This window comes from Chinchilla lanigera, unplaced genomic scaffold, assembly GCF_000276665.1.
Source record: "Chinchilla lanigera isolate Chin_1 unplaced genomic scaffold, ChiLan1.0 scaffold00028, whole genome shotgun sequence".
NCBI classification, from domain to species: domain Eukaryota; kingdom Metazoa; phylum Chordata; class Mammalia; order Rodentia; family Chinchillidae; genus Chinchilla; species Chinchilla lanigera.
The window spans coordinates 14662365-14806543 of record NW_004955429.1 but is presented as its reverse complement, the minus strand read 5'-3'; the positions used below and the strand labels follow the sequence as shown (position 1 = coordinate 14806543).

The 144179-nt window shown below is 44.7% G+C and overlaps 2 protein-coding genes across 2 annotated transcripts; one reads left to right on the top strand and one right to left on the bottom strand.

Annotated features, from left to right (window-relative positions):
• Window positions 1–81918: 81918 nt before the first annotated feature.
• Syn2 (synapsin II) lies at window positions 81919–130258 on the bottom strand. The gene is made up of 13 exons (XM_013515353.1): window positions 130170–130258; window positions 127799–127856; window positions 126289–126380; window positions 123840–123996; window positions 119095–119184; window positions 110819–110881; window positions 110304–110446; window positions 104258–104332; window positions 103690–103792; window positions 102261–102410; window positions 89342–89402; window positions 85300–85543; window positions 81919–82810 (listed from the first exon to the last, which is right to left on the bottom strand). Exons 1-13 carry the CDS (start codon window positions 130256–130258, stop codon window positions 82675–82677), a joined length of 1461 nt encoding a protein of 486 aa, XP_013370807.1. The 3' UTR covers window positions 81919–82674.
• Timp4 (TIMP metallopeptidase inhibitor 4) lies at window positions 113333–117528 on the top strand. The gene is made up of 5 exons (XM_005387015.2): window positions 113333–113555; window positions 114564–114661; window positions 115095–115209; window positions 116092–116216; window positions 116846–117528. The coding sequence occupies exons 1-5, from the start codon at window positions 113417–113419 to the stop codon at window positions 117041–117043; spliced, it is 675 nt and encodes a 224-aa protein (XP_005387072.1). The 5' UTR covers window positions 113333–113416; the 3' UTR covers window positions 117044–117528.
• Window positions 130259–144179: the final 13921 nt, after the last annotated feature.

The following is a 144179-nucleotide window of genomic DNA, read 5'->3' as shown; positions in this document are numbered from 1 at the left end:
TAGCCGGGTACCAACTTCCCTCTTAACCTTCTGAAGGGCTGTTGACACCCCCTTTCCTCTTGAGCAGCTCCAGGCTGCAAAGTTCTCAAGGAAGGCTCAGGACCAGGCCTCTGTGAGCGGAATTCAGCCAGGTGGTGCCCCTGGGATTTGTCCATACTAGCATTTCCCTTTCCCCTTTTTAAAGGAGGCTTTTTGTCCCAAAGTGCCCTTTCTCACATGCCTGAAAGTGAGGACAGGAGCCAGACTGCTGACAGACCCCTGAGTGCCAGCTCTGTGACTGACACCTGCAGGAACCGAATTCATCCGATGCGGGCGTGAACTTTGGAGCTCTTTTTCCCAGGCTTGATGCCTGGGCCCCGCGCGTGCTGGGCAGGTCCTCTACACTGAGCCACACGCCAACCTTGAGTCACATAACCTCTATTTATTGTCTCACGAGGTGGCAGAAGGCCATTCCTCCAGGTTAACTTTTGCACACCTTCCCCTGGCATGCAGAAGTTTTAAAGAATTATTCCCACGGTAGTGAGAAGCGGACTCGTTCTCGCATAAGACTTAAAAAAAATAAATTTAGTTGACCTCTTTAACTGTTCCAACGTGAAAGGGCAGAGGCTTGGATGATTGCCTAATTTATTAACACAAAGGCAAACGATTGGCTTGTAGGGCATTGTTTCGTCAGATTGCATCAGACATACCTCATCCTATGATGTCCTAAGGTACCTCCAAACGCTTCTAAAAAACTTCTTAAAAATCTTCTTATCTCTAATACAGCATGCTCAAAAGTGGTAATGTACAAAATTAACATTTGAAAGTCATAAAATCAATAGCAATTTAATATATGGCAACTCAAGGCAATACAAAAGCAAAAGAAAGCCTTAGGCTTTTATGCAAATAATGACTTTTTTCCTTTTAAAAAATTTACAAAGTAGAAACTTCTTGTCAAAGGTCAAAGCACTTGTATATGAATATTTCTAGCAGCGTGATTCATTCACAACAGCCCCAAACTGGAAGCATCCATCCTCTGGGGAACAGAGAAACAGAATGTGGTTTATCTATACAGGGGAGTTCTACTCAGCAGCCACAGAAAGCAATGAAGCCAGGCGTGGTGGTGCTGCACTCAGGAAGCCGGGGCAGGAGGGTCTCTGTGAGTTTGAGGCCAACCTGGGCTACATAACAAGATCCTGTCTCAAAAAATAAAACAAACAAAGGAATGAAGGGGATTGGGGTTGCAGCTCAGTGGTGGAGCCCTGACCTAGCATACATAAGGCCCTGGGTTTCAGACCTTGCACCACCAGGAAAAAAGGGGAAAAACAAAGAATGAACTACTGACACATGCTACAACATGTGATCTCCAAAAGTCTAATGCTAAGTGAAAGATGCTGGGCATAAAAGACCACGTGTCAGAGGGATCCTGTATGTACCATGAGCAGAACAGGCAAATCCATTGAGAAAATAAGTGGGTGGTTGCCAGGGGCTGGGGTAAGGAGATAAGTAGGAAATGGCTGATAATGGTATGGAGCGAGCTCTTTTGGGGGTGATAGGGTGCTCTGGACTTAGTGATGACAGTCGCAGACTTTGTCAAATATGCTAAAACCTTCATTGCATATTAAAAATGGGACTTGCAGTATGTGAATTATATCTCAATAAAAAACTTAAAAAATGATGCTTATGAAGAAAAGCGACTATTTCTACCTGCAGCCTGAAGACGAAGCAGCCTGCTTTTACTCTGCCATTTCCACCCGTGTCCTGTGTCCTGCAGCCTCCGTGAGTCCCAGCCCGGTCCTGCTCCCCAAAGAAGCTGTGTCTTTTGCTAAGTCACAGAGAAGGGCGCCAGCAGGAACCTTGGTCACTTTCACGGCCTTTTGGGCAGGGACAGTGGATAAATAAACATAAATTTTCAAGTCCACTACCTTGAATTAGAAGCCAAGTATTTCATCGTACTATTATACCATCAAGGTTTACTGTAAGATATTATTTTCTGAAACTGAATACTCTTTAGACTTCTTTTAGCAAATGGGGTTGAAAATTATCCAGTTAATCTCAAAAAGCACATTTCTACTTGAAGTGTGTGTTGCACAGTTCCTTAGCTTTCGCCTTTTTTGTTTAAAGAAGATTCAGTATATTGTTCACCTTTGCATTGGGATCCTCTAAGAGAGTTTTTATGTTGGATATCGCTAAGGCACCACCATACCCGCAGGGATTTCCTAACAGTTACTTACTCCAACAATACTTTTCTGACAGAATTCTTGTGTAGATTTCAAAAGAGTTCCAATAAGAATATTTTCTACACTAAATTTAATCAGTGACTCAGCACCCTTGTAGTGAATCACTATGTTCAAAATAACACCACTCGAAACAGGAAGAATATCCCCAGAGCTTGTTCTTTAACTGAGAAGCGCTTCTGTGCCAGGGACGTGGGAGACGCTGGATAAATGTTTGTAAATGAATCAGGGAGTGAAGCACGAGCTTGCTTATTTGTGCTGCCGAAAGGTCAGACAATGGCTGTAACCACAGGACCGAACGGGCTTTTAACTCAGCGTCCGTTCTAGCAGGGAGACTTTCTGGGTGGGAAAAAAAAATGTAATATAATTTGGACTACCAAGATAAATCTAAGAATTCTAATAAAGTAACTACTCCTTGTTTTAGTGTCAGCCATTTGTAGTGTTTTAAATTGGTAATTTTCTTCAGCAACTTTTTTTGTTTTGTATTTTGCCTGTTTATAGAAGAAGTACTTACTCTTCCTTGTTTTTTGAGATAGGGTCTCGAGATTTGAGGTAGTTTATTGGTTGCTGTTGTTCTTTAAGACACAGTCTCACTATTTCTGGCTGTCCTTGAACTCACTATGTAGCCCAGGTTGAGCTTGAATTTGCGCTGGTCCTCTTGCCCCAGCCTCTCCAGTGCTGGAATTATAGGCATACACCACCATGCCTGGTGAAAGAAGTATTTACTCTTGAACTGTTAACTTGCATGATAACTCAGAAATGTTTCCATTTATTTATTTATTTATTTATTGGTTTTTCTCCGGTACCGGGAACCGAACACACGACCTTGCACTTGCCAGGCAGGCGCTTTGCCGCTGAGCTAAATCCCCAGCCCCAATGTTTCCATTTAAAAAGAAATCAATGGTCAGTAGTTCTCACATCTGGCTGTACATCAAACTCTTAGCGTTTTATTTTTGTTTTGTTTGTGTGCTTTTTTTCTAATCCTGGCAAAGTAGAATCCAGGTTTGCTGGACTACTTAGGACCACCTGGTTGAACCCAGGAATCTAGAATGTCAGAAGCACTTGAGGCGATACTATTAAATTGTAATGTTTACTACACAAATTCTCTCTTATAAAAAAAATTGAAAAGGCATAAATAAAATTGAATTCTCTTCCTCATTCCCAACTGTGGTTCCTTCTCTCCTTCCCTGACTCAAGTGTTTCTTCTACACATTAAAATCTGAGAGTCACTGGGCATGGTGATAATGCAATGGAGGCAACAATCTAAACAAGTTAATTTACGTGATTAACTTCTATATTGTGGCCTGTAATCTCAGCACTCAGGAAGCTGAGGCAGGCGGATCGATGTGAATTCGAGGTCAGCCTGGAATACATAATGAATTAAAGACCAGCCTGAATTACATAGCAAGATCCTGACTCAATAAATAAGTAAATAAATAAATAAAAAAATTCTGAGAGGCATTGCTTTGATGGAAAGGTCAGAGATAGTCAACTGAAAAACAGTTTTTAGAGCTCACACTTCAGGGAAGATCTTAATGCTGTTCTTCATTACGTGAATTATACAGCCCAAGTCCCATCTGAGACAGAGAATTGCCTTTTAAAGTACTTGAGAGTCGGGGGCTGGGGATTTAGCTCAGCGGCACAGCGCCTGCCTGGCAAGCGCAAGGTCGTGAGTTCGGTTCCCGGTACCGGAGGAAAAAAAAAAAAAAAGTACTTGAGAGTCATCATTTAGGAGGCTATCTTCCAAAGAATCCTTTCCTTCTCACAGAAAGAAGTTTCATTGCAGTTACTCTCAGTAAGCACCAGGAGCAGTGGAAATAGTAAACGTACCCAGCGAGTGGGAAAACACCGGCATTCAGTAACAGCAAGTGATTTATTGACTCAGCCAGGCTCCCTGGGACTCCAGGATAGAGTTAACTCTTAATTAGCTGGGAAGAGATTTGCTCTGTGGTAAGTGGTTTGGAACGTTCTGGGGCCACCTCCAGCATCTTGCTGGATTCTAGGTCTGCGACAGTAGGGCTGAGACAACCCTGGAATTAACTGAGCCGAGTGGTGGGCAGGGCGGAGGTCGCCCTTCCATCCAGGCAGAGCCAGTCCGCAACTCTGCAGAACGTGCTCAGCGCCAGCTAGCGAGCGCGAGGGCCTGGGTTGGGTCCCATCACGGGGGATTAATCAATTAATTCTGCTGTTAGGGAGTCCGTAGTGCAGTGGAGGGGACAGGCAAGGTTTTTACAGAGGTAGGGGGCACTGCGAGCGTAGCTCAGTCCTAGAGCACTTGCTCCGAAAGCGGAGGCCCGGGGCGCCATCCCCAACACCCGGATAATAAAAACAATAATAATACAATGGAGGCAACAATCTGAAAAGTTAACTTAAGCAGTTAACTCTGTATTGTGGCTTTTGTTAAAGTGGACGGGGCAACAGGAGGACTACAAAGGCAGAGTCCGGGGAAAGGGAGGGGAAGACGCCCAGGGCGGGTACCGCGAGTCATCTCGAAGCCTGAGCTGAATGCAGCCATCCAAAGCAGCTGCGAAGGCACAGTCCAAGGGCTCTTTAGAAAAAAATGTTTGAACCATTTTCACCGGCACGTCTCAGTCCACGTGGACCAGCCCAACGCCTGGAGCCCCTGAGAGGCTTCGTTGGAGACGTGCGCGGTCTCCCTGGTAGAGTGACCCCCGAGGCCAGGCGTCTGCAGACCACGGGCCACGCAGCCCTGCAGCTTCGGAGCATGGGGCTGTCATTGTGTAGCTAGCAAGGGAGGCCACCGAGGGGATGAGATGGCCAGGAACGGGAGGTGACGGTCAGCCGAGGGGCACTGTTGAACACGAGCTGTGAGGACGGGTGGAATCTGTCCCTAAAGAGAAGTGACAGTGGCCCCGGAGAAGGAAGGCGAGAAGAGAGTGGGCAGCACTGCTGGAGGGCACCGAGTGCCGGGGGAGAGGCCAGGCACCGTGGCGAGGACCATGGCTGCAGACAGCTGCACCGGGAGCCGGAAGGAGGGTGCTGTCCCATCCGCACCACCGTCCCCCAAGGCAAGGCAGCCTCGGTAATAATCAGACATAATAGTATCAGCCATCAGTAATAGTTCCCTCCTCAGAGGACAAACAAGGAAACCAAGGCACAGGCAGACCTCGGCGGCAGTTGTACTAGTGCGCGACAGATCTGGTTCCAACTCGGCTCCACTTCACCCCTGAGTTAACTCGGCTTCACTTAACCCCTGAGTCCAGCTCTTAGCTCTTGCTTGCTGCCGACACTGGTGCGAAAGAGCAGACATGAAGGAAGCGGCTCCTCAGAGGTGTCCGCCCCCGAGCACACACTCTACAAAGGGGACAGAGAGTCTACACAAGACGTCTTTTTGCTTTTATGTATTTCTGTCTTTATCATAAAACGGCTTACGCATGACCGTAAGCTAAAGAGGAAGAGCCAACGAAGCAAGAGAGAAGCCTCAGGAAAGAATGGATTGCCCAGTGTGGTGGCGCATGTCCATAATCCTAGCACTTGGGAGGCTGAGACAAGAGGCTCACCTTGAGCTCGAGGCCAATCTGGGCTACGTAGCAAGGCCTCATCTCAAAAAACAAAAACAGCAATGGAGGAATTGGTCTGGGGGTGTAGCTCACTGGTACAGCATGTGCTTAGCATTCATTTAAGGCCCTGGATATCCTTCCCAGGAAAATAAATAAATACATAAATAAATAAGCTTGAGGCCTACCTCCCCATGCTTCTATTTCTGGGATTAGGTCAGAATCTATCTGGGGGCGGGGGGATAACAAAACCTGCCTGTTCAAATAACTGAGGCCACTCGATACTGTATGAGTGTGTTTTTATGAAAGAAATCACCTGCCATAAACGTCCACCCAATCTCTTCTTGCCTTGGGATTCACTGATATCATGAACATATTACAGTGAAGCAGAATAAATTCCTCCAGTTTAGAGTGGCGCTTGCCATATCTGTCTAGATGCAGGGAGAATGGAAACAGGCTGAGGCTCCAGGACACTCCTCCTCCCTTCAGCCTCCTGTAAAATCAAACACCTCCTCTCCTTCCATCAGTCGCTGTCCCTCCTGGACAGGCTTCTTTCTTTTGCACCAGGAAAAATGGCACCCACTACAGAGCTCTCTGCTGATCCCACTGTGGGCCTGGAAGTTATTAATTTCAGTTCTTCCAGATCTTATTTTTAAAAAATATATGCCAAGCATGGCTGAGCTTTATTTAAACTAGGTTTCTCCTAATTACACTAGAAAGAGGGGTTAATTCCAATGTTTATAATTTCATCACAAGGACTTGTAATGAAATGCATTTCCACGGTTCTTTGTAGATTCTTCTCCAAGAGATAATGGTTTTGCTGGCCTGGTGGAGCTGTGGCTTCTAAATCACACTCTGGTCATCATTTCATACATTCTGGGAAGACATACTTAGGACCTTCTGGGACAGAGCGAGGGGAAGTGCTACGGATAGTGCCTATGTCCCTCTAGATGCACTTCCTTAAAGAGATGAGATGGTTATAGAAACTATTAGCGGTGTGCGGGGCAGCTCAGTGGTAGAGCGCTCGCTTGGCATGCCAAGGCCCTGGGTTTGACAGTCCCACAAAACAAAACAGAACAAAACAACAAAACTAGAATTCACAATAATAAGGGGCCAATATAAATGGTAATAGGGTGTTAGGTCATTTTAATTTCTTCCATTTTAAAATAATTACACCAGTAATGCGTGACTCAATTCTTACTGAAAGGAACACAGAAATCTCTAGAAAAAACTGTTAATGTTCTCCCTTGCTACCCCCACTTCCACTCCCTTCCCAGGCTGGGCTTTTCTTGCTGTTCTCTTTTCAAGGCGCTTTTGTTCACGTGGAAGCAAACGTGGGCATCTCTGTACATGCACACTTCAGCAGATCATGTTGGGCAGCTTTTCTTTTCTGTGACTAAATACTTGGGATAGATAACTTACACATAATTCAAACGTGTTAATGGTTTTTGCCTCTCCACAGGCCTAAAGCAATGGAACTGGCTGACCGGGGCCTGAAACCCCTGAAAATGTGAGGACAATAAACCATGGTGGAGGAAGGGTTGGTGGAGGAAAGCTGCTCTCCTCAGGGCAGCCAGGAAGCAGAAAGGTGAGAGAGCCCCAAAGGGGGGCCTGGGACCAGACAGAGTCCTGAAGATCACTCTGCCATGACCCATTCCCTTCAGCACTGCTATACTTCTTGTTCCCATCACCTTCCAGCAATGCCACTGAATTATTATTATTATTATTATTATTATTATTATTATTATTGTTTGATTTTTTTGAGACAGGGTCTTGCTATGTAGTTGAGGCTGTCCTAAACTCACTGTGTAGCCCATGCTGGCCTTGAACTCATAGTAATCCTCCTGCCTCAGCCTCCCAGTAATAGACTTGAAAGTAGAAATCAAACTCATGTTCTCCTTCTGTACCCAGCTCCTTTTTTTATTATTATTATTATCATGATTATTATTAATTTGCATTGCTGGGATGAAGCCCAGGGCTTTGTGCAAATCTTCTACCACTGAGCTATATATCAGCCCTCCCTTGTTAAAATTGTTGACACATGTTAATTGCACACGTGTATGGTGTGATAATTTTCTCTCACCACGTGTGCAGCGAGTAAGTCAGTGCGATGAACATTCTACCTCCTTAAACATTTATTACTTCTTTGTGCTGGCAAGCTTCAAACTCCTCTCTTCTAGTGCTTTTTAAAGCATTTAATAGGGAGCAGGGGTGCAGCTCAGAAGGAGAACATGTGCTTATCACGTGTGCAGCCCTGGGTTCACCAAACACCAAAATCCATGAATAAAATGAAATATATGACAAATTACTATAAAACGTACTCACCCTACTTTTTTGGAGAACTGTAGAATTTATTCCTAGCTGTGTTTTGGTACCCATTTTCCAGTCTCTCTCTGTCCCTTCTGCCCAGCCCTAGCCTCTAATAACCACAAGAGATCAACTTTTTAACTTCCACGTATGAGCAAGAGCATGTGGTATTTGTCTTTCTGTACCCAGTGTAATACGACGACAGAATACATTTTCCAGTGCATTCTATACAGACAATGCAACAAAAATGACTAAATCTTAAACTCTTGATTGGCAAACACTGGTGATTCCACTAAATTACTTCCATATTTAATTACTTGTTTGAGGAGACGAAGCTCATAGACATTTTCTGTTACTTTAATCTTTGTGAAACATATATTTAATGCATAATTTGGATATACGAAAGGCCTTACATAAATGTTTTTACTTAAAACCAAGCATTCTTACAAGGAATACTTAAATAGAAAATACTGGAATTCTCCCTAACAATCATATATAATTGAATGCTGGTGATCTCACGAGGCAGAAATAGAACAAAATTAAAGAAAAAAACTCTTAAGTATCCCACGATAATGGGAATTATTATGGTGTCCAAGTACAATGTATAAATGCATGTATAAAAAGTGCAATAAGTTTATATATGGACAGTTGCTATTTCTGAGTGGTAGCATGGATTTAGCTGATTCTTATCTTTTTTCTGAATTTTTTCAATTTTTAAAATAAGAAATACACATTAGTGTTCTTAATTAGAAAAATTGAAGTAATAGACTTGAAAGTAGAAATCATCCCTCTTTATTTTTACACTTCCCCACATGACTTTTACTGAAGCAGCTGTCCAGATACGTTTTTTAAAATTCATAAGAACAGAGCCTTCATTGGCTAGTTCCACACACCTGGAATCCCAGCTACTGGGGAGGCAGGAGGGTTCCAAGTTTGATTTTGGGCAATTTATCAAGACCACGTTTCAATAAAAAAAAAAAAGACCATGTTTCAAAACAAAAATTTTTAAAGAGGAGCTGGAACCGTAGCTTAGTGGTAGAGCACTGGCTTAGCCTTGCAAGTCCCTGGGCTTTACACTCAGTAATACACACACACACACACACACACACACACACACACACGCAAATTGCTTTGACCTTTAAGTGTAATTCATAAAATTATAACCTTGGGTTAAAAAAAAATCTTGTAACAAATAAACAACATCTAAAGATGTTTCTTTTAGTACTACTAGGCCAGCACTTGGAATGTACTTTTATTGACTAATGAGTTAAATCTCCTTTGTCAAGTCACTAATACTTTCTTAATTTATAACTGAGCAAAATTTGGCTTTTAAAAAAGAGCTTATTCTTGTCATTTCCAAAAAAAGAGAAGGGAAAGGAGAGAGGAAGCTGTGCTTAGTGGGAAAATTGCAGCATGAGATTGGTAAGTAGTTTTTACTTTAGATTTTTTTAAACGACTTCTCTTACATAAGAGCCCTGTAATATCTCCATAGGGAAAAATAACACGGGGCTACATTATGTCTTTAATTTTTCCTCCAGATAGTGTTTACAAAGCAATGTGGAGGAGGGACTCCATATTTAAAGTTATTAGCCAACTTTGGTGTCCATTTGCCATTAAGGACAATTGGTAATTTTAACAATCAATGAGAGTTTATTTTGGGAGAAAACTTACTGAATTTTGCAGGAAATAACCTTTTTGTTCCATAGCAGCTGTCATTGAACACCATTATATCTACAACAATTAAAATTATCTTTGGTGACTTTTAGCATCTGGCATTGCTCCATTATTGTTCAGTTAAATATTTTTCAAGTTTGCTAGGACTTTTGCCCACTGTGTGCTTACGGCTCTTTATTGTCAGTATGTGTCTTAGAATTCACCTTTGTGACATTACTTTTTTGTACTGTGGGAGAGAGTGCTAATTTCTGCAGTGAACTGCCTGAGAAATCAAGTAATATTAGTTAACTGCAGCACATGCCCTGCAAGTTACTTACCAAACTACGATCACAGTTTATTCCATTATATTTGGCAACAACATCCCCTTCTTTCATTTTCTAGATCCTTGCAAAAAAAAATTCCTACTTTAAAGAATTAGTTACTGGCAAGTAGTAAAAACACAAAAACAAAAAAACTGGCAAAAGGCAATGTATGGTGTCACTTTGATAAATCTGATTGAAAATCGTGAAGAAAATTTCCAAATTGAAGTCACCCAGACCATCAGTGCAGGGGACTTGGCTGTCAAATGCAAAACCGAACCAAACCGAACAAGACCAAAATTGTCTTATTTTGCACCCCAATAGAAGTTATAAATGTATTAGTTCAACATCCATCCAAAATAGGCTTAGGACAATTAACAAACCTGCCATCCCTGTAATAGTTAACCTGATCTAAATCATAAATAAAATTCATTTGTTAATTTATTTGTGAAAAGTAAATACTTTCCTTCAAGTTTTGAAATATAATAGCTTAGGAAGCCTAAATACTATGATAAAAGGTAATACTTTTAAAATATCTCCACCCTTGATTACTATTAGTTTATTTCTATATATTTTTTTTTTAATTTTTTGGGATTTTTTTTCCTGTACTGGGAATTGAATTCACAACCTCGTGCTTGCCAGGCAGGCACTGTGCCACTGAGCTAAATCCCCAGCCCACTATTTCTATATTTTAAACTAGTTTTGCGCAGTGGCAGTATCGTAGCCAATGAGGTTTATCCGAGGTGCGATTATTGCTAATCTATATTTTAAAGGAATGAATTTATTTTTATTTTACCCATACCAAAAATGTATTTAAAAAATATTTAAGAATTGTTACTCATTGTTTAAATCTACCAATGAACATTTAAAAATATCTTAATATTTTTTTTCTGAACACTTACAAGCCAATAAATAATCTTTCAGATAAAAAATATTTTGGCAAGGATTTATAAGGGGCAACTAGGAGGGTGAAATTCATCTTCCTTCAAAAATCAGCAGAATACAAAGCAATTTGAGCTCTTCATGATGTATGCAGGATGCTGTCAATTTACACAAATTGTTTCCACACTAATTCCAACAGATACTTTTATTCTTGAAACGTCTCCCACCCCCTCAATTTCACATATTCAAATCCTGGACTGTTCTTGAGGGAAAGTAGTAGCTTACAAAATTGTCTTCCTACCCTAAGCAGTTGAAAATGGAGGGAAGGCCCAATACTATTTAAAAAGCAAGATACAAAACTGACAAAATTTAAAACTGACAAATGTTCCATATGGTGAAAAGATCTTAGCACTGAGGAGTAGAATACTGTTGCCTTTTCTTTCCTTGATAGTTTCTGAATTTTTCAGAAATTCACGTTTTGCTTCTGCTGCAGTTAGCAAAACAGTATAGGTTGAACATAGGGAAGGAGATCTTCCCAGTCATGAAAATGAGATAAAATATACACTGAACACTAAATCATCTCCAAGAATTTTTTGTTTAAAAAAAGAAAAGCACATTCTAGTAAAGTAATCCAGGCCTCTGAGCTCTTCCTCTAGTCTGTGGAACATAAAGTATATTTTGGATCAAAACTTGGAACATTTCAAACAATGTGAACCCTAGAAAGGAACTGCACCTGTATCCTGACACATCGCCAACAGAACGAAGCTACCGAATAAATAAGCACCCTAAACTAGGAAAAGGGATTTCAGCTCCACTTTGCACTCACTTCTGTGCACAAAAGTGAAAGTTTTATTCTTGGCACAGATCAAGTAGAAGTGGTGCAATGGTCATAATTATTAATAAGGCATTTTTCAGTTTTATTACACGGAGCAGTTTGAAGTGGAAAAGAAAGTTTCCACGAAGTTTGCAGAGCGTCACAGAGGGCGATATCTGAAAACGTGGTGGTTTTGAATTAAACTGTAGTTATTTCCTTTGTGAGACTAGAGAATTTCTGGATTATTTTCCTCAAAACTATTACTTGTACCCAACAGAGAACATTGTGTATTTGGGGATTTGTTTACCTAAATTGATGCTCTTGGAGGGGATGGATTTGGCATCAGTAGAATTTTCTGTAAGAGTCACATTTGCATAATGGCAATTCTAAAAAAAAATCATCTTTTTCATAGGAAAATGTGAAGCAATATTCGTAGAAAGCTGCAAAATCTGGAGTTGCAGGCAGATTAGGCAAGGCACATTTGGTATAAAAAAATAAAAGAATCAAATCACAATTGAACAGTTTTCCAGCAGAATTAATTAATATGTGGAACAAACTATCAACATGACTTTTAAAAAATAATCAGAAGTTATACAAGAATTCTGACAGGAGATGAAGAAACATGAGACAAACAAGGAAGTTGAGATAGAAGAGTGAATATGTACATGTGACGGTGCCATTATTTTAATTATCTTAGATGAAATCTCCAAACTAGTGAGGGGAGAAAATTGAGAAGCTCAAATTTAGCTCCAGATAGATGAGATCTTTCTCTGATATTTTTTTCTTTTTTCCTGACTGTGTTCATTTGCTGGGTGTATTTCATGGTAGAAAAATCCCCCAAATACCCTATAGTTTATTTAAAAACATGAAAAGGAAATTAAACATGTAAAACTGTTCTTAGACATATAGGTAGAGGAGAGACAAAATAAATTTTCACCTTTGTGTCTCTAATTTCTTTAAAAAAGTTAGTTATTATTATTTTAATTGCATGAATTTATGGATGACAGTATGATATTCAGTACATGTATACAATGTATAATGACGAGTCAATGTCACTGGCTTTTCCATCTTTGACATTTAAAACATTATTTGATTAATATACAATAACTATATCCGTGCATCTTAAATTTCAAAGGAAACATTGTAGCTTTCTTTAAAATATTGTGCTTCAGAAGCGCTTGTTTTTTAGTCATCTTAGCAATGCTCAAGGATCCTAAATTCACCGGGTGTGGTGGCATATGCCTGCAATCCCAGCACTTGGGAGGCTGAGGCAGGAGGATCGTTACAAGTTCGAGTCCAGCCTGGGCTACAAAGTGAGCTCAAGGCCAGCCTGAGCTGCATTCGGAGACGCTGTCTCAAAAAGACAAAAACAAGAGCAGCAACAAAGGACCCTAAATTGCTGTAGTGAATTCCAGTCCAGTAAGATTGTCTGTTTCTTTCTTCAATGTAAACCTGCACTTGAATTTACTCTCCTCTATCTAGATGTTTGATAATATAACCCATTGCTTTATTGTAAATAATAAATACAATTATATATGTGTGTATCAAGCATTATGATAGCTAATACCCACAACTAACCAATTCAGAAGCGTTTCCCTTTCTCAGTGTACACAACATTCTTTCCCCCCTAAAAAAGTCTGTAAAGGTTCTGACAATCTCTACCGTGCTGTAAAAAATAACCTTCTAATTTGGAAAACTTGAACATCAGCCATTATTTGTTTCTTAGTAATTTTCCACATGCCAATCACCCACTCTTGGAACTCCTCCCCGTCTCAGACCAAGCCTCTCTGCTGGTGCGTGACTTTTCCCATGTGACCCTTTAAATAAATTCTAAGATTTTTCCCATAATTAATTAATCTCAGAAATCAAAATGAAACATGTCACCAGGGTCTTATTTAAAGCCAAGAAATTTATTGGCTATTTTCCAGCCTTCTTCCTAAATTAAACAGCCCCGAGCACTACTGTCTCAGCATCCCTGCTTCTGGACAGGAGCACGCCATCTTCAGAGAAGCGGGTAGTTTTGGTGACAGCCGGGCCTTGGCCACAACCACATTTGTTTTATTTCAAGTGACGCAGAGGGAAATTGCCCCCTAAAATGCTAGAATCCTGTGCTTTAAAAAAGGTACATGATACAGAAATGAATCTCCCCATACCTGATAGCAAAACACTACCACTTCTCTCCTTTTCTCTTTAGTGGGTGGTGCCGGGCCTGACCCCCAGGACACCCGTGGGCTAAGCCTATGTGCTCCGCTGTGGAGCCGCCCTCTACCCCCAGGGTTTGCATGGCTTAAATGAGCCAAAAAACAACAGCTCAAGATCTTTCTCAAAGTCCAACTCTCTAGACTGGTAACAATTTAATGTACAACTAAATCTTTATGATTTCTAGGTCGATTGCCTGGACTGTACTTTATCCTTGATGACTCAGCGCTTCCGTACCTTGGCCGCTCAGCCAGGTTCAAGGATGCTGGAGAGAGAGCTGAACTGAGCCAGGGTCAAACGTGTACGGCTGAATCTTGGTCTCTGTGTGTGTGTGTGTGTGTGTGTGTGTGAGAGAGAGAGAGAGAGAGAGAGAGAGAGAGACAGACAGAGAGAGACAGAGACAGAGACAGAGAGAAAGACAGAGACAGAAAAAGAGAAAGAGAGAAACAGAGAGACAAAGAGATAGAGATAGAGAAGGAGACAGAAGGGGAGAAAGGTAGAGACACAGAGAGACAGAAAAACAGAGAGAGTAAGAGAGAGAAAAAGATTTAATTCCTAAACCAAGATTATTATGCTCAAGATTATCCTGCAATTTGAAGTCTCTCATGGAGTCGTTTCTTGTAACTAAAGAGAAAGCTGGGTACCCTTTCTTCTTCCTTCCCTTCTTTCCTCCTCTTTCGTTCTTTTCCTTCCTTCCAATCCACAGTCTCATCTTCGTCCACCGTGAAGGGTTCTTCCGCAGCAGGGTAGGTAGCGTGCCTCCTGGTTTCCGCGGAGCTTAGGGTGCCCTGGACCAGGACATCCTCAGACCCCACCGAGGACTAGGACAGCCCCAGCCCCTGGGGTGCCCCTGTGCCTCCCCCAAGGGCGCAGCCTCTGTACTGCGTCTTCCTCCCCGCCAGGGCGCCAGCTTCCGACCCCCTTTCTTTGCCATCTCCTCCTCTCTCAGCTCCATTCTTGCTGCCAGTGAGGCAGAGGCCAAGCGGCCCAGCGCTGTCCATCCGCCCCAGGCCCAGCCTGCGCCTCCTCTGCTCTGTGGCTCTGTTCTGCCTCTTTCACTCACTCACATTTTCCTTTTTTCCTCATCGAAACCTCTAGATGATTACAGAAAACATTTTCACTCTTCAATTTAGAAGTAAAAGCTGAGAGCCTGATACATTTGTATTTCTTCCAATGCTTGTATCTTTTATTTTTTTCCCCACACATTGATACACGACCTTTGAGAAAAACAAAGTATTCTCCCTGCAGCTGACAGAATTCCCCTTTAGGAGGTGAATCACATATCCAAAGGGAGCTTCTGTTCTTTTTCTTAAGATCATTGTAGAAAATTTCTCATGATCATTTTAGGAAGAAAACATCATAAAATTGAATGCATAGTTACCCACAAGCATGGTCGCCAGACTTAGAGCATCAAAATATGGAAGCCTGGTTAAATGAGAATTTCAGGTAAACAGAGAAAAATGGTTCTGCATGAGTATGTGCCCTGCAACATTCGTGACATCGGCACACAAAAAAGTATTTGCTGTTTATCTGAAGCTGAAATTTAATCAGGCATTCTGGACTCCACGATTGACTATAGATGATATTTGTGTACATGTGTGTGTAATATTTGTGAGCTGGAGGTTTTAAATTTGAAAACTAACTGTTTTCACAGTTTCCTGGTTGCTTGTCTTCCCTGGTGCAATTTCCTGTTGACATTTTAATGTTTCGAGGGTAGCCATCACAAGAGCTAAGGGAAAACACAAAACTGTAATTCAAATTAGCTCATTTTGCTATCTACAAGATCTGGTAAGTTCTGTGGGAGGGGACAGGACATTTCTCATTCCATTATGAGATATCCCTGCTGGATCTGATCTCAGAATAAAGCACTGACTTCATATTTTCTCCCTTGGGAATATACTTTATACCACTTCTTTTAAGCTCCAAATTGAAAATGTAGATGGTTTTAGGAGAAAAACATATATATTCATTTCCCTGTCACCTCTTTCTGAAGCTTATTCATTTAACAAACATGGTTCAAGGACAATGTTTATGAAATGAACCTCTTAGGAAACAGTCAGCTGTATAGCTGCAACAGGTGGATTTTTTTAATCTCTCATTTGAAAAGAAAATACCTAAAAGCATGACTAACAGTAATAAGAATAACCAGTCTTTATCGAGAATGTACCCTTTTAAGGCACTGTTATGTAGTGACTTAAATCTTTTAAGTCCTCAAACCAGTGAGGTAGGTATTGTATTATGCTTACTTCAGAGAAAGGTAAACTGAGGCACGGCTCAGTTAGGTAATCCGTTTCCTGTGCTAGTACCATTTTACATTAGTATGACACATTCGTCCAGTTAATGGGCCAGGATTGTGTATTTAGTTACTCAGAGTTCCTTAGTTTTCCCTAATGTCCTGTTTCTGTCCTGGGATCTCATCAAGGACACCACATTACATTCAGCTATTGTCCGCTGTCTCTCTCTTGTTAGACGGAAGACACGGGGTGGCCGCCCTCTCCCCTCACGTGGTCACCTGGCCGAGGCAGTGTTTGTCTCCATTGTGAAGTTTACGCTTTTTCCTTCCTTGGAAAGGAAGGCATCTATTCCCAGTATGCCCTTAAGGAGTGGAGGATTATGACTGAGCTGTTTTGTTTAATAGTTTTATTGAGATCTAATCACATACCATATAATTCACCCAGCCAAAGTGTGTGAATCGGTGGTTTTCCGAGTACTTGCAATTGTGCAAACATCACCATGATCTATTTTAAAACATTTTCATCACTCCAAAAAGAAGCCCCATCTCTATTAATAGTTATTTCCCTTTCCTTCACTTCCTCCTCTCTCCCAGCCCATGCCTACTTTGTGTCTCTACAGATCTGCCTGTCCTGGACATTTTGCATAAGTGGAATTATACCATATGTGGTGTTTTGTGACTGGCTTTTTTCATGCAGCGTAATGAGCTGAAGGCTCGCCCATTTTTATAGTCCGTATTAGGGTGTATTTCCTTGCTACTGCTGCACAATATTCTACTGTATGAACCTACCACGCTTGGCTTACTCATCTGCTATATTTTGGATATTAAATGTCCCCCAAAGCCCACATATTAAAAGTTTAGTCCCCAGCCTGACACTCTTGGGGGTCACGGAGCTTTAGGAGGTGGGCCCTCGGGAGAGGTCTCTCAGTCACTGGGGTGGCCCTTGGGGGGACTGAGGGACCCCAGCCCCGTGCTCTTCCTCTCTTGCCTGGCCGTGTGGCAAACAGCTTTGCTATGATACACAGCCTCCAACATGGGACCCAAAGCCATGAGGCCAGCTGTGAGATGAAACAACCCTTTGCTCTTCCTAAGTTGATTATCCCCAGGACTTCCTACAGCAGCAGAAGGCTGGCAGCGTATCATCCATCAGCCGACAGGCATCAGGGTTGTTCCCACTGCCTGGCCACCAGGAACACTGGTGTATGGATTTTACGTGGAGCTATGTTTTCATTTCTCTTGGCAAACACTTGGTGTGGATCCTGAGCTGTTTTAAAAATAACAAAACCATGGCTAAGGAGGCTGTGGACCGTCACTGCCCAGGTAATCCTATACAGTTACCCCATAAAACTATGATGCGAGGCCTCGCCTCAGCTGGCTGGCAGGTTCCCAGAGGGCAAGTATGCTGTTTAACATGAGGAAACAAAAAGACAGGGCAGAATAATAATTTTAAAAAACCTGCCAAAGCACACAATCACATAAACCCAAGGCAAAGAACAGTGCCATGCAGTAGAAACTGCACAGACCATGTGTTCCTAGTTCCTGTTGCGAAGTTAGCATGGCAGAGCCCGGTCCTGCTGAGATGTTCTTCAAGATGCAGGGGGAAGCCGTGGTACACAGTGCTGTGTTTGTTGAGGGACTGGGTCCACTTCATCTCTTGCCTCCAAACGACAAGAGAGTGCAGGCAGCTCTTCAAACCATCTGATTTCACTTCCTCTCTGTTCTGTCCCAGCCCAGGGATTGCTGGGTCCTACGGGAGTTCCAGTTTATCTTATTTACCAAGGCCTGTGGTGTATTCCACCACGGCTGCACCAATTTCTACAATCTCCAACAGTGAACGTTCCCTGTACCCTGCACCCTTGCTAACACTTCGGATCCCTTGTCTTCTTACAGCCATTCTGACATTCTACATAGAATGGAGTCGATGGCCACACAGCCCTGAATGTGCCTGACCTTGTTTCTATGTAATGGAATAGCATCCAACCATAAAAAGAAGGAAACCCTTCCACACTGGACAGCAGGGATGAATCTGGAAGACATTATGCTAAGTGAGATAAGTCAGACACAAAAAGAAAAATACCGTATGAGCTCACGCATATGTGGAATCTTAAAGAAAAAAGTGAAGCTACAGAAGCAGAGGGGAATGGTGGTGGCCAGAGGCTGGGAGTGGGAGAAATGCAGGTTGGTCAGAAGGTACCAAGTTTTGGTTATGAAATGAACAAATTCTGGGCTTCTGATGCCCAGCACGGGTAATGATGGATAATTAATTTGATTGTGGTCATGAGTTCATAATGTATGCATATATCAAATCATGGCGTACTCTCGGAATATATTCAATCTTTATTTGACAATTAAACGTCTTAAAGAGTAAGTAGCTTGCCTGAGTCCCCTTTTTTGAAATTCTTCTAAGGTTGCCATTGTCACTACTAGGACTAAATATTGCTTATAAAGAAAAAGGGAACTGGCAGAAGGGGCAGTGCTGAAGAAAAATGTAAGTGATTGTACACATTTTAGCCTCAAAATGTCTGCACTGAAAGATGGGGGAAGGGACAGAAAAAAACAATGGACTTAGAGTCAGGTGTGTCTTTCCTTCCCATGGCAGAAACGAGTTCCTGTAAGCAAGTTGGAAAGGTCTATAAATGTCTGATCCTTTCCCTAACTTTGGTGAAAAGAAATTAAACCCAAGGATGACGTACTAGATAACCTCTAGACCGTTTCCTCAAAAGTAAGCACCCGATCACGCTGCTATAGGATTTTCCCTCTCCCCATTATTCCTTTGCAGTACGATAGCCAAAATCAAGCAGGGCAGTTTTAGTCTTTTGGTGGAGAACAGCAAAAGTGGTCCTAAGTCTGTTTTTTTTTTTTTTTTTTTGGTCTTTTTTTCGGTTCCAGGAATCGAACTCATGACCTTGCGCTTGCCAGGCAGGCACTTTGCCCCTGGGCTAAATCCCTAAGTCTGTTTTTAATGAATAATGAGACCCCGGGAAACAGTGATCAACATACACTCAACACGTCTTCTTTCTCTCATTCCTTTTTCCTTCCGAAGGATCTGTTATAGAGATTACCCACCGTTGGAGAAAAGCAACTCGAATCTGACTGCTAACCAACTCACACACTACCTTCTACAATATTGCTGACTCCTCGCAGACAAAGCGCTTGCCGAGCAGTCTATTTGGATGGAGGTCATAGCGCGGTCACTGTAGGTAAGATCGGTGTTGTTAGGGTGTTACACCAAAGGAAAAAAAAAGAAAGAAAGAAAGAAAGAAAGAAAGAAAGAAAGAAAGAAAGAAAGAAAGAAAGTCACAGGAAATTGCTTCTTTAAAGAACGTGACAGTAAGACTGGGCATACGGCTTAGTAGCAGAGCTGTTTCCTCGCCCTTACAAGTCACTGGACTAGAAAAAATAACAGCATGTAAAATTGAGCCACTGCGCTGAACACACACTCCACCGAAGAAGATAGAGACAGTAAATAAGCAGATGGAAGGTTCTTCTCATTAGATATCATCAGACGACAATGAGCTGCCACTACACACATACTAGAGAAGCCCAAATCCAGAATCTAGCAAAAAATAAAGAAATGACAGTGGTGGCCTTCGATGAGTGTGCGGCTTGAAAAAACGGAATCTCTCTGCCTGACCTTCTGACAGTAGATGGGGAAGAGCTGGAAGAACTTACCTAAGGAAGAGAGCGAGCTCTTTTCCTGGGGACATTTATGGGTAGACTAGATTTTCCTCTGTGTAGATCAGGCTGATTGCAGGGGGGCTGGTCCTCAGCTGGGCCGAGAGAGAGATCACTTCAGCCCTAAGAAAAGCCGGCTGGGGTGGGGTCCAGATGAGAATACAGAATCTGTATTCTCAGGGGCCCCAAGACCAACCCCTCTATGTCATCAATAAAGAGCATCTTCTGTGTGCTCCACAGTGTGCAAGAGGCCGAGAAGCTCACAGGGTATTTAGGTGAAGTTTGGTAGGTATGGATTACTCAGGGACAATTGAGAACACAAACTCTACCATTCCTTCTCGTGAAGCTAAACCATGAGGAAGTCAGGGCACTGCCTCCACTTTTATGTAGGATTTGATTTAGACTTTGATCTAGTTTTTCGATGAAAACACAGGTGTCTTGGATATCTTTAGGGAATTGAGGAGTTTCAGCCCAACATGAGAAGGTTCAGCATCAAGTAACTGTGGCAACTGATTTAATGTGTTTCTTGGTATCTGGGTTCTCCTGAGTGGGTCTCCGCCTTCTCCTCTCTGCCCGACATCCTACCCCCGGTGTTTTGCCGGATACCCCAGATCTGCCAGTACTTAGGTCTCGTCACGTTTTTAGGAATCTTTCCTCCAAATGAATGAACTCGTCTGCTCCTGAAGTAAAGCCCAGGGCAATCCGGGAAGAAAAACAAATGAAAAAAGCAAGAAAGTGTGAGGAGAGACGCAGAGACAGGAGTGAACGTGGTGTGGCAGAGACTGCAAGGAGCTCAGCGTGACTGACGCAGTGGACACGTCAGAGAAGAGTAGGCGAGCACCCTGGAAAGGGAAGCAGGAAACTCCTTGCAGAAGACCTGTGAGTCACGGGAAGGTGTGTACCCCACCCTTTGCCCAGCTGGGGAAATGAATGTGTAGCTGTTGTATGTACCATAGGCAGATATACTACTTATGTGAAACTGTACTTTTAAAATTTTTTTAAAAATGCATGCTCAGTATGCAACGTTTGGAAACCATGAAGACACTTACTTCACTACTATTATTATTTCGGTGCTGGGCATTGAGCCCAGGGCCTTGTGTGTGTTAAACATGTGCTTTATCACCGAGCCACCCCCCAGCTCTGATACAAAGAAATCTAGAAAGAAACGGATCGAGCTCACCATATCATTACCCAGATAGGTTTGCCCACAATATTTGAGTGTATTTGCCCCAGATATCTTCTCCCCGCAGGGCTGGGGCTTGAACCCAGGGCCTTGCACATGGGAGGCAAGTGCTCTACCACCGTGCTTGTTTTTCTTTACACCAGAGTTGCTCATTATACTCTCCTCCGTATTTAGAATTAAGTTGTCATCATCTCTGCGAATCTAACAAATAATTGCGTCTATGGACTACAATGCCATGTTTTTCTGTACATATACATAGTAAAGAGATTCAGTAACCAGTCAGTTAACTAGTGCATAGCACCTCACCTACTTAGCAGTTTTTGAGTAGAGAACATACAAAATCTATTCTTCTTGCAATTTTGAGGTGTATGAGTACAGTTCCTTACTGGCTATGGCCACCACACTGTGTAAAAGATCATCAAAGCGTACTCCTCTTGTCTGACTGAGACCCTTTGACCAGCATTTACCCTTCACACTCCTGTACAGCCCCCGTTGACCCCCACTCTACATTTTATGTCTATGAGTGACAGTTTTAGGTTCCATGTATAAGTGAAACCATGCAGTATTTGTTTTTCTTTGCCTGGCTTGTTTCACTTAGTGGAACATCTTCTGCCTTCACACCTGAAAGAATTCCCTCCTTTTTAAGGGTATATAATATTCCATTGTGTATATGTACCACATTTTCTTTATCCATTCATCCGTTGATAGACAACTTACGTTGCTTCCTCGTATGGCTATTGTGAAGAATGCTAGTGTCTCTTTACTGTACTGACTTCAATTTCTTTGGTTGTACACCCGGCAGCAGGGTTGCTAGATCATATGGTAGTTCTAATTTTAGTTTTTTGAAGAATCTCCATGCTGTTTTCCATAAAGGCTGTACATTCTCACCAATGGTGAGAAAGCATTCTGTCCATCCCATCCATAGCTAATTTGCTAAGAGGTATTTTTTTTTGTAAATCATGAAATAATGTTGAATTTTGTCAACCGCTTTTTCTGTATCTATTCAGATGATCGTGCAGCTTTTGTCCTTCCTTTTTTAATATGGTGTATCACATTTATCCATGTACACACTGAAACACCCTTGCCACCCGGGGACAAATCCCATTTGATCATGATGAATGATCCTTTTAATGTGCTTTTCGGATGTTATTTGCTACTATTTTGTGGTACTGGGGACTGAAGCCTGGACCACTGAATTGAGCTACACCCCTACCCTTTTAATTTTTTTACTTTTATTTTGAGACAGTGTCTTGTTAAATCGCTAAGTTGCTCAGGATGGGCTTGACCTTGTGATCCTCCTGCCTCAGCCTCCCAGGATGCTGGGATTACAGGTGTGCAGCACTATACCCAGCTTCTTGAGGATTTTTCTATATATGTTCACCAGGAATAGAGTCTGTAATTTTCTTTACTTGTAGTATTCTTGTTTAGCTTTGGTATTAAGATGATATCTGCCCCCTAAATTGAGTTTGAAAGTGATCTCTTTTTTTTTGAAGAGTTTGAGCCATTGATATTAGCTCTCAGATGTTTGGTACAACTCAGCTGTGAAGCTATCTGCTCTTGCCTTTTCTTTCATGTGATGGTATCTTCCCTTTTTTATGTTTTCAGTACTGAAGACTGGACACAGGGCCTTGTACTATGGTTATCTTTTTAAAGACTTTATGACTTTGAGGTGAGCATTACTTTAAAGTGGCCATTTGTCTTTAGCTGGTTAATGCTCTTGTATGATTTTCCTACGAATGTTTTAGTGCCCAAGTGACCATTTTATGAATGGGAATAATTGGGTATACCTAAGTAGAAGATTTTTTAAAATCCCTGTATGAAAACCTACTTTAAGAGTATCTTGGGAGTTATTACACTTCCTCACCTTGGTTTATGTTCTCTTCATTTCAAAGTTAAACTAAAAATGGCCAGATAGCCTACAAGATAATGCTGTCACCAATCTAGCCAGAATTGTCTACTCCAAGTCTGCCTTCCGTACGGCCACTTTGTCCCTCCGAGTTACACACTACGGCACCACCAATAAGCTCTGGGAAGGAGCGTCACAGGAAACTATTCCTTTCTTCCTGGATCACATAATTTAATGAAACCTGAGTTAAGTTTTAATGGATTCCAGGACTATGTGTGGATTCCTTCCCTTTGATCCGAACATCATCACATGGGTTGCTCTTTGCCTGGGCTATGTCACTGTTAGAGAGGAGAGAGAAACTATCTGTCCACTGGCTGTGGTTTTGCATAAAAAGCGAACATTTACAAAGCAAACTATTAACTCAGTCAAATTGCTTAATTTCCAGTTAAGGAATCATAATACAGTTCCCTTAGGTACATAAGCCATATTTTATTGTGCAAATACAGTAAAACTAGCAAATCCCCGAGGTAAGTCAAACCGCACCTTGGCAGAGTATGTTTTATAGTCGCTCTGCCTTTTTATGACCGCAGAGCACCCGCCTCAGTTTCCCTGTGCCATCATAGTCACTTGAGTGTGCCCTCATCTCTGTCAGAAACACATATATTTTCTTTTTCCTGCTGAGGACATTAATGAAAACGTAGCAAGAAAAATCTAGGAAATAAAGCCGCCCACATGGTGTCAACATGGGTTGTTGGGTATATGTGCAAATTGACTTCCGTTTTCTGGCTGAATTTCCTGCCAGATCCACCCTTAGATCCCGTGTGGTATGTGAAGTGTCATTTTAAATGGTGATACATTTAAATGGTGATACATCATTAGTATCCTACTCGAGTCTTCCTAGGTCCGTCTTGCAAAGGCAGGCGGAGTGGTGTGGATGAGAGCAAGATTACGTATTATGTAATGAAAGCAGAGTGCGAAGAGTCTCCCCTCAGAGCCTCTGGCGCAGCTACCTCCCCCCCCCCCCTCCACAGGAAACCTCTAGCGCAGGTCTTATTGTCTAATCGCACCGCAAACTTAGGTGCACAGCTTTCAAATCCCGGCGCTGTTGCCATGGGGTTTGGCGAGGACAGGTGCAGGCGGCCGGGATGCTAATGGTGACCCGGGACCTTGCGTCTCTCGTCTACAGATTTTGTTCATACTCCAGGTAAATAAGGCAGCTCAGATATGCGCCTTCCCCTCTGCTGCACTCCGAACATCATCGGAACGACAGAATGGAACTTAGCAGCAGGGGCCAAAAGCCAGGTCCTTCCACGATAGCGAGCAGCGATCCACTGTGCAGAACCCTAGGAGGGAAGACTGACAGTGGGAGTTTTATCCAGAACATTCAGCTCCCCTTTCTCCTCCGACAGGCCACCAGCTAACTGGCTACTCCTTACTTCTCCTAGAAAAGAATGGACACTTTTGCCTTGGAGCAACCCAGAGGGGGAAGTTCTGAGCTCAGGGGCTGTGAGCACACTGGTGGAGGGGCGTGGAGCACCGTGACCAGCGTTCCCCCCTTTGCTACCCGGCATCTAAGCATTGTTCCTTCCCTGCCCTTGACTGTCTGACCAACCCTTTCCCTCCCCCACTTCTTCCCAAGTGAGACTGGATGATTCCGTCCTAGAGAAACTGACGCATGATACAAAATCAATGGGTCCATAGATACCGATGTTCAGGGGTGGCCTTGAACTCACTATGTAGCCCAGGCTAGCCTTGAACTCATGGTGATTCTCCTGCCTCAGCCTCATGAATGTGGGTTAAAGGTGTGCACCACCATACCCGCTATGAAAGGTCTCTCTTGGCTCAGTCTGAGAAGTCCCAGTCCATGTTTGATGGAACCACTGCCTCCAGGCCTCTGGTGTGGGGCCGCATGGTGCGAAGGAGAGCATGAGGGGAGCTGTGGTTCTCCTGGGGTTATTTTGCGGCTTGTTTGTTTGCAATACTATTTGACTTATATGCATGTGTTGTTTGGAAAAAGATAAACAGAACCAGGCAAAGTGATACACACCTGTAATCACAGCTGTTTCAGAGACCGAGGGGGGAGGACTGTGAGATTGAAGCCAGCCTGGGCAATTAGCTAGACTTTGTCTCTGAATAAGCAAATAAATAATACTCCAAAATTCTGCTTACTATGGCTATTAGTAATATATTTATTTTATATTTCCTTTTGTTTTTGGTAGCGGTGGTGCAATGAGCTACATCCGAGGCCTGTGTCTGCCCCCCTCCCACTTTGATGTTACCAAGAAACAAGGCTTTTCTCAGTGTCTTCTGGAAACGCACTGTCCATTTTGCTTATTAAGTCATTATTCTTTAATTATATCTTCTTTCAAGTCACTGGGTACCTGATTAATCTGATTTTTTATCTCCTCTTTTATCATTTGGAATAATTCAGCTTTGAGGGAATTAGGAGTTTTTGGAGGCATTTTGTTGCCTTGCTTCTTATGTCTTGCGTTTGTTTGTTTGTTTTGTGCTGAAGTTTACAGGGTCCTGCTTACAGTGAAAAGACTTTGTTGCTAGGATGGAGACCCCTTTAGTTAGTGTCCGGTTTTCAGCAGTGCACTCTGGGCATGGGTAACTACAGGCCTTTGCCTCTGTCCCAGCATCCAACCACCTCCATCAATTCAGGAGGGAAGGCTGCAGTGTAATTGGCCCAGCATCCAGTTCTCTAGGCATTGTTAATGACACAAAGGCAACTCAGATATCGGCAGATAGAGAAAATCAATTAATAGCAACAACTGTGCCATCCTGGCAATAGCAACAAAATCAGCAACAATAATAGCATCAAAAACATACTGGATACTGACATACCCTAAGAACTAATTATACACCACCCTCAACCACAGAAAAGAGATCTATAATTATACTAAAACACTAAGACAAACCAAATATTAATATACAGTAAATACCTACTAAATGTACTGACTATACCTCTACAAACAGTAGAAAATAGTTCAACGGTAATAGCATGGAATTCACTATCTAACAGTTAGTAAAGCTTAATGGTTAGTAAAGACAGAGGGGGTGGGGAACAAGAGAACAAAAAAAGTAAAATTTGAAAAATGAAGCAATGAGGAGAGAAGAGTGAGATAAATGATTCTATTAAGGAGTAACAGGAAATTAATAGAATTAGATAAAAGAAACAGAGAAAAATAAAACAAATAAGAAGAAAAAGGAAAAATTAAAATAAAAAAGGAAAAAGAAATCTAAACCCCCAAATCCATGGGGGTAAAAATGACTCAAAAAAATTCCTCTGTAGTTTTGAATGACTGGTTTCTTTCTAGAGTCTGCCACTGTGGAATCTAGCAAGTCACAGTTTTCTCCACCTAGCTTCATGGCCTGTGGGTTTGTGAGGTGACTTTCCTGCCCTTGAGGTCCCTCCATCCGTATACCCCAGGCTGTGGCAACCACCCACAATGAGGGGTGTGCTTGCTTGTAGATGAAGAAGGCCATCAGACAATTGCTCTCTGTGTTGGATATAGGCAGCAGGCAGGGGGTTCAAGCACACCGCCGGATTTAATGCCAGGACTTTCAGATCTAGCCATCTCTGAAGGCCGCACACATCAGGCCTAGCTTCTCCCCACAGAGAGCAGGGCCCCATGCCCTGCCTAGTCTAGGGTTAAATTTCTCAGAGGGTCTATGTCTAGCTCATACCCTCTCCATGTTTGTCACTTGTGGCTGATTCTCACCAGTCACTATGGCAGGGTAGCATAGGAAACCCTGAAGTGGAGTTGTTTGGTAGTTGTTCTGTGGCTTAATCTTAAACAATTAACTTCTTCCCAAAATAGCTCCTCCTTACACCCTCTCAAATATGGCAGGTGCTGCATTGGTTTTTTTCTCCAGTTCTAGCCTGCCGTGAGGAAGGGGTCACTTCTGGAGCCGAAGCCCATGCTGTTTTTGCAGTTTACAATAGCCATGGGCTTTTCTTGAGGCTAGCACTACTGGTCCAGGCTGTTGTTTCTCCCTGCAGCTGCCCACCCTCCGGGCTTACCTCACCTCTATGTGAACAGGTTGGTCGGTCATCGGTCGGTCAGTGCCTCTCCACTTTTTGTCACTCCAAAAATAAAGCTTTGTCCAGCAAAGCAAATTTCAATGGCTTTAGCTGATAGGTCCTGCATTGTATCATTGTCCAGTGTTTCTGGGATCTTATTAGGATCCTGAAAGTACCTGTGCAGATCAGTAAGACCAATGCATCTAAGCGGTTTCCCAAGTACAATAAAGACAAATCATTTGATTTTGTAACTTTTAAGGAAAGTTTATATCTGTAACTTGTATTTTCAGCTTGACCAGTAGAGTCACATTTTGGACAATTAGACCATTTGGAGCCAAGCATTATCTGAGGGAAGCACTTTTGATGAGTGTATAAAACTTGAACTCTGGGGAGCAAGTGCTGAGGAAAGAAGAAATTTTCCTTTTCTATTCATGTGTTTACACTGAGACCCGGGGCAAATGCCTGGGGGCAAGCTCAGCCATGCTCAATTTGCTGCTGTGATATCAGTAAAACACACAGGCTGCCATATAGAAAGTGTGATCATCATGTTCTATTCAGGATAAAACTTAGTTTCTTATGTGCGAAGTGCTATGCTTGCATCTGACACACACAGCTTCTGTGTTGAAAACTTAATCCCAGTGATTAGGTCAGGAAGGCTCTGCCTCACGAATGGATTGATGCTATTATCACGGGACTGGGTTAGCTATCAGCAGGGTGGGATTGGTGGGAAAGCAGTTTGACTCTCTCATTCAGCCTGGCATTTGCCTTGCCCTTCCACCCTATCCTCCCAGGCTCCAGAACTATAAGAAATAAATCTCTACAAGACCAGCCTCAGGATTCTGTTATAGTAGCATCATAGAAGACTACACATTATGGTGATTTTTAAAAACTGTATGAGCCTATGTGTGTGTCAATGTTTTGGTTTTGAGAGGGAGAGGAAAGGGAAGGATTATTCAGGTATTTGCAAAGCTAAAGAAGGCATCTCTGTTCACGACAGGTTTTGCCATATGCTCGTGCTGAAGAATCTCATTACGACCCTGCGGTGTGGGGAGGGGCTCCCAAAATAAGAAGGGATAGCGCAAAGAAAGGTGTTCTCATCAAAAGCACTGGCCTTAGACACAGGACAGGATGACAGCGAGAAAACGTAGAAAGGGGTTTGTTTGATTTTAACAAATTAACTGTTTGATAAACCTCATAATGTGGCACAGCTGGAGAATTAATTTCACCTGCAGGACAGTCGCCCCTGGGCAGGCACAGAGGAGTTTATTCCTGTCAGATGGGTTTCAGGCTGAGGTTTCCATGGGGACGTGGGGACCACAAGGAGAGGTGTGTGGGTGGCACACTGTCTTTCTCTCCGGCTGGTGAAAATCTCAAGGCTAAGCAGAAATATGCTGAATTTTCTTTGGCCAAAACAAACCCCTCTCAACAAGTGTAAAAATACCAGTGATTTCTTAATCTAGTTTTGCAAGTACAACGACTGAGTATTATAAAATGGGGTATTCAGCTTTAGATTTCTTCATAGTTCCAATAAGGCAAAGATCAAGATATGTTAAAAAAAAAAAAAAAAAGGAAGAGACAGACAAGGAATAAAAATGTTCCAAAAACTTCAGGGCACTTTCATTGCTTTTTGGTTTATGGCATTTCAAATGATAATTCTTGCAAATGAAAAGGCAAAATGCGACACCCCATGACATGAAGGAGATGTTTACTCTCTCGTGTCTGTCTGAAATAAAGCGAAGCGCATGCTTTCTTGAAGGCTGGTGATGTTGATTTGTTGGCTGGGGATGCTCGGTGATAATGCCCAAACTCCCTTCAGAACAGAAATGTGTAAGTCCACCATCTGGATGTTTCCAAACATCTTTGAAGATATTCGGTGCAGTGTAGACAAAACACCCAAACGGCATAACCCAAAGCACACAGACACTTCGCGCAACTTTGCAGCCTGCATCTGAATATTGGGGACCATCTGGATGGATGTTTTGTGCACCTCTTTCAGGGCTGTGCAAAGTATAAAACCTTTTCCTAACACTTCAGGATGAGTATAGAAATTATGCATTGCAAGTATGTATTAATAAAAATTAAAATGAATAAATCTGTTTGAAGCTAGGTAGACTTCTGCTGATTTGAACTATGACTGGAATTTTCCCTTTTCTCATCATGTACATACATTTGAAAGTTTGGTTTAACACATCAAGAAAACAAAAAGATTTGTATTCCGGGGTTTCCAAGCCAGATCAGGAATGTGTCAGTTTTATTTTAATGGTCAGGTGTATTTCTGGTAGACACGTGGCACCTGCATTTTAAAAAATATAATAGGGCCAGGGATACAGCTCAGAGGCATAAGCGTTTGCCTGGCAAGCCTGAGGTCGTGAGTTGGATTCCCGGTACCCAAAAAATAAATAAATAATAGAAATCAGCCGACCATGACCCACTTGTCATTTAAGAATAAAATCTGAGGACAATTCAAGAGTGAGTATCCAGAATCAGAATGAGTAACCACCACGAGCACAGCATCCCCTAAAAAACCTGAATTCCCTTATTATACCAAAATTGGAACTTAGGAGAGAGGATAGAAATTAATCAAATGAATGAAAGAAGAAAGAAAGGGAGGAGAGGAAGGAAAGGAGCAAGTAAGGAGGGAAGGGAAGAAAGAAGAAAAATAAAAAGAAAGAGAAAGCCTTCCCTTTCTAATAACTCTTAACATTCTTATTCTCAGTGTTGACACGCAAACAAAAAATGCGGCTGTAAGAGTTCTAGCACATCAGTAAATCAAGACCAAACCCAAACCGCCCTGTTCGGTCAAGAAATAACTGAGACAGAAACAAACAAAACTACTTCCTGATTTTCCAAGTTGCTGAGGTCTTAAGGGAAAGAGAGACTTCTTGGTGGCGTGTAACCACCAAATGCGTTTCCACGCGTGACCCTGGGGGACTCGGACACATTCTCCTGTGCGCCCACAGGGCTGTCCTTCTGGAGCTGCCTGATGCCTTGGTGCCCACCCGAGTGACACCAGTGTAACAGGAAAGAGCAGGAGAGGACATCTCGGGGGGCAGAATTCAGCTCCGTCTGTTAGTTTTATCTGCGGAAGAACGAGGCTAGAGGTGTTAAATCACCCACCCCAGGTGCACGGCCATGACAGGGCCTGCCGTTTACCAGGAGGGGCAGAGTAGCAAGGCGGCTCCTCCTGCGTTGCCCTTGGCCTCTCAGGCTTGGCTTTCCCTCAGACGTGCTTTTCTCTTGCCTCTCACTTCCTTCCTTTCTCTCTTCAGTGGGGGAAATCCTGTGATTGCTAACTTAACACCACTCTTGGGGGAGAGAGCATTTATACACAACGCATGGGTGCGTTTTAGGAAGTGTGGAGGCAGACTGGTGTGGTGGGAAGAGCGCTATAGTAGGATCTGGGAAACTCGGTGTGTAATCCTGAGTCTTCCTTTCATTTTCTACAATTTTGGGCAAGTCTCTTTGCTCCTCTGATAGCACTTTCCTTCGCCATAAGAGTTGGTCTGGCTGATCCTTAGGGTCTCCTCTACTTCCCTAGAGATTCTTTTGTGTTGTAACAAATCCCCTAAGGATCCTGTAGAATTCCTTTGCGTCTTAATAAATGTAATGTTAAAACAAAGATGAAGAGCCATATTTTTGTTTTCTTTCTTGGTGCTGGAGATTGAACCCAGGTTCTTGTACATGTTAAGCCATAGGCCAGCCCACCCCATTTTTTTAACCCTCATAATTTCCTACCCACCAGAGCTGATATCTCCACACTGCCCCTCAGCCTTAACTTCCCTTTCTGCCCCTTCAAAATGGGAATTGTCTCGCTGTAGTTCTCCTTACACATTGCTTAGCCCAGCACCCTTAAGACGTACTGGCTTCGTAAGTACTTTCTGATTTGATGGTGACCACAGTTATAAAACACAGAGCAAGTGAAGACCTTCTAGTGCCTGACATTTAAAGATCTTTGCAGAAACCTCTTCAGTTTATTTTTTTGTTTTTGTTTCTCTTTTCTTTCAAAGACCAAGATTAAAACATTGGTTTTGGCAGGAGAAAATAATGAAGTCTCTCTAGGATCAATCTCTATCCAAAAGGTTAGTTAATTAAGTTTGGGGAAATCCTAAGGGAGGCATCTTTCTTTCCTGCTTCCTAATAGTCAGACTTTGCTTAATCCCCTCAAAAAATATTGAAATTCAAGTGGATGAAGAAATAGTTGAAATAGAAGCTAAGATTTTAGCCCGTGAGGAAACTAAAAATGCTGGAGATGAAAGGAGATAACTTGTTTATAAATAAAACCTTACTTGGGTTTATGGTCTCTGGAATTTGCCATAACATGTTTACCAGGAAAGGAGTTCCATAGAATTCAAAAAAGAGCAGCTTGTCTTCTGTCTACAGTGGAAGTTGAGTAGCCACAGGTAACTGCCCAATAGCTACTATGAGTCACCACTCCAGAAGATAAGCAAAGGACAAAAATAAAACGACAGAGTAGAGAAAAAGCGGCATTACTGGATTACCCAAGAGTTTAACTTAACACTTCTTATTACAGAATAGGATTTGCCCTTCTAAGAACTTCTAGTTATCTAGTGCCATAATAGTGTGACCAGGTAGCTCCACTGGTTTATAGGGTTTTCCATTTCTTTTCCTGCCTGGGTGTAGATTGTGAGAAGGAGTGGGTTTGACTGTACTGTTCTTCCTCAGGAAACAAATCCTTGTGCTGCACTTTCCCTCACCATACAGTACTGCACACTGACACTTCGAACATCACAAGGGGGCTTTAAGTGCGCTGCAGGGGAGGTTCTTGCTTTCTTTGGCAGGGCACTTCAAGGAGAGGCAATGAAAGGAAAGACGAGGGTGGGGAGATCCCTTAGGCCAAGTGCAATTAAAAACAATTAGCATACGAATGAGATCTGATCTTTCCTGAGAACAGAAAGTACATTCATGGGGTGAAGACTACACTCTGATGTTCAGGTGTCCTGTGGAGAACAATGGCTGAGCTCAGGGCGCCGCAAGTGTTGGCGAAGCTGGCGGCGGAATTGACCCCATTGCTTGAACTCTGGGGGTCTAGAAGGATATGTGTGCAATTCGCTGAATGCTTTACAGCAAAGGATTTATTTTCAAGGAGTCACCACTATAATTCACATCATCTTAGAAACACATTTTTTAAAAAATCACGTTGGCCAAGCCGGTCTTGAGTACAGTAAGAGCTAATAATTCCGTGTTCCTCAGACTGCATTTTCCTGCCACCTTCCCTACTGATTCTTGGCGTTTCACTACACTAGCCTCTCCAATGAAAAGCAGAAGGAATGCATGTGTGTGTGTGTGTGTGTGTGTGTGTGTGTGTGTGTGGTGCTGGGGATGGAACCAGGGCCTCCTGCATGCTAAGCAAGCGCTCCACCACTGGGTCAGACTCCAGACCCAACACAGAAGCAATTCTAGCAAGTGAAGCTCAAATAAGCATCTCATCTGATACAAAAGCAGCAGATTTCACACACCCTCTCATGAAGGAGAGACTGTAACTTTACTTACCAGAAATTTAAGAAGCATGTTTCAACTCACTCTTTTTGAAATCACCCAAAGAGAATTTTGCAGAATTGGCCACCTGAAGAGACACCAATTTTTTGAGCCAGGCAAGTCAGTAAACGGGGGCTACAAACCGCTCAAAGTAGGGACTTAGTCATCTGAACTTTCTGACCACAGGGTCAAGCAACAAGATATTTCAAGCGCTGTTTCCTCTCAGGTGACACTGTCACAGAGACAGGGCTGCTGCCTTGGGAGTTGGAGTGGGGTGGCTAGGTGGCTGGGTCATCCATACACACCAGTGGGGAGCAGGAAAGAAGGGCGAAGAGGCACAGCTACATACGTGCTGGATGTGTACCTCACAGGCCTCCATCAGGAGGCCCCGCCCCTGAGGCGTCTTGCCCCAGGCCTGCCCCATTCACTAGAAGCTCCCCATTCAGGAGAGCGGCCCTTTGCATTGCCGCCTCCAACAGTGGGCAAACCTGAGAGAGGCACATATATCAAGAAACTGCTTTCTTCCCATACTGCACAAAGCTTCTGCAGTCTGGTTCTATCTTCTAGCATGATAGTTCCCTGAAGCCCAGTTTGAATAATGTGTAGGCGTGACAGTGACACAAGTTGGGGGTTAGAGTGACACAGAGATGGAAAGAAGGAAGGAAGGGTGCAGGAACTAGTAGGCGACATTGTGCAAAGGGCGGGCACTGCCCCAGGACACCGAGAACCCTTAAGCTGAGCACCACGGGGCCTCTGAGCTCCGAGCAACCAAGCGAGGGCAAGAGGGCAGCGGAAGGAAACTTCCGCTTCACATTTTCTGTTCAGTTCTGGTCCTTGGCCACCTAGAGAGTAGGAAGGATGACGGAGCTCTGGGTTTGGTGACAGGTCAGCCCTGGGGAGGAAGGGCCTGTGGGACCGGAGGACGGTTTTGTTCTACTCTGTGTGTGCGCATGTGTGTGTGTGCGTGTGTGTGCACACGTGTGCATTTGTGTGTGTGTGCGTGCGTGTGTGCACGCGCACGCTGAGGTCAGGAGTTTGACGGCAGAACAGAGACTTCCAGTGTGAACAGCAGCGTGACCGTATGAGCAGGCGGATGAGAACGGCGAGCAGAGCCAGGACTCGGAGGGGAGCTGGCGTGTGGGGGTATCACGGCGCGCAGAGAAGTCTGCAGGGCCTTGTCCTCTCTCTCTCTCTCTCTCTCCCACTGGGCACATATCAGCTTTTTCTTTTTCTTTTTCATCATTCTGTGTTTGTCTCTTGTCCCTGCTTTTCCTCTTATGTTTTTATTTAATTGTATCAAAATAGATCGCATAAAATTTATTTCCTTAACCATTTCTACTAGTCTTGTCTATCGACACTGTTCTACAGCCGACTCCAAACTTCTTCTCATCTTACACAACTGAAATTGTGTCCTCATTAAATGCCAACCCCCGCCCCTCTCCTCTTCCTGGTCCCGGCAGGCGCCGTCCTTTCTCCGTGAGTTTGGTGAGTCGAGGATCCTCATTTAAGTGCGCTCATGGGGCACGTGTCCCTTTGTGACTGGTGAACATCACCGGACACAGGGCTCCCAGGCTCACTCACCATGCAACATTTGAGAATCCCATTCCTTTCTAAGGCTTGTGTTTGACAAGAAGGGTCTGAGCCTGGGACGGTGAAAGACTTCCAGAGGTGGACCGTGGTGATAATTGCACAGTAATGTAAATGTGCTCGCTGCTGTTGACTTGCACGCTTAAAAATAGTTAAAGCGATAAATTTTATGCCAGGCATATTTGCCACAATTTTACAAATGGACTCATGAAGTCCTCAGGAGAAGTGCAGGTGGGTGAGCACAATTTTAAATGAATTTGACAGGCAAAGGGAGACAAATAAAGACCAGAAGGCTCCCTGGCCTGTGGCTGGGTGGCCACTATGGCACATGGCTCCTTCAGCCCCAAGGCAGTTCCTCCAGAGCTAGAAGAGCTCTTGTTAGCGTTGTTGGTATGAAGCTGGGAATGGTGGCACATGACTGTAATCCCAGCACTCATGAGGCTCAGGCAGGAAGATCTCTGTGAAATCAAGGTCAGCCTGGGCTACATAGTGAATTTAAGTCCAGCCTGAGATAGATAGTGAGACCATCTCAAACAAAACAAAACAAAACAAAAAAACCCCAACCCCTCTCCCCAAACCAAACGGTTGGTACAGGCTGAATTGAGTATCCTTGAGAGTCAAAAATAACAGCTAGGTCAAAGTCCCCGTACTTTAGAATGTGGCCATATTTAGAGTTAGAGTTTTTATGAGGGCTACTGAATTAAAATGAGGCCTTGGGGAAAGTCCTAGTCCAGTATTCGGGGTGTCCTCACGTGAGAAGAAGATTTGGACCCAGACACATTCTGAAGAAAGACCACGTGAGGACACAGAAAGAGGACAACATTCACAAGCCAAGAGAGTCCTGAGAGACCAAGTTCAGCCTGCACCTTCACCTCCAGAGCCAGGTAACCGTAAGCTGCTATCATGGCAGCCTCCCCGCCTATGGCACTTTGTCACAGCAGCCCCCGCAGAAGAATACGGTCACAACACACATCTTGGTTTTATTCAGTTAACAAACATGTCCACAGAGCTCACCCTGTGCCAGGCACACCTCTAAGTACAGTACTTTAAAAATAGAATTCAATCCTCGTAACAAACCCACAAAGCAGGGACTACTGTTGCTCTCACTTTACGGATGGGGTCACCAAAGCCGGCAGAGATTGAGTAACCCGCCTTCCTCAAGGGGCGAGGAGCGGGGGCGGGGCCTGGGCAGTCTGGCTCCAGTCGGCCAAACACCGCTCTCCGGCACTGCCTGCTGGGACTTCACGATGCAGGCTCAGACTTGCCTCCCAGAGTCCTGTGTGTGCTTCTCTAATCGAACACCACACTGTCCCTCACTGCCAGGAAGATAGAAATCACATTTCTCCATGTTTTCTAGATGTGTAAGCCTCACCGCAATGACTTTTTTTTTTCATTCCAGGATTCCTGTAAAATCTCTGCCGGTCCTTCCTGAGAGAACTCTGCAATCTCCAGCTTTGGGTGACAATGTCCATGTCTTACCCAGCAGCATTCCACAGAGGTATGAGAGGGGTGATGTCTTTTCTGCTGACCATACAGATCACTAGAGCTACTCAGAGCCCAAGGAGCTGCGGAGAGGACCGGGCGCTACAGCCACGTGGGGCGCCCGCTGCAGAGGGCTTTGCTGTCTGTGTCCTGCGCTGCAGTGGACAGTCGGGGGGTTCCAAGCGGGATCTCAGAATGCAGAACACATCTTCTACAAAACCAACCGGAGATGCCCAAGCATTGTATAACATGAGCAACTAGGGGAGCAAAACAAAATCACTACAGATTTTGTAGGGAAGGTGGGAGCCCTTTATCCCCAGACAGGACAAACGAGGATCTTGAAGCTTGGTGTTGTCTTAGTGCTGTTGTCCAGGAGACGCACCAGAAGCCGGAGCCAGCTCAGCGCAGAGAGTTTTCCTTTCTAAACATGAAGGGAAGGAAGGGTTGCAGCCCTGCCCACCTGCACTGCACTCGGAGCCTCCCGCTCCTGCCCCGAGAGCCTCGGCACCAGGCTTGGTTTGCGCGCATTCCTTGCTCAGAGCCCTGGACACAGAGGCCAGAGGCACACCTCTCTCCCTTTCCCCTTTCCACTGGCTGAATTGTCACTTCCATGGAGGTGACCGTGGAGGCCAAGGTAGTGCCAGCCGGAGTGGAGACTGCAATGTACCAACGTCCTCAGGGCTGGGGACGCACAGAGCAGAGGGAGAGACTGCTCACTGGACGTGCACTGGATATCCACAAGTGGGCTCGACTTCGCATGAGAGTAGGGCTGGACCCTGCTACAGTGAGCATCCTCATAGGCCAATGACAGGCCTGGGGCAAAACCAGAGTCCACTCAAAAGGCAGGCAGTGACCTGCCACCTCATCTAGCCCTTTCCTCCACGTCCACTACAAAGCCTGGCGTCCTGAAGATGCCCTCTGTGGGTTTCTGGCTTGTTCTGAGCGGAAGCCCTGGCACCTCTTTTCCCACGTTATCTCCAGCATTTCCAAACAGGTCCCAGGCCCAAGATTTCAAGGCGGAGTCATGGGAAGCCGGAGCATTGGCAGGGCTCCGCTGCTGAGCCGGGAGCCAGCCCTGCCCCAGGTGTTCTAACGGGGACATGTGCTGCAGGGGGCCAGCTTAGAACATCTGAGAACAAAAGGAGAAAAACATTATGAAACGTGATTTCTGCCTGCATATGCCAGAGAGGAAGGAAACACCTTTGTCAGAGAGCAGGTCTGGACCTGTGGTGCCTCTCGGTGCACGAGGAAAGGGTGCCAGGAGATGAGTGGCTGTGGCGGTGGGGGGGGGCAGAGGTGGCACGAGGGGCATTGTGCAGGAGGAGGCTGGGGCCTGCCTGGTTCCAGAAAAGCAGCAGGGGGCTGAGTGCCTGCAGCAACGTAGCTGTCGGCACCAGCCAAAGCCACAGTGGGGACACGACATAGATCCTTTGGGTCCAGTCTGTTCATTTTAGGCAAGCACAAGAAGCAGTGTCACATTCACACTCTTCAGGTGAGGACATTTCATAGGAAGCCGGGAGAACCACCCTGTGACAGAGCTTTGCAGATCTGTGAAATCCTGGGACATGTTGTTAGCATGTAGGGTTCTAGGTGAGGTCAGGCGTGCGTTTGCTTCTTGTCTGGGTGGCGAAGCCCAAGGAAAGCTCTGGAGAACTGAGTTCTCTGCACAGGCCAGAGGCCAAGGGAAATGTCACCCTTCTCGACCCCCACCACTGCACTGAAGTTCTTTATCACTCTCCGAGAGAGATATCGGAAAACACAGCAGGCAGATCTCTGCTCCTTCGGGTCCCCCAAACTCGAATAACAGCATTGTTGGTTTATCATTTCCACTGAAGTCAGGCCATACTTGCTATGCAGGATTTCCAGGCAAAATGATTTGCTGTAAGAAGTTGTCAATTACTTGTCTGCCTTGGTGACTCCAAGAAGATTGACAAAGACTAAAGATAGGAAAGGAAAATATTTGTGAAATAGAATCAGAGTTCCTGCTCCCCTGCCTTGGCACCACTCTTATCTTTCTTGAGAAATCCTAAGACTCTTATTCAAGTTGAAAGCTCGCCTGATGCCTTTCCATGATGCACACTTGTGTCAGTAGATATTTGTTTGCTATGTATTTAATTGACTAGTTTATTGTAGATGGAACCTAAATGGGAAGTGAACCAACTTGCGGGTGCTTTTTGATCATAAATGGTTTCAACCTACCACAGGCAATGCCACCAGTCCCACAAGGCAGAACATTACCCGAAAGGACCACACAAATTTCCTGATCATTACTTTAGTACACTGGGTTGAGCTGGAGCTCCTGAAAAGGTCTTATCGGGTTATTCCTTAAAAAAAAAAAAAAAAAAAAAAAACCTGAAATTGATGAACATACCCACGTATTTTCTCACCCAGGCTAACTCTTGTTGGTGAAATTATGCTGCTGGATTGCATAACTGAATTAGGAACTGGGAATGCTAGAAACCCACTTGAGGTTGGAAAAGCAATGAAGTTAAAATAACTGTGGTCACCAAGTATTGAGTCAAGAAAAGTCCCAGGGCGCGTGGAGTGATGTGGAGAGAGCGTGCATGGAGTTCAGCGGGCGTGTGGGAGAAGACAGAGGGCCAAGAGTCCAGAGATGGAGCCTCAGGATCCGGCTTTGCGCTGCCTGCCTAGGGGCGCGACTCTGCGCTTCATCCGTAGGACGAGGCGCTTGCAGTAGGCGGTCCCTAACGCTTCTTCCGTGACCGTTAATCTGTGAAACAGGTGATATTGGTTTAGGATATGTTAGTTTTCATCCGTGGTACTTCTGTTGTTGTTTACAAATGGTTTAACTAAATTAAAATGTGTACTACATTAGAATGTGTGGGATTTTTTTTTAGCAGCTTTACCAATCCCTGCCTTCAGCTTGGTTAAGCAGGCTACTTAAATAGTTTAGAGTAAAAACCTCTCATTGGAATTAATGCTACAGACAGGGTATCAGAGAAAGCAGTAGGATGGAGAATTTAAAGAAAAGAATAAAAGTATAGACTATTAGTCTAAATGTTAGCAGCAAATAGCAGGGCTTGGGAATTTTTTTGTTTTGTTTTGTTTTTGAGACAGGATCTGGCTATGTTGTTCAGGTTGGCCTCAAACTCTTGGGCTCAAGAGATCATCCTACTGGGAGGACAGGGATGTATCACTATATCAAAGAGCCAGGGAATTTAAAGAAGGCCAAGGTGGGAAAATATTCATAAATGTTTCTTTCTTTTATAACATAAAGCACTGGCTTAAAAAGAATAAAGTAACATTGAGGAAAATAAAAAGAGATAGTTCTAACACTGAAACAGAAAGTAACATAAAACAGTTCTTGATATTTCATCAACTATAAGCAGATGTAAAATCTCTTGAATAAAAGTGCTGTTCAGTGGTTCCTCTTCTCCATGCTTTCACTTTTTACAGTTTCAGTTATCCATGGGTTATCTGTGGCCCCAAAATAGCAAATGAGAAGTCCCAGGGAAACAGAATGTGTGCTTTATATTGCACACTGTTCCAAGGATCCAGAAGAAATGGGTCTCAGTCCACTCTGCACTGTCAGTGATATGAATCTTCCCTGTGTTTATAGTGTATCCACCCATATGTGCTACCCACTCGTTAGTCATTCTGAGGCCATATCAGCAGGCTGAATATTACAGCAGCACGGTTCTGGTGTTCAAGTGACATTCATTGCACTTAATCATGGCCCAACCCCTAAGCAGTGATGCTGGCAGTTCAGGTATGCCAAAGAGAAGCCAAAATTGCTTCCTTTAAGTGAAAAGGTAAAAGTACTACATTTCGAGGGAGTGCGTGAGCAAGTGAGAGAGAGAGAGAGAGGTCATACTCACATAACTTTCACTATAGTATTTTGGTATACTTTTTCTATTTTATTATTCTTGTTTTAATCTCTTGTGCACAATTTACAAATGAAGCTTTATCCAGGTAGGTACAAGAAAACGCATATAAGTAGGGGTTGATACTATCCAAGGTTTCATGAACCAACTGGGGGTCTTGGAACCTACCTCCTACAAATAGGAGGAACACCTATTTCTGAAAACCTAATTTCTATGACCTCATCTAGTAAACTTCAAAATCTCTACTCAAATAAGGAATTCTATAGGAAATGTGAAAATTAGGAAGCTGGAGCCCAAGAGGGTCAGATGGCAGTACCGTACTGATACAACACACATACTCCTATACCGGAACTGGGAATGACACTCCAGCCAGGCTAGAGGAGGTCGGGAGAAACTCCTTTCTGCCTCCCCAAAACAGACCCTGAGAGGGAGTGCTGCCCGCAGAAGGCTCGCTGGGCTGGGAACACTCCCTGGAGCAACACCTTGAGGGAATGAGGGCAGCCACAAGGCTGCAGCGGAGGCCTCAGCCAGGCCTCCAGAAGGTTCTGGAACCCTTGAACCCTTATGTCAAGCCAAATCAGAGAGGCTGGGCCTTTGTACCCCCACGTCCACAGGTCCCTGGGTATGAGGGGGGGCTCAGCACCCTGAGGTTGAGGGTGACACCGCAGAGAAGCCCAGCTGTGGACTGAGGCAGCCAATGCTGTCAGAAGTGGGCACAAAGATGTCTCCAGCCAGAACTGCGGCCCTGCATCCCAGCATCCTCCTCCGCTGTTCATTCTGCAGTATGAGGAAGGCATAAAACTCTGTGTACCATAGCAATGCCCCGTCCGCTAATAGCAGCTCGGCTCCCAAGCAGCCCCACCTCTCTGGAACACGTGTTACCAAGTCTGTGCTCCAAAGCCAACCAACCGCATTCAGTCTCTGTCCAAGAAACCCGGCAATAACAGTGTCTAGGCCACATTCAATTTGAAATCCATTAAGAGAGATATTTGGAAACTTCTTAATAACAGAAAGCTGTGACCACTAACAATGGCTCTGCGAGTGAGGAGCCAAAGGAAATGACACGACGTAAGGAAAAAAAAATCCCGGAACTTAGAGGACTTAGGATCTGGAACCATTTAGTGCAGGAACACACGTCCTAGCGTCTCAGTAGTCTGAGGGCACCCTGGCACGACAGCTCCTCACTGAAATGGATGTTTACGGTATGTCCCCGGGAAAACTGTCCTCTGTATTCTGGAAAAACAATTTCCAGAATGATTTCCTCCCAAGATAGTTAATTTCTTTTAGGATGCTAGGAATCCAATCCCAGGCCCCCATGCATGTACTCTACCACTGAGCCACACACCAGCCCTGAGTAGCTGGTCTTTAAAAGCCTGATTGCTTCCCTGTAGCCGCCCAGGAAGGTGGGTTACCAGGCTACACTCCCTGCTCTGCAGGGTCTGCAAGTTAGAGGTTAACGGGCATGGCTTCAACGAAAACTTTGGGAGGTGGATGTCCACGCCACAGACCTGTGCCGTTGCCTCTGTATCCTGTTTCTTTCCTTCCTCAATCAGGTCCCCCGGAGAGCACACTTGATAAGCTAGAGACCAGGCACAAATTCTTCCAGGTGAGTGAGACAGCATCGCTCCATCTCACCTGCATCTCAGCTCACCCTTGCAAAATGGGCTCAGAAAAGCTTGCAGCCGCGGGTGACTGTGCATGCACTCCATCACCGGTGAAGATTCAGGGCAGAGTGGGGAGAGGGACCAGGGTGCACGCAGCTCCCTGACCGGCCCTCAGCACTGTGACTGCTGCGCGCCTGAGCAGCTGCTGCCTTCTCACTGGCTCGCCCGCATGTGAGGAGAAAGAATTCCTGAAAATTACCCAACTGCAGAGGCAAAGGAATTACATTTCTTTGGTAAAATGCTGGCTCATTCTGATGCTCACAGCCAGAAGTTTATGCAATTGCTCTTTTTATCACCGGAAGGTATTTAGTAATTGTGGGCACTCCTCTTATTTCAATAGCTTCACAGAGGGTTGTTGACACCTTAGATTAAGCCAGTGGGCATGCGCCAGCTTTTCCCATTCATAAAGTCAAGGAACTAGAATGTACTGAAAACCTGAAAGAAGCCTTTAAAGAACTGGACTTTGAAACATTTTTTTATCTTGAAATGTTTCTAACATTCTTATAAGATCCTCATGCTATGAAAACAGGAATCTTCTCAGGGTATTTAAAACCCTTCCTTCACCAAACCTTCTTTGTCCTTGGTCAAATCTCCTGGTTTAGATGACAGTTGGGACATCCATAGGGATGGCTGGGTGTTCAGTGTGAAAAGCACCACACACTCTACACCCTGGTAACTGCTCTGCTAAGCCCATCCTAGTTTTCCAGGTGATGGCTCCGCTTGTCCTGTGTGTGGATCGCAGTACCGAGAATCCCACGGGCCCTGAGTAAAGGTGAAATAGTAAAAACAATTTGTCTCTTTTACTTCCTTTCTGCATTAGGTTACTCAACGTCTCCTGTAGTTCTCAGCAGACATAACACAAGCTAATTTAAATCACAGATTCTTGTACCTGACAGAGACTCAGTTTCACTTGTAGCCTAATGGTTAATTTTTTACTCAGATACAACATCTAGGATGTTACAAGCCTTGGAAAACAGGCTGTCTATGAGAAAAATATGTATGAAATTCCAGAGACTCATACTATTAATGTCCCCATGATCAACAAGATCAAATACAAACACGAGAGCCAGGAGAGGAAATTGGCCATAATCCCCAAACAGAATGTTATACTTTTATAAAGAAACACCTTTTTCTCTCTATGAAACAATAAACAAAAATGAGGATGCCTGACCTTGATAGCAGAGTTGGATGACTTATTTCTAAAATCACCAGGGCAGCCTGCAGCTTTATTATTTCCGCCTTGGTGAAGTAAGGCAGATTGGAACACAGTCTGTGTCCCTAACCTGCTATGTTGGAGGCATCCCTTCTCCACGCTGTAGAAGATCACCGCTGGCAATCTGTTTGACTTATTTCATCCACTCATTCATTCCTACTTTACCTAGAGTGAGAACATGCCAGAAACTGTCCTGGTCCCATGACATTACTATTCTGCTTTCAGCGTGACCCAGTGACTGGAACCAATTTGACCTCCTGCTGGAAACAGCTGCAAAACAGGACAAAACGTATGAAAATAGTTTCCAGACTCGGCAGAACAGAGAGAGACAGGACTGTGAGCCTTCAGAGAAGCAGCCACAAACCTGGTCAGCGCTGTGGACAGCCCAGCTGTCTGGACCACCACCTGGGGAGGGGGAACCCAGTCAGAATGTGAGGTTTCGCTAGGTGTGAAGACAGAGACTAGCGTTCCAGGAGACTAGGAGGGTGGGGTTGATGGAATACAACAATGGTAAGAAGGAACCACCGAGAAAAAGCTCCAGAAATTCGCCTGAATCCCCTTCATCTGTAGCTGAATCATAGCAGATGAGACCGCACGAGACAGGACACCTACAACTCCTAGGGAAAAAGGCAAGTCTCAGAGAACTGCACACTAAGCAATTCACGAGTCCAGACAGTGCTAGCAGAGGTTCACGCACAGGGCATTCAGCAGAGGCCTCAGAAAGATAGGGTCTTAGATGTAAGGCTAAACTAACCATCGATTAAGGTTATTCTATGTCTATACAACAAAATTTAAAAACAAGCCTTGAAAGGACCAAATCAATACCAAGCATTTAAAAGCCTGCCCCAAAGCCCCATAATATTCCTTGAAGGAAGGTAACAAAATCTAAATACCCAACACAAAAAATCAGAGTATCCTGTATCAAATAAAAATATTGCTACACTTGAGAAGAAGTGGGAAACATAATCTATATCTAATACAATTCAGTCAATAGAGACATCCTTAAAAAGTTAGAGATGATGGATTTATCAAACCAAAATTTTAAAGGCTATTGTAAATGTATTCAAGGGTTTAAATAAAATATAAGAAGAATGAAAATGGACTTGAAAATACATTTAAGAGCTAAAAAATATACTATTAGATATGAAAAATTCACTGGATAATATTAAGAATACTTCAGAGAATGAAAATCCAATCAGGAATCTTGAAGCTATAGCTATAGAAATTACATAATCTAAACATAGAAGAAAAAGGTTGGAAAAAAATGGACAAAGACATAGTACGACAATATTAAGTAGTCTAACATGAATATTTAGTGATCTAATATTAAGTGATCTAGTGTCCAAGAAAAAGAATGGACAGAAAAAATATATGTGATGAAATACAGGCTGATTTCCCCCAAATTTGATAAACAAAACCAATAAAATCCACAAATCCAAGAGGTTCAATGAATCCTAACCAAGATAAACACAAAGGAAGCCACCTCAAAGAACATCATAGTCAGTTTGCTGAAAACAAGTTATAAAGAGAACATTTTAAAAGCAGCTATAGGGGCCAGGGATATAGCTCAGCAGCACAAGCGCCTGCCTGGCAAACACAAGGTCCTGAGTTCGATTCCCGATACCTAAAAAAAAATTACCTTACTGCAACATTTAATAAAGAATTCAAAGGGGCTGGGGGTTTAGCTCAGCGGCAAAAGCGCCTGCCTGGCAAGCGCAAGGTCGTGAGTTCGGTTCCCGGTACCGGAGAAAAACCAAAAAAAAAAAAAAAAGAATTCAAGTAGCTGGGGATTTAGCTCAGTGGCACAGTGCCTATCTGGCAAGCTCAAGGTCGTGAGTTCGATTCCCAGTACTGGAAAAAACCCAAAAAAGTAAAAAAATAAAGAATACAAGATTAAAAACAGCTAGAGAAAAAAGACACACATTTCAATACAGAGGAAATGAGATAACTGAATCCTGTCTTGAACTTGTGGTAATCTTCCTGATTCAGCCTCCTGAGTGCTGGGATTCTAGGCATGTACCACCACACCAGGCCCAAGGTAATTTTTAAATACTGAAAGGAAAAAAAAATCCAGTGAAAATTACTAACAGACCAACAGTACAAGAAATGCTAAAAGAAGTTAATCTGCTTATTCCTGATGAGTTAGACCTGTTATCATTTTGTAGTAACTCACTTCACCTAATTTTTCTATGTCCTTATGTTCCAGTTTTGTCTCCATTCAAAAGAATATAACTACATTCTTTTTTTTAAAAAGGATGTTTTTATTTATCCATTTATATGTAGCATGATGAATGATACATTTAGATTCAATTCTACAATGTATTTTATACTTTCTATTTGTTTAGGTTTTCTTTGTTTCTCCATCAGATTATGGAAATTCCTTTATATTCTTAGTTTGCCATAAGTTTCTGTCTTGAATTGGAGTTTTATTTTTTTCAAAGACTTTTTTTTAATTTCTGAGATGTTCCTATTATTTTATCCAATTAAGCTTTTAGTGTAGTAGATGAATTGATTTTCTAATGTTAGACCAGCCCTGAATTTCTGAAATAAACCCATCTTGTCATGACTGTTAAAAAATTCTGTATAAGAACCCTCATTTTCTGTTGTGGGAAAGGAGTACAAAAATGATTAGGGAAGCTGAAACCATGCAAAGCAATCCTAATCCACGGGCAGGGGGATCACAATTTTCTGTGCTCTTTAAAATTTTTTGTCAAAATATTGAAAACTTTTCTTACTATCTATTATAAACATAGAGAAATGAAAAAACTTATACTAAAGGGAAATGATATCATAAAGAAATCTGTAGCTATTAAATTTTTCTTTTTTATATCTTTAGAGGATAATTAAACTGGGTGTGGTGGTGCACACCTATAATCCCAGAACTTTGGAGGCTGAGGCAGGAAGATCACTGCAAGTTCAAGGTCAGCCTGGGCTAATTCAGTGTCATTATGGAATTCATGGTGCTGAGCACCCACTACTCTATTTCCAAGTTTTTGCTATCATATGTACCAAGAGGAAATACTGTGCCCACAAAAGGTAAGTGTTTTGAACTGATTCAGGATGATGAGGCAGCCATGACAGCTCAACGAAAGACATCCACAAAAGAGGACTCCCAGAACTGCTTCCCAAAGTGGCAAAAAGGATGGGATAAGTGTGTTTAAAGGGAATGGCAATGTGTCTTCTACTGTAATAATTGTTTAAACATTCGCTCCACTTTTTTAATCATACTTCTTACCTTGGAGTATTTTTACTGTCTCTCATGCTAAGTCTGTATTTGGCTTTGAAGGAATTGTCAAACCGTTTTCCACAGTGGCTACACTATTTTCAACTCCCACCAGCAGCATCTCTGGGTTTGAATGTCTCCATATTCATACCAGCACTTGTTCGTCTCTTCTCTGTCTCCGTCTCTATCTCTGTCTCTCTTTGTCTCTGTCCCTCTGTCTCCATCTCTCTCTGTCTTTCTCTGTGCCATCAGAGTAGTATCTCCTTGTGGATGTGACGTTCTTTTCCCTAATGACTAACGATGTTGAACATCTTATGTGCTCACTGGTCATTTGCATATCTCCTTGAAGAGAGGTCTGTTCAAGTTTCTTGCCCAGTTTCCAATAGGGTTGTCTTTTTGCTGTTGAAGTGAAGAGGTTCTTTACCTATGCTCTGGATATGAAACCTTTATTGTATATGTGATTTATAATATTTACCCCATTATGTGAGTTATCTCTTCACTTTCTTGATAGCACTTTTTGATGCACAAAGGCTTTTACTTTCAATGTTTTAAATTTTGTTGCCTGTGGTTTTGGTGTCATACATGAGAAAGCACTGCCAAAACCAAGGCCATGAAAATTTGTTCCTGTATTTTCTACTAGTTTTACAGTTTTAGCTCTTAGATAAGTTAGGAATACAGCTTCATTACTGCAGGCAGATATCCAGTTTTCCCAACACTACTTATTGAAATAGTTGTCCTTTCACTGTCAAGTATCCTTGACATTCTTGTCCAATATTAATTGGCCATAGGGCTGGCGTGGTGGCTTGACAACTGGTGGTCAACTTGTAACCCCCAGCTGAACTGAACCAGTGTGGTGCTGGGTGTGGGAGGCCCATCTGAGGACTGTTGTCCATAGCATAAAAAAGAGAACTGCACAGGAAGAAGTAGGGGCTGTTGGTTTTCCTGAGGGAGCTTGTCATGCTGACTTTCTTGATGTAGACTCTGCTGTTTTCATCACTGGAGGAGCTCAGGTCCTTGTTGTTGCTGAGGATGGCTGTGGTACTTTTCAAGGGAGCTCTGGTTCTTACTTTGAGTATCCCTTCCTGGCCCCAGTGCAGACCCCTCAGCCTACTGGCACAGATCCTTCAACCCGATGGCGCAGACTTTCTAGCTTCAGCCACTGACCTTGGGGCCTTCCCAGCGCAGATCTGTGAAACAGGCCTGCGTGACACATTGTCATGGGCTCTTGGCCTCCAGTTAGACTCATGGAGGCATTGTCATGGGCTCTAGGTCTTCAGCTGGACTCATGAAGGACATTACTGTGGGATCCAGGCTCTCAGCTGGATTCTTTGGGTCTTTAGTGTGTGGACAGCTTTCCTGCCTTCCTTTGTACCTGACTCTTTGGGTGACTATTATAAAATAATCCTCTCAGTTATGTGTTCTGTATTAAATTGCTTCCCTTGTGAACTCTGACTACAAGAGCCGGGGATGTAATACAGCAGTAGAATGCTTGCTTCCTATGTGCCTAGCTCTGAGTTTGCTTCCCAGCTCTGAAAGCCACTGGAAGGAATCAACCATCCACATGAGAGTTTATTTTTGAGCTCTCAATTGTAGTGCATTCATCACATATTTTTCCCTGTGTCAGTACCACATTGCTCTGATTTTAAAGCTTTATAGTAAGTTTTAAATTAGGAAATTGTGAGTTCTTCAGATTTATTTCCTCTCAAGATTGCTTGGGCTATTTGGGCTCCTTAAAATTTTGTATGAATTTTAGGACAGGTTATTCACTTCTGTAAAACACATGCTTGAGATTTGGATATTTGAATCCTCATGTCGTTGAGGTGCCTATTGTCACCTTCACAAAATCAAGCCTTCCAGTCCATGAACATCAGATGCCTTCCCATTTATTTCTATCTTCTTCATTTATTTAAGTGTCCTTTTCTAGTTGTCAGTCTACAAAACTTGTGTCTGCTTTGTTAAATGTATTTCTAAGTGTTTTATTTTATTTTTGATGCTGTTAAAAATAGGGCCTTTGCACTGAGCTATATCCCTATATCTTTTATTTATTATTTTGAGACTAAGTAAAAACTTGAGATCTTCTTGCCTCAGCATCCCACAGTGCTGACATTACAGGCATGTGCCGCCATGCCTAGCTGAATTGTTTTCTTAATTTGATTTTTGCCTGATGATTTGCCTGATTTTGCCTGATTTGTATTCTCCAACTTCGCTAAATTGATTAGATTCAACTGGTTTTGGGGTGTGGTGGATTGACAACTGGTTGTCAGCTTGTAACTCCCAGCTGAATTGAACCAGGGTGGTGCTGCATGTGGGAGGCCCACCTGAGGACTGATGCCAGCAGCACAAGAGGCAGAACTGGAGAAGATGAGGAGAAGCTGTTAGGGAAGCTGTAGGGAGCTGCTGGTTTTCCTGGAGGACCTTGTCATGCCGGCTTTCCTGATGAACTTGGCTGTTCTCATTGTCAGAGGAGCTCGGGACCTGGTTGTTGTTGAGAATGACTATGGTTAACTTTGGGGGAGCTCTGGTCCTCTTTGAGCATTACTTCCTGGCTCCGGAGGGGAAGACGGTTCACTGCTCAGTCTTCTGGAGAAGCTTGTCACATTGGCTTTCCTAATGAGAACTCAGCTGTCCTCATCATCAGAGGAGCTTGAGCTCTCTCTGTGGCTGAGAGTGGCTGTGGTACTTTTGGGGGGAGCTCTGGTTCTTACTTTGAGAGTCATTTCCTGGCTCCAGTCAGATCCCTCAGCCTGCTAGCACAGACCCTTCAACCCACTTCCACAGACTTTCTAGTTTCCACCACTGACCTTGGGGGCTTACTTAGCGCATGTCCATGAAACAGGCCTGCATGAGGTATTGTTGCGGGCTGTAGGCTTCCAGTTGGAGTAGTGGGAGGCATTGTTATGGGCTCTAGGTCTTCATCTGGACTCATGCAGGACATTACTGTGGGATCCAGGCCCTCAGCTGGATTCTTTGGTCTTTAGTGTGTTGACAGATTTCCTGCACTCTCTTTGTATATGATTCTTTGGGTGACTCATAAAATAATCTTGTAAAATATGTGTCCTATATTGTATTGTTCCCCTTGCAAAATCCCAAACTTCTTTCTTCTTTTGGTTTTATTACAGGGGGTTTTTGTTTTGGTTTTTTTTTCAGTACTGGGAATTAAATCACATAAAAGGCACTGAGCTTTATCTCCAGCCTTTTTTTATTTTATTTTGAAACTGGGTCTCATTATGTTGCTCAGGCTGGCCTCAAATTTTCAGTCCTCCTGCCTCATCCTCCTGAGTAGCTGGGATTATGGGTGTGCACCACCACACCTGGCAGTTTTCTCTTAGGTGGTATTCTTCAGTTTTTCTACATATAAGATCATGTTGTGTGAAAATAATATCATTTCTTTCTTTCCAAGGTTGATATTTTGAATTCCTTTTCCTTACCTAATGTCTCCATTTAGAACTCCTTATACTATGTTGAACAGAGGTGGCAAAAATAGGTACCCTTGTTTTGTTCATGATCTCAGGAGAAAATATTTCAACTTTTCACTCTTTAGTATGATGCTAGCTGAGGATTTCACATACATGGCCTTTACTGTGTTGAGGAAGAGTTATTTTATTACGAGTTTATTCTGTCCTTTTATCATGAAAGGGTGTTGGATTTTGTCAAGTGCCTTTTCTGTGTCATGGATTGTGTAGGATTCTGTGTCAGGGATTTCTTTGATTCCATTAGTACAGTGGATTAATTGTTTTATGTGATTGATTTTTTTTATGTGAAACCACCTCTGTAATCTTGGGTTAAATCTTTTTTGGTCATGGTGTATAATCCTTTAAAAATTCTGCTGACTCAGTTTACTAGAATTTGCTGAGGATTTTTGCACCTGCAGCCATAAGATCTGTAGTTGAGTAGATCTTGGTAGTTTGTGAGCATCTAAATTATCCCCCCTGTTAGCAGAAAATTGTTCAAAATACTCTCTTACAGTCCTTTTCTGCATGTAAAGTCAGTAATAATGCCCTCCTTCATTTCTAATTTAGCAGTTCCACTTTTTTCTTAGTCATGTAGCTAAAGGTATGTCAATTTCATTGACATACCAACTTTTGGTTTTATTAATATCCTCTATTATTTTTCTATCATCCATGTTGTTTATTTTCAACCTAGTTATATTTCCTTCCTTCTGCTAGGCTGAGTTTAGTTAGCTCTTGTATTTCTAGTTCCTTAAGGTGTGTGGCTAGGATACTGCTTAAGATCTTTCTTCTTCTCTCCTCCTCCTCCTCCTCCTCCTTCTTCTTCTCCTTCTCCTTCTTCCTCTTCCTCTTCTCCTCCTTCTCCTTCTTCTTCTTCCTCTTCTCCTTCTCCTTCTCCTTCTCCTCCTTCTCCTCCTTCTCCTTCTCCTACTTCTCTTCCTTCTCCTCCTCCTTCTCCTACTTCTCTTCCTTCTCCTCCTCCTTCTCCTCCTCCTCCTCCTCCTCCTCCTTCTCCTTCTCCTCCTTCCCTTTCCCCTTCCCCTTCCCCTTCCCCTTCCCCTTCTCCTTCTTTTTTAAATCTTTCGTCTTTTCAAGCACAGGTGTTTACAGCCATACATTTCTCTCTCAGGTCTTTTCACAGCATCCCATAAATTTTGGTATGTCGTGTTTTTCTGTTCATTCACTTCAGTGTATTTTATAATTCCTTTTAGCCCTTTAGTTGTTTAAATGTTAGTTAATTTTCACATATTTTTGTGTTTTTCTTTTAGACTGATTAAGACTTGTCATCTGGTCTAGGTAACATATGCTCCATCCTTGTGAGTGTCTTGTGTCGTTGAGAAGAATGTGTGTTCTGCAGTTGTTGGGTGGAGTGTTTTATGTTTGTTAGGCCTGATTGGTTTATAATGTTGTTCAAGTCCTCTGTTTCCTTATTGGTTTTCTGTGTGGTTATACTACCTGTTATTGAAGGTGTGTTATTGAAATCTCCAACTGTTATCACAGAACCATTTTTCTTTTCAATTTTGTCCATTTTTTGTGTCATGTAGTTTGGGGCTCCATTGTTAGGTAAATATGTTTATAATTATTACATCTTCTTGATGAATTGAAATTTTACGAATATAGAATGTCTTTTTCTGAAATGTTTTACTTAAAATCTATGTTGTTTGATAAGAGGTCCAACTAATTCTCTTTTGGTTATTATTTGTATGGAATATTTTTCCCACCGTTTTACTTTCAAACTCTTTATGTTTTTGTATAAAATGATCTGTTTACATCCATGTAGATGGATCATGTCTTCAAATCTATTCTGCCAATCTCTGCCTTTGAATTGTGCAAACTGATTATTAATTAAGAAGGGCTTACTTTTGCCACTCCATTGTTTGCTTTCTCTGCTTCCTATGGTTTTATTCCTCCATACCTCTACTAGTGACATTTTAGAATTTGGCTGACCTTTTTGGAGCATTCCATTTTGATTTTCTTTCCTTTTTTTTTTTGGTCTATTTGAGACAGGGTCTCACTACATAGTTCAGGCTGGATTTGAGCTCACTGTGTAGCCCAGGCTGGCCTTGAACACACAACAATCCTCCTGCTTCAGACTCCCAAGTGCTGGGATCACAGGCGTGTGCCACCACACCGGGCTCAATTTTGATATTCTTATCTTTCCTTTTCTGTGTGAAGTTATTTTCTCAGTGGCTGATTTGGAGATTAATATTAACATCGTAAGATTATAGCAGCCTGTTTTGAATAAACCCATCTAGTTTTTAAAAGTATGCAAACATTCTAATCCTATACATTTCTGCTCCCCACCCTTTGTAGTGGTTACTGTCACAGGTTGTCTTGTACATCGGGTACCTAGTGACATGTATTTAAATAGGTGTTTTACGCATTTGTCTTTTAAAATGTACAGAAAAAAGAGGAGTTACGCAGCAAAGTAAAATAGTGCTGGCTGCTATCTTTACCTATGAAGCTGCCTTTATCTTATCCTTCATGAGGCCTTCGGTTACTGCCTGGCCCCCTTTCATCTCAGTCTGAAGGACTCCCTTAGCCTTTCTTATAGGGAAGGGTGACATAATCCCTCTTAGCTTTTGTCTTTCTGTGGAGCTCTTGACTTTCTCTTATTCTTGAAGCATAGTTTTCTCTGGAAATAGAACTCTTGGTTGACCGTTTATTTTCTTTAAATATGTCTCCCCATTCCCTTCCAGCCTGCAGCTTTCCGATGGGGAGTCAACTATTAATCTTCCTGAGGACCCCTTGTGTATGGGCAGCTGGCTTCTCTCTTGCTGCTTTGCATACCTTTCCAGTTCATCTTGTATGGAGCTTGAGGACTGGACTCATGTCTTCCATCAAAATTAAGAAGTTTATTTTTTGCCGGGCATGGTGGCACACGCCTGTAATCCCAGCACTCGGGAGGCTGAAGCAGGAGGATCGTTGCGAGTTCGAGACTAGCCTGGGCTACAGAGTGAGTTCAAGGCCAGCTTGAACTGCATAGCAAGACCCTGTCTCAAAAAGACAAAAAAAAAAAAAAAAAAGTTTATTTTTAAAAGAATTTGAATATTTTATTTGTTTCTTATTGTGCAGCAAAGCTGTTGTTTCACTGTGTAAAACAACACCAGTGTATTGTAAAATTAAGAAAATAGTGTTCTTCACTGGACACTGTACAGCTGGCACACACACTCCTCTACTCCTAGTTATTTTCAAGGGGAAGATCATTTCAGTATTTCCACTCAAGAAGAAATGTAAGCAAGTTAGAGTACTCTATAAGGTCTATGATAATCATGTTAACCTTGAGTCATTTTTATAACTAGTTTTTACCATGGATAATTTCATGAAATCTGAATATCAGAACCTACAGCCTAGTCTAAAAATCGCAAGGTATATATAAAAAAGATACACACTGTATTTAACTGCAGTCATTAGGGAGTTAAGGGGTATTTTCCTCCGGGAGCAGTGTGGACAGTGGCTTTTTTTCCATTGTTAAATTATCGCTAGAAGTTGTTATCTCACATCTTCGGTCCACCAGTAATTGCAGACAACTGTGCTGCAGGCAGTGATTCTGCACGAGTTTATTTAGGGTGCCACCTCATTCCTCAGTAGACTTCACATATTTTCTCAGGCGCTTCTTCACCCAGGAGTTCATCTAGCGCTGCAGGGTCTCTCACCGTCCTCTTTATCGGCCAACTATCTCCATAACAGATTTGTTGCCCCGGATTTTTGGCAAGTGCCTCGCCCATTTCACCGACTTTTCTGGTTGAAGAGACTGGAGCTCCCTGGCCACGCTTTCGAAACACCAAACTCACCCTGCGCTTTCGATTTTACCCCAACTTCGAGCAGACGGCAGTAAACAACTCCCGTGCCTCTGCACGCCAAGCTGCTGGTCCTACGGTTCCAGAGGCGTTTGCTGTTAACCGTTCGCGTCTCTCTGTGAACTTACCCGCTGCGACCTGGCAGCGTGCGGCGCGTCCGAGAAGATCTGGTCACTGGTTAATATTTCCTTCTACCTCCTCCTGTCCTGCAGAGCGCTCACGAAGCCTTTGTTGGTACATCTGGTGACACTCCCCGGGTCACTATTGTCCTGGTCATTTTCCCTCATTATTTTCTTAGACTCTGCACACTGGATTATTGCAATTGCCTTATCTCCATATCTGTGGATTTTGCCTTTTGCTTGCTCAATGTGCTTCTCAATCCTTATTATATATATTTTTAAACAGTTTTAGCTCCTGGACTTCTCACCTCTAGACTTTCTACTTTTTTTTGTTTGTTTGTTTTGGTTTTTCTCCGGTACCGGGAACCGAGCTCACGACCTTGCGCTTGCCAGGCAGGCGCTTTGCCGCTGAGCTAAATTCCCAGACCCTTAGACTTTCTACTTTAGTCACATATTTTTCAGTTGCTCGGGTCTTCTGGTTGTCCTTCGTCTTTGTCCATGGTTTCGCCTAGCTGACAAAGCATATTTAAGACAGTTGATTGAATAAATTTATTGATTCCCGTGAACGCACTTCCTCAGGGATGCTTTCTGTCTGTCAAATACTTTGTATTTTCTTATAAATAAGCCACATTTCCCCCCTGCTTCATATGCTTTGTATTGTTTTTTGTTTAAATTTGGACCTTGGAAAATGTTGTAATGTGGTACTTTGGAAACCAGGCACTGCGTCTATCTCCAGGGGACAGATGCTACTGTAGGCTGAAGTTGTCCAACTGTTTCTTATAAAATTGTGTTCCGTGCTGTGTGTAGTCCCTGAAGTCTCTGTTCTGTTATGGCTGAGGTCAGTCTATGACCTGATACTCTGCATCCAAAAACAGAAAGAAAGAGGGGGAGAGAGGAAGGGGAAAAAAAGGAGGGGAAGGAGGGAGCCATAGGGAGAGACAGAGACAGAGACAGAAGAGAGAATTTCCATCTCTGTAAGTCTTCCGATACCAGGAAGTCACTATATCCTAAAAGGGCTAGAACAGAAACAAGCGTCTGCAACCAGTCTGGCAGGGAACCACCCAAGGAACAAAAATGCATCACCTCCTTGAGTTTTGGCTCCTGGCAGGTAATGCACACCCCTTAAATTTTGAAGGATACGGTCCTTACCACCCACACTGGCTCCAGCCAGCCGCCCCGGACGTCCAGGCACTGTTCCGCAGCAGAGGGTGGTCTGAGGAATGGGACGGCCTCTGGGTCCCATAGGCCACCCTCTTACCACGGCTTGACAGCCTCTCCCTGGCTCCTGTAAATGTCAGCTCAGGTCCCAGAGTTCTGAAACAAATGGTTCTGATCTTTTTCCCCGCCTTTCACTTGAAAGTTTGTCTTGACCAGTAAATATATTAAGATCCTACATTAGATGTAAGAGGTATATCATTTGGCTGTGATAATAGAAAGATACACACTGCAAATTCAGAACAAACACAAAAAGAAACATAAAGAGTAATAGCTAATATATCAATTAAGGGTAGAGAGTGGTATTCCAAGTATATTAAATTAATCCAAAGAAGATAGGAAATGAGCAAAAAAAGGAGCAGAGAATGAAGGGGATAATTAAAAAGTAAATACCAGCTGGGCATGGTGGTACACGTCTGTAATCCCAGCACTCAGGAGGCTGAGGCAGGAGGATCCTTGTGAGTTCAAGGCCAGTCTGGGCTACAAAGTGAGCTCAAGGCCAGCCTGAACTGCATAGCAAGACCCTGTCTCAAAAAGACAAAAAACAAAACAAAACAAAACAAAACCCCCCCCCAAAAAAAGCAAAAAAGTAAATACCAAGATAACAGATCTGAATTCAGCCATATCTATAATTACATTAAGTGTATATGGCCTAAACATCCTAATTAAAGTACAGAATTTTTTAATCTGGATTCTTAAAAATCCAGGTTGTGTGCTGTTTATAAAAGTACATTTTAAATATAGAGACATGTATCAGTAAAAGTATACCCCCTAATATATAAAGGAATCTAGTAACTGAGCAATAAAAGATGATGCCTTTAAAAGAAACCAAGGGTGCAGCTCAGTGAGAGAGTGCTTGCCTTAAGCCCTGAGTTTAGGCATTTGTCCAAAGGAATACACAAATGGCCAGTGAGAACATGAAAAGAAGCTCAGGATCATTATTCATCAAGGAAATGCAAATCGAAATCAAAATCAAAATGTGATGCTGCTTCACACCCACTAGGGTGACTATAAACCAAAAATAATAACAAGCATTGGTGAGAATAGGGAAAACGTGAAATTGTCATACACTGCTGAGTGAAATAGCCAGGACACAAGTTAGGTGAACACAGAAAAATCAGTTGTATCTCTGCATAATAAGAAGGAACAATTGAAAAGTAAAAATTTTAAATATATTTATATGACATTCCAAGACATAATTTTTTAGGAAAAAATTTACAAAATATATGTAAGGCCCACAGAATGAAAACTAGAAAGATACCTAAGAGAAACTAAGGAAGACCAAATTAAATAAAGAACTAGGCCATGTTTATGGATTAAAAGATTTCATTCTTCTCAAGTTGATCTATAGACACAGCATAATCAAAATAAAAGTTCCGGCAGCCTTTTAAAAAGGAAATTGATAAGCAGAATTTAAAAATTATATAGACACAAAGAGGATATGGACTAGCCTAAACAAATCTGAAAAAGAAGGAATTGGAAGACATATTACCTGACTTCTAGGTTCACTGTGAACACATAACAACCAAGGCAGTGTGGTATGAGCATATGGTTAGATCTATAAATCAATGGAGCATAAAGGTAACTCTGGAAGTAAAATAATGGATATGTAAGTTCAACAAAGCATTAAACATATGTTAGCTAGAAAGTATTAATTGTAAATTTATAATGAACAACTAAGTACATCTATGAGATTCTTGCATAATGTTATGGTTTAGATCTAAAATGTCCCCCACAGGTCTCATACATTTGGAGGTGCAACTTTGAAGTCAATTAGACCATGGTGGTGTCATCATCACTGAGGAGTTCCTAGCTGAACGTCCTGTTAAGAGCTGGGGCTTGGCTGCAGGTATGCCTTTGGCAGGTCTAGCTCTCTGGCTCCTTGCTTCCTAATTTCTGTTTTCAGTTGCTAAGAGGTGAACACCTATCCTCTACCAGCTCCTTCCACCATGATGTTTGTGCCTGGGAGCCAGCCACCCATGGACCAAACCCTCTGAAATCGTAAATCAAAATCAACCTCTCCTCCTTTAATTTGTAAGTATCAGGTATTTTGTCCTAATGATGGGAAAATGAGTACTACAACAAGGAAGTTATATAATTTAGGATGTTAGAGTTAACAATTAATAAATAATAAAGTTCCAATGACATTTTATACTTTTTGATTTATCACTGGTTTTTTTTTTTTTTTTTTTTTTGTACCAGGAATCAAACTCAGGACCTTGCACTTGCCAGGCAGGTACCAGGCTGCTAAGCTATCTCCTTGGCCCTTTATCACTTTTTTTATAAATACACATTGAGATGATGGGACAAATACGGGCTTTGGAGTTAAACTTAATAATGACAAGAGGAACAACGAACATTTCTGAGGGGTCGGCAGGTTCCTTGCTGTGGTACAGTGGTCTAGGAAGGGGGAATTATTATTATCATCCACTTACAGATGAGGAAACTGAGGATTGGCAAGGGTGACTTTGTGTTTATACACTTTGTGATTCAGAAAGCCAGGAGTTAAACACAAGTTCGCTGATCCTGTAGTCTAACTCCTAAACTATTTTACTGCTCCAAATTCCAGTTTGCTACTTATCAGCTGCATGACCCGCAGCAAGCAGCATAAGGTCTTGCAGCCTTAGGCAAAAGGCTTGAGGACAGACACAATTGAAGGAGGGCCGTTACAGAGATTAAATGAGATAACTTAAATTAGATCCCTGAACACAGCTTTGGAAATACTAAAACAAGCATTAGTTTTACTTTTTACTTTAGACTGAGTAACACACATAATAATAACATAATAACAGACAGGACTTTGGGAGGATCAAATGAGAGAATTACATAAAAGTCCTTTGCAAGCAACAAAACACTAAATAAATTCTGATGATTATTGTAAGTATACAGAAACATAAGCAGAAACTAGCTGTGGCTTTTAAAAACTCAGCATATAAAATTCAGACTTCTGGGACTGCCCGAGAACAGTCATTCCCAAACCTGGCCAACTGGCAGAGTCATCCGGGGAGTGTTTGTAAAAACCAGACTTCTGGGTGGAATCCATGTAGACAGACTTACTGACTCTGAAGTCTCTGATGGTGAGGCCCCGGGATCCAGATGATTCTAAAGCCAAGTTTGAAGCATGGCTCCATTGTGAAAACTTTTTTGTGTTTACCAATCACTCAGTAAACATTCATGTATTTCAGTTAAGTTAAAGCACAGTGCTTGGTCCTAAGACCAAAGATTTGCAGTCTTTGTATTCATAACTGGAGCCTCTGAGGTATACAATGGCATTCTCTGTAGTATCTTAAATATTCTTGATTTCTTGATAAAACCTTTTCTTGATAGTATCAACCGTTTCCGATAAAACCATTGTTTACTAGTCAGGTTTCTCTAGAGAAACAGAACCAACAGGTTAGGTTCAGTCGGCCCTCTGTAGTCATAGTTTCTGGGTCCTTACACTCAACCAATAGTGAGTCCAAAATATTTTTAAAATAAATAATTTATCAGTGTAACATGTACAGATTTTTTCTTGCCATTTTCCCCTAAACAATACAGTATAATAACCATTTGTATAGCATTAGATATTATAATTAATCCAGAGAGTTGGGGAGATATATGAAAATATTATGCTATTTTAGCTACTTTATCTAAGGCGTTTGAACATCTGTAGGTTTTGATACCTGTGGAGGGTCCTGGAACTAACTCCCATAGATACTCAGGGGTGATTGGTGTATGTGTGTGTGTGTGTGTGTGTGTGTAGCCCCTAAATTAGATAATAGCAAACAGAACAGCATTCAAATAAGGAATTCCAAACACAGAGAAGCACACCAAAGAGAATCATGATATCTGAGGGAAATCTACGGCATAATACGGAGACATCAAACCCAACACAGACATTAACCCAGAGCTAGCCAGACAGGATCACAAGGAACACAGCAACTTTCACACAAATGTGAACATGATTCCATTCCCACACACCCTTTCTGAAACAAACACATAGAAATGACTGTAAAAAATAAAAGCAAAATGCAAAAGTCCTCATTCTATGGTCCACTGACAAGGGTGCCAACACAATTTACTGAAGAAAGATTAATCCTTTCAACAAGTGGGGTTGGGACCACTGGATGTCCACCCCATATACAAAAGTTAAAACAAATCAAAAGCCTAACTATAAGCATTAAAATGATAAAGATTTTTGAAAACAGTACGAATACAAATCTTTCTGACACCTGAAGTACAAGCAACAACAGGAAAAAAAACAGATAAGTTGGAGTTCATCAAATTTTTTTTAAAAATTGTGCTTCAAAAGACACTATCAAAAAAGGATGATAACCCATGGAATGGGAGAAAATATTTGCATATTATGTAACTGATAAGGGGCTAGTATTCAAAATATATAAAGAACTCTACTCATTCAACAATAAAAAGACAGATAACTCAATTTCAAAATAGGCAAGAGATCTGACTAGATATTTCTCCAAGAAGATAAACCAATAGCAAACAAGCAGAGGAAAAGACACATCATTATCCATTAAGAAACTGAAAATCAAAAGCACAATGAAATACCACTTCATACTAGGGGACTTATAATTAAAAAGACACATAATAACAAGTGTTGGAAAACATGTGGATGGAGAAAGTGGCATTTTTACACTGCTAGTGGGAATATAAAATGGTACAACTGCTTTGGAAATAAACTGGTAGTTCCTAAAAATGTTAAACATAGAGTTACCATATGATTCGGTGATTCCACTTTTATGTGTATGCCCAGCAGAAATTGAAACATATGTCTGCACAAAGACTTATACATAAATATTCTCGATAGCTCTAAAGTCAAAACAAACCAAATGTCCATTAACTAATGACTTCATAAATAAAATATGGTATATCCACACAATGGACTATAATTCAGCAATAAAAAGAATAAAACATTAATACATACTAAAAACATGGATGAATCTTGAAAACATAATACAAAAGCCAGTCACCAAAAACTGCACCTCTGCTGACTCCACATATAGAGAATGTCTATCATAGGCAAATCCATAAGACATAAAGTAGATTAGTTGTTGCTGACAGCTGGGAGAGGGATGGGGAATCATTGCTAACCGATAACATGGTTTCTTTTTAGGATGATAAAAGCGCCTCAGCTTAGATTGCATTGTTAGCTGCAAAATCCTGTAAATATACTAAAAATATTGAATTGATATGGAAAACGTAGAAAATGTAAACCATATTATATTGACTAAAGAAACTAAATTGCAGCCAGGCATAGCAGTAGACACCTATAATCCCAGCACGCAGAAGGCTGGGACAGGGATTGCTGTGAATTTGAAGCCAGCCTAGGCTACATAGTGAGTTCAAGGTTAGCCTGAGCTACATAGTGAGATCCTGTCTCAAAAAAAAAGGAAAGGAGGAAGGAAGGAAGGAAGGGAGGGAAGGGGAAGAAGGGAAGGAAGGTGGCAGGCAGGCAGGTAGGCAGGCAGAGAGGAAGAAAGAAAGAAAGAAAGAAAGAAAGAAAGAAAGAAAGAAAGAAAGAAAGAAAGAAAGAAAGAAAGAAAAAGAAAGAGAAAATTGTAATTAAAAACTTTACAACAAGAAAATTCTAGGCTCAGATGATTCCACCAGTAAGTTTTCACAAATATTTAAGGAAAAACAAAATGACTCTAACAAAAACCTTCTCAGAGAAAAGAAAAAGAGGGGTCACTTTCCAAATGATTTTATGAGGCCAGTGTAATAATGACACCAAAACCAGGGAAGGACATCATGACAGAAGAAAATTATAGTCTACCTCTCTCATAGACACTGATACAAAGAACTTAAAACATTAGAAAATCAAATCTACTGTGATGTAAAGAGGCTAATACACTATAATCAAGTCTGGCTTATGCCAGGAAGGTAAGGTTGGTTTATAATTTGAAAACCAAAAAATCGAATTCACGAATTAACAGTACAGGCATTCCTCGTTTAATGGTCTACCTGTTTAACAACTGGTTTATGACGGAGGTGAACTCTTTGGACTCACAACCTGCCACTCAGACTTACAACCCGTCGTTTTTTTGGTACAGTTCAGTACATCTTGTTTATAGAGACTCAATGTCTTTTTTGTACAGTACAGTTTGTTTACACAGTGCTGTAAATTTTGCTGATTGTACTGCGTAGTACTGTAGTTTTATGTGCAGTTATACATTACAGTATTGTATGTAAGAGTTATGCAAATAATAGCAAAGTCATCCAGCTGAAGTTCCCTTTGATGATGTCTTTGCTCTGAATACTGCAATGTACATACTGTGTACAACTCATTTAGTGACTAACTCAATTAGTGATCTGGCCACAGAGACCGAACTTGGTCGTTAAACGAGGAACATCTGTATAGGGGAAACCCATAAGGTTAGCTAATAGATGGAGAAATGTCATTTGAGAAAATCCAGTATCGATTTTAAAAAACATTTAAAAAGCTAAGAATATAGAGAAACTTCCTTAATCTGATAAAGGGTATGTTTAAAAAAAAAAAACAGGAAAAAACTGACAGTTTTCCCCCTGAAATCAGAAACAAGACAAGAACGTCTGCTATCACTCCTTCAGTCAACGTTACTTTGGAAGTTCTAGCCACTAAATAAGGCCAGAAAGGGAAAAAACACAAATAAAAAAGATGCATAGATTCGAAAGGAAGAAATGAATTTGTTATCATGTACCGATAAAGGGTTGCATACGAACAACCCAAAAGAATCTCCAGACAAACTGTCCCAAATAAGCAAAATTAGAACGATTTCCAGGTGTCAGGTCAGCAGATAAAAGCATCAACGCATTTCCAAACTCCAGACAGAAATAAGAGAACACAGATTCTAAAATGATAGTATGTACACTAGGAAAAAAAATCAAATACTCAAGAGAAAATAAAAATCCAGCAACTTCTGTGGAAGACCTCTATCTAGAAAACTACAAAACATTACTCAGAGGAATTAAAGAGGGCCTGAAGTAGTGGGGCATGGCCTATTTATGGGTTGATAGGCTTGATATGGTGAAGATACTGATTCTCCCCAATTGACATTCAGAGTAAATGCAATCTTAAGCAAAAACCAACACAGTGAAGAACAACAGAGAAAATTCAATGTGAAACAAGTTGGTGAGCAAAGCTCTAACTAAGGAGGCATCCCATAAAGCTACAGTAAATCAGCCCATTTGCTAGGCGTGTAGGACAGACCAGTAGAACTCGGTAGAGTTCAGAAACAAAGTCCTAGACAGTAATGACAAAGGTTCTGCTATGAGTTAGTAGGTAATAAGGGGCCTTTTCTATTACTGATGAGCAATCAATTTGATATATATATGGAAAAATAAATAAACCATCATCAGTTCCACCCATATCATCCCCTGACCCACCCCACACCAGGGACCGAACCCAGGGCCACACACGCACTAGGAAAGTGCCGTAGCGCTGAGCACATCCTCAGCCCTTTAAAAAAGACAGTGTTTGCAAATTATATGATGATCCATCTAGGAAAACCAAGAAAATTAAGTGAGAAACCATTAGAATTTAGTTCTCTAATTTTCTAACTTAGAAAGTGAGATGGAAAATTTTTTTCTTCACAAGAACAACAAGCACAAACATAAATAGGAACAAATCTCCAAGAGAACATCTCACAGGAAGAAGAACTACGAAGTGTTACTGAAGGAACGGACAAAAACACAAATATATCGTGCATCAGCAAAGATTTGTTGAACACCTGTGAAGTGTCAGTCACTGTCCTCGGTATTGGAGCTATTTTCAGCATAAGAAAACAAAGCATTTGTTGCTAGTAAAAGTAGGCAGACAATAAATAAGATAAGTAAGAGACACATGGAGTGTGTTGGGTACAACGACAATGCAGAAAATGAAGCAGGAGAGAATTGGGAGAGCTGGAGGTGTTAAAATAAGGCCTGGGGGAGTGGGAGGGCTTTGCTTGTAGGCACAGTATATGTTACATTGTAGAGATGTCAATTCTCCCCATAAATAAATATGTAAACTCAGTGCCTTCCCAATCTAAATGTCAAAAGCTTATATTAATGGACTTAACAATGGGGTCCTATATATATATATATTTGTACCAGGAATCAAACCCAGGACCTTGTGCTTGCCAGGCAGATGTTTGTGCTGCTGAGCTACATCCCTGGCAGATCCTCAATTTCTTTTCTAATATGGAAGAGAAAATGTGGGAGATTAAATTATCCAGACTGTTTTGAAAAGAGGAAGACAAGGTTGGGGTTTTCCTAATACAGTCAAAATATTTGTAATGTTACAGTAATGTAATGGTCAAAATACATGCACCCGTTGACCCTCCTGGTTTCACATCTTGGGAGGAAGTAAGGGAGGGTGACGGAAGAATGATGGAAGAATGTTCTGTGTGTCTAAATCTGCCAAAATGAAAACCACTGGTCTCCGCAAACCATCTACACCAGTAAGGATGGCGACTGCGTGATCATGCGTACACACAGAAAAACAGAAGGACGGAGTGGAACAGCAAGCAGAAACGTGGCATATCGAATAAACACAGGGACAGGACCTAATGTCCTGCTCCTTCGTTAAATTCTCTAATTGTCTGTAGTTTTCCCATCAGTCCTATAGGGCTTTTCCCAAATAGAGATCATCTCGTTCCTCGTTTCCAGTTCTCACACTTGTTTTTAGATAAAAGTAAACTATTTATTTGAAGGTGGGGAGAGGGAAGAGGGAGTCTGGAGGAGCCGGGAGTGCTGGGAAGGGAAATACTCCCAGTTCTTGCACTTCTGATTGCTTTCTCGTATGAGATAGCACGGAGTAACCTTGCAGTGTTGGGTTTAACCCTAGTGGTGAGTGTGGTCACCTTTGCCTTGTACTACTTGATTTTAATTGCAAAGACTTTAGTCTTTTCCAGTAAATAAGATGCTGGCCTGGGAGCCAAGACTAGAGAAAGAGGGAGGGAGGCAAGGAGAGGGACGGAGGGAGGGAGAAAGAAGGGAATATATAGACTTTACATAAATTTGTGTCAGGGAAACGGGATACTTTTTGTGTGTTATCATTTTAAGGAAGTTTCCATCAGATCCTGTTTGATTGAGTATTACTATCAGGAATGGCTTTTTAATCTTGTCAAACACTTAAATCTATTAACATGATGAAGTACACTGACAGATTTTTTTAACATTTATTTATTTATATTTTGTGGTGCTGGGACAGTAACCAGGTCTCTCCTATGCTAGTCACATACTCTACCACTGAGCCATACCCTCAGCCCTTAATTAAAGCATTTTTGCATTCTGGAATAAGTGTGCTTAATACACTTCTAGATTCTACTTACCAATATTCTATTTAAGGGCTGGAGATTTAGCTCAGCAGCACAAGCACCTGCCTGGCAAGCATGAGGTCCTGAGTTCGATTCCCGGTTCCAAAAAAAGAAAAAAGAAAAAGGAAACCACAAATTGCTGGGTGTGGTGGCACACACCTGTAATCCCAGCACTCGGGAGGCTGAGGCAGGAGGATTGCTGTGAATTCGAGACCAACCTGGGCTACAAAGTGAGCTCAAGACCAGCCTGAACTGCATAGTGAGACCCTGTCTCAAAAAGACAAAAAACAAAAACACCAATATTCTATTTAAGGTTTTCATATTAATATTCATAAGTGATATTGGTCTATATTATCATTGTTCATAGATAATATGTCTTGATAAATTATATTTTCCTAGACTACCAAGTCACAAAGTGCGGTCCTAGTGTCTCCCATTCCTGAGACCCTCTCCAGAAGCTAAACAAGGTTAGATTTATTTTCGTAACACTACCGAGACTTCCTGCTTTCAGGTTCTCTCGCGGTTACCCACAGGCTACAAGCATGTGTGACATCACACAGGCTGACCGCAGAAGCACTTAAGCCAGATAGTAATGTTGCAGAAGCACTCTGTAAAGAAGCCACTCTTCTCAGCAGTCTTTCCCTGTTGAGGAAAATACAATTATTTTTCATAAAATTGTGACTGATATTAACATATAGTGAGTTTACCATTATTTAATGATGTATTTAACACACCATTTTTAATTCTCTAATTTAATATCTACCATGGCAAATAGCCCACCTAAATGGAAGTTCTTTTGAGTCTTCAGTAGCTCATTTTCTTTTGGGTGCTGGGATGTTTCTTTTGGCCTTGTGCCTCTTCAATAATTTTTTAGGAATCCAAAAAGTTTGAGAATTATTAGCCTCTCAAGTTATCTAATTCCTGTAGAATTTCAATATGTATTTACATAGGATTGTGGGATTTTTTTTTACATTATGAAAACTAAAACAAAACTTTATATAAAATGAGAGTAGCAATAGTTAAAACATTTGTGTATCATTTGTGTATCATAGTTAAATCATTTGTGTAACATTTGTGTATCATTTTCAAAGTAGTTACTCAGAGATAGCAAAGACTCTCTCCTACAAAGAAGAAACAGATCATAGCACAAAACTTTCTTTTCAGAGAATGAAGAAAAACGAGTAGTACAAATGAAATGAATTAGCATTTCATATATATGAAAATATTTTTGATACAGTAGAATAGGTAATTTAGAGAATTATTTTAATTTCTCCCTACTTCTTTCTATCTTTTATTTATAATAGCTAGATCTTGGAAACAGCGTAGAGGTCCATCAGCAGATCAGTGGGTAAGGAAGATGTATTTCTACAAAGTGGAGCACTACTGTGCCATAAGGAATGATAGCCCTGAGGCACTGATAGGTAAATGGATGCAACTTGAGAACATAATGGTGAGTGAAATGAGTCAGACACGCAGACTTAAATATTGCACGGTTTCCCTTATATGGGAAAATCAAAATATACATATACAAACAAGGATTGCGGTTTTTAAGATTGTCTCTCTTGACAGCCATCTTCCTTTTCCTAATGTCACATCTTACTTTGTACCGTTCGGTTGGCTTTCTCTCTCTCTTAAAAAGTTAGGTTAGGGCTGTGGGTGTAGCTCAGGGATACAGTGCTCGCCTAGTGTGCCTGGGGGCCTGAGTTCCAGCTCTAATAAGGAAAAAAAAAACAACTGGTTATTAGACTGTTTATTTAATTATTCAATTGAACCGGTTTTTCCATTTATTAGTGTCAGTATTCTAATATCATTAATTTCTGCTTCTATCCTTACCCGTGTCTTTCTGCTTTCTTTCTACTCACGTTATTTTTCTGCTTGTTAGTTACACACTTAATGCATTCATTTTAGTACTTGTTAACATAGGTATCTAAGGGGCTGGGGATTTAGCTCAGCGGCACAGCGCCTGCCTGGCAAGCGCAAGGTCGTGAGTTCGATTCCCGGTACTGGAAAAAAAAATAAACAAAACAAAACCATAGGTATCTAATACTATTGATTTCCTTTCAGAACTGTTTAACTATATTGCACAAGTTCTGACTGTTTTCAATATCATTTTATAGAATTCTGCACGTAATTTTTCATTTCTCCTATAATTCCATTGCTCTCTGATTATATATTTCCAATATCGTACAATATGGTGTTTGTGTTTTTCTTTTCCTCCTTCTGTGCAATATTGCAAAATTTTAAACAATAGGGATTTGAAGGCATGAGGTTTTCTGCATATCCATGGGTGCTTTGTTACACAGCTCCACACACATCTGTTATAAGTGCATTGAGATTTGGTCCCCTCTGAAATATCTTTCAGTTCTAAGACTCTATTATCCTAAATGCAAAGCAATTTAGAAAAAATTCAGCAAAATGTATAGCTCTCTGAGAAAGCCAATGTCATTTCTGACTGCACCTAGACAGACAGGCAGCAAGGTGTACTGGAGGGACAAAAGCCTCCTTCCTTCTTAAAGGACATGAGCATGGGATGAAGTGGAGGTGGCCAGAGTAGGGAGGCTGAATACAGTTCCAGCCATTACGAAGCAGAGTTCCCTGATGTCAGGTCGCCAAGCCATTTCATCTCACCCCACACTTATCTCAGGCACATCACACTTATCGTTGTTGGGGACAGACCGTACACTTCTTATGTCCACTGAGGGGAATTGTACAGCAAGGAGCCCGGCTGCCTCCTCCTCATACGCGGATCGCAGTAAGCCATCCCGGCACTCTATGGCTGCACATTAAATAACAAATCTTTGGGGCTGGAGATTTAGCTCAGCGGCAAAGCGCCTGCCTGGCAAGCGCAAAGTCGTGAGTTCGGTTCCGGGTACCGGAGAAAAAAACAAAAAACAAAAACAAACAAACAAAAAAACACACAAAAAGCAAATCTTTTACAGCTGGAGTGGTGGCGTACATCAGCAGGAGGCAGAAGCACCAGATGGAAGTTCCACCCACGTTGATGGATTTGTTTTGAGGTTCAGTTTGAGCACCTGGATTTTGTGTTCAAAAGGTTTGCAAAGGGTCTTCTCAGAAACAGTGCTCTCTTTTTTTGCTTCCTGATACACATGTCCCCATTTGGCACCTTGTGACATTCTACCCACATGTCTACAAAATTCCAACACTGGTCGTTTTGTTTTTTCCTAACGTGGGTTCTGCAGCCACACTTTTACTCGCAATAGAATGTAGCAGCTCATATTAACTTTCATATTGTATTTATATTCATCAAGGGGAATTGGTTCCAGGACCCCATGGATGCCAAAATCTGCAGGTGCTCAAAGTCCTTATTTAAAATAACATAGAGGGGCTGGGGATATAGCTCAGTGGCACAAGCGCCTGCCTGGCAAGCACAAGGTCCTGAGTTCGATCCCCAGTGCTGCAAAAAACAACAACAACAACAAAAATAGCCCATAGCATTTACATCTAACCTGTGCATGCCTCCTTTCTACTTTAAATAGTCTCTATATGAGTTATAATACCTAACACAATGTCAGTGCTATGGAAGTAGTTATTCTACTGTATTGCTCAGGGACCAGGATAAAGGCTGTATATGTTCAGTACAGATGCACCCATCATAGTCTAATAGCACATGCCAGCCACAACCCGGAGCAGGTTGAATCCAAGGTTGTGGAACCACAAGTACGGAGAGCCAACTGTGTTTTTAAATGAGTCACTGCCTTTCATGTAAAGTTGTGCTTTCCTCTTTGCTCTTCTGCCTCACAGCCCTGGCGTGGTGGGGCGTTCAGGTTTGTTGGACAGCAGAAAACCTAACTTGAGAGGCTGGGACTCTGCCCATGGTTACACCAAGAGGCTCTGGGAAACCACTAGCAGGAAGTTGTTTTCCTCCACTAGTGTTCATCCCTGGGGACCTGTCACATAGTACCTTTCCTCAGTGAAGCACGGTGTGAGGACTAAGTTGCCATCCCAGTGTTTATTTGCTTCCAAGCTCCCTTTCCCTGCAAGGAACAATATAGGTCTTTTCTGATCCTGGATGATCTCCCCTACTGAGGTCTTGGAATTCCTTACAAAACAGAGACTCCAGGAGAGGTGTTAATGACAAAATAGTGTCTCAGTCAGTTTTTTTATCACTGAGAAATAATACTCAACACCTGCAACTTAAAAGGGAAAAGGTTTGTTTTGGCTTATACTTATTCCATGGTCGGCTGGCTCCACAGCAGGACCACATGGCAGAGAGGCGTGGCAGAGGAGAAGCTTCTCATGTCGTGGTGACCAGGAAGCAGAGAGTGAAGGGAGGAGCTGGCCAGGGACATACACCCTTCCAGGACACAGCCCCAGTGACCCACCTCTTCTGACCAGACCCCACCTCCTAATAGCAAGTCAGCTACAATTGCCCATAATCCGGTCACCTTCCAAAATCCCTGCCTATGAGCACATGAAGCTCTCAGGGCGTAGCTAGATATAAACCATGACATTCTGTCTCTTTCCCAAAAGACTCATGCACATCCCTTCATGCAAAGTGCATTTAGCCTACCTCTAAAAGTTGTCAAAATACTAACAGTTTCAGTATTGCTTGAAAGTCCAAATCTAGAGTCTCCTCTGAGACTTAAGGCAAATTCTTAGTTTTGTAAATATAAGAAAAAATTAAATTATCAACATATAATGGCACATGCTAAACATTCCCATTCCAAAAAAGGAGAAATAGAGGGATAGAAACCAATAGGACCAAGCCAAGATTGAAACCCAGTAGGACAAGCATTAAATCCTGTAGATTTTTGTCCAGAACCCAGGCCAGATGTCATGAGATTCAAATTCCAGACAGCTTGGGTGGTTCCACCCCTGTGGCATTGCCTGTAGGTTGTAGTCTTTGTGGCTTCTCTCTTCACTGGTTTTGCTCACTCCTAGCGGCTTTCTTCAGATGTTCCTTGTTTTAGCTTCTCTAACTTTCTGGGATCTCCACTGTACTTTCAGCTTTACATACTTTCAGGGACACACTGCCTGGCTTCCCAGGTCTTCTGAAACCTTGGTGGAAGGCTTCCTGACTCCATATCCTTTGTACTCTGCATGCCTGTAAAACCAGCCTCATATGCTTGATACCAAGGTCTACCACCAGTTGAACAGTAACTAGGATCCCTTAAATCATGGTTGTGCTAGTCTCTGAGTGCCTGGATGGCTGAGCACTGTGAACTGAATCCTGGAGAATCAATTCCTTAGGGGGCTGTTCTTGTTCTTGTTCTTGCCCTGGGGCTGTCTTCTCAAAGCAAAGTCTTTCACTTTTGCAATTTTGAGCTCTGATGGGTGGGACCTTGCTGGGTCCTCACATGCCTTCAAGGCATTTTTCTTTTTGTCCTGATCCAAAGTACTTGGCTCCTTTTTAATTTTTTCAGCAATGAAGCTCTCCTGTGCTCCAACTTCACTGGCCTTCCAGAAGCTTCCTTTCTGGTAAAACTCAAGGCTTTTAAAAATCACTTAACTGTGCTATGTATTTACTCTTGATTCTCAGCATAGATCTGGCTAAACACTGCCAAGAGCTTCCATGCCACAGCCTAAATCTTAGGCTGCCTTGAGATTTCCTCTGCCAGGCAAATTAATCTGCCACCCTTAATCTCAGTCTCCCACAAAGTCTCAGGACATGAGCAAAATGTAGACAAATTTTCTGACAGAGCATAACACACAAGGCCTGGAGTCCAAACATGAATGGAATTCTTCTTCCCAACTGAAACATCCTGAGCATAGTCTTTATCACAGGCATTTTTATCAGCATTTTGGTCTTCTGTGCTCCGATCAGAATCTCACATCAAGCTTGGCTCACAGCATTCTAGGACTGCTTCTCCAGCTGGTATCTTCAAACTTCCAAGGCTTATGAGCCACATCATCAGGTAACAGTCAAAGCAATGACCCCACTCCTGGTACTCAAATCTGTTTTAGCCACTTTTCTCATTGCCAAGTCACAAGACCTGACACCCACAACTCACAGGCAGAATGGTTTATATTGGCTCATGTTTATAGTCCATGGGTGGCTGGCTCCAAAGCAGAGGGGGGTAGTAGAGGAGAAGCTGCTCATGTGGCAGCAGCCAGGAAGCAGAGAGTAAAGGGAAGAGCAGGGGAGGGAGACAAAGCAGTCCAAGCTGCATCCCCTGTGACCTGTCTCTTCTGTCCAGGTCCCATCTCCTAAGAGCAAGCCATCTAGAGCATCCATCGTCCAGTCACCTTCCAAAAGCCCCACCTATGAATGCGTGAGGCACTTGGGGGACATCTACATGCAAACCATAACAAATGGCAATAAATGAAACCCATTTCAAATACCCTCCACCCTTCGCTTTTAATCGTTCATTAGATTGATCCTGTCACTTCAGGTAAGTGTTTTAATTAAAATGATAGCTCCAGCCGCCAATAGCCCTGGGGCTTGAAGCAATTGTAAGGATAAAGATACCGCCAAAAAGCCCAATCCTATTTTCCAGGGTGCTCTCTGTGGAACCCCTCCCTCTTGCCTCTACCAACTGGAAGCAGTGGGCTCTGGTCCAGGAACCAATGTGGAGCCTCTCCCTCCTGGAAAACAGAGTGTTCTGGCACGCACAGCCTATGGTGCTATGGGCTGACAGCCCCTGCCCTGTGTGTCCCTGGTGGGTTTATATCCGAGAAGCTTCTGCTTCTTTTTCTTGGTGGTAATTATGATGTCCTTAGTCCTTAGCTGAGACTTAGCAGAGCTAGAAGTCTAGAATCTTGTATTTAAAGATGGACTGAGTGACTACCATCAGAGGTGTACACTGAGGTACACCAGTGTAATAAACTATGTTTTTTGTGTTTTTTTTTTTTCTTTCTTTTGTTTTATTTTGGATTTGGTGTTATGAGACAGGATCTCACTATGCAGTTTAGGCTGGCCTTGAACTCACAATGCAGGCTAGGCTGGTCGCAAACTCATGGTGATCCTCGTGCCTCAGCCTCCTGAGTGCTGCATTATATGTGTGTGCCACCATACCTGGCTCTAAACTGGTTTTTAGAGACTTGGTTTTTCATAGAAGGGACACAATGATCATTTGGGATAAAGGAAAAATAGAGAGACCAACCCAATGATGTGCCTGACCTGTGGCCCTGATTAATTAGAATAAATTTGCTACAACTTGAATGTACTATATACTTAGGGTCCACATTAAAAAAATTTCTTAGGAAGTGTTCAATTATGAAAAGATAAAGTTGGAAGAGTACTGGGCTAAAACTAACACTGACGATTAGCAGATTTCCTTGAGGACACACAAGTTGCCGTTTCTCAATACCTACGCTCCACATAGCCCAAGAAGCCCAAGCTTGGGGTTCCAGGACCTGCAGGACTGCTTGGCTGTGGAGAGGTGGTGTTGGCGTTTGTATTCCTAAAGTCTACCTCAGTGACAGCACAGCTGGTTAGCATTCCAGAAGCTGAACCCAGCCTTATGAAAGAGCCTGGAATTCAATGTTGAACTTTCAGTGCCTTCTGCTCAACCTGTTGCGGCCCCTAAGAAGCTTTGACCCTAAATTTTTCTCTGACTTCTTTATGTTAGGCAGTGTTGGGGTCCCCAAAGCCTGTGTGGACCCACGTTCGCTATGGTAGCAACAGAACCCGGATAAGATAGCTTCACAGCCAATCAGGAGAGGGGCTGGACAGGTGGAGAGTGTTTGGACAGAGAGGAGAAAGAGCCATCTCTGCCTCATGAGCAAGGTGCTATCTGGGGAAAACCAAGCAGACCAGTAGCCCGGAGTAGAGGCTCTGCTGTGATAGGAAGCTAAGACTGCCCTTGGTTTTCTTGGCAGAAGGCCCCAGTGAGAAGCTCTAGATTGGCTTTGTGCACTAGGCAGCGAGGAACATTCAGGCTTGTGAGTCAGGGATGCATGATGATGAAAGTAGTGCTTTAGGCTTTATTTGGCCTTTTTAGAAAGGAAAGGGCAGCAGATCAGCAAGAACCGAGCGAGATTATAGTTCAGGGCTTTGAACAAAGGTGCTATTTGCTTTTGAAAACAGCAGCATCAAAGTCTTGGAAATAGTGGCTCAATTAATACATACTTCGAAGCCGGGGGTGGTGGGGCATGCCTGTAGTCCTAACACAGGAGGCTGATGCAGGAGGATACCTGTAAGTTCAAGACCTGCCTAGACTATATAGTATACTTAGAAATCCAGATTTGTTTGTTTGTTTGTTTTAGAACACAGTCATTTCCATTCCTACTATATTTTAGTTAGTCCTCTCAAAATTCAGCAGACCCTGTAAAAAGCATTTTTGGGTTATCCAACACTCCGCAGGCGGAGTTTCTTCTGTGGTTGCTCCTATCGTATTGATAGCCATACCTTCAGATAAAAATCAAGAAAGCCTGGGGTGGGGGTGTGGCTCACTGGAAGGGTGCTTGAGGGCCCCAGTTCCAACCCCAGAACCAAAAAAAAAAAAAAAATCAAGAAAGCCTGCTGCTTTCTATCATGTGGATGGAGGAAATTTTCAAGTAGGCTGTCTGAACGAACTGAAGGAGATATTAAAAGCAGTCTTTCAATAACACTGTAAGTCATCTCAACAGGCCACTTCCTGGGACAAACCAGACTCCAAAGTTTGAAAAGAATCCTACTGGCAGTCTAAGAAGCAGGTAACAAACACGTAAATATTTTAAAAATCAAAGAAACTCCATTGCCTCTTCCAGGACGGACCTCGCGCCTCTTTGGAGTCTCTCTTCATTCACTTACATTCAGCTTTTCAATCCCAAAGCGTCTGCTCGAAATGTTGCAATTACCAATTCAAAAGCCAGCTTTCTGAGGAATCTCACGGACTCTGGGCTAAACTCCAGGGAAGGTCTGTCCTTAATACTTTTTGTTGATATTTATCAGTCAGCCGTGGTATGAAAACAATTCTCAAATACCAGTTTCTTACAACATAAACATGTATTTATCACTCGTGTTAGGTGCGGGCCACTGCACACTGGCCGGGGCTCTGTTACACTTGTCTTTCTGCTCTGAGCCCATTTGACCACTTCTCCTGTCGTGGGGGAACCAAGGGAGCCGGTGCTTGTGGAGAAGTCCTGGTGGTTTCCAGGACGTTGGCTAAGGAAGGCCCCATAACCAAGCCCAGTGCGGGAGGACAGGGAGGTTCCTCACTGGGCAGTGGGTGGGGATGTGTTGACTGTTTATAAGAAAGGGCACTGCAGAACTTGCTGCAGTAACACAACTCCTCACCACCTCCATGGCATCCACTCGGCAAGATGTTAGGGTTCTCCACAAATGGTCTAGTTACCACGAGCAAGAGGAATGAAAAGAAACAGAAGAGTTGGTCTCTCTAGGTACAAGGCTGCCCTTTTAAAGGATCCTGTTGAGAACGTATTTGGCCAATCCATTAACAGAGTTTAGGGAGTGGTCAAACTGTGGCTTCAGAAGTTTAAAGATCAGACTGATAGCCTGACACTAGTGATTTAATAAATCTTTGACTTACTTCCCCATTTTTTTTTCAGTATTGAAGGACTAAAGCCAGGGCCTTTGCACTAAACTATAACCCCAGGCTTTTTATAATGTTATTTTGAGACAGGGTCTTGCTAAGTTGCCAGGCAGGCTAAAACTTGCTATCTTTCTGCCTCAACTTCCCAGAGTGCTGAGATTACAGGCATGTGTACCATGACTGGCTTACTTCCTCATAAGGACCCATTTCCTTACCTTGCAATGGTAAAATAGATCGCAAAAGAACAAACTTGGAAGAAAAACTGTGAAATGATTAAACCATTCACCAGGAGAGAAACTTGTAGAAATGTCCTGAGGAGCCAGGTGTGACGGTCCATGCCTATAATTCCAGCACATTGAGAGGCTGAGGCAGGAGGATCACATGTTTAAGTCTCACCAGGAAAAATTAGTGACTTAGCAAGGACCTATCTCAAAAAAAAAAAAAAAGGTCAGGGATGTAGCTCAGTTCAGTGCACAGAAGGCTAAGATGTAGCTCATGTTAAAGATTCAATCCCCAGTACCAAATAAATAAATAAATAAAAATAGTTCTAAGAAAAAAAGCATGTTTCACTCATTCAACTTAGCCTTCTAGAAAATAATAAAGTCCCTTTCAGATGTGGCTTTTTTTTTTCCGGTACCGGGAATCAAACTCACAACCTTGTGCTTACCAGGCAGGCACTGTGCCACTGAGCTAAATCCCCAGCCCTCAGGTATGGCTTTTTAAGAAAGCCTTACACCTGTAATTCTGTGCTCCCACCCCCAAGTCACACTTCCTGTCGCAGCAGGCTGTTTGTATCACTGAAAGCCCTGAAAGGTTCGCCATCACTGGCTAGGGTCTTTTTTGGCTAATTCCTGCTCTCTCTGTACCTCACCTGAGCATCTTTGCGCAGCTCTCCAGAGATCAGTGCTCCTAGTCACAGCTCAGCCCCCCGACTCAGGCCGATGCCCCACAACCTTCCACACAGAACCCACACCAGCTGAGCATTCAGTCTCTTCGGCAGGAATTTGCAAGGCATCGCCAACGATTATGACAATAATTCTGCACTCCAGTGAGCCATTTTTGCAGAAAAGTAAAGAGATGGTTTTTACACCTGACAGCATTTAAAGAACAGTGCTGGTAAGGCTCCGTGGTTACCTTCTGAGATGCTCTTGCATTTTCTAATGACTCCTCAAAATTCCTTCCTAAGGCACCAGACTTAGACCCCATGTGCTTTATTGTCTAACTCTTGATACTGATCTATTCAATACCTACCTCCCTGATTAAGCCATACGTGCCATTACAGTGGAGCCTTTATCTGCTTTAGTCATCACTGCATTCCCAGGACTCGGAATGATATTGGACACATAGGTGATCGGTACATAGTCACTCATTTATTGATTGATCAGTGTTAAACTAACTGCCTAATATTTTAGAAACTTAGTTTTTAAAAAAATGTATAAAATCAGAGGTGCTCTAGATTACTTTCAGAGTTCTCATCAAATAAAACTGATTTATACCCAGGACTTATGGAATGTACTGAGGTCTGCGATGGACCAGGATAGGAAATGCATAAAAATAATTGTTGGATACATAGTGTTCTGGAGAGATAAGGGATGATACAAATATAAGAAAATAATAGTTATAAAATAGAGGTGCTAAGTATAAGAAACTGTATAGTTGCTTCAACTTCTTGTGTTTCAAATTTTTTGCAATAAAATATTGTGCAAAAAAGTCTGGGGTTCAAAGTAGCCTGAAACATGCCTGTTGGTAGGAAAAGGAGCTGGCAACAATAATTTAATGCAAAAATCAACAGCAAGGGTTAAACATTATGACTGAAGATGTAAAAGGCATGCACTTTAATAAAACTGTATGAATGCCACCAGTAAGTGGCAGAAAAATCAGTGTTTTGTAAATAGTGGCAATCAGTGTGTTTTGTTTTTTAGTTTTTTTTTTTTTTTTTTTTTTTTTTGTCTTTTTGAGACAGGGTCTCCCTATGCAGTTCAGGCTGGCCTTGAACTCACTTTGTAGCCCAGCTGGTCTCAAACTCGCAACGATCCTCCTGCCTCAGCCTCCCGAGTTCTGGGATTACAGGCATGTGCCACTGCACCCAGCCTGCAATCAATGTGGTTTTTTGTTTGTTTGTTTTGTGACCCACCCCCACCCCCCGCCGCCTCGGTACCGAGAATCGAACTCATGATGTTGCACTTGCCAGGCAGTCGCTGTGCCGCTGAGCTAAAACCCCAGCCCCTCAATGTGTTTTGAGAATTAGAAGTGACACAACAATTGTGGAGGACCAGTAATATGGACGGAAAGTGCTTCATGGAATAGGTGCTTGCCAGCGGGCTCTGGAGATGTGTGGTTTGGATGGCCAATGAGGATAAGGAAAGTAATTTTAAGGGGCTGAGGAAGCTCAAAGTGACAGAGTGAGCAGGGTGTGGAGCCAGAACACAAAAGCAAGGATGGTCAATTTTCTATCAGTTTAGCTGCACTGGCGAGGGGGAAATTTGAAAAAAAGTAAAAAGCAATGATAATGAAAATAAACTGTTTCAGGGTCTTCCTTATACACGAGGGCACCAGCGTGTGGTACTTTCCACACACCCTCTCATTTCATTCTTACAGCAGCCGGAGGAGGTGGCACTATTACTACTACAGATGCCACCAGCGAGGAAATGGAAGTTCAGAATTTAGTCACTGGCTGGGGTGTGCAGCTTGCAAGTGGCAGAACCAGTAGTGAAACCAGCCTCAGGCCTGGACACTTCTCTGCGAGGCACACTCCCTGTCTGGTAAACTGAGGCTGGATTCTAGGGTGTTAAGGAGACTGAGCCCTACTTTCTAAGTGCTAGGATTCACTGGAAGATTTTGGCCAGATTCTGATCCGGTCAGAGACTTAAAAAGCAGTGTACTTGATAAACCGGATGAGAGAATGAAGCCAGGAAACCCCATGGAGGAGGCCATCATACCGAAGGTGTGAATAAAAGCCCTAATCCATTATAATCCCCCTGACTGGGATCAAAGGAATGGTTGGTTCTTCAGAAGGAGTAGCCTGGTCCCCTTCTCTTTCTGCTAAAATTGTATTGAAATATGTCAAACCATTCCCTGCTGTGATGTGAACTATTCAAACTCGAAGTGTCTTCAGCGTTTAAGAGATAGAGTGCATTACTGCAGCAGACTCAAGAGAGATTCGCAGTCCCACTGAGCACCAGCTCACCTTCCAGCTGCACAGAGCTTGGGGCTGGCTGGAGGTCTTCAGGGTCCAGAGGTCCGTGCACCCCCTCTGGACCTAATCTTACAGTTTTCTTTCGTTACCTAGGAGCTCCAGAGGCCGTCCAAGAAATCTAGACCCGTGCAGTCCCACCCTAATCCCATGGAGCCAGTCTCCCTCCCCTGGGAACCTGATCAGCTAGGGTTGGTTGGGTGGTCGCTGAACTTAGCCTGGTGTGTGAGGGCGGCTGTGGCTCTCTGCTGTGACCTGCCTAGAGGAGTTGGTGGGTGGAAGTTCTTATCAGAAGAGATGTAGGTGGATGTGGAAGCGGCTGAAAATGACCAGAGGGGCAGTGTTCCCTGGGGAGCATTCATTTACGCATGGAGTAAGGCCCTTTAAGGTCTCTAGTGTGCCCTCCTCCCCTTTCCTCGGGTTACCTCCTTGATAAAGGTAGTGGCCTGGGGAGTGGGACCTATGAAATAGAAGAGTCCAGAAAATATAGACCAGCTGTGTGTGTGTGTGTGTGTGTGTGTGTGTGTACAACTATATCCATACACATCCAAGGGAGACAGAAAGCAAGTTCTTAAACTGATAGCAAACCAGACAGAGTGACTAACTGCACTATTTTCCTACAGGTTTACCGTAGACAGGTTTGAAGTCCACAGAGACTTGTAAGAAGCAAAGTACTGTTCAAGTTTGAGCCTAGCTCAGACACCGTGAAGCCGCCCACAATGAGGACAGCCTTACCCGGGTGTTGAGAGAAATGAAGCGACAGACCAGCCAGAGCTTTATACCCAAGGCACCTTTAAACAGCACCATTAGAACTGTAACCTGATTTTTGCCTGGCACCCCTAAGCTGGAAAGTAATAAGATTATTTGAACATAATTTTCCTGTTGGAATTCATCTTCTGTCTTTCCAAACCGATAACCTAGATGGGCTAAATATTTATTTCCAAGGGCAAATATGAAAAAATGTATTTGAGACTCTGAGATTAATTTCCATCAGAATCAGTGTATGAGCTACACAACACTGTCTGTCTGATTTACAATCACAATGTATTTTGGATCTTGCGTACTACCTAGCTTAATCATTAGATTTGATGCAGAAGAGTTTTAAATGTTTTCTTAATCAAAATTAAGCAATGCTTCTTAATTTTTTTTTCTTCTTTTTCCATCTGTTGAAGCCCTGTTAAAATGCACAAAATACATAGGGTGGTTTGCACAAGAATTTCTGAATTCCCAGGTTAAAAAAAAGAAAGGAAAAAAACAATCGCTTGACCTTCCAAGAATTAGTGCATATCTTTAATCTCAACTACGCAGGAGACCGAGGCAGGTTGACTGGCAAATTCAAGGCCAATCTAAGCAATGTAGTGAGACCCTGTCTCAAAATGAAATTCTAAATAAGGGATAGAAATGTAGCTCAGGGGTTGAGCATTTGCCTAGTACTCAGGAGGCCCCGGGTTCAATCCCCAGTGGTGAAAAAAATATTTCGAATAATTCACTGCAATTCTCAGGGGCAATTATTTTCTATGCACAGGAAGCAGCCCATTTGGAGTAAATGGTTAGCCTCCCACAGGAATTGCCCTGCAGGTAAAGCACACCACTGCGGGAGTGACAGTAGGGGCTTCCTAGTGTCATCTCTGTAGCAGCCATGGTTTTGGTGGGTGTATTCATTGCTAGTGGGAAGCCAGACAGCAGTCCCTACCTCCCCAAGAATCCACCCTAAACTGAATTTAGCCAATTCAACCTAAACAGTCATAGCCCTAGGGAAAGGTACCAGATGGGCTGCAATTGCCCTAGAGGCCCACCTGGTGGTCTGAGCTGGAGAAAGGCATGATGGACATTTGTTTGGCTGCTCTGGGAGGAGTCCTGGGGAAGGAGGGCTTGGGGCTCACGTGGATATTCTGTGTCCAAGACAGAGAAGGTTTCTTGCGATCATCTCCCACGCCAATTACTGTTGGGAAGAGAGTTTATCAGTTCATTTAATTTTGTTTGTTTTTTGAGACACGGTCTCATGATGTAGTCCAGGCTGACCTTGAACCCCAATCCACCTTCCTCAGCTGTCTGAGCGTTGCGAGCCACCAGGCCTGGCTCATTTAAATCTTAAACTCCTGGAAAAGACAGTATTGTTCTCATTTTATAGATGAGGAACTTGGAGACACGGAAAAGCTAAATAAGGGGCTGGGGATTTAGCTCAGCGGCACAGTGCCTGCCTGGCAAGCGCAAGGTCGTGAGTTCGATTCCCGGTACCAGAGGAAAAAACAAAAAAAGGAAAAGTTAAATAAATTTTGGGTCAAAATCAGTTACCTGATAATTAGAGCCAGGATTTAAACTAGGATTTGATTGCAAAAGGCAGGCTTTCCATTGTCCAATGCTGTCTCTTCCTATTTCCTCCTGGCCCCTGTGAATTGCTCCTCCCTCAAGAGCCCTGAGGAATGAAACCATCTCACTGACTTCAGGAAGGACCATGACAGCCCCTTGGACACCTAGGATTAACACTCACTTACTTCTGTAATAATCTTCCTGACCCTGACAAGCTCCTTCTGTGTCTGGGCCTCAATGTTCCCCTCTGTAAAATGAGGGGTCGGAACTAGCTGCAACCTCCGCTGTACAATGTATAGGCTGAATGCTTTGCACCCCTCCCCCGCCCGCATTCCCATCCTGTGAGCGGTCGCAGCTCTCCAATATGGTGCAGCCTTCTCTGACCCCAAGCTACAAGTGTGCTCCACGGCGACACGTATGCTTATTGTCCATTTCACACTTGGCTAGCTCCCCGTACTCTCTCTGCTTCCGTATCTTATCCGAACTCATCTGAATTCCTCACATAGTTTTGTTTAACTCCTACATAGTATTCCTGTTTATGAACAAACTGCAGTATGTTCTTATTCCCCCATAAAAGACAGGTGGTTATTCCCAGTTTTTTCAGTGTTGCAGCCAATATTCTTTCACTTGCTTCCTTGTGAATATGTGAGGACATTTTCTAGAGTAAGTGTCCAGCAGTGGGGGTGCTGAATCACGAGGTTTGTGCATTAGATGTTGCCAAATTGTTCCCTGGAGTGGTAGCACCAACGCAGGCTCCCACAAGCAATATGCAGCACTTCCGTTTCTCATATCCTCACCAATGACTGTCAGGCTTAATCCCCCACCCCCCAAGCTAACATTTTCAGGCCACTTGTCTCCTGGCATTACACTTTCTTCTTATATTTGCTTATCTATCCTGCTGGACTATAAACTTTGCGAGGGCTGAAGACTCGCTTAACTCATTTTTATGTTAACTCCTCACACAAAATTTACTGAGCTTAGCAAGTATGCAATACAGAGCCGCGGACACATACACAATGAGCAGAATTAATTCGTCTTGAGCAAGGGGATACTGAGTTTCATGCAGGCAGGAATGTGGCTGCCAGGTATCAGCCTGGTAAGGACGTGGGCAGGGGAAACCAAAGAACTGCAGAGGTGATTGGCACAGGGGTCACAACTGGCCTGGAGATCAAAGGCCTCACAATCAACGGAGGACTGTGACCAGCCTTTGGAAATGCCAGCTTTGGAACACTCGTCATCACTATATGCAGTGATATTTATTGATTGGCGTGAGGAGCCAATTCCCGTCCGTGGGGCCGCCCTGATGAAGGATCAAGAGGCCTGTCTCTGAAGGGAGCGCCCCCACCTTGGTCCCACCCCATTACTAAGGCTGGGTAGAGTCCATGCGTCCTTTGGACTAGGGTGCTGCATGACCTGTGGTTAATGCCTCCCCTTTTGTCACCCCTGCAGTTCCTCCAGGCTGACTCATTTTCTAAATAAGCTACTTGTGGTTTTTGATCTGACATTACATGTGGAAGAATGAGTAATTTTTCAAGAACCAGAATTCTATTTGATCAGAATAAGATACATAGGGTATGTTACTCATGGTTTTGACAAGGGGTCAACATCGGTAGCGAGTTCTCCAATCTTTTCCTGCTCCTCCCTCCCCTGGGCCAGGGGACAGAAAGGAGTTGAAGAGGTGGACACAGGTGTGGAGAATTTTTGTACACTTATTTTGTGATCAGACTATGTAAAATTTAATAAAATTATATTATTGCCTCGGCTAGGTTAAATAAAAGTGCTATGGCAACGGAACTAAGGCCATGGGTTCTGTTGTTATACTGCTTGGGTTTAAATTCCAGTTCTACCGGAAGTAAGTTATTGAATTTCAATGTGCCTCTATATCCTCCAGTGTAAAATAATAATAGTGCATATCCTATAGGCTTGTGTAAAAAATAAAGAAGTTGCTTATGTTAAGTGTTCAGAAAAGAGCCTGGTTAACAGATGCTAAGGAAGTGCTAGGGATACTTCTTTGGATCCATCACCATATTTATGCTCTTAGTAAGTGCTCAATAAATGCGTTTGATTAAATGAATGCATTCTGTCAACACGTGTCTGGAACCAGGGAGACAGAAGCACAAGAGTGAAAGGCTCTTGGCTGTGAAGGGGTCAGAGCAGGCTGCAAGACATACCACTCTGGCACACCAGCTCTTTTGTGCTGAAGGGAATGAGCCTGACGGGGGCAGTGGGGAGAGTTCTCCACCCTCCCCATATCTGCTGAAGCAGGACCTAAAGCTTCTCATGTGGAAGCTGTCCCCCTAACCCATATAAGGAGAAACAATGATGTTTTCTTTTTTTAGTACTGGGACTTGAACTCAGGGCCTTTGCACTGAGCTACAGCCCAGCACCCCCTCATCCTTTTTTATTTTGAGATGGGGTCTCCATAAGTCACTAAGTTACTTGTAGCCTCCTGCTTCATCCTCCCAGAGGGCTGGGATTACAGGTGAGCACGACCACACCTGGCTGGAAGTGAACATTCTTATCCATCACCAGAGACACAGAACTGACGCAGAGGATGGATCTGTACAGACAAAACCTCAGGAAGATGTGCACCCCTCTCCCACTTACTTTCCCTCCGTGTACTGGCTTCTACCCAGACCCCTTTGCCTTGTCATGCCATTGCAATTTATCATTCTGTGTTTACACTGGCCAGTTTGGGGCCTGCAAGCTTCTTCAGGTCTTCATTTTTGTTATGAAAACTGTGTGCATGTAAAAACATTAAATAAATGTGCTGGCCTGGGAATGTAGTTTGGAGCCTAGTGGGTGTGAGCCCTGGGCGCCAAGCCCAGCACTACCAGCCAGAACGAAAGAAGACAGAAGGAAGCGTGGCTCCCCATGATTGGAAGCTTGAGCCTCGGTATCCCCCGGCCTGTGTGTTTGGTTGGTCTGTTCCCTAATTATACCTACTAAATAAGGAGGGCTGTCCCCCGTCAGGGTCACTGGATGGCAGCTTCTATTTCCTGCTTTACATGTCTCATCCTTGAACCCCGAAAACATGGACTGAGTGCGACTTGGAAAGGAAACCTTTCCCCTGACCTCTTAGCATTTACTGTTTGTGAAGAGGGTCGGCAAAACAGTGGCACTTGGAGTAGTGCTATCATGTTGAGTTAGTGCGGTGGTCGGGGAAATTATCGAGATAGATGTTAATACCTTGATTTCTTTTATCCATGCAGATGTGTTTATCTTCAGAGCATGTGTGGTTCCTGGGAGCATACGCTTGAGTGGGGGGTGGGGCTTGTGAAGATGCCAGGGTCTAATCCCTCAGGCCCACTCTCAGCAGCAGGCCTCTGAGGGAGCCTGAGTGGGGCCCTGGGACCCCATCCTTTACAGCCTCAGTGGCACTACCAGACCAGAGAAGGGTCTAACCTGGCTGACCCTGGAGCACTGGTGCTATGCTTATTCAAAAGGTCACAAATTTAGTAAGCAAAGTAGAAACCCTGAGTTGCTGAAGGAAGGAGAGCTTGCCCTCTCCAGGAGACTGGTGCCCTGGGCAGTGTCTACAGGCCCAGGAGAAGACGCATGTGAAGGACACACACATTCCTGCACACACTGGTGTGCCTACAAGCACTCACACATATCAACACAAGCAGCTTCACCCTCCTGGACTGTCATTCCCACACTCGCAAACACACACACACACACCTCACAGATACTCCCGGTCTAAAGGGTGACGGGGGAGACCTCACAGAAGAATCAAATGCTGGTTAATGTTGCTGCTTTTATTACACCAAGGGTCTTGACGTTTATTAGGTGATGAACATAAAATCGGCATATGGTTGTTTTAGCGGCATGCATTCTCCTCTACAGTGCAGCTTGGAGTTCAAGGTCCCTGCAGCTCGCACAAGGGAACCATGCTCCAGAGAGGAGGAAGGGGACCCTGCGGACCATTGTTCTCAGGAGAATCAGCAGCCTCCAAGTGCTTCATCTCCACAGCGGCTGAGAGACCACGGGGGCTGGGCGAGTGTGCTTGAGATCCAGGTTTGGGAACGTCCCCACATCCTCAAGCCAACAGGGTGTCCAGGTGAGTGCATCTTCCACACAGGCAGCACTGACTACGGGGGGCATGCTGAGCACTGTGTCAGAGTGAGGTTAGGCTGTCAGGAGTCCTCGGTGCAAGTGATCCTGGCTTCATAGGGAAGAATAAGACATGACGGCTGTCACAATAAGGCCACTAAACTCACAGCAACGGCAACTTCAGAAGGAGCTCTCATGGCTACAGGGAAGAAGCTCTTTCCTCTCTGACGTCAGGGACCTTTCGGGATCGGCACCTGCCCTGAGACTGTCACAGACACGGTCCTTTCTAGGCTGCACAATATCACTGAGCACAACGGAGCAGAGAAAGGGGCCACACACGTCAACGTCGGGTCCATGGCCACCAAGCATGGCCGACTGCTACTGGGGACTGTCTTAGAGGCCTTTCCTGGCTGGCCTGGGTGCCCCGAGCAACCGAAGTGCTAATCAGAAAAGAGGCTGGCAAAGGACTTCCTCAAACTCCGGATGGTCTCTGCTTTGGCTTCATCCTCATTGGCTGAAGACCGGAAGAAGGAAGACTCAGAGAAGCTGAAGGCATTTGTCAGGGACTGCGACTTGCTTGAAGATAAAAACCAAAGAGAATGTGAGGGGGTGGTGCTCCAGTGAGGCAGGGAAGGATGGAGACACGAGGCTACAACCTGGAGCCCCGCTCCCACCCCCGAGGTCAGGGTGACAGGGGACAGCGAGAGTGGCATGCTACCGCCCCTACTCCCTCCTCACCTCAGGGCCACTAAACAGAGGACGGCAGCGTAGTGGGAACCAGGCAGAAGGGAACACAGAGAGACAGGTAAGAGGAAGAAGGGATGACTCGAAGGCTGTTTCTTTCATTTATTTTTATTTTTTATTGTTTGCAGTGCCAGGGATGGCACTCAGGGTCTCTCAGCTGCTAGGCCAGTGCTTACCACTGAGCCACACCCAGCCCTGATTCTTTCACTTAATGCTGAAGGGCTCCAGGGCCCCAAGTTAATAAGTGCTGAGCTAGGATTTCTCACCCCCTCCTCTGGTGACAGGCAGGGACTCAGGGCCTGTGGGCTCCTGAGTCCCATTCCCGCCCACTGTCACAGGGCAGGCCCGGCACCAGGAGGCCCTCGTCTCAGCCTTGGTTCCGCCCCTCAACTCACGTCTGGCCGACAGCCATGTGCCTCTCAGTGACCTGATTTTCCCGTGTGAAAAATGAAGAGGTTCGGTAACACATTGATCTCTAGGCCCCCTCGCTCCTCTCCATTCTTCTCCCTTCTCTGATTCAAAGCTCAGTGCTTCCATCGCTTTCCCTGTTCCTACAGTGGGCATAACCACCTTTGCAGCCTTCCTCACAGAGGCCTTCATGTGAGGCCTGTGGGTTCTGAGCAGCATCGACAAGATACACGTCAGGCCACGACTATTAGGCAGTTTTCTAGTGAAGAAGTCCAAAACACACCCATTTTGGGGATCTACTTTTCCCTTCAGAGATTAGTGAATGATTCAGAGAGAAAAACTGTGAAGGCAAGAGCCACGGGGAGGCCAGGCCTACGCTGAGGAAGGGGACATGAGGTCTGGCTCCGCCAACAGCCTGGCTTGTCTCCTGCTCCACTCCCACAGGGTCTCGCTGCTGGGGTCTGGCTCCAGCGCTCGCTCGTCTCCTGGAGTCTCGGGTCTGCCAGCCCTCTCCTAACACAGGGTGCAGCCTGGAAAGGACCCGTAGCAGTCTCTCCTCCTGCACTGACTGTGAACAGATGCCCTGCCTCTCGCCACGGCTGGGGATGAGCCCCAGCATGCTGGCCTCCGGGAGGAGGACTCCTGTGTGCACCCGTGTAAGCCTCCAATGCACACGCCATCAGAGGCTGGCTCAGTTCAACAGCTTCAGCTTGGAGGCAGTCGCAAACCAAAGATCTGCCTTCACTTGGCTAATGGTGGTATGAGAAGGCCCAAGAGTCAGGCAGCAGAAAGTGGCTGGGGGAGCTGGGGATGGGCAGGCAAAGGATAAGAGGGGCCATGGCAGGAGCTGGAGAGCAGAGGGGGCAACGCTCCTCCCACCTCTAGAACTGGAAGACCCAGGGCAAGTGCCCACCTGGACACCTGAGCCCCAGCCGTGGGTCTGCTACTCAGCAGAGGCTTTAAGAAAGAAAGGAACGGAACTGTTCTCCGTGCAGTGACTAGATGGTCTACGTGGCCCATCCGAACCTAAACACCCACCACACCTCTCCTCCCACAGAAGATTCATTCACTGCCTCACACCGGAAGCCTGTGGGTCACTCCCAGGTCCCCTGGCTCCCACTGTCTCTGCTGAAATGAGAGCGTCTGTCTGGGGATTCTGAAAGCGGCCAGAGGCCTGCCTGGCTTGGGGGCAGCAGGTGGGACTGACAACTGTCTGTGCCCATGTGCTGCCCTCTCCTGTCCCCCAGGGGTCCTAGCACGTTCCTGCACAGGACAATCTGCAGCGAAGGAGGGGACCCCAGAGCTGGGAGCCCAGAGAATGATGCTCCTGAGCACCCCTCACACCACCGTCACACAGAGCTGAAGGTAGAAGTCGAGATGGAGCTAAGGACTTCCCCGTCTCCTGGGCAGTCTTGCTGACTGTATACCCTGGCTTGTGAGTCAGAAGCAGCACAGAATCTATTATTTAATTTAGAAGGAGGGAAACACACGTAACAGAGAAGAGGGAAGGAAAAAAGAGTGGGAGGTGGGGTTAAAAAAGCAACAATCAAACCCTAAGCTAGGGCAAGACTAGTGATGGCCAAACTTTGGGGTGCTGCTACTCCCCAGGAAGAAAGGGGAGGGTGTGCGTTTCTGCCAGACCTTACTTAGACTTCTGTGTCCCCTTTTTCCTCCCCTTCCTGATCAGCCACAACCATTCCCCTCACCAAAACACCAAAAACAAAAACCCAAAACAAAACAAAACCAAACCCCAAAACGCAAACACAAAGCAACCCGCAGAAACCCACCACAAATGTCTGGCGGGGGGCGGGGCGCGGGCGCGGCGCGGAACGCCTGCCTGGAGCTGCTTCTAGCAGCTCAGGCCAGGCGGAGGAGGGCAGGAAAGGGTGGGGAGGCACTGCCGAAAGTCTTACTTGAGCTGTGGGTGAGGCTGGGGCTTCTGCTGAGGCGCGGCCGGGGGCGGCTGGGCCTCTGCCAGCGAGCTGCTGCTGGAGGATGCATCGTCGTGGGTGGCGGTGGGGCCGCCCGGCCGCTGAGGAGCCGAGGAGGAGGAAGAGGAGGAGGAAGAGGAAGGTGGCACTGATGGTCCAGGGGGGAGTCGGCGTGGAGGCAGCACCTTGCCTGGGGGCTGCATTCCTTGGGGTTGCCCAGGGCCCCCTAGGTTCGGCACAAGAGAAACTTCATAATTTAACCATATCAAAGGCTTCCTTAGAATCTAGGCTCAAAGGGTGTGGTTAGCTAATTACTAAAAGGATAAGCTCTGTAACAAGAAGCCACCGGAGGCTCTGGGGGCTCTGAAGGGAGTCCCTGTCCTTACACATCCCCATCATTTGCTCCTCCTCAGAGACAGCAACTGAGTCACTGCAGAAGACGGAGGTGGGGGTGAGGGATCCCACCCTGTCCCCAAGGGTTCCTTGGGTCCAAGCCATCCTGCCCTGCCAAGAAGTCCTGTATTCCACACGTCAGAGGCAGGAAGGGGCAGTCGGAAGAGCACCACAGTGGGAATCAAAAAACCCAAGACGCTCCCTGAACAAGTCTTCAAGCTTCTCTGGGCTTTGGTTTTTGCAACTATCAAACCGTTAAAGAATTAAGCCCTAGTTTTAGTTATCATTTAAGAGAGCAGTGTTTCAAAGACGATAACAGACAAGAAAGCTCTTTAAAAGTGCCTTGTGCTTTCCGACCACCATTGATGACCACGGACTTACGCTGTCTCTGCCAGCTGCATGCCTGCAGTGTCTGAGCCACCCGCCCCACCTGGGTGTCACCATAGCCTTAGCTCCCACGACAGGACCCACCCTTCCTTCCGGCACTCCTCTGCCTCTCAGGGACATCCGCAGGGGCTCCAGCGTGAGGTACTGGTCAGGTGTGCGGTGAAGCTCTCCAGACAGCCCAACCTCATTCTCCCTCATTAAGGGGCACATGAAGGGACACTGTGGGCACCACCTGGCCAAGAGCCTGCCTAAGAAGAACTGGTATCCCGCTCTCCCAGCAAGAGACGCAGAATTATCTGGTAGCGTGAAGACAGACAAGCGCTCCTCCCTCTGGGGGCTGACAGGCAGTACGTGAGGTACGAGTCTCCTCAGACCTCCCGGGCCACGGGGTCTGCACACCCAGAAGCCAAAAGTTGACCAGGAGCATACTAACTAGAGGAAATGATGCAGAGTGGGCCTCGAGGGCCCAGCTTCTCAGCCTTCGTCCCAAGTCCACGCCCAGCAGCCTGCTGGAGGGAGCAGGCTCACCAAAACTCAACCGTTTGAGATGTCCCGGCCAACCACAGCTGTCCCCGCTGGAAAGGCACAATGTGTGTCTATGCTACCAGGCATCCACAATTAGCAGCCCATTTCCCCACCCTTTATCACCAATAAACAATTCATTAATACCAGGGTTAGTTACACGTAAGTCAATGCATACATAAATACATGGAATTCTGCATGTATAAGAGGGTCTGAGTTCAAATCAAACAACTGGTGAAAATGATAGATTAGCAGATTATTTCATGTTAGTTAGCTTTTGTCTTTCCCCAAGTTTAGTATCATTTGTATTGTTAGTGTTTCTTATAAAGGAATTTGGGTTGATAGCTCAGCTTCTTGTACCAGAAACCTGCATGCTTTCCCACTTATACAGAGATACTTGAATAGCCAGAAACTGTACAACTTAACACTGAAGACAGATATAACTTTTCCTTTATTGCACATTAAGCTGTACAAGAGTCACAAAAGAGAGGTACTTCAATCACACTTCCAGCAGTGGCTGAGGGTCTCCCAGCTGGATCAGTACAAAAGAAAAGGGGACAACATCAGAAAAGAAATGGATACAAAACACCTGAACGCAATCCTATACTGTGACACATGTCCCCCAGGCCACAGAGTTGTCCCTTAGCATGCTGCCTGAGGGCCCAGGACAGTCAGGTGATGCTGTCTGCTCGCTTTGGCAGTGGGTCCTAATCAGCTTCTTCCCCACCTGAGAGGCCTTGGCTGACACCATGCTGAGCCTGACTGGATTCAAATGGCAACTTTGTATTTGTGGCTCACAAATGTCACATGAAAAGCACCTGGATGAACACACTGATAACATGCAGAGAAGCAACACCACTCATTATCAGCTCACCACTTGACACAAAATTTAAAACAACAAAAAAAGGTATTCTTCCATTTCTTCCATTCTGAAACATGTCACTTCATTTCCTTCCACCATTCATCTGATTGGGAAGTACGCAAGGACCTGGAAGTTCATATATGCATATACAGAAGTACTCACAGCAGGCCAACTGCCCTCGCCACCTAGGGGCAGGGTCACCGGCCAGGACACTCATACACTATGCATTTCTCTATGGCCTCAGAATTTGCCAGCAACCTGAGGAGGAAGCAAGGATTATTCCCCTGGGTACATCACTCATGCTACACGCTACCAACACTGCCTGTGCCTTGGCTCTTGTGCTCCGGAGTGGAGCATGGCAGTACGGAGGGGAGGGAATGTAAAAGGACAGCCAGAAGCAGTTCCTCTCAAAGGCAAACTGCTGGCATGAACTCCAGCAGGCCGTGGTGCTGGAGAAGGCTGCCTGGTACCTGTCCCCGGCCCTGCCCAGAGATGGCAAGATGAGGCACTTCCCCTGACCCCCCAGTTTATTTCCTGCCCGTGTGCTGCTTGCTGGAGGAGGACGGGCTGGTGAGGGCTCTTTACACTGAAAGCCTCTGCCCACAACACACACAGATGCTACATCTGAGATGGCTCTCCCTAGAGAGCCCTTTACCCTGGGCCTCTGGAGGACCAGAGCAGCAGCTAAGAGAGAACCCTCGGGGTTCAGCAGGCAGGCAGCACACCCACTTGGGTGCCATGGGCATTTCCGATTTACTGTCACGTTAGGAGGCCTCAGGAATGCTCAAACCCTTCCAGCCTTTAAGTAGCTCCCTGCATTCTAGGCTCAAGATTACTAAAGAATCTTTTCTGTGCATAGGCCAAGCTCTGGGGCACCCGAAGCAGCCCCAGTTCCACGGAGGCACACATATGGCTGGTTCTGACAAAGCAGTCCGGAAGCAACAACTTCGGGGGCCTGAGATGAACACACAGAATACTTACAAGTTCACTTGGATATTGCACATTGGCGGCCCCATGGGGTTTCTGTTCTCTGTGGTTTGTTTAATCTCGCAGCTAATTAGTTAATAAGAAAACGAAGGGTACACTGGGATGTGAAATACAGAACACATTCTGGAAGTAGTTTGTTCTTTGTATTTCATCACTAAAAGCACAAGAGCTGCACAGGGACAGCCAGCCTATTCACATAAAGTCAAACTGCACCACATTTTAGCAAGTGGAGAAAATGGTAGATGCCTCCAAATTCAACAGAGGAAGCGATGGACATTAGACCTCAAATATCTCTTAGAGTTCTATCTATTTACCCGAGTCATGCAGAAAGGAAGCAAAAGCACAGTTCATGGAAGGTCTGAAGCACACTCATGGAGGTGGGGGTTTCGTCTGAGCCCCAGGGAGGCGGACGGAGCTGGGTCTTATTTTCTGGTTTTTTTCTTCTTCCCGTCCATCCCCGTGCTCCTAGTTTACCCCATGTTATGTAATGCTTTAAAAACACTATCAAACCACCCAGAAGACAGTCACACTAGGCTGGGAGAGGCGCACTTCTTTTGTACACTGTTGACACACAGCCCTGGAATCACAGGTTACAGAGGAACGAGAGTGCGCATTACAAGCACGGACAGGAACAGGTGAAGAACCTCACGGGCTGACACTGCACGGGAAAACAGTCCAGGCAGCAGTGGGGGCGCCGCGTGGGCTGCAGGGCTGCCGCTCCCTCCCGCTCTCCTTCCTTTCCTTGATTTTTTTTTTTTTTTTTTTTGGTTTAAAATTTCTGCTTTGAAAAAGAACTAGCGATCACTTAGGAAGCCTGGACCTGCTTTGGCCCTACTGCAATGCCGTTACAGTCGAGAATGTACTGTAAACAACCTTGGGGGGGCGGCCGCTGAGGCGGGGTCTTGCTTGAGTCTGGGTCCTTGAGTGTTCCGCTCTGGAAGACAAAAATGCAAGAGATAAAAACAAAACTCTGAGTGAATTCCACAGAGAATGGCTAGGCTGTAGCGTTCGGGTGGGGTTTGTCACGAGCCTGTGCTCTTCCCCAGGCCTCAGGCAGTGGCTGGGCGAGGTGGGTGCCTGACACACACCGCTCTTAAGACCCGTCAGTCCCCTTCCTCATTCACTCCCTCGGGCTTGCTTTTTCTAGAAGCCGAGTCTTCCAACCCCACCTGGTTTCTTCTCGGGAGCCCATTTGCGAGCATCCACAGGCCTGGCTTGCTAAAGGGAAGGGGATTCGGCACCAGCTCAAGGAACAGGGCTGGGTAAGGGGGAACCGGTGGCTGGACCTGGTAACCAAGGTACCAGAAGCTCATTTCTCACCTGGAATGAGCAAAGTGGGTCAGTTCTGAGACTGGGGTCTAATCCACTCTTTGGGCTGGGACCCCCACGGGGAGGGACTGGAGAGAGGACAGCCATGTGTTTCCCAGAACCCTTCTCACCCAGAAGGAAGGAGCAAGATATTAATATCTACAAAGTGCTCAAGGCCTAGCTGTTTCACATTTGCCCAACATGGCTCCAGACCCTTGCTTCCTGTCCTCCCAGAATCCTACCTGGGATTCTGAATCTGTCTCAACGAGATCAAAGTCGCACATGACTTAGTCTATCTCCCACCTGTGTTAAAGTCAGGGAGCACTTGGAGCTTGACTTCAGCAAATGGAAACAGTCTATGGAGCCTAAAACCTGCCAAGGTGCGGATGCTGATGTCACCAAGGGTGGGCTGTGGAATGGGCCCGCTTCTTCACCTAGTGCCCTCTTGCTGTGACGCCCTCCCACAATCCCGCCGGACGATGTACCTCCTCTTGTCCTCATTTTCCCTGGGCTTTGATTCTGGTCATGCATCTTCCCTGCTGTCTATGATGGCCTGTTTTCAGCCCCCCTACCAGAAGTGGTGCTACTCTTTCTAGTTTTACTGTCTTTTGCTAACAGCCTTATTTCAAACTACTGAAGAAGAGCAATGAAAACTGCCCCTGTACTAATAAACCTCAATCACCTGTGAATCACAGCCAGAAACCAATACTCCCTTTCTCCCAAGCCCTCTCACCGGATCCGGGAGATTGGCCCTGGGCTCTAATCTGTAACACCCTTCCCCGGTGACCCGGCCGGGGACCACAACACCCGACAGGCATCAAGATGCCTCAGTTGCTCCCTCGTGACATCTAAGATTCACCAGCTTCTGTACAAACCTGACAGACCTCTATCAGTTCTTCCTTGGGTGAGAATAGTCTAACTCTTTCCCCTCTTCTCTCTCCAATCTGTCTTCTCCATGGCTACCTATTATCCCCTTAAGCCCTTTCCCTGCCTGTGCTACTTAACTTCTCTAGGTACTTTAGAGCTACTACTTACAGAGCGCTTCCTGTGTGTCAGCCAGTAGAGGAGCCCTGTTTCGCTGTATCTCCCTCGTACCTCACAACAGTTTTACGGGGTAGGTACAATTTTGTCAGCATCCCTCACTGCTTCAGCACAGCTGGAATGAACCTTCCCAGCTTTCTCTATTCTTTATGGCCTAAACATACCTGCCCCTTCCTGTCCTGACCTTATTGTTCATTTTCTAGTCTAGGTCACATCATCTACGTCCTGGCTTCTCACTGAGACAGATGCTCAGACACAGGACAGCAAAAGACACGGAGCGTGTAGAGCCAATAGAATGGCTCTTGCCAGTCCCCTCCCCAGAGCCTCGCTGCAGCACACTGAGGGTTGCCAGTGAATGGACGCAGATGCTGGTCAAGAAGAGCTAATGATGCTGTCCTCCAAGAACTGGTGTTTCAGAGAGGAGTACAGGAGATCGCACAGCAAGACAGCAGAACCAGGGCCAGTTGGCCAAAGCTCTAGAAAGGCAGACTTTCACCCACATGGAGAACTTCCCACTGTAAAACAGGGGGATCGGCTGCTTTGGGAGGTGGATGTGTTTAAGCAGAGGCCAGAGGGTTACCTGGCAAAGACATTGCAGAGAATATTCCTCCACTAAATATGAGTTAAATAAAATGAACACTATGGTTTCCCCTAACCCTGAGAAACTAGGATTCAAAAAAAAAAAAAGAAAAAAACCTTGAAAGTCTTCAGTGGAAGAACTCAGGCACTCCCAGATCCGCTCAAAGTGGAGGTCCTACCATGCAGGCTGGGCCTGGCTCTCCTCAGCCACACATCTACACGTGTGAGATACTCAAGTACATGAGACTGAAACTGCCCTATTCGAAGCTCTGCGCTGGAGCCCAGTAATGTCCTTGGCCACCCTTGAGGGCGCCTAAAGAGCTTCTCCTGTCCTAACTCCATCAAGGATGTGGACTGAAGACTTCTCAGGAATATGCTAGGCCTGGAGGATAGTCTCCAAGGACTGTCCCTTGCCAGGCTGAGACACTCTGGCTCCTCCCACAAGCCTGCTGTCTGCTAGGAGCTGAGGCCTATTCCCTGTGGGTTTGGCTACCATGGGATCTGTCTCCGGTCACCGAGAGTCTCTTGGGATACCAGATTCCACACAAGTCTGGCCACTCAGGCGTCACTGCCAAAGTCTGGCCCGGAGCCAGCCTGGAGCAGCAGGCCACGGTCAGATTGAGCAGCAGTTTCTCTCAGGAAGTGAGGCTGACTCAAACAGGTAAGAATGCGAAGTCCAGTGCTTGTGACCAAGCTGTACACAAAAAGGAAGGGGGAAATGGCTTTACAGCAGTGTAAGAAAAACCCCAAACAACCGTGGGCTTATAAGGTGGCTGGAAGCTCAGAGTTTGTGATGCTGTTGCCAAAATCTGATGTGGCTGGAGAAACAGCAGTGTCTCCATGAGGAGGGTCAAGATCCTTTGCTTTTTCAGCTGAGCAAGCCTCATGAGAAAGCACCATCACCACTTCTAGTCACCTCGTTTAAGGCACATGGTAACAGAATAAAAAGTGTCTCTTAAGCAGATAAGAAAGTGTGAAGTCTGGGAACAAAAATCTTTCCTCCTGTGACTGGGAAGATTATTTAATCTCTGAATCTTGGTTTCCCAAATGGATACACTGTAAGGACAAAATGAGGTAACCATGGGAGACTTAGGGTTTGCAGAAGACTTCAGATTAGAATCTGTTTCCCAACAAGGGCTGTATTTGGTAATAGTGAGCTTCTTGGCACGAGAGGTGTTTAAGCAGAACCTGCACAGACTCTGGTCAGAGACACTGTGCAGGGGGCTTGGACGGTTATGGGCAGATGACTTCTATAGGCTCTTGTGGCTCGCGGTGTCCATTAATTCCATCACACATTTTCCGGTGTCTGAGATGAGACAAGAGATAAACTCTGCTCAATAGTGCAGTCTTGAGCCCAGCAAGACCCTAGGGCTGAGCACAGATGTCCACAGGCAAAGGCCATGGGCAGCCTGGTAGGGAGAGGAGGCTCTGCCCCCCCATGGAAGCCAACTAGCCTGGTATCTTGCTGCACAGAATCCTCAGGGCTTTCTGATCAGGGAAGCCAAGGGCCAGGACAGAGCTGGTGAAAATTACAGACTTCCCAGGTCAAGAGAGGAGAGCAAGTATTTTCCTTACACAGGGCTACAGACACTCAGTTCTCTCCATTCCTACCTTTCCTTGTGTGGCAGTGGGAAATCAAAAGGGCTGCTCATGGGACTGAGCAGAACTCCCTGGACTGGAGAAAAGAAGACCTAGCTCTCCTCCTGGGCAGCATGTGACTTCAGGCAAGCCATACATTAGCAAAGACACAACTGCTATCCCAAGCCATCTCACATAAGGGTTGTGGGCCTTAAAATAACAAATGCACTTTGTAAACTGTAAAGTGCTAGGCAAAGCAGTGATAGAAGTGAGCATCACTATTATTACTTAATAATAGCAAATATTCCAGAGGAATGAAGTTATAATGTTAGAACTGCATGCATCAGTGGAGAAGACACTGCTGGGTAGCTTCCTATCACCTGGTGCATGGTGGTTCCATGTGCAGAGGGTTCTGGGCTGGGCTATACCATGCCCTCTGCATATCGCTGACTTAGTTCCAGCAAGGCCCCTGCAGATGTGGCAAAGCCAGTTTAGAGAAAGTAAATATTAGCTCTTTAGGTGACTGGGAAGGAAATCACTGGCCTGGAGAGAAACCAAGCCCATGGATAAAGGTCTGTGGGTCTTTGTCAAAGGCGCCTTTAATTTGCCATCCTGTGACTTTCAGCAGACAAGCTGAGAGACAGGAGTTCCTATCTGAGGTTCCAGCAGGATGGAAGGCTGAGGAAGGAAAGACATTGAGTGACTCAATTCTTGAGGGTTTTTGGCCTGAGACCAGCTGCCCCCACCAAGGAGGAAGGCCTGTGCTTGGTCAGCATATCTGAGACAGGAAATTGGGAAAGGGTCCCAGGGTCTGGCCCCAGGAAAGGGGCCAGGCCAAGCTCCTTGCTGGACACGCTGCAGAACTATTCTGATCAGCTCCCCCAGGCCCCACTCCCCCGGTCTAGGACCCCAGGGAGAATGAAGCAGCAGGAAGGAATGTGCTCCGGAGGTTATAGGTTTACTCAGAGCAAAGGGGACGGCCTGTTTTCGGCACCTTGGGACCTTTCCAGGCTCACCCCTGCACTTACCAGTGCCACCTCGCTTCCTTTGAAAGGTTATGAAAGGTGCCCAGGGATGAACTGCTTCTCCTTCCTTCCTAAGGGCAATCACTGCTCTGAAGGCAGAGCTCAGCTCTTGCTTTGGGGCTCTCCCATAACCTAAAGACACCAGAAATGTCCCAGGGGGGCAATCCACAAGTCCTATGGGGGCACTAAGGATCTGGTCACCCTAGGTCAGAGTGTCAGCTTCAAGTGATTAAAGATGTCCCTGAAAGTTAAGACAGTCCCAAAATAGTCAGTTTCTCTTAATAGTCTGTTATGGGATCTAGTGACCAGTGGCTTCATCTGAACCTGCCCCAAATCTCCTCAAATTCTCAGCTTACATTCACTGAGGAACGGAGTCTCCAAAGCCAGTCCTGTTGTGGGAAGCAGGAAGGCCTTGGTTTGTCCTAACTTTACCTCTCTGAGCTCAAGTGAAGCCCATCCCACATTTGGGATCTGAGGGGCAGCAGCATCCCTTCCCTAAGTGTACAGCCCCTGGGGCTCCACCTCTCAGAACAGAGAGGTCCCTTCTCCGTCTTGGCCTCCTTGCACTAAGGGACCACAGCTTGTAGAGTCTTCGTGGCTGCAAAGGCCTGTTTGGAACTGCATTATATCTCTCTTTAGGCCAGGCCAGCACAAGAGGCGTGGCACAATGTCCCACCAGAGCCAAAGATGCTCTCGTCACAACCTTCCCAGTTCCTGCGGCCCCCAGTCTGGATCACACTTCCTAGATCTGGAAAGAGATTTTGAAAAGTCACCTGCTCCACCAGTCCCAGCCGCAGCCCACCCTCATCCTGTGCCTGCCTGAACATCAGCAAGGATGTGACAGCCACACGCCGCTCCCCAGAGCAGCCGTTTCCTCTCAGTAGTGTTTGCAAGTTCACTGCTTACGCTGCATCAAAACCTGTTTTCCTGCAGATTTGCCTTTGGAAGCGTTTCTAGCACATGACGGCATCAGAGCTGAAGGTGCTGAGTCATGGGCTCCTTGAGGCGGCTGCCTCCTCCCCACCCCCAGCCTTCAGGTCTCTCTCTCCTCAGCACGTTCTGGTTAGAGGTAAGAGTTTGTCCTCGTTAGATTGTGACTCCTACACTGAAAATGACATTCCAGGTATGGTTTGATTGGCTTAGGGACAAACTAGAAATAGAAGCAGCTCATCTTCGCTCTGGAACCAGACATGTGTTAATGCTTCCAAAGGCTGAGTCTCAGAATCACCCCCCCGTGAGTCTACCTCACAAGCCATACAGAAAGCCCGCTCTGTGCCATAACTGAGGGGCACTGAAGGGACCAGGCCCTGCTTCCGTCAATGCCTGAAACTCCTGCATTAGCAGTTCAGCCTCTGGCTCTGGAGGATGTTACAGGAAAACAGAAAGAATGAGGCCACTTTGAGAAGGCATGAAAGCAAGTCAGCCGTGTGAAGGAGAGGACCAGGACATGGCCTCTGCGGAATGACCTGAGAGCTGTGTCCGCAGAAGTCCTCTCTCTTCTTTCTGGAAGATGTGGAGTGCTCCCACCTCTCCAGAGGGGTACAAGGCCCATTTCCGATCCAGGATGACAGACCCCAAAGGACAGTGAATACGTTAAGAAATTTCAAACTGGTACACAGAGGTAGCTCTGTAAGTATAGAGCCAGGAGGTTTTGGCCATCCTTGGCCACCAGGTGTCACTGCCACCCTGAGAACAGTGTCCCTACATGTGGAGAGGGTCAGTTGTCTCAGCAGCTGGCCAGAAGTCCCACTAGACTAAAGCCAAGCTCCCATCAGCCGAATCAGGCTTTGCCACCTGCCTCCTGGCTCTCACGGATGTGGCTACTCCTGCCACGGCCTCATTCCTCAGAAGTGTGCACGGCAGCTTCAGCACCCCTCGTGGCTGGTTTTCCATGATGGACCAGGCTGGGGGGCCGGCCGGTGACCAGGGAAGGTGCGCCCTCTGCTCACTGCCTTCACGTTCCCTGTCCAGTGGCCCCCTTCAGTGTCCTTCTGTGGCCACAGAAGTGAAAGCCCTGGTGGGGGACTGCAGGCAAGGACCGAGAGAGGTAGGCAAACCGCTGGGCTCTTCCGCAGCCACTCTCAGGCCCGCCAGTGGGACCTGACTGAGGGAGTGGTGCTGAGGCAATGACAGTGCCCAGGGGCCCCACTGGCCACTCAAAATCCAGGCTGAGCCCATCCTGGTAACATCCTCGATTCACATCCCTGCTACCACCAGGTCTCCACTGGCTCCTGACATCAACTCCAAAGAGGCTGACAGGACAGTAAAAAGATGGAGAGTGAAGTGGTGGGAGTGGTTTGCCCAGAGAGGAGGAACATTTTTTCCCTGTCATTTGTAGAGAACTGCTATCACAAGGGAGTGATACCACTAATAACAAAAAGCAGACATACTTAGTTTTGTGATTTCCATTTAGATATTCTACAGACAAGAGACTGCACACAGACAAACCACTCCTCACCAACTTTTTTTTGTGTGTGTGTGGCAGCCCTGGGGATTGAATCCAAGGCCTTCTCCCTGAGCTACAACCATAGCCTGATTTTTGTTTGTTTGTTTGTTTTTTGAGACAGAGGTCACTAAGTCACTATAGTGTCTAGGCTAAGCTTGAACTTGTGATCCTCCTGCCTCAGCCTCCCATGTGCCAGGACTATAGGCTTGGGCCACCCCGCCCTGCTTAGTACACCTCTGATGTATAGTCATGTGCCACATAAAGACATTTAGGCCCATGGCCAACCACACACATGCAGTGGTCTCACGAGATTATACTGCCCAGTGACCGCACAGCCTTTAGTTTGTGTGAGTACACTCTTGAGCATGCAAGTGCCTGAGACCTCAGTTAGATAGCCAGTGGTTAGGCGACTCAGAACTGTATTCAGTGGCTGCTAGGTGCCCGATAGATGCTTTGCTAACCCTGGAGATAAAGTGGGTGGCAAATCCTGACTCCTGAGGAACTTATATCCTAGTAGAAGTGGTAAACAAATGAATGGACAAAAATAATTTCAGCTGCAAGTGCACCCAGAAAATTAATGAAGGGAGAGGTGGTAGCCAGTGAGTAGGCGGCAACTTTGAACTGACTGCTTGAAATACCAGTTACACTGTCATGAAAGAGCAAACTGTGCCAGAAGCTGGTGGGCATCTCGGAGAGAGAACACAACCCATACGAATGCTCTTCCCTTACCAATGTAGCTAGGGCAGGTGAACAGGAGGTAGGATGGGACAAGGGCAAAGAGGAGCTCAGCACCTACATGGAAACTGGCTAATCTGCTTGGGGGAAATTAAGTGAGGGGGGAGACAGGTTTAAGGGAATAAAACATGACTTCTGCTCTAACTATGTTAGATTCAGGATGCCCTTTAGATAGATCAGGAAATGTGTCAAGCAGGAGTCAGATGTGTGAATCTGGAGTTCAGAGGATTGGTCAGGAGGTACAGGCCGGCCAGGATCTCCAAGGAACATGCACTAACAGGGTTCTGAGCATTGACACTCAGAGGCCCAGCAGAAGTGGAGAGGTCAGTCAAGAAGGCCGAGAAGAAGCCAATGGGGTAGAATGAAAGCCAGCCAAGGGTGGCCATAGGATCATAGCAGAGAAAGCGGTCAACTACACCAAAAGCTACCACAAAGGCAGCAAAGTGAGAACCGAAGTGACTTGTGATATAGAGGGGACTCTGCCAAGAGCAATTTCAGTGGGTGGTGGCTAAACATGAAGTAGGTGATGATATGGAGACAGTGGCTACAACAGCTTGAGAAGAGTCACTGTGAAGGGGAGCAGAAAAATGGGGCAGCAGCTGGGAGGGCACTGGGGTTGAGGGATGGGTTTTGACTTTTCAAACAGGAGATGTTTACATGTGGACGCGATCATCTTTTGGAGAAGGAGAAACTGATGATGTAGAAGGTTGGGCATACCTAGAAGCAAAAAGGAGGGGGGATCCAGCTCACAGGTGGAGGGTGGGCCTCAGAAGCAGCTTTCTGCGGGTAAAGATGCAGGGCAGTGGGGAGATGTGACTGCAGACATAAGAAGGCAGTTGAGGGTGGAACTCTGGGGCCCTAGCCCAGCATGGCTGGCCTCTCTCCCCAAGCATAACCAGTTTGCCATCAGCAGGTACAAATGGGACCGCCATAGTCACAGCCTTGAGCCCAAGCTATAGCATTTTTCCAAGTGTGACAAACCATAGAGTTCATTCTGTCTTCTGGGTGGCCTTGGGTCAAGGAACAGGCTTAGGAAGAAGCTAACAGGGGACACAAGAAGATAGCATTGTATGACCTGTGAATTCAGTCACGATTTCAATTTAGAATATAAACAACTTCTGGCAGAAACTCTTATCTCATAAAGTCCTAGGGCTATTAGCTAATTTAAGCTCACTCTATGGACTAGGCCTTTCAGCATGGGCTGAAAGTATCTGAGAAACACTTGCTATGTGAACTAAACTATGTGTGCAGGGAAGAATTTGGTCTTGCCCCAAGAGAGGTCTGGCCTTTGTACCGAGAAAGAAACCTCTAAACTTCTAAAATGTCCAGAGTGATAGCAGTGTCTTTCTTATTTGTGGCAGGTCCCTTAAGCCACATGATATTGGCCTGACCTCCAGGGAAGGGGCAGCTGGAGACCAAGTTTGACCAAATGATCAATTCATTTTACACTGACTCTGAGCACTAAGCTCACGTGAGTGGCCCCGGCTGGCAGTGCTCCACTGCACACCATCACATTTTAATGCCAGGAAGGTAACACAGTTAAAGGCAGGGATGCTGGGCCTCTGAACTCTCCCAGATTGCTCTGTGCATCTTCCTCTGGCTTAGTTTTGCCCTGTGTCCTCTCTCTACAACACACTGTAACTTTGAGTGCAACAGCTTTCTGTGAGCTCTGTGAGTTCTTCCAGTGAACTGTGGATCTTGAGGTGGCAAAGGATCCCTTGAACTTCCACTCAGTGTCAGCAGTGAGGGCAGTCCTGCTTGAGAGTGGTACTGCTGGACTGCAATCCCAGCTACTCAGGAGGCTGAGGAAGGAGGATTATGTCAGAGGCCAATATGGGCAACTCACCAAGTCCATCTCAAAAAGTAACAAAGGCTGAGGAGAGCTCAGAGGTAGAGGTCCTGTGGGTTCAATTCCCAGTATCAGCAAAAAAGAAAGACTAGTGGAGGCAGTCTTATGAAGGATGGTGCTCTCAGACTGTAGTTTGGCTAACTCCAGGTGTTACGTGACCTTAGAATAAAAAGGACCTTGAAATCATTTCATTCAGTGCCATTTCATAGGTGAGGGAACACAGGTCTGGAGAACAGAAGCAGCTTGTCCGAGGTCACAGGATGTTATGGCAGAGGACAAAACAGCCCTTGCGTGTGCTGACCTCAGCATGGTACGCTTTCTATGACACCCTGTCATAGTTTTTGAATGTGAAGTTGAGCAGGGAAAACTTACCCTGCCCTCATGCTGACTTCACTGAAAGCCATTCCTGCAGCAGCTGATATATTTAGGGAAGCTTATTCCTTACTATATTTGCTGCTTGGACTTTGACAGATCATGTATTTCTCTTTAAAATGTTTAAACTTCAATATTTATCGTCTATAAAGCAATGGATACTATAGCTTGCGTATGGTGTGAGCGTGTCCCCCCCCCCCCGGGGTTCATGTGCTAAAATTTCCCCCCATGATAGGGTATTCAGGGTGTGGAAACTTATTCTAACTATGGTGTTTTGAGGTGGGGACTCTAAGAGATGGCAATTAGGGTGGGATCAGGCTGTCAGGATGAAGACCCAGGACTGAATTCTGGGAGTTACATAACATAGATCAGAGGATGCAGGTACACGTGCACACTCCCTTTCCCCCGCTCCAGGATGCTCTGCACCACCTTGAGACTTCCCTAGTAAGGCCGCCACCAGATGCTGCCCCTCAACCTTGGACCCCCAGAACTGTGAACTTCTAGGGTAGTAGCCTACCTCACCTATTCATTTTAGTAATGAACTGATTTAGGGGCTTGTACCAGAAAGTTTCTGTAGGGTGAGTTATCTCTGCGCTATGGGTGTTTTGTGCTTTCTGGGAAGTTTTATGCTTCTGATGCAACCACCATAGGTCTGACTACGTTCTCCACAGGCAGTTGCTTCACTCTGCCATGTGGAACTTGCAAATATGGAGGGCCAACTCTCTACACACTCCTCTAGAACAGGGGCAAGCAGTAATCTGTCACTCATCCTCTAGAGAAGGGACAAGTCATAAAATGGTTAACAGGTTACTTCTAATTATCCACCGGGGTATACTGTGGTCTAAAAGACAGGACTATGTTCAAATGTCTTGATTTTTGTCACATTTACCAAATTATAAAATCTAACCACAGGCCTGATTTTTTAATAATGATTATCTTTCTCCTCTTTCCTCCTTCCCCTTCCCAACCCTCAGGTGATAGAGACTGAACTCAGGGCCTTGTGGATTCTGAGCACAAGTACAAACTCTACAACTGATCTACTCCCCATCGAGCCCAACCCTGGGGGCACATTCTTACACAGTCACAGGACAGAACAGTGCAAGTCAGCTAAAGCTGTGCAACACTCACAAGGGCTGATATATGATGACATTCCGCTGCACACGACTGCTTGCAACTTGGGAACCCAGAAAGAGGCAGAGGTGCTATCTACTAGCCCAGAAGTTCTAATTCCCAAGCGCCAGTGATGACGGACATACTGCATTCTACTCAAAGACATTATCCGAGCACATGAGATTTTTAGATGTTGCATCTCATCTGACAGGTGGGGAAATCGATCCAGAGGGAAGTGACTTGCCAATTGTCAAACATTTTATTTTACTCCATTTTGGAAGGAACTATGTCTTAAGCTTTATGTTTCTAGGTTTTTAACAACAATATAGGATATGGACTAAAATACCAATATTCCACCTTGATGATTCAGGTTCATTATTATGAATATCAGTAGTATTGCTATACTATGATTCTGTGATCATCTAAAGTCTAGCATCATTTGCTTCTATCCTAAGCAATTTGGACTGTTTTTTACTGTTTCTTCTCCTCATTAAGTACAGGGTTTTCAGCCTTTTCTTCCTTCTTATTGAAGAGTTCCTAGAAGCCAACTGCTCTGTTTCTGAGTCAGTACAATTGGTGGGTGCAGTATGATCTTGTGAAAGCACTCATCTTCCGAAACGCGAATGATATTCTCCAAGTGCAGGGCTCTAGGGACCCAAGCCCAGACCCTGTTTCCTTACAGAATAGTAACAGTTACCCTTTACTAAGTGCCTCATTTTGTGCATGTCGTACTTAGGTTGTTCATTTATGTCCCATAACAACCCTATGAAATAGGGGCTGCAGGTACCTGTCTGAGCCACAGATAAGGACTTTGACCACTGACACAAAGCCAATTGGTTAGTTCTCATTCAAAGCCAACGTGTGAATCATTATTCTATTCTACCTCCCTAACTGTTTGAAGCTGGCTTTTAAAGGAAAGATTCCTGAGAATTCTGATTTACAAATGAAAAACCTGAATTCCAAAAAGGGTTCATCACCCCTCCCAGGCCATTATACAGCTGTTGAGAGAAAAGGCTTCTTTCTCACTATTCCAAATTCTTACCGCTTCATTATACAAAAGTCCAGTGGAGAGAAGAGCTTGGGGATGTTTCTGAAAAATGAGATGCCTCCTTCATGGGACTCTTCATGGCTCTCTCTCCCTTTCTCTGGCCCACCCTAGACCCACAGGGCCCCATGGTCCACAAAACCTCCCGTGTGGCTTTCCCAACCGACCTGCAGCTGGGACACAGTCACTGGGATACGACTGGCCCCAAGTTATGCATCACATCCCTGAAGAAGGACATCTCCTCTCCCTTAGGAAGAAAAGCAGATTTTTGAGTTTTCCCTTATGACTCTCCCAGAACGAAGGACCTGATTCTCTCATTTTCACAGATCAGCAGATTTCCCAGAAAGATCCTTTCTTTACACATGTGTTGTGAATAGCTAGGGAGTGCTCCGACCCAGCCCTTCCTCAGAGGATTCTCAGTTTAAAAATGCAGAGTCGCTGGAGACTCCACGTTTTGAAAAAGCACTCCGGAACTCTATCTCTGCACGGTTCTACAGTTGCCCTGCAGCGTGCTGGGAGAAGGCTCCCACAGTTGGGGTGGGAGATAACCATGCCTCTAGAGGGACAGAAGGGAAAGAAGGAAGAGGGAGAAGCTCCTTAGATCCCATCCAGGCCTGTGGGCATCTGACCTCTACACATCCTAGAGCCTCCAGCCTCTATAGCAGCAGTTCCTGGCCTTTCCGTGTCTCTCTGCAGCTGCTTACCTGTGGCTGCTGGGTGGTCAAGGGTCTCTGAGGAGACACGACCGGAGTCCTGGACAGCAGCTGGTTCATCTTGCTGATGACCAGCTCGGTGATGAGCTGTCTGTCCTCTGCTTGGTGTTCTCCAATCAGCGGCATGCTACAGTCCATGACCTGGTGGAAGATGCAGCCAGGTGAGGAAAGCGTCTGGAAACATAAAAGGCCTGGGAGGGTCTTTTCAATTAGGCACATCTTAAGCCAGCAAAGACAGGTAGGTGATGAAGCAGGTGGCCTTGTCTTCAGGGGGAAGCAATTTCCTCAGAAGAAATTGGAGCTTTGTCTTCTCTTCCTGTAAATCTTGGTCTCGGGCCCTCTCCCGTTCCCTCCACCCAGGCCAGGGCTCAGTGAGATGGAGACTGCTGGCTGAAGACAGGGGGAAGTGGCAGAGAGCAAGGAGAGGGTAGAGCCTAGGGCTCGAGGTAGCAGCAGAGGGGCAGGGAGACAGGAAGGGCGTCCCCTTCAGTCTCTGATGGATGGCAGGCCATTTTCATCCTCATGACCTCCACTGACACCATCTCTGTCTCCCCAGCTCGCTCTGCTCACTGAATGACTAGGCTCTTGTCCTTGTTCCTGACCTGGGTGACCTTCCCTATTTGCCACTAATCCTTTTTCTTCCTGCGTCTTGAGGCCCAGATCAATAATTTTCTCCATTAGGAAATGACTGCTTTGTGGCTCAAACTCTCTCCTTTATGGAGGAGAAACCTGAGACCCCCTTGCAGTGGGGAGGTGTGGCCACCCAGAAGGTCACAGGGCAGATTGAGAATCTAAACCCACCTTGGGCTCCTCATACTAGTATCTGGAAGCACCACCAACTCCTGGCAAGGAGCCTTGCCAGCTCCCAGGAAGTCTGGGCAGCAATCTGTGATGAATTTACACAGCTGCAGGACTTCCCTCTAGCACAGGAAAAAGGAGTCAGCAAAGTTGTGAGAGAATCAGGCTGAGCAATGTGTCTCCAAGGCTCAGAGATGCTGAGAAGAATCTCTTGCATCTAGGCATCCAAGTTGAGACACTGACTTATCCTATGGCCTTAAGCATTCACTCATGGCATTGGGCCTCGATTTTCTCACCTGTAAATGAGCAGGCTGGACAAAGTGACCTGAAGGTAGATCTCGCAGACTAAGAATGTGAAGATCCCAATAGATTCCAAGAGGAATGCGTTGGGCTAGGGCCCAAGGATCCCAGATCTGGAATGAATTACCTATGGCCTGGGTCAGCTGAGCAGGCTGAAATAGCGCCTCTTCCCACAGCAGAGGTACCTTGCTATGCCAGTCTCCCATAACTCGGGAGACTCTAAACTAAATGCTGTCTGGGCTGCTCACATAGTTTTCCAGACAGTGTGGCCTGAAGCCTTGAGTGCTATTTCTTACTGAAATACTCTGTGGGCCAGACTTACCTCAAAAATGTAGTCTTTCCCATCTTTGCCATGTACAGCTTTGACAGCACAGATGTCAAGGCCGCCAAACATCTCAGAGCAAGTGTCCACCCACAGCTTGTACCTGGCAGGGATGGAAAAGTGTCCCGAGGGGAGGGTATTATTAGCTCATTGTGGGCATGCTTGCTGATTGGGTTCTCCTGTTGCCTTCACCTCTCCCATTCCGCATGCTTGGACCCCAGCCCCCACCAAGATGGTCCCTTGTTTACAATGCCTTCCCTTTCTGCTTTCCCAATCCTACCCATCTTTCCAAGGCCAGAGCAGGTCTCACCTCCCCGAAGGGCCCTCCTTGGCTATCCCAGCTCATGCTAACTACTACTCCTTTCTCAGGGCTTCTAAGGTAGGCGTGTCTTTACCTCCATAACTGAGCATGCAACTGGATCCTGCCAGGTCTGGTTAACAGGCTGCCAGGGCCTTTGTGTCTTCTGTGTCCTGTCTGCTGAGAGGCTGCCTTTGGGCAGGCTCACTTCTTTCCCTTCCTCCTCACAGCAGCCACCCTTTCAGTGGGGCTCAGACTCTTCCCACTCACCTGTCCGACATGGCGATCTGCTCTAGCATTGCAGAGCCGGTGTTCGTCTTCCAGTTCCCTGAGATTGATGTCCTCCTGCAACAAGGGTCACCAGGGGTAAGAAAGGCCACAAGCCAGACCAGCAAGAGGCAGGCATGCAACCTTCCAGAATTCAGCTCACTGCCTCTTGCACCAATAAGCACACCTGAGAGCTGTCTGTTGAGCCTCAAGCCCACTGCTTCTCCCAACCCCCGCCTGTGAAGCCCTCCTTTCTCTACAAGGGTCTTGCTCAGGAAGGTCTGGCTCCACAGAGCTTGTCCTAATCTTCAACCAGGTGAACTCTTGCTCCCCTTAGAACTCCTATAGAACTTTATCTGTACCTCAGTGACAACCTTACCTCTACTTTTTACTTTAGTTATTAGAGTTCAGTCTTAAACCAAGACTGTCCACAGCTATGGAAAATACCTGGGGTACACATTGTATCTCATACTCCTAGTGGCCTACTTGCTCAGCATCTGGGCCAACTCAGTCTGAAAACCAAGCCCCACTCATCCTGGGAACTCTGCAGGGTCCCGTTGGTATTGCCCAGTGTTTTTCTTATTGGCAAATTCAGTCAGTCATTCAACAGGCCATTTCTGAGGGCCACTTCTAGATTAACAGTGTGATCTGGGAAGTCAGTAAGCCTCTCTGGCTGGCTTATCTATCCTACACAGCTGACAGCATCAAGTCACCAGCCTCTGCTGTGTTTACTGCACACTCCAGCCATGAGCACGCTCTGTCAATTAGTTTGAGCCTAAATAGGAGGCAGATGACCGGGTTTCTGGTTCTGGATTTTCTCTTGACATGCTAGGTGACCATGGGTGAGATACTTCACCGCTCTGAGCAGCTCTTATCTGTAAACTCAGGGTTGCAGATCAGTACTCAGGGACCAATTGGTACAGGTTTAAGTAAACTGTAAACACTAAGAATATATTTCTTAAATTCTTAGCCTTCACCCAGACACAGTCAAGGGGAAAGGGCTGGCTTAGGGGACAGAGCCCTCCACGTGCTGTTATTACCACCAGCTCGGTTGGGACAGTGTTTGATGAGGCTGTACCACTTCCCAGGAGGCTCCTCCCTGAAGAGCTGACTCCAGACATGGAGAAGCTGTAAACCAGCCCAGTTTTCTCAGCTCTGAGGCAGCCTTGTGAGGCCACTAATGGTGACAACAGGTCTCACCCTGGGTGGTACTGAGGCTTACAAGGTGCCTCCTCACAAACTCCGCAAAGAAGCCTCCTCTCAAACCCCTGCCGTGAAAGGCTGGAATGTGGGCCTGCTTTACTGACAAGCAGAGGAAGACCCAAAACGTCTGGATGGCTTGTCCAACACTGTGTACCTAGCCAAAGCAGATATAGACACAAATCCAGAAACCTTGGTTCCTTCGGTGTGATGAGATTTCCCTACACCCAAACAGCTGAATGGTTTGCAAACCTGAGTAGAAACAAAGAGAGAAAAGCCACAATAAAAATAACTCTGTTTTCCTACATTGATGGTTTAAAAATACAGTATGTCCTTGTGACCATTCTCAAGTCACTCACTTCCTTATCCCCAGCGCAGAACTATGAAACCCAGCAGAGACTCAGAAACTGGTGTAAATAATAATGATGTCTCCTACATTGGTGTGGTCCACTGAGACCTCACACCTTTGCCTAAACACAGAACACAGAGCTCAGATCCCACAGGCTCCCCAGAGTGTGGGAGCAGAAGAGTACTGAGGGGCTGGCCACTCACTAATAACTCAACTGCCTCTGAACTGGCAGGTCACATGACCTCTGCGATGGACCCTGTTATGTCCTGAGGGAGAGGACAGGACCAGCACCTTCTTCCCAACAAACATGGCTGCTTTGGCCATCCAGGGTGAAAGCTTAGGGGCAGGGAAGGAATGCTGAATGTCATCTGACCTCTGCTAAGCCAATTCCTTCTTCTGAGAGCAGAGATGGCCACAAGTCTAGGGAGAGGTGAGATGGAGAGAAGCCAAGAGGGTCTAAGCCTTCCTTCACATCACTGCTGGTCCCCACAAATTAAAAACAAGTCAATGTCCTCTAAAGCTTCTCCAGCTGCCCACTTTCCATCAACATTTGGTACTTCTCTTGTGCTTCATTTTAAATTGCTTTTAGAAACCCTATGCCTTAAAAAATGTGGTGTCTCAGGATGTCCACTGTCACCACTCCTATTCAATATAGTTCTGGAAACATTAGCCAGAGCAATTAGACAAGAGAGAGAGATAAAAGGAATAAGGATAGGAAAGGAAGAAGTTAAATTATCACTATTCACCGATGACATGAGACTTTACGTAGAAGACCCCCCAAAACTCCACCAAAAGACTTCTAGATTTAATAACCAAATTCAGTAGCGTAGCTGGATACAAAGTCAACACTCAAAAATCAATAGCATTCCTGTACACAAACAACAAGCTCACTGAGAGAGAAATTAGGGAAACCACACCCTTCACAATAGCGTCCAAAAAAAAAATGAAATACTTAGGAATCAATCTAACAAAGGAAGTAAAAGATCTATACAGTGAAAATTACAGTACCCTGAAAATAAGAGATCAAAGAGGATTTCAGAAAATGGAAAGATATTCCTGTTTATGGATAGGAAGAACCAACATTGTGAAAATGGCCATACTCCCAAAACTGCTATATACATTTAATGCAATCCTGATCAAAATACCATTAGTATACATCAAAGATCTAGAGAAAACATTCCTAAAATTCATTTGGAACCAGAAGAGACATAGAATAGCAAAAGTAATCCTGGGCAACAAAGGCAAGGAATGGGACACCACAATCCCTGGCTTGAAATTATACTACAAAGCTACCATGATAAAATCAGCAAGATACTGACAAAAAAAAAAAAAAAAACCAGACCTGAGGATCAATGGAACAGATTAGAAGATGCAGACACAACTACAAATACACTCAACCACCTTATCTTTGACAAAGGGGCCAAACATGTTCACTGGAAGGAAGATACCCTCTTTAATAAATGGTGCTGGAAAAACTGGCTACCCACATGCCAAAGACTAAAATTGGACCCATGTCTATCACCATCCACTAAACTAAAGTCAAAATGGGTCAAAGATTTAAATATTAAAACAGAAACACTAAATCTATTGGAAGAGAAAGTAGGTAGAAATCTTGAAGACACGGGGGTAGGCAGAGAGTTCATGAACAAAAACCAAACTGCACAGGAAATACTTCAAAGAATCAACAACTGGGATCTCATCTTATTGAAAAGTTTTTTCACATCAAAAGAAATCACCAACAGACTAACAGGAAACTGTCCCTCAAACAAAAGTCTTCTATCTAGAACATAACAAGAATTTTTAAAAAAATCAGGCCCCCAAAATTCAAAGACCCAATCAAAAAATGGGCATCTGAGATGAACACATACTTCTCAGATGGAGAAATACAAATGGCAAATAAATATATGAAAAAATATTCAACATCATTGATCATTTGAGAAATGCAAATGAAAAACAGTGAGATTCCACCTCACCCCAGAAAGAATGGCTATCATCAAGAAATCAACCAATAACAAATGCTGGTGAGGCTGTGTGTGAAAAGGAACCCTTCTCCTGTTGGAGGGAGTATAGACTGTTGCAACCACTGTGGAAATCTGTGTCGAGATTCCTCAGAAAACTAAGATTAGATGTCCCATTCAACCCAGCTATTCCGCTTCTGGGTATTTTTTCAGAAGAATTGAAAACATCATACCACAGCAATATATATGTACCCATATTTAGCATGGGTAGCAGCACATGTTTAGCAGCACAATTTCCCATAGCTAAATCTTAGAAACAACCCAAATGCCCATCAGCTGAGGAATGGATAAAAATATGTGGTATTTTTATACAATGGAGTATTACTCAGCTATAAAGAAAGATAAACTCGAGGCTTTTATAGGTACATGGGTATAACTAGAGACCATACTCATAAGTGAAATAAATGAGACCTACATGTATAAACATCATATTGTCTCTCTGATGTAACACACTGAAAGAGTAAATAAAATCTGAAAGGTACAATAGATATTGTGAAAGGGAAATAAACTGTTCAAAAGGAAAGAATAACTGGGATGGAAGAAAGAAAGAAAGGAAGGAAGGAAGGAAGGAAGGAAGGAAGGAAGGAAGGAAAGAAGGAAGAAAGAAAGAAAGAAAGAAAGAAAGAAAGAAAGAAAGAGAGAGAGAGAAAGGAAGGAAGAAAAAGAAAGGAAGAAAGAAAAGGAAAATATATATACACACAAGATAGCTAAGATAATTGTACTACTAATTTCTACGGGTTTATTGAAAGAAACAATTAATGTCCAATTATTTGATCAATCTTGCATGCCTATATCTGATACTTTGAACAACTACTTTGAAGATAACAATATGCAATATAACAACCATTGTTAATTTCCTATCATCTTGTTATGGAAAAAAAATGTGGTGCTTCTTTTTAAGGATCAAAATATTCTTGTTCCACTGTTGTCATCAATAAATGTTATTTATTTATGCATTCATTCATTCATGTTTGTGGTACTAGGGATAGAGCCCCAGGCTTCATGCATATGAGACAAGAGCTCTATCACTGAGCTTTCACATCCTAAAAGACAGAACATCTGCTTTCCTAGATGTCTGAAAATATCTACTTTTCTGCTTCTTTTGGCTAATTTTTAGAAAGGTCTTTAAGCTATTCTACCTTATATTGTGCCTATTTCTTAAGCAATCCTATAATAATTTTTGAAGCAGAAAGACTATAAACATAAAATTATAAACTTTTAAAGAGTAGAAATCTAGTCAATGAATGTGAGGGAAAAAAATCCCTCTGTGTTGGGAGTATAGCACATTGGTAGAGTGACAGAGTATGTACTTAGCTGATGCTAGGTCCTAGGTTTGATCTTCAGCACCAAATCAAACCAAACCAAATCAAACAGAAGCAGCTCTGTGCCCCAGTGCTCTGCAAGGGCTCTTCCCTGAGTGCTTATGGTGTCTACTGTGTGCCTGCTGCTATGCAAGGCATGGGCTGCAGAGGTGACTCCATCCTGCTCACCTAAGAGGAGCTGTGGGAGGAGCGTGGGACAAAACGCCTGTGTGCGAGGTCTGGGAAGGAGGGCAAGGAAGCAGCCCCTAACAGATTCCAGGGCCAGGGAAGACATGGAAAAGAAGGATGAAGGCATGAAAAGGCAGACAAGTGGGAAGGGGCAGGATGCCTCCACCCTGACATCTGCTGAAGACCTGGGTGGCAAAGATCAATTCATATTAGTAGTATTATTTGTAAGGAAAATACCATCTTAAATGTACTTTAAAGTGGGAGATTAGTATTTTCAAATTTGGAAGTATAAGCCACTTGCATTCCTGTGTATATTATGGAAGGTCAGGTGATCTTGAAATCTCTTGTGCTTCTAATGAGGAAATAGTTTAACTTTCCATTCTGCTAAATGGGCCCCATCTATTCTTATAACCACTAGTATTTAATGATCTGTAGCACTTTCAGGACTAGATATGTATAAGTTAAATTTTTTCTTTGGCACTCTGGTAAATCATATGGGTTCCTTTCAATATATAAAATATATAAGATGTGCAATACAAAGTCCACAGTCTCACAAAGGTACTCAATTAGAGTTATCAGAAATACTTAACAAATAAATCTGTGACTAGTCAATTTATGTTTCTCTAAATAACAGGATATAGTGCCAGGGCTAATGATTACCATGATTTTAAAATAGTGATGAGAGTAATTGGTAATTAGAGATATCGGTCACAGCTGTAGTACAACACAAGAATTTCTATGGTTAGCATTAGTGACAAAGTCCTATAGCTTTTATTCATAACTGAAGAGAATGCTAAATTTCACTTAGGCTAGTGAAAATGAATATTAATTTTACTTCTCATCTTAGTTCATAGACCACTCCACTTGACTTAAAAAGAACCGGGGTTAAGAATTCTTCTCTGTTACCTGGCTTGTGGGCCAAATGAGGTTACCCTGAGGGTTGGCTGCTGAGGAGAAATGCGGAGCATCTTCTGGGACCCCCACCTACTCACATGTAAGCCTTGTAGTTGTTGCCGATCTTCTGGACTCGAATGTCATACTTGGCATCAATGAAGGGCTCTGCTGTGGCATAGGTCTGGGTGAGGGCCACCACGCTAGCAATGTCCTGGAAGTCATAGTGGTTTTCCACTTTGACCTAAGATGGAATAAGGCAGAGAGGGAGAAGGGGGCTATGTACATATGCACACTGAAAAGTCACAAAGGCCTACAGCTCCAAAACCATCACGATGTTTCCAATCCAGGCACAAACATGGGTGTTGCATCTTTCCTGGGGCCCCCTGCTCTCTAGCTTCCCTTCGCTGGACTCAGGGGTCACACTTCCTGCAAAGGATCCCAGGAACCAATCAGGTGGCCTGCACTCTGCTTGCTGAAAGAGGCTGAGAAGCACTCGTGGCTTCAAAAAGGCCATTTCATCTCCTTGGAAAGAATTAAGGAGCAGAGGAAGACGAACAGTCCACAGAAGGGCTTTCGGAAAGAAGCCCGGAGTGCATAGGCCCCTCTGACTTACCTTGCCCATGCCCGAGTGAGCGTGGCCGATCTTCACCACCACAGGAAATGTGGGCAGTGTCAGCTGAGAGCAGAGAAGAGAACGACAAACTGGTCAGCGCCTGCCTGTCTCTGTAGAACCCCACACATGCTTTCCTTGGGAACACCCTCGTGGCCCATCAGACAAATCGCCTGCTCTACAAAAGGGTGAGAATGAATGCCAGTGACTCTCCCAAAGGCGAGCACATGTTAGAGGCAGGCAGTAAGAATCCTGTTCTCCTGTTTCGTACTTTCTACGTCTTATCGTTTCAACGTGCTCTGCATTAGACAAACCCTGGGCAGGACAGGCTCTCAGCTAAAGAGAGTTTTTAAAAAATGTATCTTTGAAAGGCTAAATGTAATTATATTTAACTGTAGGTAAATTGAATCTTAATAAACTTTTTTTTAATGCTTTTTTTTTGGTATTGGGACTCAAACTCAAGACCGCATGCTTGCTAGGCAGGCACTGTGCCACTGAGCTATATCCCCGCCCCTCCCTTTTTTTTTCAGTGCTGGGGATGGAATGTGGCATCTCACACATGCTAGGCAAATGCTCTACCACTGGACCATACCTCAGCCCTCGAATGTGTCTCTAGCCACTTAATGTCCCTTGTACCCTGCACCTCTCAGTACCTGCTCCCTTCAACACCTAGCTCCCGCTCTGATCCGCTGTCCTTTTCCTCTCTGACATCTTACCTGCTCAGTAGCACCACAAACACAGCTTGTATGTCAGGCCCACTTCTGCCCTGCTTGGGGTCTAGAAGGGAGCTGATGTAAAAAATTCAACAAGTGTATCCTTGGAAAGAGACTCTCATGAAAAGTAAACTCCACCTTGAGGTGGCCCTGTTTTGACAGAGGAACAGTAAAAACTTAACAGAGTTGCCCTCTAAAGACAATGCACTGGAAGAAAGAACATGGTACAGTAGGATGAGCTCAAGAGCAGACACCAGACTTCCCGTCCACTCTGCCACTCACTTCCTGCAGGTCCCTTTATGTCACCCAGCCTCGCTTTCATGTCCATTAAATGGTGAGATTGGACTGGATGCTTTTTGAGATACCTACAAGTAACACAACTCTATCTTGGGATAGACACTGTACAAAGGGCCAACCCGGACACACACTCGGACCTGTCCTTTCTCAGCCTGACTCAGCTTGCTTTCCATTCCTTTCCCTTCAAACATCACTAGCATCATCCAAGTGAAATGCTGCCCTCGGGAGGAAATAATGCTGATGAAAAGTCAGATTTTCACGGAACCTGGGTGTGAGCAGACACTGGGAGTGCCTGAAATGAGGATGTCAGTATTCCTGGCTGAGCCCAGTGAAGCTGGGGGGCCATGTTCAAAGGACTTTAGAAATCACACTGGGCTGGGCCAAGGGTATAGCTCAGGAGCACAGCACCTGCCCGGCAAATGCAAGGTCCTGAGTTCGATTCCTGGTACAAAAAAAAAAAAAAAGAAAGAAAGAAATCAGGCTGGGGTACAGCCTAGTTGTAGAGCACTTGCCTAGCTTGTGCACGGTCCTGGGTTTGATTCCTAGCATAGAGAGAGGTATGGGTTCATGCAGTTTGATCCTATTATGTGGAGAAAAAAACTGAGGCCCCGGGAGACAAAGGTCACAAAACTACCTAGCAATAGCCTGAAGTGGAACTCAGCTTCCTACTTCCCAGTCTAGCCCAGGAGGACTACCCTGTCAACAGTGGACATGGCTGGGGTCACAGTGACCTCACTGCCTCAATTCCGAAGCCGCTCCACCTCTGTATCATCACAGTCTCCAGTGGGCAATGACACGGAGGAAGAACGGGTATGGCCCAGGGCCTGGACACAGGGCTTTGAGGTCCAAGTCTGCCCTAAGTGATGGGACACCCATGTTCCAAGAGCACTGCCCCAACTATCGGAGAGTCTAAGGCCTGGCTGTGAGAAAGGGTTTCTAAAGCACTGGCCGCTTTCTTTGACATCTCTCCCCTCCCCACCCCCCAGGCGACAGAGCCAAGACACACACACCCCAACTTTCTCTGCCCCATTCCCTTACTGTTTGCTGTTGCTCTGGAGCCTCATAAATAGGGCATTGAAAACACTTCCTGCAGCTGAAAGAAGCCCTGAGTAGCTTGTCTCATTCCCAGTATGCAGCGCAGCGAGGGGTCCGTCCTCTGTCACTGTCTCTTTTGCCTGTTGTAATTCTGTCTGCCTCTCTCTGACTCTGCCTGTCTCACTCTCTCCCTGTGCCTCCCCTCACTCATTTCTGCCTCCTGGAGCACAGCCCCTCGCTTGGTCTTTCTGCCCTCTCTCATTTGGCTTTGTTGCTCTCTCCATCGTTCTGCCCCACACCGATCCCGGTCCTTCTCCCAGAGCCTTCCCTCTCCTTCAGGCCCTGTAACCGGGCTGACGGGTCTGTGGTCTAGGGCCTTGGGACCTGCAGCCACACGTGGCCACAAGCCAAAGGAGGGCGGAGCACATGGGGCGGGACTGGCCACAGGGGCGACCTCATAAAGCCTGCCGGAGCACTGCGCGGTCTGGAGGAGCGCTGGAAGGGCGCTTCCCTCCCACAGACCTCATAAGCCCTGAAGGGGCTCTAAGGCAGCGTCATGGGCTGGAGCCCTCTGGCCGCTCCGAGCTTGGCGCTGGTGCTGCGCCTGCTGGCGCTGCTGTGGCCCTCAGGGCTGGGAGAGGCGTGCAGTTGCGCCCCTGCGCACCCCCAGCTGCATGTCTGCCGTTCTGCGCTGGGTGAGTCCGAGGCCAAGGTCCACCTCAAGGGCAGGGGTGGGGGTGAGGCGGATGGGTGACGGAGTGGTGCCAGCAGCAGACTAGGAGTCTGGGGAGGTGGGAGGAGCTCAAATCTCACACCCATTGCCTCCTGCTGAGGCTGGTGTAGGGGTGTCATGGCAATCTGACCGGTCTGCAAGGGAGTGAGACAGTGTCAGGGGCTTCCCCAGGTCATACTGCAGCTGGGGCACATCATCCAACAGCTGTCACCAGTGGTCCAGTCATTACTAGTAGTGGACTGGGTTGGGGCGGAGGACGAGAGAGGGATTGACTGTAACAGTTCTCTGTCCAGCCTGTTGCCACTGTGCTCCCCAACACACACCTTCTGTCCTGTTTTCCCCCTCACCTGCAAGCCCTTCCTCAGGCCCCTGAACTCATCCTTCCAGGCCTAACTCATGTGCCCTCTTCTCTGAAGCTTCCTGACTCCTTGGTGCCACCCCAGCATCTCTAACATCTCTGCGCCCACTGCGCTGTGCTAGTGTCCTTCACACGTGTCCTCACTAGATCAAGAGTTCTGCCGCACTGGGACCCTGTCTTGCGCACCTCTGTGGCCTCATGCCCAGTGCCAGGCCTTCATAAGCATGGCAAGAGACGGGTGTCCTCAGTACAGGGTCAGATGTTCTTGAATGCAATCAACCTTACAACCATGAGCTCTGGGCGAACCCTGAGGCCTCAGGCAGCATCAACAGGTGAGGCCAGGCCAGCGCCTTCAGTTGAGGCTCCTCTTCCCTCCAGTACCTGGGCTCTGAGTGAGCAGGTTCAGGTGGCCAGGTGAGCACAGAGAGTGAGGACCTTGGGCATCATGGAGCAGGTACCTCAAGTCCCCACTCACAGACACCTCGCACTGTCCACACCCCACAAACACCTGAACCGAGAGCTCCCTGCAGCATTCTCCAGGGACCCCTGAGCATCTGGCTCACAGGTGGACTGCAAGCACAAGGGCTGAAGGTCCCCTCTTTTCCTCTGCAGTGATCCGGGCCAAGATCTCCAGTGAGAAGGTAGTTCCTGCCAGTGCAGACCCCACTGACACTCAAAAAATGATCCGGTATGAAATCAAACAGATAAAGGTACATGGGGCCAGGACAGGGTGTTTCCCACATCGGGCACCTGGGGGGATAGAGTGTGTGCTCGGGAGGGGCCGGCCTGCCTGGCCCATTGCAGCAGTCGGGCTTGGAGTTCCTGGTGTGGAGATGCTGAAGTTCGATGGGGTGAGATGTTGGGGGCAGGGCCCACGGGTGCAGGCAGCAGTGTAGGGTGGGACCTCAGTGTCCCACTAGTCCCACAGCTGACTGTGTGGGGGCCACTGCAGTACCTCCCCCTCACAGGAGTAAACCGAGGCTTAGACTTTTATTTTTTAAGACAGAGACAGCCCAGTGGGGTCATCCATGTGCATTAATTCCTGAACTAGATTTTTGCTTAATATTTTTAGACTGAGAAATGAGAGGATTTTGTGTGTTAATATACAAACGACACTCACTGCTTTTTGTAATTGACTTTCAGATGTTTAAAGGGTTTGAGAAAGTCAAGGATGTTCAGTACGTCTACACACCTTTCGACTCTTCCCTCTGTGGGGTGAAACTAGAAGCCAACAGCCAGAGGCAGTATCTCCTGACTGGTAAGGTAGAGACCAGCAGCAGGCTTTGATAGAAAGCGTTGTGATAGTGTCCAGAGGAGCCTTGGTGACCTCCTTTTGATACAGGAGTCCTCACAGTGCTCATGGCCTCCACTGTTTTAAGGGCAGGTGGCTCTCCAGTTCAAAACACTTCCAGTTGGTGCAAGATTTTTGGCATCTTGAGCCAAAATCTGCCGCCTAAAACTGGTCCTTATAGGTTCATCTCTGCCCTTTGCCAAGGCCCTGATGGGAGCCTTGGGTCTCACACAGTTCTTTCATGACTCGGGCCCAGACAAACCTCCTCCATAGGAAATGACTGCATAATGAATGAATGCAACAGTAAATTATTTTGGAATTCAGGGAACAGAGGTGTTTGTGTAACTGTGAATAATCATGGGAGCTTCACCGTGAAGTAGGGTCTAAAGTGGCCTGAATAGATGAAGCATATTTAGAAGGAAAGCAAGTAAAATAAAGAGCACAGCATGTGGGGAGAACAGGTGGAAAAATTCTGATATCTATCCATCCATTTGGCTATGAATGAGTATCTACTATGCACTGCCAGGCCTTGGGCAGGAGAGGGGATGCACAGAAACAAGTCCCAGTCCTCAGCAGTCACAGACGAGGCATGGCTGCTGAGGAGAGACGGGCTCCCCAGCTCCAAAGATGTACACTTGTGCTGCCCTCGGGGGCAGAGGCAGAGGCAGCGCTCTCGGTTCCCAGGACTGGCCTGCCAGACCTTTGTAATCCCTCATATCTACCTTATTCCCAAGAACCTCACTTGCACAGGCCCTGGGAAGCCTGTCTCCAGCCTTCTGTTAGGACTTGGGCCCCAGGAGCTCCACGAGCAGACTCTAATGCCACACTATCTTCTGTCTCCCCCTGAAGGCCAGGTCCTCAGTGATGGGAAAGTTTTCATCCATCTGTGCAACTACATCGAGCCCTGGGAGGACCTGTCATTGGTGCAGAGGGAAAGTCTGAATCATCACTACCACAGGAACTGTGGCTGCCATGTAAGGCGGGGTCTGTTTCCGAGATGGGGTGGGGGGGCTTGAGTCTTACAGCCTGGCACATCAGGTGTTCATTTCTTCCTTCATTTACTCTACTACACTTGAGCTCTGCTATGCATCAGGCCCTGCATGAAGTCAGGGACATGAAAATGAGCACAACCCCTGACCTCAAAGAACTTACATTTTGGCTGGGAAAGTGGTTATCAAATAAGGCCAACCGAGATGGCATTACTACAGCCACACTTGAAGCATGTCTACTCTTTGCCAGGCCTACAATAATGAGATTTTTAAAATATTTAATTTAATGTTTTAAATATTTAATTTATTTAACAAGTTTGTGAAGAATTAAGATTTCTACTTTGAGGTAAAGAAACTAAAGCTCTGGGAAGTGAAGGGACTTTCTCCAGGTCAGTGGCAGAGTAGGAGCCACCAGGGTTGATTCCAAAGATGACATGAGAGGTGCGATCCTGCGCTCAGAGTGTGGGGAGAAAGAACTCAGGGGGAGTCTGGGGATGAAGGGCTTCCTAAGACAGGGCTGCTGAGATGGGCTGTGAGGATATATAGGAGTCAGAAGGCAGCAATGGAAAAGGAAGCCTGGCCTCTCACTTTTATACATGTGGTCATGATTCTAGATCACCACCTGCTACACAGTACCCTGTACCATCTCGGCCCCCAATGAGTGCCTGTGGACAGACTGGCTGTTGGAACGGAAGCTCTATGGGTACCAGGCCCAGCATTACATCTGCATGAAGCATACTGATGGCACCTGCAGCTGGTACCGGGGCCACCTGCCTCTCAGGAAGGAGTTTATTGACATCATCCAGCCCTAGTAGGGACTAGTGACCCCCAGGTGCTTTTAAGCGTCCCGAAGACCAAGCCAGTTCTGCTTTGTGGAGCGCTGACTATCACCACCTGGCCAGTTGCTGCCAGCCAAGTAGACAGCCTGGCCAGCATCACAGCGAGTGCACGTTACATCTTGTGCCCAAGATCCCAGCCCATGGCCTGTCAAGGGCTGGGGAAGGCAGCTTGACTTTTCTGTCCTGCCCTCAGGCTTTCTCTGCTTCTCCCAAATCCCATTAATCTAGCTTATACCTGTTACTGAAAGTTTTGATCCTGGCTTAGTTTTCCAAAGCCAGAACTATTCCCTTTTTCTCCAAGACAATGTGTTTTCCTTTCCTTTAACTGACCTGAGAGAGGAGAAAAGGAATGTTATACACAGAGATGGCGTGACCTTGTGATTTGCAGTGCAGAGGGGTGGGGCTGATGGTATCATAAACAGGCTGACTGGCAGGAATGAAATGAACTTCTTACTACAGCTGTGTATCCTCTGCTCCTCTTGTCTTGGCCGTCCTAATCCTCTGACACACCTTCATCTGCTTGGGGCACAGAATCACTTGATTTGAGAGCTAGGACAGCCTAACCTCCCTCCCTCCCTGCACCGCAGCCCCCTCAGCCCCCTCAGCACCATTCAGCACCCCTCAGGAGGACAAGAGGAGGCCTCCTGTATAAGAGTAGACATTTTCCTCCAGGTTAATTGTCCCAAATGCCCTCAACTGGTATCCAGAGGGCTTCTCTTCTGTCTCCTTTACATTACTAAAATCCTTATTCCTACTTCACAATGTTTTTTAAGCCAAAAAAAGCCTTTCTCTAGTAGAACTGAAATCCCTCCTGAACTGAACTGAAATCAGCTGTGGACACCTCAGAGAAATGCTCTTTTCCTCAGGGCAAATTTCAGGACAAATATCTCCACCGTTGGAGGGAAAGCATGCTGGGGGGTTGGGGAGACACCGTTTGCATTTGATGCAGTTTTCCAGTGGTCAGCCCTCCTGGGCATTACAGCAGGAAAATCCAGCTCTGATGCACAGAGAGCCCTCTACCTTCAGCTCAGGCCCCTCACCATTGTGGCCTGGACTACCTGAGGTCTCTGCCACAGGCTCCCTAGGGTTCCTCAGCCTCTGCAAGCCTTTCTGACTTTTCCTGAATGGGAAAGCTCTGATATTGCTTCTAGGATTTATTTAGGACAAGTGCCTAATGTTCTCGAGCCTCTTCCCAGGGAATCTCTGGAAAAGATGACAAAGCAAAGGTTGTGCTTATCTTTTCGGTGTGGTCTGCTGGTGCAGGGCCACATACAGCGTGCAGAAGGCAGCTCTGTGAGTGGAGATTCCGTTAACAGAAGGGAGTGGCAGAGCACAACACTAAGAAGGCCATTGGTAGGTTAAGCAGGGTCCTCCAACCAATCACACCAGCCTTGGACAGGGGGGACAGGGAGGATGACAGGAGTTTGAGCTCCAGGTTGCCCTGGAGGAAAAGCATTAGCAACAGCCAACCAGCTGTGTCGTCTCTCTGCTCCTTCCAACCTCCTAGCATGGACCTTGGGGTTCACTCAGCCTTTTCACTGTCTGGAGGAAGCTGAGGGAATGAAGTCCTGAGAACCGTAGATCTCAGGAGTGCTTCACACTGTACAGAAGGCTATTGCTTTAAAACTATCGTTTCCATCTTGTGCATGCATATTACACTTCCTGGCCAGCAAAGCATATGCCCACTGTCGGGTTGGGAAACTGGCGTTCAGGGAATGATCATTATAACTTGCCCAATGACATGCGGCAGAGGCAGAGCTACAATCCAATCATGAGAGCTAATTGTTGGCCCACAGGCCATTGCTCTCTTAGACTGATTGCCATTGGTTCTACTGTTCTCCATTCTGTCTCCAGAATTTGAAAATGAGGCTGGCAGCTAAAATCCAGCTATCCCAGGCCCACAAAGGTCCCACAGGAGAGCCCTGGGGAGGAGAAGTTGAAGCCCCAAGCAGAGCCCCAGGGTCACCACATGGCGAAGTCCAGGGGGGCACCAGCAGAGCCTCGGCCACCACTCAGTCACCTACCATCTCTTTGTGGTTGGGGTAGTATGTCTGCTCAATAAGTGGGAATTTTTCTCCTCCCAGTGTCTTGTACATAGCCACCATCTGGGCAAACTGCAAGAGAGAAAAATGCTTCAGCTCATCTAAGACAACTGCTGGAACAGACACAGCATCAGTTCATCAAGTAAATATTTAGCAATGCTCTGTAGAGGTCTCTGTGATAAACACAATGAAGATGTATGAGAAGCACACATACAATTTCTGTTCTCGTAGAACATGCACTTTAGACAGAGAAGGGAAAGAGAGCAAGCTAACATTCACTGAATACCTGTTCAATTTGAATGATGTTTCATTTGATCCTTAAATCAAATTGGATGAACTAGGTTCAAACTAAAATCACAGAACTGAAAAGAGGTGAAGCTAGGATTGACACTTGGGTCTCTACCTTAAACTCCCACTCCTCCAAGCAGTGATGAGAGATAACGCTGGAGTGGTAACATGGGCCAAGGCAGGGATGGCAGCTTTTCCCTATGAGTCAGACTGATGCACCAGTTTGAGCAGAGGTGTCACGTGTGAAGCAGTCCTTCAGGAAGATGTGGGTGGCCATGGTGTACAGGACACACAGACCCAGTATTTCTGGAATTGACTTGCCTATCCCAGGACTAAACTCATGGACCCTTCACCCATGAGGAGCTTGAACAGCTCTTAGGGGGAAGGTGAGCATACACACTCACAGGACAGTGTTAAAAGGCCTTTGGCACATATCCAGCACACCCCCCACCTTTACAAAGGAAGAAACTGAGGCCCAAAGAGGTCACTTGCCTAAGGTAACACAATAGTTGACTGGAGTTATAGCTGGGGCCCCTGTATTCCCAATGTGTAACTGTCCTGACTCCTTTAAGTAGCTGCTTTTCAGGCTGCAGAGATCATGCTTGTCCTGCAGGAAACATAGGACTTCCAGCTCAGCCCACCCTATTCCCTATGCACAGGGAGCAAGGGAAATTAGCATTGTCTAAGAGCTACCAGGTTGGTTCACACTCCAAGTCACCGATCCCTGGAACTGCTGCAAGGGGAAGTTGCTGGCTCAAACCTGCCTTCTACTTTGCAGAGAAAGGAAAGCCAGAACGTATTTCAAAGGCCCAGGTCTTGCTCTCTGTAAGGGATGTTAGCACACGCGCAAGGTGGAGGAGCGGAGGTGAGAGCAGTAAAGCTCAGAACCAGGCTATTAGGAAACTGGAGTCCCTGTTCCCGTTCTGCCTCTTCTAGGTGTCCTAGCAACTGATTATTCCCTGCAGCCCTCATTCTCCTCCTATATAAAGTGAGACTGTTACATTTGATCAGTTCCTCAAATTTTGTGCCACAAATAACATTCTTTCATTATTTTTTTCTCCCAAACTCCATTATCAAACTACAGGGAAAGTAGTAATCTGTCGTGGCCCTGTTGTGAGTAAAGATATGTTCTGTTAGTTTTAAAGTGCTGGAAAACATTAGAATTCCTGGGCTACACCCTTTACTGACAGGTAACTGGTGGCTCCAGAGTTCAAGGCCTCTAGGACCCAAACTAAGATTCACACTCTCTCCAGCCCTGAGAGTTCACTGTTGAAAGAGAATTAAGACCAGGCCTCCCATCTCCCAGGGAAGGAGAAGCAGGGGCAGTGCACCTCCCAGACCCCACCTGGTTTCAGCGCTGCCTGGGAGGGCACCAGCTCTCTTCTCGTTGCCCAGTGCATCCTGCACTGGACCCTGCCATCCTCACCATTCTTTGGTTTGCTCTGACTGCCAAGACTGGGTCCTCAGACCTTTCGTGTCTTCTGTGGCTCTCCGCACTACCTCATCTGACCTTTAGGATCTGCCTGCCCACCAGGGCCTGGCTGGACTCCTGCCCTTCCCGGGCTCCCAGAGCTCTCAGCATCCCCAGGGACACGTGCCAGCTCTGCGGACGACCTCTGTCCTGCTGCAGCCCACACACTGGCACAGCACCAGGGGCCCTATCTTCCCTCATGTGGGGGAGTTACACAGACACCACACGGATGCCAGGAAGGCCTGCGGCAGACTCCCAGGGCCCTGGGACAGCCAAGACTAAAATGACAGCCAGTTCCCAGGGTCTAGTTCGGTCCCAGGGAGCTCACTCCACCCTCCTCACCTGATCTCCAGCAGTCCCTCTCTTTTCAAGGCGCTGGGCTTGGCATCTACTCTCTGCCCCCCTGGAACTTAGATTAACTCACAAGTACACAGTTACCAATTTTAAAAATGTAATATCTGATAAGGGTTATTTCCTCTACCCACAGACAAAAGAATGAATTGGAAGCTGGGGGTGCTTTTGCCAGTGAATAGGGAGATAAGCTCATTATAACCACTTATTCAGTGAATTAAGAAAGAATTCATGGGTGAAATGGGATTTCAAGATCGGTTTGAATAATAATATATTATCCCTATCTCTTCTGGAAGTTAAAGGCTTTGATTTAACCCTGGTTCATCTGTCTCCAAAACCCCAGAAAGCCCGACAGGAACTGAGATGAATTTGCAGCAGTATGGGCAGTGGCATCTTGCTTTCTCCGGAATGCAGCTTTCATTGACAGGCCGTTTCTGCTTCTGCAATCCCAGTGGCCTGCCTCGACCAATTCCAGACGTAGCAGACGTGCTCCAAGACACACCGGTGGCAAGGCAGAGCCTTTTCCAACCCACCGAGGCCTCTCATATCACGAGCAGCCACAGTAAGAAAGTTAGACACATGCGCCAAGGTCATGATCTCAGGGCCACCCTCCCTTCACAGTCATCAGATTTGTCCACTTCGATTAACAGCAGAGAACAACATGTAACATGTCATTTCTGTGCCACTGGTTTAGTGAAACTGAGGGGAGAACTCCGTGTGTGGCCAGGGAACCCTGCTGCCCTCATACGATGACAAAAGGCAACCTGCTGGGATTGTGGATGGGTGAGAATATGACCCCTCACCAGATCCCAGGTCCCAGGAGGGGCAAGGCTTTAGGCGGGGTTCTGCCTGCTCCTCCCCTCCATGGCCTCTGTCACAGTTTAGGAGAAGAGCACAAGAAACAAGCTTGTTTTTAGGAGAACTCAGCTACTTGGGAGCTGTAACAACCAGGCTGGCAAAGTGGTGGTGGGTATACTAGTGAGCCCAGGTTGCAGACAAAGAAAGAGGTTCAGTCAGAGGGCTGATAAGTAGTGAAATCACCCAGAAAAAATTGATAATAGCAGCATCACCCTGTGTGGCTTCCAGGGAGCCAAATTCAGATAAGTGAGGCGGGAGGGAGCACCTGGGCAGGAGGAAAAGAGGAGGTCCCCAGGAAAGACACTGGGCCAGGGTCTCCTTTGTGCTCTTCTGCAACTGGCAATACACTCCCATTGCACAATGCTTTTGTCCTGTTTCTGTGAATTTTAGGACTCTAGATGCCTCATGCCACACACAGGGAAATAGGAATCCAACCTCTCCTTAACTGGGCAGCTCTGGGACTCTCTCACTCCTGTTCACTGCTCTTTCTCTACACTGTAAGGTCTTCCTGGTATGAAGGAGAACCGGAAAGCTGTCCATTAGTGTGAAAAAATGACCAAGAGTAGAGGTGCTAGATCCGTTTGGTAAAAAACAAGAGCAAAATACCTCTTCCAACTCCCTGAATGGTGAATGGGTTCGGGGTTCAAAAACTTCACAGTTAGCCATCCGTGCTAGGAAGCACGCCAGTCTAGGGTATGTGATAGCTGAAATCTGATTTTTGAAAATCAAGAGGAAGAGATGTGATTAGGAGCAGACATTTCCTTCTGAGAGGGCTAGCCTGGAGCAGAAGAGCCAGAGGCAAGCTGGTCCTCTTAGGGGCCCAAGCGGAGGCCAGAGTGCCCCAGCAGCATCACAGATCACTCTGTCCTAGCCACACCTCTTCATTCCTTCCTCTGTCTAGAAGTCCCCATTGCTCTTCCAGATTTTCAGACTGCCTGAGAAAGAGGAAACCAGACCAGCTTCTCACACTGTAACCCCAACTATATGAGAGGCAATGTGGTCTAGAGAAATTCAGGCTCTATAGTTTGGGCAAGTTACTTAGTCCTTTTAGAGTTTTGTTTCTCTGTAAACAAAGTGAAGATAATAATAGCTCCCTTATAAGGTTATCATGAGGATGAAATGATATGAATGTGGGTCAATCTCAGAGTGTACACAATACAGTAAGTGATTTATGCTCCTTACCTTGTCTCCTTAATTTTCACATCTCTGCATGATGAGGTGAGAGGCATGCTCAGGTAAGTGTCTGATACATATGTACTGTAGGTGGATAAACTTCCACCTCCATCTTCCAGCTCACGTAAGTGTTTGATACATATGTACTATAGGTGGATAAACTTCATTTGTTGAACAACTTGATGGAACTCTGTCACTAACACCCCTCAGGGTGCCCCTCTCTCAGTCCCTACTGGCCACAGGCCTTTCTAAGAATTAAACCATCCATCAGAGAGGCAAGAATCCAATACTTTTATCACTGCAGCCAAGGGCAGGCCAACAGACCTGTAAGGACTTCTTCATAGAATCTTTGTGTCAGTTTGTTGAGAGGCCAAAGATCAAATCTGCGGCAAAAGTGCCAACCTGAGACATGTGGTGACATGGTGACATGCTGCTGTGACAGGTCACCCTGTCCCATGTCCCAGCCAAGGCACCCCTCACAACCTCTCAGCTGGTGCCAACCAGCTGACTACCAGTGGTCCCCGCTGGGGGGCTAGGAATGCAGGCCTGGGGCCCACTGTTTCCTGGGGAAGGAGCCCTCACTCACCACCCAAGGCTTGTCGCAGAAGTTGTAAATGGATTCCAGGGAGTTGATACTGGGGAGGCCTGCATACTGCATGCCAATGATCAGGTGGCGGAAGTCCTCGTTCTCTGCCATGCCAAAGGCATGCTGCCGGACAAGCACAAAGTCTGGGCGGAAGGACCTGATAAGAATGCAGAGGCAGGGTTTCCATCAGTCACAGCTCAGGTCACACGCTACTTTGTCTCCCATTTCCAAAGCTCTGACAAAGAGGAGATATCAGGGACCACCTAGTCATGACCCTCACTTTATTATTACTGTCCTTTCTGGACTGGGGTATCAAGCATTATGGTACTTTCCAAAGAGAGTGTGAGGAACAGAGTTCTAAAATTCTCCTATTTCTTTGTTCTAAGCCTTACACTTTTCTAAGTACAAATATCCTCAGATGGGAAGAAACACTTTTAGACTCTTACACCTTAAGTAAAAAGATGTCCCCTGAAAAACCTGAGGCACCATGTGGCTCCAGAGTTGGTGCTCAAAGCAGGCCTAGGAAACTCTGAAGACAGCATGTGAGGCTGCCTTTACCACACTGCCTTAAGGTTTCCGATCTGCGTCCTGTCCCAGCTCCTTAAAGCTGTTCCTTAAAATAGGCAATGCTCTCATTAGGCCCCTAGAGAGCATGGGGCCAGGCTGGCTGAGAGCAGATGCCAGACCTCCCAGCATTATTCTTCCAAAGCGGACGCTAGGGAGGGGTGCAAATATTTTTCGAAGCACTGAGGTTGAGCAATGGCTGCAGGAAGCACAAGTACAGAATGTTCCCATGCATGGGAAAGCTCCCGTTACACATCCAGCCAGCAAAACTCCTGGTTGCAGCTGCTTCACTGGGCCAGGGCTTATCTTTGTGCCTTAGCTTTGGAGGCCTTCCTGGAGAGGCAGTTTATGGCAGCATCTACCCCCAGGTTCCAAGGATCAGAAATTTCACAGCTTGTGCAGTGACTTAGCTGGTTCTCTGCCTGGGGAAGCCATCCAACCCCCGACCCAGGCCCAGAGATCAGGCCTTTGAAAATTATAGTTGCTTTCACTTATTAATTGTACAGAATCATGGGTTTCATCATGAGTTTCTATACATGCACAGAATGTGGACTGGAGACAAGGCTTTTATATGGGGGGTTCAAGGAGCTCTCCTTAGTTGCTCAGGGTTAATAATGATACCTACTTGGGCTGCTCTGACTGTTTTCCTAGGCTTTTCCTGTTACTCCCTTGGTCATGTTAGATGCTGGAAGCCTCGAGCTGTATGCCTGAGATCAAATTCCAGCCTCGTATCCCAGTATAAGAATGGAGCTCTAGACTTGTGGCCAGTCCCTGAGTTTCTGCACTGGGCACCTGTAAGGGCCTGCCTTACTTTTGCCAGATCCCTCCTGGCACCCTGCTGTTAAGCTTTTAGGTCACTACTTGCTGTGTGCATGTGTCTCCTACACACAGCTGGAGGAACCTGTCTAGTCTTTGCCATAAGGCTCTAGCTGAGCTCACGTCTCTCTCCAACCTCAGTCTTCTTTAGTCTTCAGAATGGGTAAGCTCACACTTCCCATCGGTAGGTCCCAGATATACCGTGGCCTTTCCTGTCCCTGACCCAGATCCTCTTGGACACTGAAATCCTTAGGGTCAGGGTACTACGGACTGAAGTGGGGGAGAGGGTGAAGTAGAACCACCTCCTGGAACATGAGTGAGCTCCTGAGAACAACACTGTGCAGACCATTTCCCCCATCTGGAATGCTCATTATCTCCTTCAAAAAACTCTTGTGTGGAAATACAATATCCCATGTATGAGGCACCAAGTATACCACCTGGTAATAACTGCTAGTTCTCTTCTACCCAGATAATCTATCCTCATCCCAGGTTTTCCCTTCAGACTTAGGAGTTCCTTGGGAATGAGGAATAAAGGAAGAATACCAGGCTGAGAAGCAAAAGAACTCACATGGAACACAGGGTTCTGTCATCAAGTCACCGGGCAAATTTGTGAAATGAAAAGGTTGGATTAGACAAGATGTTTTCAAACTTTTAAAAAAGAAATAGAGGCTGGGGATATATCTCAGCGGCACAAGCGCCTGCCTAGCAAGCGCAAGGTCCTGAGTTCGATTCCCAGTACCAAAAGAAAAGAAAAGAAATGGAACCTTGTTTTCTGGAGGATATATATGGAGAGAGAAAAGCACAAACCCATGCTGACTGAGTGGGAGGAAGACAGGAGTCCCAGGAGTCCAGTCACCCTCTAAGTGAGCACTTCTCAACCATTGGGCTAAGAGTTCCTCAAAGGCAGAAGAGCTGCCTTCCCTACCACTTCCACGCAACATACACCATTAAGTTCTGAATGCCGTATGCAAAGCACTGTTATCTCACTGCAATGTCTGGCTTTAAAACCAGCCTTTCAGGCTAGAGGTGGAGACTGTGATGGTGACCCCAAGGACAGAAGGGCCCGTACCGGACAACCTTTGTGCCATTCCGAAGCACCTGCACATCCACAGCGTAGGTCCCATCTGCGTGGGCCACCAGGTTGAGCTCTGAAAATTCTGCCTAGAAGACAACAGGGAGTTAAGTCCACGGTTTGGACTTGGCCAAGTTCCCCACAGCAGCAGCCCCACCACTAAACACATTACTGCTTCAAAACATTTTCACATGCCAGTGTCATCCTATTCTCATAGCAGCCCTGCGAGGCAGGTGGGACAGAGATGATTATCCCCATGTTTGTTTGTCTATTTGTGAGACAAAGTCTTGCTATATAGTTCAGCATAGCCTGAACTCACTATGTATGTAGGCCAGGCTGGCCTCAAACTCAAGGCAATCCTCCTGCCTCAGCCTCCCAAGTGCTGGGATTGGAGGTGCGCATCACCACACCTGACTGATTATCCCCATTTACCAAAGGAGGAAACTGTGCCTCAGAACAGTTAGGTAACTTTTCTGGACAAACAGTATTTACAGAGATAGGAATAAAACTCAGGTAGCATCTTTATGCTGCCTCTCCACAGTGAGGATGTGAACCAAGATGAATGTCCTCTTCCTTAATTTTAACAAAAAAATAAGAGGCTTAGCTTAGGTAATTGGGCTTTAGTTCTGCTCTGCTCTGAAGTAGCTAAGTAACACATCATCAGAATTACTTAGTCTGCCTGGGTTTTAGTTTCCTTGCTCTATAACATGGAAACAGTTTGATCCACTCTGTCTAACATGTTGTTCTAAGAACCAAATGTAAAAGCTCTACTTGGTGGAGCTTTCCTGTAATCCCAGCACTCAGGAGGGTGAGGCAGGAAGATCGCCACAAGTTTGAGGCTGGCCTGAGTCGTACAGAGAGTTCAAAGCCAACATGACCTACACTCTGAGACCCTGTCTCAAAAGATAAATAACATAAAATAATACAATAATGAATAGGAAAATACTCTGTAAACCACAACACACTGTGTAATGAATGAAGAGTAACTTCTATTAAGGAAAAACTATATACATTATTTAAACTGGACATCACCTCCTCCAAATGGACCTAGTTGATTAAATCATGAAGCGAGGGACAGAGAAAGGTAAAGAAGAAACCTTTCAGGACTTTGATGCGCACACACAGGGCGTGCTTTGTAAGCTTCCTCTGGAGGGTGACCTCAGGCCTGGTCGGCATCCACCACATGTGGCGGTGTGGCCTGAGCTGTTCCTCTACAGTCTTCCTCAGGGGAGCCCTGCACTGCAGAAGGGGCCTAAGAGCCACATTGCTCACCTCTGTACCAACACGAGAACTGTGAAAAGACCTCAAGGAAACGAAAAGCAGTGGCCTCCAGGACCATGCCTCACAGAGAAAAGGCCCTAGGGAAAAGGTGGAAGGGAGACAATGGAGAGCCCAGAAGCAGGAGGACACTGCACTCCACGCAGTAGAACTAGACAGTCCACTCTAGGGTGCCAGAGGGAGTGTCGATGGATGACGCAGATACAACTTGAGGCTCCAGGCTGCTTACCTGTTCCACCTTGATATCATAATCTCCAAGGACTTTCTTGCCCCGAAAGCACTTGGCCCTGGAGAAAGGGAAAAAACCCACACAAATTAATTCTGTACAAGTATTTGGAGTGAGACATTTACTCTTATGAAGAAGAGGACGACTGCAGACAGAAGCCCAGCATGAGAACCAAGAGATGGGTTCTCACACTCACTCTGCAATGACCGCACCCTAAGACACCCAGAAAGCCACGTCCTCTCTCTAGCACCAACTCACCCACCTGCAAAATTATATCAAGTGTCCTTTCTCACTCTGCCTTTATGATTTTATAGTGAGATCTCTGGTGTTTGGCTACCAAAAAAGTCTAGAAGTGGGAACTTCTTCAATGTTATTCTCAGTAAGACCAGGTCAATCTTACACATCTCAATGATTTCTTTATTTTCTGACCCTATGTTTCACTCTGATTTTCCAGCTGTTTTTTCACCCTTGGATTTTTAGTTTTTAAAAAACTTGCTATTAATACTTTACCACTTCATACAAAAAACACAAAGAGAGGAGGAAAGTGAAAAAAGCTACTACCACTGAACATAAAACCCATCCTGTGATTCTGAGCAATCACAAAAATTAGTCTAGCTGAGTTACACAGCACACAGTATCCTTACAAATTTGTCATGGACCTAGAAGCACCAAACATCAACACTAACGGCATCACAACCCTTATAAGCAGTCTATGTCTATGTCTGTATTTAAATTCATTCTTGGGGGCTGGGGATTTAGCTCAGTGGCAAAGCACCTGCCTGGCAAGTGCAAGGTCGTGAGTTCGGTTCCCGGTACCGGAAAAAAACCAAAAAAAAAAAAAAATAAATAAATAAATAAATAAATAAATAAATTCTTACTTTGCCTTTAGCACACTCCCCTCACTAACCTCTGCACACTTAGGCTGCTTCGCCACTTGTAAAAAGGGCCTTTCCACACTGAACCTTTCCAGACCTTTCCAGTACTTAACATCTCCAACTGGTATTTTTTCTTGGTTTTATGGGCATTTATTTCCAAAATAAATGAATAAACCTATTGCTTTAAAGGACATTTAATTGTCATGACATCTTAGGAGATAGGAAGATGGGTCTTCACTTTAGAAATAAGGAAGCCAAGACTGAGAGGAGGAAAATGGCATAGCAAGGCCAGTCAGCAAGTGGTGACAGAGCCAGTATGCACACCCAAGCTTTAGAACTCTGAGCCCAATGCCCTCCACATGGCACTGTCTCCCTCTACTGATTTATTCTTTCCGTCTTCTTTCCCACACTATGAAAACTGACTTGCCATGTGTGACGCACTGAAGTTTTTTTTCCATTTTCCTTCTCCTGCTCAGAAAGAACTTAATGATGTTATGAGCACTAATCGCCCCACTACAAATACTTCCTACCTTGGTTCCTGTCAACTTATCCGGGACCAGGCCAGGCTATTTCTTTTTCTCTATTGATTCTGGAACAGCCCATTTTAGGAAGTTGTCATTTATCCTCTCCAAGTCCCTGGCCACTCTGAAATTGCTCCTCTGAGGCACTCAGCCATCCTGAAGCTGGATCACTGAAGTCCATCCCCCCACCTCTGCCCCAATTCCTTACTAAGGCTCACGTCAACTTGCTTCCAGGACTCTGATCAACATTCGCAGCCCAGCAAGCCCTGCAGGCAGCGAGCCTGTAAATATGCCATCCCATCTATGTATGGCACTATTGCTGCTCTGCAGATCTTGAACTGTAGTTCTTTGTCCATGATTATGAAAAGGGAGAACTGGAGTAAAGGGTCCATGAGGTTGCTTTCTTTTTTGGGGTTGAGGCATATCTATGCAGCTATCAGAAATACTTTTCTGATACTTCCCCCTATCATCCTATCTCAAAATAACTTTCTTCTGGGAGATAAGTCTCTATGGTATTAACAATAATCTCTCATTCTGCACAAAGCTTTGCACCTTCAAAACACAATCCTTGACTTGTTTCTCACAACTCTGTGAAGGATCCAAAAGAAACAGTCTGTCCATTTGACTGGTGGAGAACCTGAAGCCTCTTCTGGGTAAATTATATGCCCAAATCACAGCAAAGTCCATAGGAGGAAAGCCCAGAACTAAAGGTTTACATCTAGATGCGCACATGCTGCCAGCTTTTCTACTTCACTCATTTATTTTGTGGGTTTTGAACACGGACACTGAAGCATATTTATAGATCCTGGCTGGGTTATCTGCCACTTCCTGCACCTGCCCACTGACCAAGTTGGCTAATGAAACTGTTTTCATGCCCTCCCTCTACCCCCGCCTCTCTAGCTATCCTAATGCCTTTTCCTGAAGGTAATTTGTCCACTGGAAATCTTAGTTTGTGTTTCCTGAACCAGGGTCACTGACCTCTCCTGGCAGAGCCACAGTCTTAGGGTGAAGGAGCCAGGGTGGCGGGCAGGTGGGGCACAGAGCCCTCTTCTGGAGAATGAGCACATTCTCGCAGTTCCTAGCCCTTGGACATTTTCAGTCCAGGCAATTTCATGAATATTTTATAAGTTGCTAGCAAATGACAGAAGTACTTCCTGATACTAAGAAAGCACCGGTAGGACACAGTGTGCTGGGATTCAGAGATAGGTTTTGGCATCTCCATCTAGGCTGTGAACCCTAACTGTACCCTTTCCTGGCTGAGCAACATTAGGCATTGAAAAAAAATTGCATTGAAAAAAAATAGTACATCATAGAGTTAAATCAACCATTCAGTCCCAAAAAGCACACAAAAGAATAAAATAAAAATAAAATGTTCTCTTTTGCTAGCACTCTCTTATCACACGCACTTCCCATCGTCAGTTGCAAGTACATCCTGCCAGCAGGGGGAAAACATGTGGACATGACTGCATGCGTATCTACTTCAAACACACGAATGTGGCCTCATGCTACAAGAACTTTTTTGGGAACCTTGATTTTTCTTTTTTGCACTTAAAATATGTCTTAGGGATTTGCTTTCAGAACACACCAGTGGACCTCTTTCTTTTTATGAACCGCATGAAATTCTCTTTAAAGGGCCTACAGCAGTTAGCCAATACTTATTGGCTAGTCACCATTTAGCATTGCAGGTCCTTGTTTTTGCAATTATACACAGTGCTGCAGTGGCTTAGATTTTAAAATATATCCATAGGATGAACAACTTATTGCAGAGTCGCTGGTATAAGGAACAGACACAGTTACGGTTTTTAACTGAATTATCAAATTACCCACCCAAGAAAAATATCACATCACTTTTATCTGGGTGTGAAAGTATCTTGTGAGTGTTATTTTGCCTCTGTTTCCCCATGTGGTCCCGTGCATAAGATGGGAACAGAGTAGAGGTTCAGTAGGGACTTTCTGATTGGCAGTGTTGTTAAGTGAATCAAACTCATCCCCTGTTCTCAATCCTAAACAGAATCCAAGATGTACATCCTTGAAGTACAGACTAAAAATATCTGTGGTGCCTGTGTTGTCAATTTCCCCCTATTGTAACGTTTTCTTAACAAGCCTAGCAGCTGAGATCTATGTGAGTTTAATGACTTGCAGCTTCCTTGATGGACCAGGTAATGAACCATCTCCCCTTATTGCTAAAATGAGTAGAGGCTTTAGATTTAACTGCTATAAACCAAGGAAGAGGATACCTTCGCCATTTCCCACCCACTTCCCAATTAAGGCTTGTGAGGCGGATGAGCACTATTTCAGAGACTTCCGTGCTGACACCATCTGAAAATGTGGTTCAGCCCAGGCAAGCTCAGGTAAGTGGCCCTTGTTATCTGTGGGATAACGGAGGAAAAGTTCTAGAAATAGCAGCCAGGGAACTGAATTCAGGCCCACTCGTACCCTTCGCAGTCATGTGACTTTGGGTAAGTAACTGCCTCTGAGCCTCAGCTTCCACATGTGAGCTTCCTCAAGGCCGCACTCGGGCTCATGTCTACAGTCCCAGCTCCCGAGGAGGTGGAACTGGGAAGATGATGTGAGTCCAGGGGTTTGGGGCCAGTCTTGGTGACTTACTGAGCCCTTGTCTCAAAAAGGAGGAGGGCTACTGATAACTTTAATAAAAAAATATTGAACACTTGCTGAGCACTCAATACTATTCTAAAGGTTTAATATATTTTACTTCACTTCATAATATGTGGCCTACAGGTCACTGTGAAGAGAGTGAAATCAGATGCATTGAAAGTGTTTTGGAAACTCTGAAATGCTATGGAAATAGGGAGTGTTGTTAGCAAGACGCAGCAAATGGGGCTGGGGATTTAGCTCAGCAGCACAGCAACTGCCTGGCAAGCGCAAGGTCATGAGTTTGATTCCCGGTACCAGAAAAAAAAGCCAAAAAGAAAAAAAAGACGCAGCAAACATCAATGCTCTTGTACTATTACTGCAGCTAGCATGGCTTTTTCCTCTTCTGAACAGTCATCACATGGACTATCTGCTCATGATGCATGGGTGGCATCTATGTCAAATACTACCTTTCAAAGTCAGCTGTGTTGTAATCTGACCCCCAACCATTCCAAATGCGAGTCCTGGACCTTCCAGAATATTCTGGATTAAATACTGATTATGTCCTGTTGTTTGATTAAATGCTCTGAGCTTAGTCAGGCCTGGACAAATACAAGCATCGCATTATGAATGTCCAAATACGGCACACAGATGTGTGTTACAATTTGCAGTGTGGACTTGCTTCACACTGTGAACTGCCAGAAGTAGTAGTTTGGACAGGACTGATACAGAAAACCAGAAGAAATCACCCTGAGACCGAGCAGACTGTATGCTCTGCAGGCCCAGCTATCTTCTCTCTCCTCAAATGTGCCAGTTCTGGAGTGGTGTGGCCTTTCCTTCCTCTCCTTCCCCATAAGAAAATCTACTCTCACTCTCTGAGCTGACAGTGTAAATTCTACTGAGATGACCAAAGAGCACATAAGGGTCAAACTTCAAGCTAGAGGCTGACAGCACTGGCTGGGTACCCCAGGAAGTATTTGGGGAGAAGCCTCTCTTAGAGCTTTGGAAATAGTCCGGCACCTAGTGGATTCCCATCGCTGGCGAGACATTTATGCGTAGTAGTGCTCAGTTTCTGATTCTCACTGACTCTAACTCAGGCTCCATTCTGTCCACAAAATATCGCAAGGCTTTAAGAAGTTAGGAGATACACTAGAAATCGCACGCGGTTCTATTTCCCACCTTCCACTGGAACAGCAAAGCCAAACCCACCTGTCTTAGTGAGTTTGTAAGCGCTTGCTGCCACCCACTGGTGACACATGTCAGCTCACCCACCCTGAGCCAGCAAGGCCTCCACACCTCAAAAAGCCCTGGGAGGTGCCTCCTTGCTGCTCTGAAAAACTGTCCTGGGGACCAGGTGTGGACCAGTGGTAAGCTTATCTAGTCTGCTTCATGCCCTGGGTTCTATCCCCAGAACCACAAAACCAAACCAAAACAAAAGCCCCGTGCCCAAAGTTTTGCTGTCTTCTAAAAATGTACATCTACCTACATCCCAAACTAGACTGCAAAAAGGCTGTAGTTTGTCAGAAAATTCAGCAAAAATTTACGAGCACCTGGTGGTAAGTGCCTGAAATATAAAAATGCATTAGCAGTTGCCAGACAGTGAAAACACAAAGGAGATCAATAGCCACATGAGTACCTGTTAAAGTCTCTTTCTAGTCTGAAGATTTGCACCATAACTGCTTACTCACACTCCCATTTTTCAGTCTTTTCCTTATAAACCAATTTAAGCACACAACTGAAACATTTCCTAATGCTCAGAAAAATGTATGTGAAAGAGAAGTTTCTTCTACTTTCAAGGTAGAAAAAGTAAGTTTCATCCACTGCACATGTTAGTGGGGAGACAGAAACAACAATAAAAGACTGTACATACAGTAGGAGCCGTAGAAAAAACCCAAACAGGGCACCTGGGGACCAGGAGTGGCAGTTCTGCCTGCCTGGAGAAGCCCAGGAAGGCTCCACACGGTCGGTGCTGGGGCTGGGCGGATGAGAAGGAATTTGTCAGTGCAGGACTCAGAACTGCAAAGTGAGGCTGCAGGCCCAGAGGTCTGAGTGAGGCTGGGGCACTGCTGCCTCCAGCTTGCTCAGGGGAGCAGTGAGAGGGGAGGCCCTGAAATGTCTGGCTGAGTACTTGGGACCTAATAGCCAGCCTCCAAAAGATACTTTATAAACTCTACCTTATGGAAAATTGTATCCTAAATAATCATCAACATTTTACCAAGTCTTTTCATATACACACTGCTGTTTTTGTTGCTTGGACTGTGGTTTGAGTACTTTAAAAACAAATCCTAAATGTTGTTTCTCCTCCCCATTTTTTAAGAATTAGCTCTAACTAGTAATAACTTAATTTTCTGTGCTATTGCAAAGTATACATAATAAACTGCATGGTAACTATTTTATAGCTATAATTCAATGGTATTAAGCATTCACAGTCCTGTGCAATCACCACCACTATCTATTTTAAAACCCTTCATCACCCTAAGCAGAAATCATCGCTGTCTTCCCCGAGCCCAAAGTAAATCTAATCTCTTTCTGTGAAATGGCCTAGTCTAGGCAATGACTTTTAAAATATATGCACCATGTCATCGTTTGTCTGAACAAAGTTAACAATTTTTATTAACATCTTTACTGGATCTATATTCAAGTTTCCCCAACTATCTCCAAGACACTGCCAAAGACTGTACACACAGAGGAAATGTGGTTAGATGTGTCTAAGACGTGAGAGACCATTTTGCCTGGAAGTGGAAGATACTGGAGGGAATGAATCAGGGCTGGACGTGACTTGAGAGCCAGGATAGGAATTAGACTCCAGGATTTTCCATTTTCTGGTACTCAGCAAACCAGTACTTACTGCACAGCACTCACCTGACAGTCACTTGACTGGTTAGGCCAGGGACTTTAAAAACTAGCTGGGACATGACTGTGACATTTAAAAATAGAATTTAATAAAATTATGGAAGGGAACACAAGACTCACAACTCTAGACATTCTGGGACAGAGATATAAATGGCACCTAAACCAGTCAGGTAGGGCCTTGTAATGGTGAAGGGGTTCTTAATTCAAATTTGGACTCATTCTCTAATTCGAGGACCATAAAATTTTCTTTCAGTACAAGAACTTTGTGTTATAGATAATTGCTTTAGGAATAAAAACAAAGACTAGGAAGACATCAGCACATGTCTGGATGAATGCAGTGATCTGCGGCTGGTCCTTGATGTTATTAACCTGGTGATTAAGTTGTTAAATGCTCTGCCACTAAGGCACTGTTTTCCAGAGAGCAAACTGCGTGGTGTCTTAGTGAACATTCATATAAATGATCTGGAAGAGAGTGCATGGGGAAACTGCCAGGATTGCAGATGGCATTCAGCAGTTCCAGAGATTAAAATGCCAAGCTGATTAGGGATAAACTGAACAAAGATGTGGACGTGGGCAGAAAAGTGGCAGAGGAGTTTTAATGTGACTAAGTGTAAGAAAACATATTCAGGGGAAATAATCTTATCAGAGGATTATGAGCCAAGGTGCTCAACTACAACTCGGTAAAGGAATCTGGAATGACAGAATATTGCTCCCTTAAGATAGTCCTGAGAGATGTCACAGAAAAAAGCACAAAGATTGAGAGAGTGAAAAGTGAACACATGTTATAACCCAGCATGAAGGAGTTCTCACTCTCTGACCTCATCTTTTCCGAGCTGTAGTAGTTCTTCATTTGCGATATAGTATATCATGTTCACTCAACTTAGCACAAATGACACAGCGAAGGTAGAGAAAAAGAATGCAATGAAATGTCTCTGATTTTAAGAAAGCTAAAATAATGTCTTCCTCAGTCTATAAAGGCAAACACCCAAAGAGGACACCTGGGTACGGACAGGAGGGAAAGAGAATGTGCAGTGACTGAGCATACAGTGTTGTTCACTTTGGATAACTGAAATTTCTCACGTGCTCCCTACAGGAAAGGGACAGCACTGATTTAGTAGGAAAATGAGGCTCAGAAGGATTAACTGACTTGCTTAAAAGTGGCAGTTAGTAGGGGGCAGAGCTAGTAAAATCAAATTCCATTTCTCCTGTTGTTCAAGGTTAGAGTATCCTTGTTTAGATGGAAAGTGTGCGCTATTCTTGCTTGTATTCTTGTGTTCTACCGTTTGACATAAAGCAGATGCTGAGAAAACGTTTATAGGGATACTGAATTGACTATAGCTAGATGTTCAGAAGTTAATACCAGAGAAAACAACCAGACTCAACCTGATACAGAAGACCCCTGAGGATGCCCACATAGTCCTTTTCCACGGTTTAGGAAACTCCCTCAGTGATCTGCAGGAGGCTTCAACAGCCTGGGTGGCAGATGAGGCCCCTTCCGAAAAACAGTAACCCCAAAGCTCTGAAAATAACTAATTTCCAAGTGAATACCCCAGCTGTGACTTCAGTTGAGAACAGCAAAACACTTTCAGAGCAGATTTCTGAAGACATCTATTTTGGGGAATAATTAAATGATGTAGTATCACAAGATAACAACATTTTCAAATACAGGAAAAGAAGAATTTTGTAGCTCAGGAGAACACATGATGAGAAGATTAGCTGCATTTGTCTGTAATTATAGTGGAGCTACAGAACAGAATGCTTTCGAGTCACTGGACAGATTCTCTTCCATGACTGGCTTATAAAATTAGATCAGGCTGATTTGATATTGGGACAAAGTGAATCACCTATAAAGTCTGCTTTGGGGGAAGACTAGGCAGATACAATTTTCAAGGGGCACCGATGGGTTTCACATAAGGTAGACAGGGTTCCCCCCTGAGAAACTCCAGTTCACACAAACCATCCCTATGACCATGGCCTCGACCACCCAAGCTGCACACTCCACCTTTGAGTTCAGTCTAGATCCAAGGAAGTGCTCCCCACGACCCGGCCCACTCGTCCCCTTCACTGAGCCCCCACCAGTTGGGCCTCCAGGGCTGCTGCAGAGACACAGCCCGCGTGGGGTTCTGGGAGTGCTGAGTAGCGTGTGGCTACGCTCTGGCGGCCCCGTCCCTGTCCTCAGTCACCTGTCCCTGTGCTGTGAACAACCTGCACAGCACATGCAAGAGCCCTGTCCTGCCCCACCTGCCCTGCAGTTTCCCAGCTACCACCCGGGCTTGGGTCCACACAGATTCACGCTTGCTCTTCACAGTCCAAAACAAGCTCTCTCTCCCTCAGGAAATCTTCCCTGACCTCTCCCCATCCCCGCACATTCTGCTCTCATGAGCAAAAGGCTTCTTTCTCCACTCCTGGTCCAAGCGCAAACCGCCCTGGCTCCGCAGAAACAGCCTCGTGTCTCAAGGCAATAACACTTTGGATTTCCAAACCCAGATCCAGGTGGCACATTCCATCCTGCAGTTTCCCAGCTGGCACTGTTCACCAGAGCAGCACTCAGGACAGAAGCTCGGCAGGCTGGGCAGGGCCTGGCACCATCCCAGGGCACCTGAGTTTAGCAAGATGCGGCTTCTCAATGGTGAAGCGATCTTAGACACTGCCCTCCCATCTTCATAGGTGGAGAAACCGAGACTCACAGGGCACAAGTGGGAAGAGCAGCCCAGGTTGTGCAGTGGGAGCCCTGCGCAGGTCTTCTCAGCAGTACACCAAGTTTAGTACAGAGTAGGAAGCTCATGTCTTAGTGCTGGAGTTCAAAGGTATGCAGTGCTGTTCTGTCGCTCTTCTCCATGAATCTGTCCACCCTTTTAGCCTCCTCTAATGATCCACTCAAATATTCCTCACATCCTATAAGCCCTAACTCATATTTTATAAAGAATGCCAGCATCCTAGGAGGCTGAGGCAGGAGGATTGCAAGTTTGAACCCAATCTGGGCAATTCAGTGGAACCCTGTCTCAAAATATAAAATAAAAATGGCTGAGGAAGCACTGTAGTGCAAAGGCTTGAGGCTCAATCCCCCATACCAAAACAAAGCAACCCAAATTTAACAGCCTGAAAACCTAGTTCATTTAATTCTTAGCAAGTGAACATACTCCTCTGAAAAGATGCCAGCCAAGCATGGTGGTGCATGCTTATAATCTGAGCACTCGGGAGGCTGAAGCTGGAGGATCACCGTGAATCTGAGGCCAGTGTGGGCTACACAGTGAGTTCAAGACCAGCCTGAACTACATAGTGAGACCCTGTCTCAAAAAACAAACAAACAAACAATAACAACAACAAAACCCTGCTGCATGATATCAACTGTTCAGTGCTGTTATCATGAAATATATTCTATAAACCTTAAAAATATTGTAATTCTCATTCATTTACTTGTTCAGCAAAGATTCACTAGATCAGGCACCTATTATTTGCCCAACTGTACGCAAGACACTGGGTAGAGGGTATGGGAAGGAAAGCCTTGCCTAGCTCTAACACAAAGAAGAATGAAAGCCCGGTGTGGTGGCACACACTGTAATCCCAGCACTTAGGAGGCTGAGGCAGGAGGATCACTTTGAGTTCAGGGTCAGCCTGGACTACACAGTGAGTTCAAAGCCAGCCTAGACAATATAGCAAGACCCTGACTGAAAGAAACGAAACAACCAAACCAAACAAAAAAATGAATGAATGAAAATAAATTGATGTTAAAGAAGAACAGTCAATTAATTATTCAGAGTATAAGCACTAGGATTATATTAACTACAATAAAATTAGTAATAGGTAAAATTTGTTAAGCATTAAGCACTAGTTACTGTGGTAACACTACACATTTTATTCAGTTAATCCTCACACTGGTCCTAGTAGGTGGAGAGCATTATCTCCCAATTTATAGATGTAGAGATTAAGTGACTGGTTCAAGGTCATACAACTACTGAGTGGTAGATACAGGATTTGAAACCAGGCAAATTGACTCCACCCAGAGCTTATTAACTACCTCATACTACTTCTTAAAAATGTGGCATTATACTCAAAAACAATTAAAGAGTATCCATTTAAAAAGTCTCAGGATGTACTAATAATTCTTGTTTTGGTTGATGTATTGTGTAATTTGAGGAGTCTAGAGGCTTAACTATGTAACTCAGCAGTTTTATATCCCGGTGTGAAAAGGACACTAATAATTTTCTAAATACTCAGCTTTATGCAAGCTTTCTATTTTATTTGACTTTTTGGATTAAATAAAATGTTCTGATAAAGCGACTGAGTGTAACAATTCGCATTACTATTTAAAAACATGTTTCTGTACTCTGGTTTCTCCTCAGATGGTATAAATCTTTTGCCATTTCAAAACACACTTCTAAGAAATAATAACCTTTGAAATAAAAGCTAAAGACAACCAATACCCTTAGGTATAATTTGATAACTTTCTCACTAATAGTGAATCTTTATAAATGTTAATCCTCTTTTTTCCCATAGTGCTTTACAAAAGAAAAATCTTTTAAAAATCTTTTTTTTAAACTAGGCTACGAATAACTCCTAAAATCAGTTTCTTTATAGCAAAGGCATGTATGCTTCAAAAATCTCTTTATTTATCACATCATGCATGACAAAATGTCTCTGTAAAATCCCTTGTGCTCACTGGGAAGCCACAATTTAATGGATATGGAGATTCAGTCTCGTAAAATGAAAATCTCTACAGACTGGTTGCACAATAGAGCACAAGTATTTTATGCTACCTAAATATACACTTAAAGATGAGTATGATGATACATTTGTATTATGAGTATTTTAACAAAATTAAACATAAAAAGTGCTGTACTCTTGTTAAGAGTCTTAAACTTCAAAAATATTTTTATTCTAGAACAGATACGGTCCCAGGAATTCTATAGAAGTAATTTTGCTACAGTGCAGAGAAAGGAGTGGTGAAACCTGATTACAGGGTGAGGGGGGGTGGGGGTTGTGCAGCTGAGGGATTCATCTGAATGATATTTGCTTCATTTGTAAGTGACACGATTTACCCACTTGGCTTTTAAAGGTATTTTAAGGCTCTGATGTGTGAAGACTTTGATATGTGATATAGAAAGGTATTTCAAGAGGCTCTGACAAAAATACTACGATAGGAAAGTGTAATTCACCAAGCCCTTGAAGGCAGGAGGATAGGCACACGGCAGAGAGGAAGTGGAAGGGCAAGGGGAGCTGAGGCTGGAAGGCTGGTGACGCCATTTTCTCCTGTGACCAGGAAACAGCCGCCACAGACCTGTGAAGCAGACGGCTTGGGGCTGGGGGAATGACGAGGGCAATTTCTACTCGAATGTGATTTGTTTTCTGGGTTTCAGGTTCTCTACCTGTGGAGTTCTCCTAAGATACATCCTGAGACCAAGAGTAGGTCCCTCCTTTGTGTCAATAATCCCGGATGTGGCTATCTTCACTTGAGCAGCTTACAGACTCAATAGTCTGTCTTTAAAATTCCCCTACACTAAATTTAAAACCAAATCATCAAATCCCACCTCACACAGCAACACAAGATCCTGCTCTACAATATTTATGACAAGGGGCCGTCAAAGAAATTCCTTAGGGCTTTTGCTTTTGCTTTCATTTTCAGATACTGCAGTAGATTTTCAAACTGGGCTGAAATTTCCCATTTAACGCTTGCTGTTTGGTTCTGGCTCTGGCCACATAAAACCAGTCCTCTTTTTTTCTTGTTCATGTCTAGCCCATCAGGGACAGTGAGCAGGTCCCTCTGTGACTTCATTTCTTCAGTCTACACTGTCCCTGTTCTTTCGGACTTTCCTTACATGACCCAATTTTAAGTCTCAGCCTCGAGCTTCCTCTATGAAAAAGTGCCATTTATGAAAAAGTGCCATTTATGTGTTCTTCCAGCATGATAATTAGAACTGCATAAAATTCTTCTGGATCAGTACTAGAAGCTGAACAAATGTAAGATTTTTATTGAGTATCGTTTTCTTTTAGCAAATTATCACTTAGGGGAAACATGACCTTGGAGAAATGCAAGTCTGTTTATTTCTTTAAAGTTACAGATTTTAATCAGACTCAACAGAATCTGTTTAAATTTGTGCCATGATTTTATACAATGCTTTACTATGGGAAAAAAAAGTAAACTAATTAGAATCCTCACCAAGCTATATATATTTCTTCAAGCTTAAGCTCATGATTTGTCTAAATGAGGAAAGAATTCAAGCACATAGAAATACTTAAAGAATGATATAATAAACACGTTTGCCAGCTAGTTTTGCCAGATCTTAATATTTTCTATATTTTTCAGATTTTTAAAATGAACACACTATTAACACTGTTGAAATTTCTTGCACACTCCTTCCAACCCAATGCTTGTACATCATTTTCTCAGGGATAACTATGTGGATTTAGTGCCTGTCATTTCTGAGTGTATATTTACATAGTTTTATTAATATATATACATCCATAAACTACATACTCATATAGTAGTGTCTTGCTTATTTTGGGACTTTGTAAGTGGCACTGTTCTATACCTGTGTGCCTATACTTTTCCTTTTCTCATTCAGTGTTACAGTTTTGACATGTATTCATGTTATTATACAAAACTCTGGCTCATCTCTTTTTATTTTTTATTTATTTTTTGTTTGTTTGTTTGCTTGCTTTTTTTTTTTTTTTTCCAGTACTGGGAATCGAACTCACGACCTCATGCTTGCCAGGCAGGCGCTGTGCCACTGAGCTAAATCCCCAGCCCCTCTTTTTATTTTTTAAACATATCACAATTTATCTATTCCATTATTCTGAATATTTGTTATGACAAATAAGGCTGAGTTGGTCTTTCTTATATGGGGTCCCTTGTACAACTCTTTTCTTTTTAATTATCTGGTAATTATACATTTTATTTCTATCCTTTCTCTGATTACCCTTAACTTTTTTAAAAAAATGATTCATACTTTGCTTACCTAGGGATAAATTTAATCAATAGCTCTACTCTCCTCCTTAATTTAGAATACTTTGAAACTGGTCACACCCCTGTTCCTCATGCCCCTCCTTTGTCACATATTATTATTGTACATTATTTTAACTCTACTTGTTTTTATATTTACTGAATTAGTCATTATTTTTGTTACTTTGCACAGCCAAGACTCTTCTGTTTTTGTTTTATTTTGCTTCAGATTTATTTGAATTGGCCAATTTCTTTGCTATTTTTTTTCATGTTATTACCTCCTTTTGGATTTATTTCCTACTTCCTAAAGGATACTCATTTTTTTCAGAAATTTCTTTCAGAAATGATCTGTACAATGTAAACCTGATGTTCTCAGCTGTCAAAAATGCCTCCATTTTGCCCTCACTCTTGAATGAAGGCTTAACTAACTGGAAAAGTTTAGAATGAGTGTTTCTTCCTCTCTTTTTATCAAGGACCTCATTCTTTTGTATATTCTATCCTTGCATCTCAGTCTAATTGAGATTCCTTGTAGGATATTTCTTTTGTTTTTGGATGCTCTTAAAACTGATTTTTTTTTTTTTTTTGTCTCTGCTGCCCTACAGTTTCACTATGATGCCTAAATGTGGCTCTATTCCATCCTGGGCACTCATAAATTTTGAGAAATGTCAACCATTCCTTCTGAGGGTTGCTTCTTTTCCATTCATGCTATTCCTTCATTCTAGGATTATTATGGACATTCTGTTCTCTGTGTCTCTTAACTCTTCTTTCATAGTCTTTCTGTTTCTTTAAGGAGCATCTCAGGTAATTTCAGCTGTACCTTCTTGTTCACCAATTTTCTCTTCACCAATGTCTAATGTCATTAAATAAACATTGCATTATTTATTTTAATGACAATATTTTTATTTCTAGAAATTCTATTGCCATATGTGCCTTATTTTCCTCATGGTATCTTGTTTCAAGTTTTTAATTATTTCTTGTCTTTAACAACTTGAAATATAATAGTTTTGTAGTATAGCTCTTTTATTATTTTATAGTGTAGCGCTTTCATCATCTTACTTCTTGTTTTCATATTTGTGCTAAGGACAGAACTGAGGGCATTGCCCATGCTAAGTGCATCCTCTCCCAGCCTAGATCTTTTATCATCTTAAGAGGGGTTGTGTCTTCTTCTGCTAAGCACTCAAGCTATCACTAGCAGGGCACACTTTTTAAATTAAATAATGAACTTGTGGCACCTCAGATCAACCACATAGTACAAATCCAAAAGCAAACCCAAGTGAAGGCAGTTTTGTGGTAATGAATTCTTAAAGGGAAAATTTTTTTTTCTATCTAGAGCAAAAGCTAGACAATAATAATATACATCACACAAAAATTATTTATTCATCTGTTCCACAAATATTTATTAATTTCCTACTGTAAGTGAGCTGCTGTTCAACCTAAAAATGGGGGGACAAAGACAGATTATCTCCTATGGAACATTGAATAGTGGAGAATCAGATAAAAAAGATAGAATATAGCAGAGACAGGCTAAAGTGATGATACTACAACAGAGGGAGACCACATAAGGTTGGAAACCAAGACAGCCTTCTTAAAAAGGTAGCATATAAGCTTAATCAGGAAAGATGAGCGAGATTTTCATAGACGAGAATGAGAAGGAAGGAAGCAAGCATAGAATACCCTGGGAGAAAATGGAGAACACTGGAGAGAGTGCAAAACAGAGCACAGAGGTAAGTTGTGGCCAGCCAGGGCACAGAGAGCTCTGAATGATGGATGAGTCCCAGAGCAGAGGCTGAGATGCATTCCCTCAGGTAGTGGCTGGAGGCCTGTGAAAATCAGAAGCTAATGAGGAAACTGCGGTTAGAAACACCCACCACCTCCAAGGGCTTGGAAGGCCCTGAAAAACACACCTGGCCATGGCATTCAGCTTGCTCTGAAAGACGCAGCCAGACTGGCCAAGGGACAGGAAACATCTGTGCCACCGTGACCTGCCCGAATCCGCTCTCTCCCTATCCTTCTTGGCACCACAAAAGCTGGGAACAGAACAAAGGCTGAGGCAAGCCCCAGCCTGGGCCCCGGAGAAAAACAATAACAAGAGGGGGGCCAACCTGATTTTCTAGCGGGGAAGGAGAGGTGGACTCTGTCAGATCTCATCAAGGAGAATACAATAAAAGACTCATTGTTACTGTTTCCTCCCCTTAGGAAATGAAGCTCCGACAGTAAATTGTGGCTGAAAGAATACTGACCTGGAAAGGAAGCCTGAGTTCTAGTCCAGATCCTGTTCCCAGCTTGCTGTGTGGTACTTGAGGTATGCTGTTTCACTCCTCCAGGTCTCTGCTTGGCAAGGACTTGAACTGGACTAGTGGTTCTCAAAACATGTTCTGTGGAACCCTAGAGGATCTCTAAGACTCTCTAATCCCATTTTTCACCAAAGCAGCCCCCACTCCCAGTTCTAAATTTATGGCTCTGCCTAAAGCTTTGCTTGAAAGAAAAACTTTTTTAACTTTAAAAATGTAAAACCTCCTGGACTTGAATTTCTAAAATACTTTCTAGCTTTAGCAGTCTGTGACTCTGTGATGTCAGGATGAGTTGCCATTAGGGTGGCCCCA

What these genes read in the sequence shown, in the direction of transcription:
- Timp4 (XM_005387015.2), top strand. Translation starts at nt 113,417, where the DNA reads ATGGGCTGGAGCCCTCTGGCCGCTCCGAGCTTGGCGCTGGTGCTGCGC. An exon ending in TGTCTGCCGTTCTGCGCTGG is followed by an intron (nt 113,556 to 114,563) that starts GTGAGTCCGAGG and finishes TTTCCTCTGCAG; the next exon opens with TGATCCGGGCCAAGATCTCC. An exon ending in GAGGCAGTATCTCCTGACTG is followed by an intron (nt 115,210 to 116,091) that starts GTAAGGTAGAGA and finishes CTCCCCCTGAAG; the next exon opens with GCCAGGTCCTCAGTGATGGG.
- Syn2 (XM_013515353.1), bottom strand. Translation starts at nt 130,258, where the DNA reads ATGTGCTCATTCTCCAGAAGAGGGCTCTGTGCCCCACCTGCCCGCCAC. An exon ending in CTCACTCGGGCATGGGCAAG is followed by an intron (nt 110,447 to 110,818) that starts GTAAGTCAGAGG and finishes ATTCCATCTTAG; the next exon opens with GTCAAAGTGGAAAACCACTA. An exon ending in CAGATCGCCATGTCGGACAG is followed by an intron (nt 103,793 to 104,257) that starts GTGAGTGGGAAG and finishes CATCCCTGCCAG; the next exon opens with GTACAAGCTGTGGGTGGACA.